The sequence below is a fragment of the Boleophthalmus pectinirostris genome, unplaced genomic scaffold (assembly GCF_026225935.1).
Source record: "Boleophthalmus pectinirostris isolate CB_2022bp ecotype Guang Dong unplaced genomic scaffold, ASM2622593v1 HiC_scaffold_17, whole genome shotgun sequence".
In the NCBI taxonomy this organism is placed as follows: domain Eukaryota; kingdom Metazoa; phylum Chordata; class Actinopteri; order Gobiiformes; family Gobiidae; genus Boleophthalmus; species Boleophthalmus pectinirostris.
This window is the reverse complement of record NW_026571115.1, coordinates 16,824,325-16,965,586: the sequence shown is the minus strand read 5'-3', so window position 1 is coordinate 16,965,586 and position 141,262 is coordinate 16,824,325. Positions and strand designations below refer to the sequence as shown.

The 141,262-nt window shown below is 39.8% G+C and overlaps 8 protein-coding genes and 2 pseudogenes across 12 annotated transcripts; 2 read left to right on the top strand and 8 right to left on the bottom strand.

Annotated features, from left to right (window-relative positions):
* Positions 1-50: 50 nt before the first annotated feature.
* LOC110169799 (myosin heavy chain, fast skeletal muscle-like) lies at positions 51-11,486 on the bottom strand (annotated as a pseudogene).
* A 3,796-nt stretch (positions 11,487-15,282) lies between these two features.
* On the bottom strand, positions 15,283-25,103 carry LOC110168677 (myosin heavy chain, fast skeletal muscle-like). 3 transcript variants are annotated; one of them, XM_055152402.1, is made up of 40 exons: positions 24,944-24,985; positions 24,643-24,865; positions 24,229-24,372; positions 23,995-24,151; positions 23,873-23,900; positions 23,677-23,794; positions 23,509-23,601; positions 23,371-23,434; positions 22,976-23,074; positions 22,789-22,892; positions 22,507-22,645; positions 22,321-22,439; positions 22,068-22,217; positions 21,816-21,986; positions 21,430-21,736; positions 21,287-21,363; positions 21,133-21,220; positions 20,939-21,056; positions 20,706-20,829; positions 20,475-20,611; positions 20,128-20,383; positions 19,791-20,033; positions 19,536-19,712; positions 19,300-19,445; positions 19,132-19,222; positions 18,662-19,051; positions 18,452-18,578; positions 18,249-18,367; positions 17,974-18,170; positions 17,711-17,894; positions 17,477-17,642; positions 17,272-17,396; positions 16,893-17,201; positions 16,610-16,813; positions 16,410-16,535; positions 16,158-16,328; positions 15,974-16,078; positions 15,734-15,829; positions 15,504-15,635; positions 15,283-15,383 (listed from the first exon to the last, which is right to left on the bottom strand). In XM_055152402.1, the coding sequence occupies exons 2-40, from the start codon at positions 24,844-24,846 to the stop codon at positions 15,366-15,368; spliced, it is 5,823 nt and encodes a 1,940-aa protein (XP_055008377.1). In that variant the 5' UTR covers positions 24,847-24,865; positions 24,944-24,985; the 3' UTR covers positions 15,283-15,365. The 3 variants fall into 3 exon arrangements, with proteins under 3 accessions (XP_055008377.1, XP_055008376.1, XP_055008378.1); XM_055152401.1 differs by having other exon boundaries at positions 23,509-23,794; positions 24,944-24,986; XM_055152403.1 differs by lacking the exons at positions 15,283-15,383; positions 15,504-15,635; positions 15,734-15,829; positions 15,974-16,078; positions 16,158-16,328 and adding an exon at positions 25,092-25,103 and having other exon boundaries at positions 16,392-16,535; positions 23,509-23,794; positions 24,944-24,988.
* Positions 25,104-26,676: 1,573 nt separating this feature from the next.
* Positions 26,677-28,247, bottom strand: LOC129408642 (myosin heavy chain, fast skeletal muscle-like; annotated as a pseudogene).
* Positions 28,248-43,661: 15,414 nt separating this feature from the next.
* Positions 43,662-50,390, top strand: xab2 (XPA binding protein 2). 2 transcript variants are annotated; one of them, XM_020935394.2, is made up of 19 exons: positions 43,662-43,855; positions 44,221-44,369; positions 44,445-44,568; positions 44,676-44,873; positions 44,972-45,106; positions 45,185-45,349; positions 45,423-45,567; positions 47,042-47,193; positions 47,265-47,384; positions 47,462-47,593; positions 47,695-47,826; positions 47,914-48,027; positions 48,109-48,271; positions 48,351-48,541; positions 48,629-48,751; positions 48,827-48,998; positions 49,088-49,214; positions 49,724-49,830; positions 49,936-50,390. In XM_020935394.2, exons 1-19 carry the CDS (start codon positions 43,820-43,822, stop codon positions 49,995-49,997), a joined length of 2,547 nt encoding a protein of 848 aa, XP_020791053.2. In that variant the 5' UTR covers positions 43,662-43,819; the 3' UTR covers positions 49,998-50,390. The 2 variants fall into 2 exon arrangements, with proteins under 2 accessions (XP_020791053.2, XP_020791044.2); XM_020935385.2 differs by having other exon boundaries at positions 49,076-49,214.
* Positions 50,391-51,053: 663 nt separating this feature from the next.
* LOC110168688 (myosin heavy chain, fast skeletal muscle) lies at positions 51,054-61,743 on the bottom strand. Its single transcript, XM_055152404.1, has 40 exons — positions 61,694-61,743; positions 61,386-61,597; positions 61,141-61,284; positions 60,908-61,064; positions 60,803-60,830; positions 60,398-60,512; positions 60,237-60,329; positions 60,098-60,161; positions 59,889-59,987; positions 59,676-59,779; positions 59,466-59,604; positions 59,221-59,339; positions 58,985-59,134; positions 58,738-58,908; positions 58,355-58,661; positions 58,212-58,288; positions 58,027-58,114; positions 57,830-57,947; positions 57,590-57,713; positions 57,372-57,508; positions 57,025-57,280; positions 56,691-56,933; positions 56,436-56,612; positions 56,200-56,345; positions 56,039-56,129; positions 55,572-55,961; positions 55,362-55,488; positions 55,170-55,288; positions 54,896-55,092; positions 54,626-54,809; positions 54,392-54,557; positions 53,910-54,034; positions 53,539-53,847; positions 53,262-53,465; positions 53,063-53,188; positions 52,826-52,996; positions 52,651-52,755; positions 51,921-52,016; positions 51,713-51,844; positions 51,054-51,145 (listed from the first exon to the last, which is right to left on the bottom strand). Exons 2-40 carry the CDS (start codon positions 61,587-61,589, stop codon positions 51,131-51,133), a joined length of 5,817 nt encoding a protein of 1,938 aa, XP_055008379.1. The 5' UTR covers positions 61,590-61,597; positions 61,694-61,743; the 3' UTR covers positions 51,054-51,130.
* A 3,853-nt stretch (positions 61,744-65,596) lies between these two features.
* On the top strand, positions 65,597-83,490 carry camsap3 (calmodulin regulated spectrin-associated protein family, member 3). Of its 2 annotated transcripts, none has more exons than XM_055152408.1 (17): positions 65,597-65,698; positions 70,204-70,466; positions 75,010-75,141; positions 75,213-75,299; positions 76,693-76,831; positions 76,906-77,045; positions 77,125-77,209; positions 77,280-77,313; positions 77,394-77,449; positions 77,646-77,718; positions 77,804-79,877; positions 79,978-80,102; positions 80,544-80,836; positions 80,918-81,011; positions 81,154-81,263; positions 81,466-81,584; positions 81,691-83,490. In XM_055152408.1, exons 1-17 carry the CDS (start codon positions 65,599-65,601, stop codon positions 81,988-81,990), a joined length of 4,224 nt encoding a protein of 1,407 aa, XP_055008383.1. In that variant the 5' UTR covers positions 65,597-65,598; the 3' UTR covers positions 81,991-83,490. The 2 variants fall into 2 exon arrangements, with proteins under 2 accessions (XP_055008383.1, XP_020787464.2); XM_020931805.2 differs by having other exon boundaries at positions 65,644-66,112.
* A 340-nt stretch (positions 83,491-83,830) lies between these two features.
* nr5a5 (nuclear receptor subfamily 5, group A, member 5) lies at positions 83,831-86,453 on the bottom strand. Its single transcript, XM_020934178.1, has 7 exons — positions 86,354-86,453; positions 85,956-86,071; positions 85,719-85,860; positions 84,863-85,611; positions 84,629-84,748; positions 84,402-84,549; positions 83,831-84,078 (listed from the first exon to the last, which is right to left on the bottom strand). Exons 1-7 carry the CDS (start codon positions 86,451-86,453, stop codon positions 83,831-83,833), a joined length of 1,623 nt encoding a protein of 540 aa, XP_020789837.1.
* A 7,379-nt stretch (positions 86,454-93,832) lies between these two features.
* On the bottom strand, positions 93,833-96,209 carry soul5 (heme-binding protein soul5). The gene is made up of 6 exons (XM_055152415.1): positions 96,075-96,209; positions 95,886-95,964; positions 95,152-95,257; positions 94,840-95,042; positions 94,204-94,352; positions 93,833-94,113 (listed from the first exon to the last, which is right to left on the bottom strand). Exons 3-6 carry the CDS (start codon positions 95,198-95,200, stop codon positions 94,050-94,052), a joined length of 465 nt encoding a protein of 154 aa, XP_055008390.1. The 5' UTR covers positions 95,201-95,257; positions 95,886-95,964; positions 96,075-96,209; the 3' UTR covers positions 93,833-94,049.
* A 1,519-nt stretch (positions 96,210-97,728) lies between these two features.
* LOC110167045 (microfibril-associated glycoprotein 4-like) lies at positions 97,729-99,955 on the bottom strand. Its single transcript, XM_020932346.2, has 5 exons — positions 99,902-99,955; positions 99,634-99,825; positions 99,060-99,156; positions 98,654-98,821; positions 97,729-98,586 (listed from the first exon to the last, which is right to left on the bottom strand). Exons 1-5 carry the CDS (start codon positions 99,902-99,904, stop codon positions 98,342-98,344), a joined length of 705 nt encoding a protein of 234 aa, XP_020788005.1. The 5' UTR covers positions 99,905-99,955; the 3' UTR covers positions 97,729-98,341.
* A 645-nt stretch (positions 99,956-100,600) lies between these two features.
* On the bottom strand, positions 100,601-124,870 carry notch3 (notch receptor 3). Its single transcript, XM_020932335.2, has 33 exons — positions 124,615-124,870; positions 123,808-123,880; positions 115,162-115,304; positions 114,748-115,083; positions 114,051-114,173; positions 113,733-113,966; positions 113,479-113,634; positions 113,211-113,396; positions 112,407-112,520; positions 111,543-111,656; positions 110,501-110,734; positions 110,308-110,418; positions 110,025-110,217; positions 109,564-109,709; positions 109,236-109,469; positions 108,999-109,151; positions 108,686-108,914; positions 108,394-108,595; positions 108,112-108,268; positions 107,845-108,029; positions 107,625-107,757; positions 107,266-107,523; positions 107,060-107,172; positions 106,442-106,968; positions 106,025-106,351; positions 105,786-105,934; positions 105,487-105,709; positions 105,297-105,387; positions 105,055-105,223; positions 104,657-104,961; positions 104,412-104,559; positions 104,232-104,329; positions 100,601-104,154 (listed from the first exon to the last, which is right to left on the bottom strand). The coding sequence occupies exons 1-33, from the start codon at positions 124,673-124,675 to the stop codon at positions 102,709-102,711; spliced, it is 7,371 nt and encodes a 2,456-aa protein (XP_020787994.1). The 5' UTR covers positions 124,676-124,870; the 3' UTR covers positions 100,601-102,708.
* Positions 124,871-141,262: the final 16,392 nt, after the last annotated feature.

The window sequence follows — 141,262 nt, the reverse complement described above, 5'->3', positions numbered from 1 at the left end:
ATTCATATTTTATGAATGCTTGAAAAAAAACTTCAAATAGGAGTAGATTGTTACTCAGCAGATTCACCCTAAAATAAAAATATGTGTTAAATTTGCCATTGTTTTTAGTATGTTATTTTAAATTATTAGAAATTATTACCTTTCCAGCATCACGGCTCTTAGCTCTGAGCTTGTTGACCTGGGACTCAGCGATATCAGCACGCTCCTGAGCTTCTTCAAGTTCATGCTGAACCTTCCTGAGTCTGGACATATGAGTGTTTGCTTGCTCCTCCTATGAATTTTTAAAATAATTTGTCAACTTGCTTATGATAATAAAATTTTAAATATATTATAATTATTTAAACTCACAGCCTCCTCAGCCTGTCTCTTGTAAGCTTTGACTTTGAGTTGAAGCTTGTCCACCAGATCCTGGAGTCTGTTCACATTCTTCTTGTCCTCTTCAGTCTACAAATATAGGTTAGGTTAGATTTTTTTATTCGTATCCATAGGTAAATTTGTTTTGCAGATTTGAGGGGCTGGTCCCACATTTTATATCTCATTCATCCACACTATACACAATAGAATATATAAAAAAACACAAAGTGTTACAGTGCTCCAGAGCATAATGGTTTTGATTCACAAATAATTAATTCATCACCATAAAAATTAAAAATTACAATAAATGTTACATATATATATATATATATATATATATATATATATATATATATATATATATATATATATATATATATATATATATATATATATATGTATGTGTATATATATATATATATATATATATATATATATATATATATATATATATATATATATATATATATATATATATATATATATATATATGTATGTATATGTATATAAACACAACTTTCCAAGACAGGGTAATAAAATTGATTAATGGCAGGTCCGACTTGTTTTTGGAAACATCTTTTAGAACACTCTGGGACATCTACTGTAACTGTCTTGAGTACAGGGAGTCCAAGTTGTTCTGAGAATGACCAGTTGCCTTACTTGCCCTTTTAACCAACTGATTAAAGAAGTTCTTGAGTTCATAAGACCAGTGAAAAAGTCTATAAAACTGATTTCATAAATGTTTTATAGAACAGCATCATCATGGTTCTACACGGAAGAAAGACAATTTTCTCAGACAATGAAGACTGGTGACCTTTTTTACACACATCAATACAGCTGTCATCAAAGCTCAATTTAGAATCAATGGGTTTTCCAAGATAATCAAATTCTCAATAATTGGTCCATGTTGGTAAGTAAAGTTATGAGAATAAATTACATGAATTCTGGAATACTGAAAATTGCATAAGAAAAGTGAATATTATAGGACACTGTGATGACTAAATAGCTGTTGTGAACGAAGGGGCTTGTATTTACACTAACCTGGTAGGTCAGCTCCTTGACTCTACGCTCATATTTGCGGACTCCCTTCACAGCATCAGCTCCACGTCTCTGCTCGGCTTCAACTTCTGCCTCAAGCTCACGCACCTTTAAAATTAATAATGTATGTTTGACTTGTCATCTTTGTTACTGTGAATTTCAATAAAATTTCAGCTGACACACACCCTGGACCTGTCATCTTTGTTATTTAAAAAAAAAATAAAAAAATTAAAGAACAGTTGACACAAACCCTGGACTCCAGTTTCTGGAGCTGCTTCTTGCCGCCCTTCATGGCCAGGTTCTCAGCCTCATCCAGACGGTGCTGCAGGTCCTTGACAGTGACCTCCAGGTTCTTCTTCATCCTCTCCAGATGAGCACTGGTATCCTGCTCCTTCTTCAGCTCCTCAGCCATCATGGCAGCCTGAAATGTTGGTCATTGTAAATTTGTTCAGCTATAAACTGATTTTGGCACAACACACTGTGTTTAAATCAGTGAGCTCACATCAGTGATGGCCTTTTTGGCTTTCTCTTCAGCATTTCTTGCTTCTTGAACACTGTCATCCACTTCACTCTGAACCTGGACCAGATCAGACTCCAGCTTCTTCTTGGTGTTTATAAGACTGGTGTTCTGTTAGACAAGGACATATTTATTTGATATTTTCAGCTTTGCATTATCTACATGACTGATTTCAAGACCCAAACCTGAGAATGAAGCAGTCCAACACGCTCACTAGCATCCACCAACTCCTGCTCAGCCACTTTACGTGCTCTTTCTGTCTGCTCCAGAGCAGCTCTCAGCTCCTCAATCTCAGCCAGCATCAGGCCATTTCTGCGCTCCACCATGGCCACCTGCTCCTTCATATCTTCCTGTCCTCTGATGGCATCATCAAGGTGCAATTGGGCATCCTGGTAACAGAAATAAGGACATTGTATGGATGTAATTTTGAATACAAGCTTCAGTTTACTGTATGCCTCTTTTCTTACCTTAAGCTGGCCCTGGACATTCCTGAGCTGTTTCTGGGCCTCAGCTGCCTGTCTGTTGGCATGGCTCAGCTGAATCTCCATCTCATTCAGATCTCCCTCCATCTTCTTCTTGACTCTAAGGGCATCATTCCTGCTCCTGACCTCAGCATCCAGAGTGCTCTGCATGGAGTCAATGATTCTCTGGCTGTTCCTCTTTATCTGCTCCATCTCCTCGTCTTTCTCTGCAAGCTTCCTGTCAACTTCACCTTTGACCTGGTTGAGCTCCAGCTGGACTCGGAGAATCTTGGCCTCTTCATGCTCTAGAGTGCCCTTGTGAAAGAGAATTACCAATTATTATAGTAATAAGGACATTTATTTATTTCAAAATGTATTTTATTAATACCTCTGCTTCTTCCAGGGCTGTTTGTATCTCAGACTTTTCAGTCTCAACAGTCTTCTTGGCCTTCTCCAACTCGTGGATGCTCTTTCCAGACTCTCCAATTTGTTCAGTCAAATCAGAAATCTCCTCTGAGAAATAAAGAGAAGTTGGTTCATACATGTTATTTTGCACAGAATAAAGGCCTACTTTGACTTTTCCCTTCATTTTATGTTCAGAACATACGCTGCAGGTTCTTGTTCTCTCTCTTCAGGGTTTCCAGATGATCCAGGGCCTCCTCATAAGAGTTCTTCATCTTAAAGAGTTCAGTGCTCAGAGAACGAGCCTCCTTCTGGGCTCCCTCCAGTTCAGCTTGGCCCTCCTCATACTTCTGCTTCCACTCTGCCAGAACCTGAAGAATTTTATTTTTAGATTAAATGTATATTCACCATTAACATGTTTTAATATCTTTTTTTTACCTTGTCGAAGTTCCTCTGCTTCTTGTCCAGATTGGCAGCCAAAGCATTAGCTCTTTCCACATCAATCATGAGGTCCTCCACCTCACCCTGCAGCCTCTGCTTAGTCTTCTCCAAAGAGGCACACTTGGAGTTCACAGCCTCGATGGATTCCTCAGCCTCCTGCAGACGCTGGGCCAGCTTTTTCCTGTGATAAAGGAATTGAAGAACAAAGTCAGATACAAAATTTGCTGGACTTCAGTATTCAGAAGAATTGTCCTACTTACTTGGCCTCCTCCAGCTCCTCAGTGCGCTGAATAGCATCAGTCTCATACTTGGATCTCCACTGAGCCACTTCACTGTTGGCCTTGGACATTCCTCTGCAGCTCGGCCTTTGCTTCCTGCTCCTCCTCATACTGCTCTCTGAGCAGATCACAGTCATGACGGGCAGACTGTACAGCATGAGCCAGGGCGTTCTTGGCCTGTGGAAATGTATTGTCAATGTAGTGGTCATTCATTTCTATACACCAACTTTTTTTAAATTTTATTTTACATACCTTGACTTCTTCCTCAACATGTCTCTTCAGCTCTTCAATCTGCTGAGTGAAAGCCTGCTTGCCTCTGGTCAGCTGAGAAACAAGAGCTTCCTTCTCTTCAAGTTGACGAGCAAACTCACCTGTATTACACAGCATAATTTAGTATTCACACACAACCCAGAGACGCATAAAATTGAACAAGTTTTCAGCTTTGAGACTGTTACCATTCTCTGTCTGGAGTCTTGCTTTCTGAGCATTAATGTCATTCAGCTGACGGACATTCTCATCATTTTTGGCCTTGAGCTCACTCAGCTGGTCCTCAAGTGTCCTGCACATTTTCTCCAGGTTGCCCTAACCAGAAAGATTTCAAGATATTTTGCATGGTTGTCAACTGATGCCAACAAGGATGATGCATTTGTTGGTGTCTTAATTACCTTTGATTTAGCCACAGCCTCCATGTTGCTGGAAAGGTCATCAATCTCCATTTTGTACTCGCTCTTCTCTTTCTCCAGCTTCTGCTTGACACGCTGAAGGTTATCGATCTGCTCTCCCAGCTCAGCCACACTGTCAGCCTGCTTCTTGCGAAGGGCTGCGGCTGTCGCCTCATGCTGCAGAGTGGACTCCTCAAGATCACGACGCAGTTTCTGGAACTCAGCCTCACGTTTCTTGTTCAACTCAATCTGAGCAGCAGTGGCTCCACCGGCTTCCTCCAGTCTCTCACTGATCTCCTCAAGCTCCCTGGAGAGGTCGGCTCTCTGCTTCTCCACCTTTGCACGAGCTGCTCTCTCAGCTTCAATCTCCTCCTCCAGCTCCTCAATGCGAGCCTACATTTGATCATAGGAACAGAAAGTCTTTTTTTTTTACCTGAGCTGAAACACTTGTCAGAAACAGTCCCGGTAATTACCTGAAGCTCCTTGATTTTCTTCTGAAGCTGAGCACCAAGAGACTGCTCATCCTCGATCTTGCTGAGGAGCTGGCTGGTCTCAAAGTCCTTCCTAAAATCACATTTTCATTAGTATGTGTATTGTTATTATTAATTTTCTTCTTATTTAATTAATTAACACAATTTACTTTTTGATCTTCTCTTCAGATTGCTGCTTGTCATTCTCGAGGTCCATGATGGATTCCTGGGCCAGTTTCAGGTCTCCCTCCAGCTTCCTCTTGGCTCTCTCAAGGTCCATGCGGAGCTTCTTTTCTTGTTCCAGAGACCCTTCAAGCTATCAATTGTAATAAGAGTTTAATGTTATTTTGCTGAGATTCTGAAAAAGCATTGAGATTAATGATGGAATAAAACTATATGGCCATACATCATCAACTTGCTGTTCCAGCTTGGTCTTGGCCTTGGTCAGAGTGTTGACTTTGTCTTCCTCTGCCTGGAGGTCATCCAGAGTTTGCTGGTGGGACTCTTGGAGGGCTTTCTTTTCTTTGGTCAGCTTGGCAATAGCTTCATCTTGAGATGCCATCTCCTCTGTCAAGTTCTTCACCTGTATGTGAATTAAGTATGGAATATTATTAGCTTAGTTCTCTGTCAGTAGTAAAATTTCATCTTCAGTTATTTTCACCTTGTTCTCAGTGGCATGTTTCTCTTTCTCCACTTTAGCCAAGGTGAGCTCCAAGTCATCAATGTCTTTCTTCAGCTCAGAGCATTCATCCTCCAACTTCCTCTTCTTTGCTGTCAGCTCAGCATTGATTTCCTCCTCATCCTCCAGTCTCTCAGTTGTCTCTTTGAGTTTGGCCTCAAGTTGGATTTTGCTTTTGATGAGTCCCTCACACCTCTCCTCTGCATCAGAGAGGTTTTCAGTTTCCTAATGAAAGTATATGTGGAAAAAATAAGTTAATTGAAATAATTAATAAAATTTAATTAAATTTAAAAAATATATTTATTTCTTTATTCTTTTACTGACCGCTGCCACTTGCAGCTGCAGATCATTCTTCTCCTGTAACAGGGAAACCATTTTCTCCTCCAGCTCTTTCTTCTTGGCTAGAGCAGCTGCCAGATCAGACTGCATCTTCTCATAGTTTTCTTTCATTTGCTGGAGCTCCTTCTCAGTCTCAGCACTCTTCAGAAGGGGTTTGATCTTAAAGTACAGTTTCAGCCATGGCCAGTTTTTCACATTCATGAAGGAACGGATGTTGTACTGGATGGAGTAGATAGCTTCTCTGGATGACAAAAAAGTTTAAGTACGGCATTTAAATTATGGCTCACTTTATACATGGATAAATGATTGGATATATAGATAATAAAGTATACCTTCTCGCCATCATCTTGACAAACTCCTTCCTCATAACATATCCTCTGCAGAGAGCCTGAGTCATGGTCACCAGTTCAGCCAGTTTCTCGTCTCTCATCTCCTCAAGAGTACCCAGCAGACCAGCTTTGAAGAACACCTATTTTTCAACATAATAAAGTTAAATCATCTGGAAACAAGCTTTCCATATCTGTTATTGATGAATTTAACTTAATATTACCTTGGTGTGTCCAAACTTATACTGAGTGTGATCCACATCAATGGAGCCAAGCAGCTTCTCTGAAGCTTTCTTGTTGTCAATGAACTGTCCGTCAGGGATGACACTTGCATTCAATACTTTATATCTAATGTACACATGAGAAAATTTATCTTGAGCATTACTGCATATTTCCCACTTTTCTGTATAAGTATTATCAAAACCCTTGATGTGTTAAATTTGTTAAACTCCATATTTACAAACCTCTGCTTGAAGTCACCATAGAGGATTCTGCTGGGGAATCCCTTTCTGCAGATTCTGATGCCCTCCAGCACACCATTACACCTCAGCTGGTGGATGACCAGGAAGTTCTCCATAAGACCTGTAGTTTAATGTCATGTTGATTATTAAAATGCTCAATCACAGTGATAGACTTTTTTTTTTTCTAAAAAGGAGATGCTTACCTGGAGTCTTTGTTTCATTGGGAATCAAACAACGCACAAAGTGAGGGTGAGTGCTCCTCAAGTTGGTCATCAGCTTGGCCAAGTTTTCCTGAGGAGGTAATGACACATGACACATTTTATAACATGGATTAAGTGATGTACATAATATGAAAAAAAACAAACAAAAAAACAAAACAAAACCATACTCTGAAAAGAGCAGACACCGTCTGGAAGGAACCACCCTTCTTCTTGCCACCCTTCTTGCCACCACCAGAGGCCTCAGCTTTAAACAAAATATACATACATTTTTGGCAATCATTATTATTTATTATTCTCATAGATTCTCTTACCCTCAGCCCCGCCATGGGCAGCATACAGGAAGCACAGCAGTTTGTTTGCAGACTTCTGGTAGAGCTGAACAACTGAGTCGTTCAGAGGGTCCTTGTTCTTGTCCAGCCAGCCACTGATATTGTAGTCTACTGTACCAGCATAGTGGACCAGAGAGAAGTGAGCCTCTGCCTTGCCCTTGCCTGGCTTTGGTTTCTCAAAGGCTTTGGTCTTGCCCAGATGTTGGTCATGCAGCTTGTTCTTGAAGGTTGTGTCAGAGGCCTTGGGGAACATGCACTCCTCTTCAAGGATGGCAAAGATGCCCATTGGCTATGAAGAATTTGTCGTTGTTAGGAATTTAACAAAATGTATGACATGTATGAAAATGTACAGATTACCTTTTCAATCAGCTCAATGCAGGCAGCCAAGTCCATACCAAAATCGATGAACTCCCATTCAATGCCCTCTTTCTTGTACTCTTCTTGCTCCAGGACAAACATGTGGTGGTTGAAAAACTGTTGCAGTTTCTCGTTGGTGAAGTTGATGCAGAGCTGCTCCAAACTGTTGAACTACAAATCAAAAGTAATTCACTATTTAACTCCATACTCTTCGTGAGCATGCTCTTTAAAATAGTGTTAAACTTACATCAAAGATCTCAAATCCAGCAATATCCAACACTCCAATGAAGAAGGATCTTGACTGCTTAGTGTCCAACATCTCATTGATACGGATGACCATCCACAAGAACATTTTCTCATAGACAGACTTGCACAGAGCACTAACAGCATTGTTGACCTTTACATAAGAGCAACCACAATAAATCAGAGAAATAGAAGAGTTCATGTAATGCCAATGACATTTTACAGGGCATATATAATTTTTTATTTTCTGCTGTTAAATTTTCCAAATATCATTTGGAATTCCTCTACTTATCATTGGCTTGTTTTATATTTAATATGTGTATTTATTTTGCATATGAAACACTGGCACAGAGTTCCCTTCAGAACAAATGAGATTTTTCTCATCTATGACTAACATTTTGAGGGGAAAATCTACAGGGTCTATCTCTTGTTACATCTGTAATCAATCTTTGTGAACATCAGTAAACACAAGCACTCCTAAGAGTAATATTAGGAGAGCTCTATTTTGAAGGAACCCTCTCTCCCTGTTTCAAGTTTTCCAAAGACGAAACCACTGCTAGCATGTTGCTAGCTGCTACAATTACAAAGAATTTACAACACAGAGCCTAGCCTGATGTTTTCTCTGACAAACTTTGGTTGTAGCCACGACTGTAAGTGAGAACTATTGCACAGTATGCACATGTGCTGTCCTATGATTTAAATTACACATATGTAGTGTGACAAACACCCCCCCCCAAAAAAAGGACATCAATATTAAGAAAATATTATTTTCAGTATACTGTCACAGTGACATTATTCATTAATACTGTTTTCTTTAGACAAGACATTATGCCGCATGAGTAAGATTGTGGAGCTAGTGACGATAGATAGATAAATAGATAGATAGAAAGATTTACCACATTACCTGTGGGACGGTTTGGCCTTTGGTCACCATCTCGTTTCCGACTTTGACTCTTGGGTAACAAAGAGCTTTTAGCATGTCAGCTGAGTTCAGACCCATGAGGTAGGAGATCTTATCAGCCACTAAAGGAAAAAAACAAAACAAACATATAGTACTTTACCATCCATCCATCGATTTTCTTCCTCTTATCCGAGGGCAGCAGTCTAAGCAGGGACTCCTAGATTTCCTTCACCCTGGGCACTTCCACCAGCTCCTCCGGGGAGACCCCAAGGAGTTCCCAGGCTGGCTGAGAGACATTGTCCCTTGAGCTTGTCCTGGGTCTTCCCTGGGGCCTCCTTCCAGTGGGACATGCCCGGAACGCCTCTCGAGGGAGGCACCCAGGAGGCATCCGGAACAGATGCCGGAGCCACCTTAGCGGCTCCACTTCGAGCTCCTCCTGTGTGACTGAGCTTCTCATCCTATCTCTAAGGGAGCACCTAGCCACCCTGCGGAGGAGTCATTTCAGTCATTACACAAAGCTTATGACCATAGGTGAATGTAGGAATGTAGACTGATAAATCGAGAGCTCTGCCTTTGGACTCAGCTCCCTCTTCACCACAATGATCCAATACAGCAACTGCATCAGTGTAGACGCTGCACCGATCTGCCTGTCAATATCACTCTTCATGTTCCCCTCACTTGTGTACAAGACCCAGAAATAATTAAACTCCTCCACTTGAGGCAGGGACTCCCCACCCAGAGAGGGCAAGCCACATTTTTCTGGTTGAGAACCATGTCTTTACATTGACTATATTTACTTCAAGTAAGATAATGTACAAGTTAGATCTGGTAAATTCTTGTAATTACCCTCAGTGCCATCAGGCTCTGCTTGCTCCTCACGCTGCTTCTGCTTGAATTTCATGTTGCCGTGATGCATCACAGCTCCAGTCAGCTTGTAGATGTTAATCTTCTCATCAGCAGTGAAGCCCAAGATGTCAATAGCAGTCTGTGAAATAATGCAACATGATTAACCTCAAATAATACTGTCATAAAAAACAACAAAACAACAACATATATGTGTGTGTGTGCGTGCGCCCTGGTGTATGAGTGTGTGTTTACTTACATCAGTTGCAATGAACTCCTCCACATCATTGATGCTCTTGACTGTGATTTCACCCTGGCTGATCATTGGGTAGTCATAGGGATTAGTGGTGATCAGAAGAGCCTCTGTATACAAAAAAAATGTACATATATATATATGTGTATATATATATGTATATATGAGAGGGAGAGAGAGAGAGATACCAGGAAAAACAACTGACATCTCATCCAGAAAAGTGCAGTACTGGGAACAGCAAAGATACTGCGCATCACCAATTTGTTACATTTTTACATATGTGCTGTTAACATACCCAACAGTTCAGGCTTGTGGCCAGTCATGAGCTGGTAGAAGATGTGGTAGCTCCTCTCAGCGGACAGCTGGAAGGTCACACGGGATTTCTCCAGCAGATCTGATTTAAAACAAAAATACATTTTAGGATTATATACATCCTTCTGCTTAATATTAAAATGTTGATATTGTTACTTATTATTTCCAGTGAATGACCTCTAAGACATGCATTCTTCAAATCAGTTTTCCCAAGAATTCTCTTAAGGGATGTTTTCCTTTCTACATCAGGTATTCATTTGACATTTCCTTCAAACTTACATGTTTCAATGTCAGCTGAAGCGAGCTTGCCACTAGTCCCAAAATGAATCCTGATAAATTTGCCCTAAATTTGATGGGAAATATGATTAAAACATCTGTATAATTTATGTCATTTTCATATTTAACCATATTTACTCACAAACGAGAGGAGTTGTCATTTCTCACAGTCTTGGCATTGCCATATGCCTCTAGCAGAGGATTAGCAGCAACGATTTGATCCTCAAGAGAGCCCTGAAAAAGATTTTAAAGAGTGCATTGTTATTCTGCAAACAGATTTTGTGTCAGTTTTATATATGAGAGTTTTTACCTGCATTTTGCCAGCTGCTGCCTGAGTGTCCTTCTTTGCTCCAAGAGCTGCAATTGTTGCAAAGTATTGGATGACACGCTTGGTGTTCACAGTCTTGCCAGCACCAGATTCTCCGCTGGTTTAGGAAAGATATAATCCTGAGCAATGGAATGTCATTTTATATGCTTTTATATGTTTCTTTTATACTTACGTAATCAGAACAGACTGGTTCTCACGATCTGAAATAGACAATTTATGGTAATGCTGAAATACTTATGGTATTGTTTGTTTGTTTTTCGTCTCTTATTGATGTTTTCTATAGCACATTTTATCTCACCTGTGAGCATGAACTGATAGGCGTTATCAGAGATAGAGAAGATGTGAGGTGGGGCCTCAATCCTCTTCTTGCCTCTGTAGGCTGCAACACAGACAGCATCGTATACAGGGAGCCACTTGTAGGGGTTCACCACGACGCAGAACAACCCAGAGTAGGTCTGGAATTTAAAAAAAAGTGTTTTGTACTAATTATGTAATATGTTTTTGAGTTTGCTTGGTGTATGTACTCACATAGATCATCCATGATGCATAACGCTCTTTGAGGTTATACAACACAGAAGGCTCGTTGAGGTGGGTCATCATGGCCATGTCCTCCATCTTGTCAAACTTTGGAGGGTTTCTAGGGTGGATGTCATCCTCTTTGACTGTTACAGTCTGAAGACAAATTGTAAACAGTATACATAATTATATAAAAATGTGACCATAATTAAACAAGTGCCTCAATAAAAGCTGTTTAAATAAGTAACAAATTTAAATGATAAAATAAAACTTGCCTTTCCATCATCCATCTCACATGTGGCTTTACCACCCTCTCTGCTGACGACTTTACATTTGACATACATCTCATCAGGATGCACCACAAAGTAAGCTGTTTTGGCATCAAATGGGGTAGTCTGGGCCGCAATCCTCTCCCTCTCTGGCTTCCGGAGGTAAATGGCCGCCGGGCCATAGGCCTCCATCTCCGCGTCCGTGCTCATGATGGCACTTTAGTGTAGTCTATAAAAAATTATTATGTAAGTCCGTCTTCCTTTGTTCACAAAATACTAATTCTAAAAGTTATTATACCTTGACTGCCACAGAAATGTAGACCCCTGGATGCCGTCTATGTCAAGTGGATGTGCAAAGTAAAAAATATAATAATAAAATAAAAATCTTAGTAATTCTTGGATTTATATAGGACTTTTAAAGCTTTACATGTCTTTCAAAGCTGTACATTAGGTTATTATTCATACAGTGGCCGTAAGCTACTACTGTAGCCTCAGCTGCCCTAACTGATGGAAACATTACAGAAACACGCCACTTTGTGCCAATGGCTTCTCCAACCACCAATGACTCACACACACCACTCTACCACCTGAGCCACTGTCACCCATTATTAAAGCTAAACAGAAAAATAAAAAAAATATATGAATAATTTAGAATACTTTAGTATATGTATAATAATAAATAATAATTAAAAAAGCAGAACAAATGCACAATTTCTTAGCTCCTTGAGCTTGACAGTCACATTCACTCACCTGCGTCTGATGCCTGTCAGTTAAGAGCTGAAGTCTAGCGCTGTGGTTTTATATACTCCTTATCTGCCTCCCTCAGCATATGTGATCCTCTTAATTTGGTCAGGAATACCTGATACCTGATAGTGATACATTATATGCATCAAAATCAACAATCATGTTCCCCAAATCAGTCTATGTATACTATCTTAACTGTGTGAATTGTTTATTATTGTATTATATTTTAATGATGTTTTTGGTTGTAATGTTTTCACAAGTCACGTAGTATGTCCAGTATGTTAAGTTGTAAAATGTAAAAGTGAACACCATTGCCAAGTATTTCAGAGGAGGTTAAATGATTTATCATCATTAAGAATAAATTTGGCTTGTGGTCATTCTGATATTACTGCCAGCAATGTTTAAATGTAGATGCAAATTAAAATGTCTTGGTGTAAAGTTGCATGACATGCAAATCTCAGATATCTGAAATCAAATTCAGTCTGATGTACTTTCCATCATGAGCAGTAACAGGTGTTAGATTTCTCCTGGGAAATCACTTCCCAAATCAGGTATTGCTTGCAAGCATAATGTAAGACAGGTTTTCACATGTAAGTTTATCAAATTTTTTTGTCACCAGTACATGGCAGATGTGAAACCTGCCCCCATCCCTTCTCCGCCTCCCCTTACCTGGCCTTTGTTTAGGCTCACCTGTGCTCTCTGACCTTCTTCTGTTATCTTAAAGCTGACACAGTGATCAGTGGTGATATGTGAGAATACACATATATGAGCTGGCTTGTCTAATAGTGGATGGTGTTTTAAAATAAATTCACTTTTAATTTATTTGTATTTTAACAAAAAACATTAAAATGTTTGGCAGTGTGACTGTATCACTTTTCTACAAAAAATTATAGAATGAGTTACTTGACAGAGACAGTTAATAAAGGTGTTGGCTTAAAGCGAAACATGTACACATTATTTTATAAAAATACGTCTTTATCTCTACTTAAAATATCTAAAAAGATAGAAGCAGTTTAATGCTGTAATTCAAAGGGGGTCCGGTGTGACATGAAAAATCACATATTTAAAAAAACAAAGAAACAAAAAACTAGATAGTGCTCAAGTGCTCATTTATGCACCAGGAATAGCTCTTTGGTTAAGAGTTTAAGCTATGGGTCAAAATGAGTAATTATATATTTTTTTCATTTTTCTAAAATACAATTTATCTGAAAGATTTTGAACAGCTAATTATTAAACTAGCATTCTAGACATTTTAAGTCTTATTTATTTATTAGAAATGTTTTAACATGGCCAATTTGTTACACAAATTGTGATATAATGTTTGGGAAAAGGTTTCCTTACAGAGTTCATTTGTTTTTAACAATTATTAACAATCCTAAACCCTTACCTAATTCACCCATATCTTAACCCTAAACTACACTATGTTGTTGAACTAATGAATGATTTATGTAATTGGGACCTGACTTTTGTCCCCATATAAGAGAGGTAAGTCCCCCATGATCTGTATACACATGAAGTGTGTACAGATTTGATTTTATAAAATGCCAATTGCAGCTTCAGTTAATAAGTTAATAATGTTGAGTGAAATTAATTATATGTTGCATTTAACAGGAACGTAGCCAGCTGAAGATTCAGATATCAAGACCTCGCACTTGACTTAAATCCAACTCCACCCCTTGAAATAAATATAGTTCTAAATACGGGGCGACAGTGGCTCAATGGGTAGAGCAGTGGTCCCCCAACCCCAAAGTTCAGAGGATGAATTCCGGCTCAGGCCAAGTTCTGTTGTTGTGTCCTTAGGCAAGAAACTTCACCCAGCTTGCCTAGTATGAACACGTTGTATGTGTGTGTTGATGGTTGGAGGGGTTGATGGTGCAGTCTGAGAGCATCACTTCTGTCAGTCTGCCCCAGGGCAGCTGTGGCTACAGTAGTAGCTTACAACCACCCAGTATGGAGTGGATGAATATTGACTACAGTGAATCTCTGTAGAAGTGTAAGACAATTTCATAGTTACTAAACTCAAATGGGGTCATGAGAGAGCAGAAGTATTCATTTCTGTTAAAATAGTAATGTACTGTGTGCTCTGCATGAATCAAAATATTACTTTCAACAAGTTAATGATGAGGGAACACTGCTATAACATGGCTGAAAGCTATTAAATGTTTATTGTAATGGCAACTAACAGCAGCTGTGTGTCACAAAACTGTAAATTGTTGTCCCTGTATTTTTATGTACTTATGTGTGATGTTCTTATGTGAATGTTTTTAAGCTGGTGGCTGCACCAGAATTGCCCCTGTGGGATGAAATAACAAAATATAATCATCTAAATCTAAATATTTATTTAACATAATACGTCCCCTTTAAATTGATTGTTGCCAAACTATGTCAAGTAACTAAGTAATCCCCATTTATATAGCACTTTTCACAGACATTTTTGTCACAAAGACGCTTTACAGAGCATTACATTCCAAGTACCATGTCAATGCTACTTGCAATAAAATACATGGATAAATTAATATCTGGAGGTCCAACTAAGATAGGTGAGGCATCTTGCCTGGATACTACATCATCTCCTCCTCTTTTAGATATTTAAAAATACATCTCTTTCTAAATATATGATTTCACCTTAATATGGTATGGTATGCACTGCATAAGAGATATCAAATGATTAACTCCTTAAAGTCTATTTGATTACTGTTCACATTTTAGTTTAATGTTTATGTTTGAGTGTGATAGCTTATGTATAAATAGAAAGGCATTTGATGGTCTAGTCTCATGTATCAGTAGCTTGATGGTGGTAGATTATTTAAGGAGCACTTCTGTCTCTTACTTGATATAATTTTTGACTGCAGATCTGAATAAAACACCTTTGAATGTGCTCATTTTAATGTAATGTAAAGTAAAGTAAAGTTAAGGTAACTTTCGCTAAGTTTTTGTTAAGTGTTTGACAAGTAAAAACATTAGGCACATTTGCTTGTAAAATGAATGCTTGAATACTAATAGCTGAATGAATGTACTAAATAAATCAGTAAATTCAAGCATACTGCACATTGGCCAAAAATATATGGTAATGAAATAATCTTTAAAACAATATAAATCATTTCAATGAATAAGCTTGTTTGATTTTTATTTCTTGAGATATTGGAAAAACAACGCTGTTATGTTAATCAATAACTAGTAATGCCTATTCTATAATATATAGATTGTGATAGATGGGAAGCCATTGTATGGGTTTAAATGATGTACAAGTGACAAAAACAAGTAGATCTTTAATGAGATTTATTGGAATATAGAGAACAAATTCATATTTTATGAACTGACTCCAAAGTGTCCAACTGTTGCCATTTACTCTGCAATGTCAGACTGAAAAAGAAAAAGGTACTTTAAGTAAAACTCAACAACACATAATCTGGTTACATTTTACATTGCTGTGATCATTAAAAAAAATTAAAATTAAAATATCAAGGTCTTCTATATTGTTACCTTTCCGGCTTCACGGCTCTTGACTCTGAGCTTGTTGACCTGAGATTCAGCAATATCAGCACGCTCCTGAGCCTCCTCAAGTTCATGCTGAACCTTCCTGAGCCTGGACATGTGACTGTTGGCCTGCTCCTCCTATAAAATACAATAAATAATAATCAGTTTATTTCATGAATATAATAAAAAAACATTGAATATAATTGTATTTAAGTTGATTTTTGAAATTGACATACAGCCTCTTCAGCCTGTCTTTTGTATGATTTCACTTTAAGCTGCAGCTTATCCACCAGATCCTGGAGTCTGCTGACATTCTTCTTGTCCTCCTCAGTCTAAAGACAAAGCAGTAGGTTGGTATGATGGTACTAGCTGACAACTATAATACATTCAACATAACAGAACGATTAGCTAGTTGCCATATCTATTATTTATGGCTGATATCGATTGTGATTTTTGTGTGTGTAATTGATAAATACCTGGTAGGTCAGCTCTTTGACTCTACGCTCATATTTGCGGACTCCCTTCACAGCATCAGCTCCGCGCCTCTGCTCAGCTTCTACTTCTGCCTCAAGTTCACGCACCTTTTAAAAGAAAAAAAATTATGCATGACTTGTCATCTTTGTTACAGTGAATTTCAATAAAAAATCAGTTGACACAAACCCTGGACTCCAGTTTCTGGAGCTGCTTCTTGCCGCCCTTCATGGCCAGGTTCTCAGCCTCATCCAGACGGTGCTGCAGGTCCTTGACAGTGACCTCCAGGTTCTTCTTCATCCTCTCCAGATGAGCACTGGTATCCTGCTCCTTCTTCAGCTCCTCAGCCATCATGGCAGCCTGAAATGTTGGTCATTGTAAATTTGTTCAGCTATAAACTGATTTTGGCACAACACACTGTGTTTAAATCAGTGAGCTCACATCAGTGATGGCCTTTTTGGCTTTCTCTTCAGCATTTCTTGCTTCTTGAACACTGTCATCCACTTCACTCTGAACCTGGACCAGATCAGACTCCAGCTTCTTCTTGGTGTTTATAAGACTGGTGTTCTGTTAGACAAGGACATATTTATTTGATATTTTCAGCTTTGCATTATCTACATGACTGATTTCAAGACCCAAACCTGAGAATGAAGCAGTCCAACACGCTCACTAGCATCCACCAACTCCTGCTCAGCCACTTTACGTGCTCTTTCTGTCTGCTCCAGAGCAGCTCTCAGCTCCTCAATCTCAGCCAGCATCAGGCCATTTCTGCGCTCCACCATGGCCACCTGCTCCTTCATATCTTCCTGTCCTCTGATGGCATCATCAAGGTGCAATTGGGCATCCTGGTAACAGAAATAAAGGACATTGTATGGATGTAATTTTGAATACAAGCTTCAGTTTACTGTATGCCTCTTTTCTTACCTTAAGCTGGCCCTGGACATTCCTGAGCTGTTTCTGGGCCTCAGCTGCCTGTCTGTTGGCATGGCTCAGCTGAATCTCCATCTCATTCAGATCTCCCTCCATCTTCTTCTTGACTCTCAGGGCATCATTCCTGCTCCTGACCTCAGCATCCAGAGTGGTCTGCATGGAGTCAATGATTCTCTGGCTGTTCCTCTTTATCTGCTCCATCTCCTCGTCTTTCTCTGCAAGCTTCCTGTCAACTTCACTTTTGACCTGGTTGAGCTCCAGTTGAACACGAAGAATCTTGGCCTCTTCATGCTCTAGAGTGCCCTTGTGAATGAGAATTACCAATTATTAAAGTAATAAGGATATTTTATTTCAAAATGTATTTTATTAATACCTCTGCTTCTTCCAGGGCTGTTTGTATCTCAGACTTTTCAGTCTCAACAGTCTTCTTGGCCTTCTCCAACTCGTGGATGCTCTTTCCAGACTCTCCAATTTGTTCAGTCAAATCAGAAATCTCCTCTGAAGGAAAAAACAACATTTAGATTACTATAGTAAGTTTTGTTCATTATTCTATGTCAAGTGAGTATAGATATATATACGCTGCAGGTTCTTGTTCTCTCTCTTCAGGGTTTCCAGATGATCCAGGGCCTCCTCATAGGAGTTCTTCATCTTAAAGAGTTCAGTGCTCAGAGAACGAGCCTCCTTCTGGGCTCCCTCCAGTTCAGCTTGGCCTTCCTCATACTTCTGCTTCCACTCTGCCAGAACCTGAAGAATTTTATGTTTAGATAAAATATATATTCCCCATTAACATGTTTTAAGATATATTTTTTTACCTTGTCGAAGTTCCTCTGCTTCTTGTCCAGATTGGCAGCCAAAGCATTAGCTCTTTCCACATCAATCATGAGGTCCTCCACCTCACCCTGCAGCCTCTGCTTAGTCTTCTCCAAAGAGGCACACTTGGAGTTCACAGCCTCAATGGATTCCTCAGCCTCCTGCAGACGCTGGGCCAGCTTTTTCCTGTGATAAAGGAATTGAAGAACAAAGTCAGATACAAAATTTGCTGGACTTCAGTATTCAGAAGAATTGTCCTACTTACTTGGAATCCTCCAGCTCCTCAGTGCGCTGAATAGCATCAGTCTCATACTTGGATCTCCACTGAGCCACTTCACTATTGGCCTTGGACATTCCTCTCTGCAGCTCGGCCTTTGCTTCCTGCTCCTCCTCATACTGCTCTCTGAGCAGATCACAGTCATGACGGGCAGACTGTACAGCATGAGCCAGGGCGTTCTTGGCCTGTGGAAATGTATTGTCAATGTAGTGGTCATTCATTTCTATACACCAACATTTTTATTTTTTTTTTATTTTACATACCTTGAGTTCTTCCTCAACATGTCTCTTCAGCTCTTCAATCTGCTGAGTGAAAGCCTGCTTGCCTCTGGTCAGCTGAGAAACAAGAGCTTCCTTCTCTTCAAGTTGACGAGCAAACTCACCTGTATTACACAGCATAATTTAGTATTCACACACAACCCAGAGACGCATAAAATTGAACAAGTTTTCAGCTTTGAGACTGTTACCATTCTCTGTCTGGAGTCTTGCTTTCTGAGCACTAATGTCATTCAGCTGACGGACATTCTCATCATTTTTGGCCTTGAGCTCACTCAGCTGGTCCTCAAGTGTCCTGCACATTTTCTCCAGGTTGCCCTAACCAGAAAGATTTCAAGATATTTTGCATGGTTGTCAACTGATGTCAACAAGGATGATGCATTTGTTAGTGTCATAATTACCTTTGATTTAGCCACAGCCTCCATGTTGCTGGAAAGGTCATCAATCTCCATTTTGTACTCGCTCTTCTCTTTCTCCAGCTTCTGCTTGACACGCTGAAGGTTATCGATCTGCTCTCCCAGCTCAGCCACACTGTCAGCCTGCTTCTTGCGAAGGGCTGCGGCTGTCGACTCATGCTGCAGAGTGGACTCCTCAAGATCACGACGCAGTTTCTGGAACTCAGCCTCACGTTTCTTGTTCAACTCAATCTGAGCAGAAGTGGCTCCACCGGCTTCCTCCAGTCTCTCACTGATCTCCTCAAGCTCCCTGGAGAGGTCGGCTCTCTGCTTCTCCACCTTTGCACGAGCTGCTCTCTCAGCTTCAATCTCCTCCTCCAGCTCCTCAATGCGAGCCTACATTTGATCATAGGAACAGAAAGTCTTTTTTTTTTACCTGAGCTGAAACACTTGTCAGAAACAGTCCCGGTAATTACCTGAAGCTCCTTGATTTTCTTCTGAAGCTGAACACCAAGAGACTGCTCATCCTCGATCTTGCTGAGGAGCTGGCTGGTCTCAAAGTCCTTCCTAAAATCACATTTTCATTAGTTTGTGTATTGTTATTATTAATTTTCTTCTTATTTAATTAACTGAACAAAATTTACTTTTTGATCTTCTCTTCAGATTGCTGCTTGTCATTCTCGAGGTCCATGATGGATTCCTGGGCCAGTTTCAGGTCTCCCTCCAGCTTCCTCTTGGATCTCTCAAGGTCCATGCGGAGCTTCTTTTCTTGTTCCAAAGACCCTTCAAGCTATCAATTGTAATAAGAGTTTAATGTCATTTTGCTGAGATTCTGAAAAAGCATTGAGATTAATGATGGAATAAAACTATATGGTCATACATCATCAACTTGCTGTTCCAGCTTGGTCTTGGCCTTGGTCAGAGTGTTGACTTTGTCTTCCTCTGCCTGGAGGTCATCCAGAGTTTGCTGGTGGGACTCTTGGAGGGCTTTCTTTTCTTTGGACAGCTTGGCAATAGCTTCATCTTGAGATGCCATCTCCTCTGTCAAGTTCTTCACCTGTATGTGAATTAAGTATGGAATATTATTAGCTTAGTTCTCTGTCAGTAGTAAAATTTCATCTTCAGTTATTTTCACCTTGTTCTCAGTGGCATGTTTCTCTTTCTCCACTTTAGCCAAGGTGAGCTCCAAGTCATCAATGTCTTTCTTCAGCTCAGAGCATTCATCCTCCAACTTCCTCTTCTTTGCTGTCAGCTCAGCATTGATTTCCTCCTCATCCTCCAGTCTTTCACTTGTCTCTTTGAGTTTGGCCTCAAGTTGGATTTTGCTTTTGATGAGTCCCTCACACCTCTCCTCTGCATCACCAAGGTTTTCCACTTCCTGTTTTCATACACAAAAGTGCATTGCATCAATTTTATGATGTACTTATTTCTTTAATATGTACAAAGCATAAGCATAACCTATTGTTACTTACAGCTGCTACTTGCAGCTGCAGATCATTCTTCTCCTGCAAGAGGGAAACCATTTTTTCCTCCAGCTCTTTTTTCTTGGCCAGTGCAACTGCCAGATCAGTCTTCATCTTGTCATAGTTCTCTTTCATTTGCTGGAGCTCCTTCTCAGTCTCAGCACTCTTCAGAAGGGGTTTGATCTTAAAGTACAGTTTCAGCCATGGCCAGTTTTTCACATTCATGAAGGAGCGGATGTTGTACTGGATGGAGTAGATAGCTTCTCTGGATGACAAAAAAGTATAAGTACGGCATTTAAATTATGGCTCACTTTGTACATGGATAAATGATTGGATATATAGATAATAAAGTATACCTTCTCGCCATCATCTTGACAAACTCCTTCCTCATAACATATCCTCTGCAGAGAGCCTGAGTCATGGTCACCAGTTCAGCCAGTTTCTCGTCTCTCATCTCCTCAAGAGTACCCAGCAGACCAGCTTTGAAGAACACCTATTTTATAGTAATATAAACAACAGTTTATGGTAATGTATTATACATCGAACCCAATCATCATTAAACTTGTTATATAGAGTAGACCCAGCACCTTGCTGTGTCCAAACTTGTACTGAGTGTGATCTACATCAATGGAGCCAAGCAGCTTCTCTGAAGCTTTCTTGTTGTCAATGAACTGTCCCTCAGGGATGACACTTGCATTCAATACTTTATATCTAGACATCAGAAAATGTATCTTGAGCTTTATCGTATGTGACCACTTTTCTGTATTTTCTGTATTCTGTATTATCAAATCATAAATGTGTTCAGATACATTTTACAAACCTCTGCTTGAAGTCACCATAGAGGATTCTGCTGGGGAATCCCTTTCTGCAGATTCTGATGCCCTCCAGCACACCATTACACCTCAGTTGGTGGATGACCAGGAAGTTCTCCATAAGACCTGTAGATTATTATAGTTATGGTTTTAATTATTACTCACACCATGACTAATTACAATACACCTCCAATATCCTCACCTGGGGTCTTAGTTTCATTGGGAATCAAGCAACGCACAAAGTGAGGGTGAGTGCTCCTCAAGTTGGTCATCAGCTTGCCCAAGTTTTCCTGTAGATAATTAGATGGTTAATAATATGTAGTTCCACATTAGGTGTTATTAACTGCAAAACATACTCTGAAAAGAGCAGACACTGTCTGGAAGGAACCACCCTTCTTCTTGCCACCCTTTTTGCCGCCACCACCACCCTCAGCTTTTAACAAAATATACATTATTTTTAGTAGTCATTATTATTAATTACCTTTATAGATTTGCTTACCATCAGCCCCAGCATGGGCAGGATACAGGACGCACAGCAGTTTGTTTGCAGACTTCTGGTAGAGCTGAACAACTGAGTCGTTCAGAGGGTCCTTGTTCTTGTCCAGCCAGCCACCGACATTGTAGTCTACTGTACCAGCATAGTGGACCAGAGAGAAGTGAGCCTCTGCCTTGCCCTTGCCTGGCTTTGGTTTCTCAAAGGCTTTGGTCTTGCCCAGATGTTGGTCATACAACTTGTTCTTGAAGGTTACGTCAGAGGCCTTGGGGAACATGCACTCCTCTTCAAGGATGGAGAAGATGCCCATTGGCTATTAAATATTCATATATGTTAGCTTAACATTACCTAAAATATTTACATAGTTCTTACTTATTTATTTATAAAAATACCTTCTCAATAAGCTCAATGCAGGCAGCCAAGTCCATACCAAAATCGATGAACTCCCATTCAATGCCCTCTTTCTTGTACTCTTCTTGCTCCAGGACAAACATGTGGTGGTTGAAAAACTGTTGCAGTTTCTCGTTGGTGAAGTTGATGCAGAGCTGCTCCAAACTGTTGAACTACAAATCAAAAGAAAAAAAAATCACTATTTAACCCCATACTCTTCGTGAGCATGCTCTTTAAAATAGTGTTAAACTTACATCAAAGATCTCAAATCCAGCAATATCCAACACTCCAATGAAATAGGATCTTGACTGCTTAGTGTCCAACATCTCATTGATACGAACAACCATCCACAAGAACATTTTCTCATAGACAGACTTGCACAGAGCACTAACAGAATTGTTGACCTTTACATAAGAGAAAACAGATAAATCAGATAAATTGTTTGTAATCATGTGATTTTGTAAGATAGAACTTTTTACTTTATTCATCAGTAGTAAAGAAGTTTACCTGTGGGACGGTTTGGCCTTTGGTCACCATCTCGTTTCCGACTTTGACCCTTGGGTAGCAAAGAGCTTTCAGCATGTCAGCTGAGTTCAGACCCAAGAGGTAGGCGATCTTGTCAGCAACTAAAGGAATAAAAATAAATATTATATTTCCCTTAAACAGTAATCAATACAATGTCAGTCTTAGTACCCTCAGTGCCGTCAGGCTCTGCCTGCTCCTCGCGTTGCTTCTGCTTGAATTTCATGTTGCCGTGATGCATCACAGCTCCAGTCAGCTTGTAGATGTTAATCTTCTCATCAGCAGTGAAGCCCAAGATGTCAATAGCAGTCTGTTAGATGATACACCAACATTACGGTTAATTGCATTGCATTAGCATTTAACACTGCTGTGTTTATTATTTTTAAAATATTGAATATATATTAATATATATATTCAATATTTTAAAAATAATAAATATATATAAATATATACATCGGTTGCAATAAACTCCTCCACATCATTGATGCTCTTGACAGTGATTTCACCCTGGCTGATCATTGGGTAGTCATAGGGGTTAGTGGTGATCAGAAGGGCCTCTGTAATTTAGAAAAATAGAAATACATGTTTAAGTACATTCATTTAGGCATCACAGATGTTAACATGATGTGACATAACATACCAAGCAGTTCAGGCTTGTGGCCAGTCATGAGCTGGTAGAAGATGTGGTAGCTCCTCTCAGCGGACAGCTGGAAAGTCACACGGGATTTCTCCAGTAGATCTATTTAAATATACTTCACATTAGCCTTCTCCCACTTTATCAATTTCAAACAGCATTTAATGTTGGACAATGTTTGCCCGGCACACTTCAGTTTTATTGCAACATTGGTGTGAAAATAATGTATACTTGATGCCAGAAAGTTACTTTATTTGATTAATTATTCAAATTTTAAATATTTTTGCTAATTAAGTTTAGAAAATGTCATTTCAGTAAAACTTTCATAGGTTGTTGACAATGAATGCCATATTGCACAGATTTTTAAGATTTAGTTAAATTAAGGTTAAACTTAAACTTACATGTTTCAATATCAGCTGAAGCAAGTTTTCCACTGGTACCAAAATGGATTCTGATGAATTTACCCTGAGATGAAAGATTAGCTTAAAACAGACACACATTTTCTATAGTATTTATATATCATATATATGCATACTCACAAAACGAGAGGAGTTGTCATTTCTCACAGTCTTGGCATTACCATAAGCCTCCAGCAGAGGGTTGGCAGCAACAATTTGGTCTTCAAGGGACCCCTGTATTACCATATTTATAACATTTAACACTTCTTTTGTAAATAATAATATTTTTAAATAGTAATTGTTACTTACCTGCATTTTGCTTGTTGATGTAGGTGCTTGATCCTTTTTAGCTCCAAGAGCTGCAATTGTTGCGAAGTATTGGATGACACGTTTGGTGTTGACAGTCTTTCCAGCACCAGATTCTCCGCTGGTTTAAAGGAGGAAATTTAAGGAGATTTTAAATATTCAGGCCCACTGTTACAATAATTATATACTGTATACTTACGTAATCAGAACAGACTGGTTCTCCCGATCTAAATGAATGCAAGTATTATCAGAAATTCATTAGCATTTTAAAAATGGTATTAATTCACTATTATAAAAAAGATTTAACACATTAAATCTCACCTGTGTGCATGAACTGATAGGCGTTATCAGAGATAGAGAAGATGTGAGGTGGGGCCTCAATCCTCTTCTTGCCTCTGTAGGCTGCAACACAGACAGCATCGTATACAGGGAGCCACTTGTAGGGGTTCACCACGACGCAGAACAACCCAGAGTAGGTCTGGAACATATACACATTTATAATAAATATATGGTGTTGATATTTCAAAGTAGGCAGTGTAGTGAGTGAAAACTCACATAGATCATCCATGATGCATAACGGTCTTTGAGGTTATACAAAACGCAAGGCTCGTTGAGGTGGGTCATCATGGCCATGTCCTCAATTTTATCAAACTTGGGAGGATTCCTTGGGTGGATGTCATCCTCTTTGACTGTTACAGTCTAAATAAAAAAGTGTACACTGTAATACATTATATTACATTAAATTGACTGCACTTTACTACACTACTACTACTACTACTACTATTATTATTATTATTATTATTATTATTATTATTAATAATAATAATACAAATAAATACAATGATTATGTATTAGTCTTATAAAGTACCTTTCCAGATGCTCAAAGTTTATTTACAGTTTTGGTGAATAGATAGATATATATATAGATAATAAACATTCAATGCTTGTAATTACCATTTACATGCTTACCTTTCCCCCTTCGATCTCACATGTGGCTTTGCCACCCTCTCTCTTCACAACCTTGCATCTGAGATACATCTCATCAGCATCCACCACAAAGTAAGCAGTTTTTGCATCAAATGGAGTAGTTTGGGCCTCAATCCTCTCCCTCTCTGGCTTGCGGAGGTAAATGGCCGCCACGCCAAACTGCTCCATCTCCGCGTCCGTACTCATGATGGCACTTGTGTGGTGACTAAGCAAAAATATAAATGTAATTTTACAATTTGAACAATATTTAAAAATGTGGTCATGCTGTACTTTCTCTTTTTACCTTTCCTCCTAGTAAGTTGTGTTCCTTTGAAGAGGATGGAAGATGCTAAAACATATTGAATTGATTACTGCCTAGACTAACCATTTTCTTTTGGGATTTTGCTTGTACTGACTTGATTATTGAAAGTGCCAAACAGAAGTGTACTCACCTGTACCAGGAGCCTACCAGTTAATGTACAAGTCCAGAGCTGCCACTTTTATAGAGGGTGGGAGTGCCTGGTCAGCACTACTCTCTTTCTCTCTTTGGGCATGTATTCTTGCTATCCTGTTGCTTATTTGTGGATGTGATCAAATTCATACCAAACTACTTATTTACTATGTATCTGCCATCACACACTGTGGGAAAAGAAGATTGAATGTATTTATTATAGTTTGTCCTCAGGTTTTAAATTGTTTAACTTTTTCAGTTATTGTCACTTTTATATAAAATTTACCCACAAAAAACATACTGTAAACTGATTATGGACATGGGTTACTTTTTGTAGTTGTTGTAACTTTTATATAAAATTTACCCACAAAAAACATACTATAAACTGATTATTGATATGGGTTACATTTTGTAGTTGTTGTAACTTTTATATAAAATTTACCTACAAAATGTATTTACTTACAAAATGCACTATTGTAAGACATGATTGGCTTTGGGACATTCAATGAAATTACCACCAAAATTCATTAGCAAGTAAATAAGCAATCAAAATATTATAATTTATAACAGAAAAAGGTGTTCTTTTTATGTTATTGTCATTCAAAAAAGAATATTAGTGCACAACATAGCAGTTTGAAACTGTTTTAATTTGCCTCGTCAGATGCTTCCAAATGATTGGTTTTCTGTTACAGGGCAAGACTCATCTCATATTCCTGTAATAAAATTACAGATGAAGTACTATCCATATAAATGAAATCTCTATCTCCTTAGATGGGCATGATAAGTGATGGAAACTCACATGAGATCAAGCCCAAAATAAACGTATCACACTGCATAAAATTATCTTCATCCAAGAGGTACATTTGATATAAAAACAGTAATATTTGATTATTGTTACAGAAATTTTAACTTAATGTTTAATTGTTTTTAACATTTGTATGAACTTGCATGTATTTTTAGGAAAACATCTACTGTTTTTGAAATGGTGACATTTTATTGTGTATTTTACGTAACTACTGTTAATAAGTTAGTGGTGGTTATAACTGTAATGTAATGTGTAATTTTTATTGTGTGGGCACCTGCCTAGGAGCTGCAGATGAAAAGCAGCAGTAGCTGAAGCTGACAGGGGTTTTCTTTTGTGAGGTTAATGAATTTGTAGGATCCTTGATAAATATAAAATAATACATTGAACTGTTAACATAATGTATCAAGTTTTATGGTATATTATCACTTGACTGCATTTTGTACTTTTGATATTTTGATATGGACATTTTTGTGACAGAAATACTTTAACTTAAATGGTATGCTTGTTAACTACTTATGGCCCATGCATTCCCTTGAGCAGCATACCAAGTGGGCACAAATGTGATCTGAGAGCCAAGTATTCACAACAAAGCCCATTGGGGTTGCAATTGAAGAGTCATCAAAAGCTTAAGGAGAGATTTAAGTCTGCTCCAACATTCCAAATCAAGTTTTAATTTCTTTTTGGAGACTTAAAGCAATGGGTTGCATAGCTTGGCAACCTCGATATATTTGTAGCTTGGGACATCTCAAATAGGACATTGCCAGGATGCAGGGCAAGTCCTCTAAGGATCTGGAGAATGAGTGATGGGTCCAAGAAAGCATTGAGTTAGCATTTATGGGAGCAATTATTGTGCTACTATATATAGAAAATTCTTCTCTTCTTTACTTCAGGAGCGACATGGACTCAGTAGTTAGAGCATTAACTAAACCCAAAGGTTGGTGTGGTTGTGTTCTTTATTAAGACACTTCATCTGTCTTGCCTATGAATGAATGTGGAGTGTGAGTGACTGGGGCAGTAGGTGCATGTTGGCAGCCATTCTGGCAGCAGCGGGGATTGGAAGACATTGAGGGTAAGGAGTTCTGCCTTTAGAAATCCTGGTGAAAAGGCTCTGCGTCATTCAGATGGTTATGGTCTGAAGATTCTGCACTCTTCTCCCTAATAAACATGTCCTCACAGTGATGCACCAGGTTGGAATTCTCTACGTGGTCCTCTTCAAGCTGTGCATTGTGAGGGCCATGGTTTTGGTTCTTTTCAATTTGCAGAGGAAGTAGAACTGCTACTATTCTTTCTTGACCAGTGTTTTACTGTGAATACGATACCTCAAGGTAATACATTCAAAACTATCTTGCAAATTTTTTTTCACTGTGAAAAGTTTAATAGCAGTGATTTTCTACTGTATGTAACCTCACGTAGGCTACGGATCTCCACTAATGTATATTTAAAATATACAAAACAAAGGAAATAGGCAGTATATAGTGGAATTGTACACATTTTAATTTAATTGATGCTCTCTCTAGTTTCTCCAATTTGCTCAGTCAAATTGGAAATCTCCTCTGAGGGAAAAATAGCAGTTGGTTCATAGCATTATATGTGCCACATACATAAAATATGCATAATGCAAAAGTCTGAAAAAATGCCACACACTGCAAAAGCCATATAAGTGAGTGGGAAAAAACATGCCCTGCAGGTTCTTGTTCTCTCTCTTCAAGGTTTCCAGCTGATCTAAGGCCTCCTCATAAGAGTTCTTCATCTTAAAGAGTTCAGTGCTCAGAGAACGAGCCTCCTTCTGGTCTCCCTCCAGTTCAGATTGGCTCTCCTCATACTTCTGCTTCCACTCTCCCAGAACCTGAGGAATATTTTATTTATATAAAATGCATACACTCCATGAATATATTTTCTTGACCTTTTTTCTTTACGTTATCAAAGTTCCTCTTGTCCTTCTTGTCCAGATTGGCAGCCAAAGGATTAGCTCTTTCCACATCAATCATGAGGTCCTCCACCTCACCCTGCAGCCTCTGCTTAGTCTTCTCCAAAAAGGCACACTTGGAGTTTACAGCCTCAATGGATTCCTCAGCTTCCTGCAGATGCTGGGGCCAGCTTTTTCCTGTGATAAAGGAATTGAAGAACAACGTCAGATACAAAATCCCTAATGTCTGGAATTCAATATCTGGAAGAATTGTCCTACTTGGCCTCCTCCAGCTCCTCAGTGCACTGAATAGCATCAGTCTCATACTTGGATCTCCACTGAGCCACTTCACTGTTGGCCTTGGACATTCCTCTCTGCAGCTCGGCCTTTGCTTCCTGCCCCTCCTCAAACTGCTCTCTGACTAAACTGTGAACCAGGCCATTCATTGTGGAAATTTATGGTTAGTGCAGTGTTAACTTATTCAAGAGTATCATTGAATTTACATTACACCTTGACTCTTCCTCAATGTGTCTCTTCAGCTCTTCAGTCTGCTGAATGAAAGCCTGCTTGCCTCTGGTCAGCTGAGAAACAGGAACTCAGCTACCATTCTCTGTCTGCAGTGTTCATTAATGTCATTCAGCTGGCGAACATCCTCATAATTTTTGGCCTTGAGCTCACTCAGCTGGTCCTCAAGTGTCCTGCACATTTTCTCCAGGTTGCCCTAACCAGAAAAAACTCAAAGAATCAACATTTTGCATGTTTGGCAACTGATGCCAACAAGGATGAAGCATTTGTTAGTGTCATATTTACCTTTGCTTTAGCCACAGCCTCCATGTTGCTGGAGAGATCATCAATCTCCATTTTGTACTCGCTCTTCTCTTTCTCCAGCTTCTGCTTGACACGCTGAAGGTTATCGATCTGCTCTCCCAGCTCAGCCACACTGTCAGCCTGCTTCTTGCGAAGGGCTGCGGCTGTCGCCTCATGCTGCAGAGTGGACTCCTCAAGATCACGATGCAGTTTCTGGAACTCAGCCTCACGTTTCTTGTTCAACTCAATCTGAGCAGCAGTGGCTCCACCAGCTTCCTCCAGTCTCTCACTGATCTCCTCAAGCTCCCTGGAGAGATCGGCTCTCTGCTTCTCCACCTTTGCACGAGCTCCTCAATGCGAGCCAACATTTGATCATAGGAACAGAAATTATTTTTTTTATCTGAGCAAAAACACTTGTCAGAAACTGTCCTGGTAATTACCTGAAGGTTAAGGTTAGTGTTAGTGTGTGTGTTAATGTGTGCGTGAGTTTGTGTGTGTTAGTGTGTGTGTGAGTGTGTGTGTTTATGTGTTAGTGTGTGGGGGTGTTAGTGTGTGTGTGTTAGTGTGTGTGTGAGTGTGTGTGTCTGTAAGTGTGTGTGTTAATGTGTGTGTGGGTGTTAGTGTGCGTGTGTGTGTTAGTGTGTTGGGGGGTGTGTGTGTGTGTTAGTGTGTTGGGGTGTGTGTGTGTGTGTTAGTTAAAAGTAATTCACATCTCACTGATTCAGATGACCATCCACAAGAACATTTTCTCATAGACAGACTTCCACAGAGCACTGACAGCATTGTTAACCTTTACATAAGAACAAACACAATAAATCAGAAAAGTAGGCTGTCATATTATGACATTATATGCCTCTGATTTAAAATCGAAGTGGGGGACATGCAAGCATTTTATTATAAGGTCTGCATGTATTAAAATGTGTGCATGTGCAAAACTGTACAATCTTTCCTTTCTAAGCACAAATAACTGGATTTTACTTTTTGCTATGCCACAATTAAGTGGGGGCTTTAATCAACAATGCAGATGTGTTTTTAAAGAGTTGACAGATCATGTGGCTTACAAACACACAATGGTCAGCTTCAGCTTTTTCCCCTCAAGGAATTCTTTTATGTTAAGTTCTAGCTCCCTTTCACTCTATCTGAGATTTTAACATCACCTTATTGTATCATATATTAATGCACTACCTGTAGGATGGGTTTACCTTTGGTCACCATCTAATTTCTGACCTTGACACAGCACAGATTTTTCAGCATGTCAGCTGAGTTTAGACCCAAGAGGTAGGTGATCTTGTCAGCAACTAAAGGAATAAAAATAAATATTATGTTTCCCTTAAACAATCATCACTACAATGTCTTAGTACTCACGCTGCTTCTGCTTGAATTTTATGTTGCCACATCACAGCTCCAGTCAGCTTGTATAGATATTAATCTTCTCATCAGCACTGAAGCCCAAGATGTCAGTAGCAGTCTGCAAAATGATAATGAAGTGACATGTAATGTTTAAGTGTTGTTTTTTTTTTACTGTTTATTTAACTTACACCAGTTGTAATGAACTCCTCCACATCACTGATGCTCTTGACTGTGATTTCACCCTGGCTGATCATTGGGTAGTCATTGGGGTTAGTGGTAATCAGAAAAGCCTCTGGAATATAGAAAAAAAACAAACATATAGTTTAAGTAAATTATTTTAGACATTCTGTATTATACTAGAATATTATAGTAATATTGATTATATAAAAGTAAGGCATTTAAAGCTACCGTCTGCAATTTTAAATTTTTTTTTTTTCACCAGTAGAAACCTGTTCCTCCCTCCCCTCACCCTTCCTTTGTTCAGGCTCACCTGTGGTCTCCGGTCTTCTGTGAGGCCAAAGCTAACACACTATCAAACTACAGTAAAGTAAATAGCATTTGGTAGTGATATATAAAAATACGCAGGGCCGGGTCACCAAATCTAATTACAAATGATTGCTTTAAATGCCTGAAATTACATGTATTTCCTGGGCATAAATATATATTGAAAAGTATTCAAAAGTAAATTACTTTTTTTGTTTTTGTTTGTTTGCCTGTATTGTCTTGCCATAACACTGAAATAATGTGAAATAACACAGCTGGAAGGTCACACGAGACTTTAAATTTAAATTAAATTTTAATTTAAGTTACAATAATGAAAAAGTTACATTTGTCAAAATACCTTTTCTTGCTTAAAAACAACAAATGTATTTGTCCTCCAGTACTTCTTTCAGGCTTATTTAAAATTTAGATTTTACTGGTTGTTTGAGGACAGATTTTATACTCACACGTTTCAGTATTAGCTGAAGCAGGTTTACCAGCGGTGCCAAAATGGATCCTGATCAATTTACCCTGAAATGAATTTAAAATTATTGTCTCAAATTTTCATCTCTTTTCAATGTTTATGTGTGTATTTATGTGTGTATGTGCGTGTATATATATATATATATATATATATATATATATATATATATATATATAAATAATAGTGTTTTCTCACCTTCCACGGTGACCCTCATTCAGCTCGGGTCCTCTACCAGAGGCCTGGGAGCTTGAGAGTTCTGCGCAGTATCTTTGCTGTTCCCAGTACTGCACTTTTCTGGACTGAGATGTCCATTTTTTTCCCGGTATCTGTTGAAGCCACTCTTCCAGTTTGGGGGTTACAGCCCCGAGTGCTCCGATCACCACAGGCACCACTGATGTCTTTACTTTCCAGGCTCTCTCCAGCTCTTCCTTGAGCCCCTGGTATTTCTCTAGCTTCTCGTGTTCCTTCTTCCTGATATTACCATCGCTTGGTATTGCGATGTCAACCACCACAGCTCTGCTCTGTTTCTTATCCACCACCACTATGTCTGGTTGGTTCGCCATCACCATTCTGTCAGTCTGTATCTGGAAGTCCCACAGGATCTTGGCTCGGTCATTCTCCACAACCTTTGGAGGTGTTTCCCACCTTGATCCTGGGGTTTCCAGCCCGTACTCTGCACAGATGTTTCTGTACACTATGCCCGCCACTTGGTTATGTCGCTCCATGTATGCTTTCCCTGCCAGCATCTTACACCCCGCAGTTATGTGCTGGACTGTCTCAGGAGCCTCTTTGCACAGTCTACACCGTGGGTCTTGTCTGGTGTGGTAGATCTGGGCCTCTATTGCTCGAGTGCCCAGGGCCTGCTCCTGAGCAGCCAGGATCAGTGCCTCTGTGCTGTCCTTCAGACCAGCCCTCTCAAGCCATTGGTAGGATTTCTTGATCAGCCACTTCAGTTATGTTCCGGTGGTACGCCCCATGTAGGGGTTTGTCCTGCCATGATGGTCCCTCCAGCACCTCTTCCTCTGGACCCACTGTCTGAGACATTCTCTGAGCACCTCATCTGCCGGGGCCTTGTCCTTGATGTACTCAAGGAGCTTGGATGTTTCATCCTGGACAGTGGTTCCCACACTCACTAGTCCTCAGCCAACTTCCTTCCAGCTTGCATACAGTCTCAGGGTGCTGGATTTGGGATGGAACCCTCCATGCATGGTCAGGAGCTTTCGTGTCTTAACATCTGTGGTCTGTATCTCCTCCTTTGGCCAGCTTACAATCTCAATATATATATATATATATATGTATATATATATATATTAGTGCTGTCATGCGATTAAAAAAATTGAGAGATTGATTAATTATGATCTGTAATTAATTAATCTAATTAATCTCATTTTAATCTCACCTAAAAATTGCTGAGAAAAGGCTTCAATTTGAGGTATTTTCATTTAAATTCATTATGACATTATTGTGGCAGATCAAAATACTGATATAGATTTAAAAAAGTGACTTTATAAAGTCATTTATTGTTTAACAAATCTCTCCAAATTGGCTGTTGAGCCTAAATCTCCATGAATAAGAAACTGTTTGCTGTAAAGTAGCAAAGACGAGGAAATCTGAACATAATAACTTTTGTCTACTTAAAGACAATAAAAAGTCCAGTCTTTCCTTAACCATATTAAAAATATTATTGATAGAGAAATGCTTTATATATGAGATCACTGGTTTTAGTCCTGGTTTAGACCTGGTTTAGACCTACTTTAGTCCTAGTTTAGTCCTGGAATGTATTAATCCTGGTTTTAGTCCTTGTTTTAGTCCTGGTTTAGTCCTGGAATGGATTAATCCTGGTTTTAGTCCTGGTGTTAGTTCTGGTTTAGTCCTGGTTTAGTCCTGGTTTAGACCTGGTTTAGACCTGGTTTAGTCCTGGTTTAGTTCTGGACTGGATTAGTCCTGGTTTTAGTCTTGGTGTTAGTTCTGGTTTAGAGGCGCACAGGAGGAAGGGCGGTTTACGCAGCGTACGCGAGAAAACACGATCCACACGCGGCTCACGGGAGGACAGCGATGTCCGCGCAGTGTCTACGGAAGGAAACGTGGTCCGCGCGTTCTCAGGTTAATGACGATGATGAAGGTGTGTGTTTGTGTGTGTTTGTGTGCGTGTCCCCTCATGTGGCAGGTCACTATAGGACAGTAGTGCAGACATCATGAGCCTATGCAGGTTGTTTGCAGTGACATTTAAGTTGTAGGCGATATTATATTTGTTATTTTCTTTTATATTTCACGTTGGGAGAATAATTTCCAACACACGAATGCGTTTTTACCTGTGCGATGCTGCTTCTGTTCTACTGGCTCTTCGACCTCGTCCATTGTGCGACTGACCCCGCCAACTTTAACATGACGTTTACTTACGCTGTTACTGCGCGCGTTTTGTGTGGGTTTCCGGCAATGAGTGGAATTACCGAAATAAAAAAAATGTATAAATGTGTTTTTTGTGTGTGTGTTGTTGTCCCAACAACACATAAAAACAGGTTTTATAATAAAGCAACTCGCATACAGAAACAGTAAAGTTAGAGATTAAAAATGAGATTAACGCGATTAAAAAACATAACGCTAAATATGACTGTAATTAATTAATCGCAATTAACGCGATAATTTGACACCCCTAATATATATATATATATATATATATATATATATATATATATACACATATACACACACACACACAGAGTCAAGCCCAAAATTATTCATACCCCTGACAAATTTTGACTTAAAGTTACTTTTATTCAACCAGCAAGTTTTTTCTTGATTGGAAATGACACAGGCATCTCCCAGAACATAATAAGACAATGTACAAGAGGCATCATAGTGGAAAAAAATATTTCTCAGCTTATATTTAAATGAAAAGTGGCATGTCCAGAATTATTCATACCCTTCTCAATAATCAATAGAAAAGCCTTTATTGGCTATTACAGTAATTCAAAGCTTCCTATAATTGCTGACCAGTTTTTTGCATGCCTCCACTGATATTTTTGCCCAGTCATCTTTAGCAGTGAGCTCCAATGCTTTCAGATTGGAGGGTCTCCTTGCCATCACCCAGATATTTAGCTCCCTCCACAGATTCTCAGTTAGATTCAAGTCAGGACTCTGGCTGGGCCACTGCAAAACGGTAATGTTGTTGTCTAATAACCATTTCTTCACCACTTTTGCAGTGTGCTTTGGGTCATTGTCGTGCTGAAATGTTCACTGATACCCAAATCCAAGTTCCTCTGCAGGCTGCTTGATGTTGTTGTTGAGAATCTTGATCTATTGCACTTTGTTCATGGTTCCGTTTACTGTGATTAGACTCCCTGGTCCATTGGCTGAAAAAACATCTCCAAAGCATTAGGCTCCCACCACCATGTTTGACAGTGGGGATGGTGTTCTTAGGGTTGAAGGCTTCTCCTTTTTTATACCAAATCATTAATACATCATTGTGGCCAAACAATTCAATTTTTGTTTCGTCTGACCATAAAACAAAAAAAACAAAAGTCTTCTTCTTTGTCCAGATGAGCATTTGCAAAGGCTAAACGGGCTTTTGTGTGCTTTATCTGGAGAAGCGGCATCCTCCCTGGTCTACATCCTTGGAACCCAGCAGTATGTACTGTCTGTTGAATTGTCTGGCTTGAGATGTTGCCACCAGCAGAGCCCAGATTCACCTGAATGGCCTTGGTGGTGGTCTCACTTACTATCCTCCTGGCCAGCACAGGTGTCACTTTTGGCTTCCGACTACAACTTGTGAGATTTTCCACAGTGTGGAACGTCTTGTATTTTTTAATAATACTTTGCACTGTAGCCACTAGAACTTGAAAACATTTAGATAGGGCCTTATATCCCATTCTTGACTTGTGAGCAGCCACAATACGCAGACGCAGATCCTCAGAAAGCTCCTTTGTCTTAGCTATGACTGTTCACACACCAACTGCAAAGACCTACTGTTTTTCACCGGTTCAGTTGCTTAAAACAGCTCTTCCCAATGAATCAGGGTAATTAGGAAGTTTTAGAACAGTTTGGGCCATTTGGAATGGTATAGAACTATGGATTTTTCCATAGACTCCGACAGTTTACAAAGGGTATGAATAATTTTGGACATGCCACTTTTTGTTCAAATGTAAATAAAAGCTGAGAAATATTTTTTTCCACAATGATGCCTCTTGTACATTGTCTTATTATCTTCTGAGAGATGCCTGTATCATTTCCAGTGGTACCATCCATATAAATTATTGTTCCATATGGCCGTGATAAGTGATGGAAACTCAAGTGAGATCTAAATCGAAATACCACAAAGCATAAAATGAACTTCATCCAGATGGTAAAATGGATAAAAAGAAGCTGACATTAGATTAAGTATAATAAGTGTTTTTACTAATGTAAATTATAAGTCTTAAGGAGGTGCATACCAGGAAGGACCAGAGTTATATACAGTCTATGAGAAAAAACTCATAAGATAATGTTGGTGGTGATGATAATTGGAAATATCATTACTAGTTGTGGCATGGGTATTATTGTTGCTATTATTCATTTAATATTTTATACCAGGTTTTATGATGCGCTATCTATAGACTGCATCTGGTTCTTTTACATATTAATGACATTCCTATAGTACTATAAAACCAATTATTCACTACAAAGCCCATTGCAACAGCAACTGAAGTGTCACCATTAGCATTAGGAGACACTTTAGTCTGCTCCAACATTCCATGTTAAGTTTTAATTTCTTTTTGGAGACAGTGCAAAGTTTTTCATAGCCTCAGTCTATTTATTGCCTTGCCTTGGACATTTCAAATTGGCTAGTATGCGGCGTTACTGATAATCTGAGAATGAGTTATGGGTCAGCCCTTGTGAGAGCCATTATAATGTATGTTTATATAGAAAAAAAAAAAATCCTTTATTTATTTCTTTATTAGGCAACTACCAGCTGGTTGGTGGTTGGCTCAAAACAGGCAGTGCGCTGTTGTGGTGACAGTGCTTACTGTTTTGTGTTGTTTTGTCTACTTTTTATTTTTGTTTCATTCATGAAAGATTAATATAAAACAATTATGTTTCATGAATGAAAAGGAGCAGAAAAAAGTATAGACTTGGAATATTTGCCCCCTTTTCAGACAAAATAAAACATTTCCAGCACTTCAACAGTTCCAACTTAATAATCTGTATCAGCAAAATTTATAAGCAATTTATTTATTTGACATACACAATATTAAATTCTTACTTAACTCAAAAGGACAGTTACTCAGCCATCTCATACTTTTTAGCATATCATACTTGACATTTCTTTTAAACACTTTAATAGATTTTGAAGCTTAGATTTTTTCATTGAGACTGTTCCATAGGCTGAAACCTTTGATTGAAACACATTTTTCTTAACATGTTTTTTTTTTTTTTTTTTAAGATTTAAATTTTTTTCAAATTATAATGACTTTCTTTCTTTGTACATTTTCTTTGGAGATTGGTGGGCAAGATCTGCTGATTTGCTTTGTATATATATATATTCTTTAAAATATGGAGTTTTACCAATTACTTGAATTTCAGTATCTTTAATTGTATAAATATTGGGTTTGTTGAATCTCTGTATCCACTTCCACCAATGATTCTTACAGCTCTTTTCTGTTAAAGGAAAATTGGATTAACATAAATTTTATAAGCACTTTGACCCATATAGGTAAAATATGGAACAATCAATGAATTATAAAAGAAATACAATGCACTCCTATTAAATTACTATTTTACCTTATATAACACAGCTTTTACTTGATAACTGAATTATGAAATAATCTATGGGATTCCAGTGTCAGACGGAAATTGTGATACCCAAAAACCTGAACTCATGTGCCCTCTCTGTTTCATCTCCAATAAATAATGTGGCACTGACATTTATTTTCCTACTACTAAATACCATGAATATAGTTATATAAGGACATTTTATTACAATAAAACCATTGTTTATTTCTTTTTTCTTCTCTACAACCTCTAGAACATCCTTAATGTTTTGTCCTGAGTAAAACTGAGTAGTGTCATCTACAAATAAAATACACTTTAAAAATGAAGACACCGATGTAATAGTATTAACATAAATTACATAAAAACATAAAAGGCCCAAGGACCAAACCTTGAGGCAATCCACAACCAATTTTATGAACATCTGACTTAATATTGTCTATTTCTACAAACTTTTACTTTTACAAACTATTAACACATGTGTGCACTACACCTTTAATGCCACACGTATAATAATAATAATAATAAATATAGCTGCAAGCGGCAATGATCAGCCCTCGCGCGTGCTTACGCTGCGCCCCGCAAACGCCGCGCCCCGCAAACGCCGCGCCCCGCAAACGCCGCACCTCACACTGGCCCTAATAAGCCTAAGCTTAAACCTTACCCTAATCATAATCCTAACCATAGCTCCAACCCTAGCCTTATAAATCTTAATTTAACCTTGTAATTTTCAAAATTTGGCAAAAAAAAAATATATCCAAGATGGCGGACTTCTGGTTTGTAAAGGGGCGTGGTCACAATATACATTTTTGTTCTTATTGCCATGATGCATCTGGCTACCAAATTTGGTTTCGCTACGCCAACGCTTGTGTAAGGACATTTCATTGGCAAGGATACAATTTTGGCTTGTTGCCATGGCAATACAATGTAAACGGGATGTGAGCATCATTGAGTTTTTTAATCGAGACCATGTCACAAATGTGGGTACCAAATTTTGTATATCTGTGACAAATAAAACCTTATTTTTACATACAAATTTTCTAGGGGGCGCTATTGCTGCCATTTTTATATTTTCTTACATCAATCTGTTCAGGGTTGAGGTGTGAACTCAGGATTAAAATTTGAGTGAAATCAGCCAAAGTTTGTGCAAATTATCAGGCGTTGAAGTTTGATGGTGAGCTTTTAACAACTTTTAATGTCCCACTTGTCTAGATGATACAGAATGATTCTGTCTGGGTCAAACGCCCTAGGACGAGTTCGTTCAAGTACGAGGACAGGTCGCACCATCAATCCAATATGGCCGACTTCCTGTTGGTTGCTGAGCAACCGAGTAATATACTTTTTTGTTCCTATTCCCATGATACATCTGTGTGCCAAATTTGGTTTGGCTACGCCAAAGTTTTTGTTGGGCGTCCCATTGGCCAGGGCAGATGTTTGGCCTGTCACCATGGCAACACGATGGGAAATGGCATGGGGTTGTCATTGACTTTTTTGATCGAGACCATGTCATGAATCTGTGTACCAAGTTTTATATGTCTACGACAAAGTAATTTTTGCAGCACCATGCAATTTCCCTAGGGGGCGCTATTGCGCCCATCTGAGATTTTCTTATATAAATCTGTTCAGGGTCGGGGTGTCAATCAACGATTAAAATTTGAGTGAAATCGGCCAAAGTTTTGTGCCAGAATTTGTAGATTTTACCAATGGAGAGTTTATGTCATCGCTATGGCAACGCCATAAAAAATATGACATGGGTGTCACTGATTTTTGGATCAGGATGCCAACATTGAATTTTGTGCAAAATTTCAGATATTTTTGAGCAAGTATTTGGGAACAAATGATTTTCTTCACCTCCTTGAACCATCACCTTATCGTGGTGGAGGGGTTTGAGTGCCCAAATGATCCCGGGAGCTATGTTGTCGGGGGCTTCATGCCCCTGGTAGGGTCACCCAAGGCAAACAGGTCCGGGGGGATGGGTCAGACGAAGAACGGTTCAGAAGCCCCACATAATGAGTTACACACAGAGGCCAGTTACGTCGCCCGGATTGGCGTCACCGGGGCCTCACCCTGGAGCCAGGCCTGGGGTGGGTGCTCGTCAGCGAGCGCCTGGTGGCCGGGCCTTTGTCCACGGGGCCCGGCCGGGCTCAGCCCGAAGGAGTGTCGTGGGGCCATCCTCCTGTGGGCCACCACCCACAGGAGGAGCCATATGGGGCCGGTGCAGAGAGATCTGGGCGGCAGTTGACGCTGGGGGCCTCGACAACCGGATCTCCGGACATGGAGACTAGCTCTGGGGACATAGAATGTCACCTCGCTGGGGGGGAAGGAGCCTGAGCTTGTGCAGGAGGTTGAGCATTACCGACTAGATATAGTCGGCCTCACCTCCACGCACAGTTTGGGCTCTGGAACCCAACTCCTTGAGAGGGGCTGGACTCTCCATTTCTCTGGCGTTGGCCGCGGGGAGCGGCGGCGGGCTGGTGTGGGCCTGCTCATTGCCCCACAGCTCAGCCACTGTGTGTTGGTTGTTCACCCCGGTGAACGAGAGGGTCGCGTCCCTGCGCCTTCGGGTCGGGGACAGGTCTCACTGTTGTGTCGGCCTACGGGCCGAACAGCAGTGCTGAGTACCCGGCCTTCTTGGAGTCCTTGGGAGGGGTACTAGACAGTGCATCGACCGGGGACTCCGTTGTTCTCCTGGGGGACTTCAACGCCCACGTGGGCAACGACAGTGACACTTGGAGAGGGGTGATTGGGAGGAACGGCCTCCCTGATCTGAACCCGAGTGGTGTTTTGTTATTGGACTTCTGTGCTAGTCACGGTTTGTCCGTAACGAACACCATATTCGAGCAAAAGGGTGTTCATAAGTGCACGTGACACCAGGACACCCTAGGCCGGAGGTCGATGATCGACTTTGTAGTCGTGTCATCTGACCTCCGGCCGCGTGTCTTGGACACTCAGGTGAAGAGAGGGGCTGAGCTGTCAACTGATCACCACCTGGTTGTGAGTTGGGTTCGCTGGCGGAGGAGGAAGCCGGAAAGACCTGGCAGGCCCAAGCGTGTAGTGAGGGTCTGTTGGGAACGTCTGGCAGAGCCCTCTGTGTCAGAGGGACCTTCAACTCGCACCTCCGGGAGGACTTCTCCCGGATTCCGGGGGAGGCTGGAGATATGGAGTCCGAGTGGGCTTCATTCTCGGCCTCTATTGTCGATGCGGCTGCTCGGAGCTGTGGGCGTAAGGGCTGTGGTGCCTGTCGCGGCGGAAATCCCCGAACCAGGTGGTGGACACCGGAAGTAAGGGATGCCGTCAAGCTGAAGAAGGAGTCCTATCGGGCCTTGCTGGCTCGGGGGACTTCTGAAGCAGCTGACGGGTACCGGCGGGCCAAGCGTCCTGCAGCCCGTGTGGTTGTGGAGGCAAAAACTCGGAGCTGGGAGGAGTTCGGGGAGGCCATGGAGAAGGACTATCGGACGGCCTCAAAGAGATTCTGGCAAACCGTCCGGCGCCTCAGGAGGGGGAAGCAGTTCTTCGCCAACACTGTTTACAGTGCGGGGGGAGAGCTGCTGACCTCGACTGGGGACGTTGTCCGGCGGTGGAAGGAATATTTTGAGGATCTCCTCAATCCCACCGTCACGTCTTCCGAAGAGGAGGCTGAGGTTGGAGACTCGGAGGCGGACTCATCCATCACCCTGGCGGAAGTCACTGAGGTGGTTGGAAAGCTCCTTGGTGGCAAGGCTCCGGGGTTGGATAAGATCCGTCCTGAGTACCTTAAGCCTCTGGATGTTGTGGGGCTGGCTTGGCTGACACGCCTCTTCAACATCGCGTGGCAGTCGGGGACAGTACCTCTGGACTGGCAAACCGGGGTGGTGGTCCCTCTGTATAAGAAGGGGGACCGGAGGATGTGTTCCAACTATAGGGGGATCACACTCCTCAGCCCCGCAAAAGCTGCACCCCTCAGCATGACGCACCCCTCAGAACGCTGCGCCCTGCACTAACGCTAATAACCCTCATCTTAAATCTAACCCTAGTCGTAATCCTCACCATTGACCCAGCCCTAACCCTAAGACTTAACCTAACCCATTAATTTTTCAAAATTTTTGCATGTGTTTATTGAAAGTTTTTAAAAATCAAAGATGGCGGACTTCCAGTTTGTAAAGGGGTGTGGTCACAATATACATTTTTGGTCTTGTTGCCATGATGCATCTGCCTACAAAATTTGGTTTGGCTCCTCCAGGGGTGGGCAAACTATGGCCCGTATTTAATCCGGCCCGCTGAACTTGAATAAATTATAATTAACGACTTTTAATGTCTGGGTCAAACGCACTAGGATGAGTTCGTTCAAATACGAGGACAGGAAATTGTGCCTTTGGCGCCAGGTTGCACAATCAATCCAATATGGCTGACTTCCTGTTGGCTGCCTAGCAACTACGTAATATACTTTTTTGTTCCTATTCCCATGATGCATCTGTGTACCAAATTTGGTTTGGCTACGCCAAAGTTTTTGTTGGCGAGGGCAGATGTTTGGCCTGTTGCCATGGCAACACAATGGGAAATGGCATGGGGTCGTCGTTGACTTTTTTGATCGAGACCATGTCATGAATCTGTGTACCAAATTTTATATGTCTATGACAAAGTACATTTTTGTACTACCATTCAATTTCCCTAGGGGGCGCTATTGCACCCATTTGAGATTTTCTTATATAAATCTGTTAAGGGTCGGGGTGTCAATCAACGATTAAAATTTGAGTGAAATCAGCCAAAGTTTATGTCAGAATTTGTAGATTTTACCAATGGAGAGTTTATGTCATCGCTATGGCAACGTCATATGACATGGGTGTCACTGATTTTGGCATCCTGATCCAAAATGGAATTTTGTGCAAAATTTCAGACATTTTTGAACAACTATTTGGGAGGAAATGATTTTCTCCCATATTAAATTTTGTTTCAATCTATAGGGGGCGCTAGTGAACAAAATTAATAATTTTCACATTAAGTAGCTTCAAGGCAGAGAGTTTATCAACTGTTTCAAATTTCATTGAAATCGGAGTTCGTTTGAGCAAATGGGAGCAATTTGTAAATCTCCTAAATTGTGTGCATTTTTTGTTGCTTCGCTGTTCAGAGACCATAAGACGTGTGTGAAAAATGTGGATAACTTTTGATGTTCCACGTGTTGAGATAATGTGGAACAAATTTGAGCTCGTTCGGGTGAACGCCCTCGGAAGAGTTCGTAAAAGCTTAACAAACTTTAAGCCAATATTACTGCCCCCTAGTGGAGCGCACGGTGTTGGCGTAATAATATTTTTTCCTTGTCTTGACATAATCGACTTCTGTGTCAAATTTCATGATTGTGCATGCAAATTTTTTTTGGTGTCATTCGTATTCCTTAATGCATTTTTGAGTCGTTTGGGGGCGCTGACGAGCCATTTTATTTCTGTTTAGAAAATGGAAATAGCCAAAACGTAGGGAAGCGCGAGTTTTACCAGATGGCAAAATTTCCAGGACTTTTTATTATTGTTTAGTGGGTGAAAAATGGATGAGTTGGTTAGGAGAATAATAATAAGAAGAAGAAGAAAGAAGAAAGAAAGAATAATATTCTGATGCGATGTTCCGCTTTTTTTTGACCGACAAACTATACATTTTCGGAAACCTCAGGCGCATTGCTATGTGATGGCGAGGGTCCCTGGTCACTACGGGCGAGTCACGTCGCGCCATTCCATTTTTCTGCCACTTGGAGCATCGCTTTGCGATACTAATAGGCCCTTCGCCAGCCTCTGGCGCTTGGGCCTAATAATAATAATAATAATAATAATAATACAATTTATCAAGCAATATTGCATGGTCCAGCATACCAAATGCTTTCTGAAGATCCACGAAGATGTTTTAGTTATATCCATTATTGTAAAATAATTAGAACGAAATCTATACTGGTTATTTGACAGAATGTTATATTTGTTGATGAATTTATTGAGTCTGGGAGCAAAAAGTTTTTCCAAGACTTTAGAGACTTGTGGAAGTAGAAATATGAGTGAATAATTGGTGATTTTTATTGCCTTTATTGAAATACTCCTCTTGTCAGTGACAAATTACAGATATAAAAAAATGGCTTAACAACAACATTAATAATTTTCTTAGTAAGTAACATGTTTATATCTGTGAATTCAATAGATTTTTAAATTTCACATTGTTGTACAATAGTTAATATCTCATTCCTATGAACTCATTCAAGAAAAACACTATTAGGTAGGTAGGTAGGTAGGTACAGCAATGACACCCCATGTATCTTTTGTGCGAATAAATTACTGAAATTGTTTTTTTGTTTTTTTTTTATGTTTTTGTTTTCTTATAATGCCTACCAGTTTATTTTTGTAAAACCACTCGGTCACCAACCCAAAGGTCTGGGGTTCACACCCTGCCTCACTATACTATTATTGTTGTGTCCTCGGGAAAGGCACTTCACACAACTTATGTATGAATTTTATGTGTGCGTGTAGGTGATGGTCGGAAGGGCTGAAGGACATATAAGCAGTGTTGCTTCATTAGGACTGTAGGCTATATATAAACATACAATCTGTGGTCTAACCCAGAGAACCTGTGGGTACAGGAGTATCTTACTACAATCGAGTGTGGAGTGAATGGATAATGATAGTATTTTCAGAGGTTTTGTCAAGTCTGTAAAGCACTATACAAGTGTAAGGCATTATCATTGTGTCCTTGGGAAAAACAGAACTCACCCACTAGGCTGAGTGCAAGCATGGCTTTTTAGCAGCCATTGTTCTAAATTCAGCAAAATCAAGATATTGAATACATTAAAATAGTGTTCATGAATCCATGGATTTATACCATGTACTGTTATTGTTAAGGAGGAACAAAAAAAAAAAGAAAGAGATGATACGAACAGGCAGAATGGGATAAAGTCCGTCATCATGTTTATAATTATATCCGCACAAACATCCAGAAGATGGCGGTAATGCACCTAAAGCAACGACAGCCGTCTTCAAACTCTATAGAAGAAGGAGGTGTTTCCGCCCACGTCTGTGTGGCGCAAACACGACTTTAGCCAACAACAAATTAATCGAATTTCAGAGCTAAAGAGATCGTGTCTGCCTTCTTTTGATATATATATATATATATATATTCTGGGGAAAATCATTTGTAACGTTTCAAAGCATGCCTTCGTTCAACGGAAAAGCTGACGTGACGTTTGTAAGTTTAATTTTCCAATATATTATGCTTTAGCAAGCAGCGCTAGCTTAACGTTGTGAGCATAGAGTGTATACATGATTGTAAGAACATTTAAAGCTAGTTTTATTTTTTTTTTTAAAAATCAAAATTATATAAATAAAAACAGTATTGTTAATGTTATCTGATTGTGTTTCGCTTGATGTTTAACAGATTTCCTTAACAGACTCTTTTGGTCAATATGTATTGTAATTTGATGGAACTATCTTTTAAAATCGACTACAAGCAATACAGTCAGTTTTAAGAGGTTACGGTTATTGCGCGTATGCAGCCACTGTTGACCTTCATGATCACGTCATTATGTTGATTCGTTTTGCATCCCGTTATAGGAAGATGACGATCTACCATACGAAGAGGAAATAATCAGGAACCCCTACTCTGTAAAGTGCTGGATGCGTTACATCGAGTTCAAACAAAATGGACCCAAAACAACTCTGAACATGATTTATGAACGTGCTTTGAAAGAGCTCCCGGGCAGGTAAGCATAATTTCGGTGCCACCTTATTTGATTTAATGTTGGCTTTGTTTGAGTCTTAATCCATGTGTTATATAGTTACAAGCTGTGGTACAATTATCTAAAGGAGAGACGTAAACAGGTCAAGGGAAAATGTGTAACAGAGCCAATTTATGAAGAAGTCAACAACTGCCACGAAAGAGCACTTGTTTTCATGCACAAGGTAATTTTATATATTTTTCTCTATCTCTCTATCTATCTATATTTAGAGAGAGATTGAGAGAGATTTAGCCTGCTCAATTTGTACTGTTAATTTTTTTTCCCACATAGATGCCTAGAATTTGGCTTGACTACTGCCAGTTCCTTGTTTCCCAATGTAAAATCACAAGAAGTCGGAGGACATTTGATCGTGCCCTAAGAGCTCTGCCAGTTACTCAACACCCACGAATCTGGCCTTTGTATCTGCGATTTGTTCGTAATCTACCCCTCCCAGAAACAGCTATTCGAGTGTACCGGAGATACCTAAAGGTAAATCGCTGCTGTTAACAATTATCTTGCAACATTTACTCTCATGTAAATTTGTTGAAATAGCAGAATTTCTTCAAACTGTTCATGTTGTCCATCAGCTATCTCCAGAGAACGCAGAGGAATACATAGATTATTTGCGCTCTGTTGGGCGCTTGGATGAAGCTGCTTTGCGACTTGCTGACATTGTTAATGATGAAAGCTTTGTATCCAAGGAGGGCAAGTCAAACTATCAAGTATGCTGAACTCTTTATGCAAGGGGTTTCTTTACAGCGCTTTTGTTCATTTTGCGCAAATGTTTTTATTTTTTTCAGCTGTGGCATGAACTGTGTGACCTTATCTCCCAGAATCCTGATAAAGTTACATCTCTGAATGTTGGAGCAATTATCCGAGGGGGACTTACCCGATTCACTGACCAACTAGGAAAACTTTGGTGCTCCTTGGCAGATTATTATATAAGGAGTGGGCACTTTGAAAAGGTTTGTTTATATCTAAATACATTGGTTTTCAGAAAACATGCATCAGGTTTGATACTTGATTTACTTTTTACAGGCTCGTGATGTGTATGAGGAGGCCATTCTTACTGTGGTAACAGTTAGAGATTTCACACAAGTATTTGATAGTTATGCACAGTTTGAAGAGAGCATGATTGCAGCCAAGATGGAAACCACTGTTGAAATGGGCCAAGATGAAGAGGGTGAGATTAACACACATTTATTAGTAATTTGTAGTAAAAGGCATAGATAAGATCATTTGATTGTTAGTAATGTTTTTTTCTGCTTGGACATATTCTCTGTAAGTATTAAGTCATTAGCATTTTTAATAATAATAATCAAAAGAAAAATATATAAATATTAGGGTTGGGCAAAAATAAAAAAATGTAATCGCGATTAATCGCATGAGTTCGAGTGATTAATCGTGATTAATTGCATGTTATACGCAAAACCAATTAATGAATTAAAAAGTAGAGTATAGCGCTCTTTTATTGGAAATGTAAATGAAAGAGCCATACATTTGTTGTGCAAACAGCATTTCTTTCACAGGGGAATCCTCAGAGCCTTCAAGGTGTTCTGAAGGCTCAAGAAAAAATATTGAATGGACGATTGTACTACTAATATATTTATTGAATATTTTTTATGCTGTGAGTAATGAACACTACACTAGTAATAATTTCTAGATCACTGTTATAAACTTGGACTGATATTTCTTAGGAAACAAAGGGTTAATATAATGGAATGGAAATGGACCAATCACATTTTTTCTTCCAATGGTATCTGGGTAAATCAGTTACTCCAATACTGAACTAAAGAAATAAGATCAGCTTAGAGCCGGTGCCCGCGGCTGAACCGGCGGCCGGAGCCGCGACGGGAGTCGGAGCCTGCGGCCGAACCTGTGCCCGCGGCTCGCGGAGGTTCGGGCACGTTGCATCTCACGTGGCCAGAAAAAATGGAAAAAAGTGTCAAGAAAAGACGTCAAACTTAAAGAAACGCTCGCGGTGGACTTTTTCAAAATAAAAGCCAGTGAGAAACAGACGTTTACAATAAAATAAATAAATAAATAATAAAAACTGCGCTAATGCCGTTAAAATAATTGTCGGCTTTAATGACTTAATTAGTTAACGCAAAGTTAACGCGTTAACGTGCCCGGCCCTAATAAATATAAATCATTATTATGCCCCACACTAACCATAATAACCAACCAACCATGACTCTAGTTCTGAGCCTAACATTACTAACCCTAAACATAGCTTAAACCTAACCCTAGTTGTAACCCTAACCATAGCCCCAGCCCCAACCCTTACCCTAACTCCTAACCTAACCCTGCCATTTTTCTAAAATTTGGCACATGTTAATAAAAAAATTTTTTTTGTGTGAAATCGGCCAAAGTTTGTGCCCTTCGCCAGCTTCTGGCACTTGGGCCTAATAATAATATTATTATTATCATTATTATTATTATTCATTAGTATGATTATTCATTATTACTATTAGTGGTACACGACTATTATTGTAATAAGCACTAGGTGGTGAATATCCACTAGCATACCAAATTACCACTTAATTAGCAATTAATATGTGGTTCCTCAAGTAAAATGATATCATAGACTAAATAATTCTGGTTTGTGCACATGGCATTACATACTTTCTGTTTTTTTTTTTTTTTTTTCCCCCCAGATGATATTGATTTAGAGCTTAGATTAGCTCGTTTTGAACAACTTATTGCTCGTCGTCCTCTTCTTCTGAACAGTGTTCTACTTCGTCAAAATCCACACAATGTTCATGAGTGGCACAAACGAGTGAAGCTTTGTGAGGGCAATCCACGGCAGGTAACACTGGGACAAAATCTGAATTAGTTTTTGTGTTTTTGTTATTTTAAATATAATATAAAAACTTGCAGATTATTAACACCTACACTGAGGCTGTACAGACAGTTGACCCAATAAAAGCCACTGGAAAGCCTCATTCACTTTGGGTTTCCTTTGCAAAGTTCTATGAAGAAAACGAGCAGTTGGATGATGTAAGAGATTTTCTTTTTTTTTTGCAAGGACATGGACATTAATTACACTCGCAATTATGACTGCACATTTTACTTAGGCCAGAACGATCTTTGAAAAAGCTACTAAAGTGAACTACAAACAAGTGGATGACCTGGCAGCAGTCTGGTGTGAATATGGAGAAATGGAACTGCGTCATGAAAACTATGAGCAGGCCCTGCGCATACTGAGGGTTAAATTTTACACTATACTCGATCAGTGATTTTATTCTGATGATAGGAAGTCTATAATAAAAAAATGTGTGTAACATATTTGTACATTTTTGACATGTAGAAAGCAACAGCAATTCCATCCAAGAAAGCAGAATACTTTGATGCCTCTGAGCCTGTCCAGAACAGAGTCTATAAGTCCTTGAAAGTGTGGTCTATGCTGGCTGATCTTGAAGAGAGTCTGGGAACATTTCAGGTTTGATTAATTTAAACATTAATTTAAAGTGTTTGTTTTAATTGATTGTTCTTTGATCTTATTTCCCTTTCTTCCCTTTTTCTTTAGTCCACAAAAGCTGTATATGACCGCATTATTGACCTTCGCATTGCAACACCACAGATCATAATCAATTATGCCATGTTTCTTGAAGAGCACAACTACTTTGAAGAAAGCTTTAAAGTAAAGCTTATTATGTTGAGATATTTTACAACTGTTGTGCTTTTATCTCAAAATTCTTTTTTATTTTGTTTTGTTTTTTAGGCATACGAGCGTGGTATTGCCTTGTTTAAGTGGCCAAATGTTTATGACATTTGGAACACCTACCTTACCAAGTTTATTGACCGATATGGTGGGAAGAAACTGGAGAGGGCAAGAGATTTATTTGAACAGGCCCTTGATGGCTGCCCAGCAAAGTTTGCAAAAAGTGTGCTTTGTTTAGTTTTTAAAAAATATTTTTCTTCTTCCATCATCTACTTTTATTTATTTATTTTTTAAACTTACAGCCATTTACCTACTTTACGCCAAATTGGAGGAGGAGTACGGATTAGCTCGCCATGCCATGGCTGTTTATGAAAGAGCTACAGAGGCAGTAGAAATTGAGGAGAGGCACCACATGTTCAATATTTACATTAAGAGAGCAGCTGAAATTTATGGAGTCACCTATACAAGAGCAATCTATCAGAAAGCTATTGAGGTACTGGTATTTTTGTCTGTGTTCAGAATTTCCAAAAAATCTGTGAATGCTGTAAAATTTGTGTAATAATTCTGAAAAATATTTAAGGTCTTACCTGATGAACATGCAAGAGACATGTGTCTTCGTTTTGCTGATATGGAGAGTAAACTGGGTGAAATTGATCGAGCCAGGGCAATCTTTTCCTATTGCTCACAGATTTGTGATCCCAGGGTATGTTAAGACACTTTTTAATGTTTTTAGAAAGGGAATTTGAAACTCTCTTTGAATCTCTTATTGTCCTTTCAGGTGACAGCTAATTTCTGGCAAATGTGGAAGGAGTTTGAAATTCGTCATGGAAATGAGGATACAATTAGAGAAATGTTAAGAATCAAACGCAGTGTCCAGGCCACCTACAATACTCAGGTCAATTTCATGTCCTCTCAAATGCTGAAAGCCACTACAAGCTCTACAGGCACAGGTATTGTATAGATTATAACAGTATAATAATTATTTACATAATTTACAATAGAATTAAAAATACATATTTAAATAAAGCTTTGTCTGTAGTGTCTGATCTTGCTCCTGGCCAAATGGGTATTGACGACATGAAAATGCTGGAACAAAAGGCACAACAGCTAGCAGCAGAGGCTGAGCGGGATAAACCTAAACCTAAAGAAAAGATCCTCTTTGTCAGGTTTGTTTGTCTGCCACAAATGATGGGTTGCTATTTTTTTAAGATGGAAATTGAAAGAAAATAATCTGCATAGCACTTGAGCTCACATTTCTTATAAGATGTTACTACGTTTTCACATGTTGCCAACTTAATTAATCCACACAGTGCAGTAGTGTGAAAGTCGCCATGGAAAAAGTATTGGACATGTGGAGAAAGGGTGATGCAAAATGGCACAAAAAGCCACAGAAAGTCTGAAAAGTATATGCATAGATTACAGAAGGCTTTCTAAACTTGCAGACTTAATTTTATAGTGAAAATGATGCACCCAAGATTTCTGACTGAGAGAAAACACCTGTAATACATACAACACTTTTGCAATTGTATTTTAGCAAAGCTTGGACCCAATTGAAACTACATACACTTATGTTTTAAGTTTTTGAGGATAATGTTTGATCCATGACTATAAGGTTGCTAGAATTTAGAAGTTATAGATAAAAAAAACCTAATACATATACACTTTTTGTGTGTAGGAGTGATACTTCACGTAGCGAGCTAGCAGAACTTTCCAAACAAGTCAATCCAGATGAAATTGACATAGATGATGAAGACGATGATGACGATAATCAAGGTCCAGATGGTAAGAAATGCATGCACATTGTTCAGTGGCACTACCTGCTTTGTGTTGATTAAATGCCACTTATGGTATTGTATTATCTTCACTGTGCCTATTTTACCACTACAGAAGTGCAACTTGAACAGAAGAGTGTCCCAACAGCTGTCTTTGGTGGGCTTAAAGATGATTAAGATGAACAATTGATGCAGTACTATCTGTAACCTACCTGTAATCTGTAATAGCTTTTTTCACAATTAATATTGCACTTCAAGTCTAAGTTACAGATAATAAATTCTGCATAGATGGTATGTTGACGCAGTGAGAAGACCTTTTTGGTGCCTTTTCTCAGGAGTTTATGGAATGTAAAAATATACACCGAAAGTGGGATCTTCCACAAAAATAGATGAGGTGGTCATAGTTTTACGTAAATGTGTCTAGGAGATAAGATTGTCTAAAATTGGACCTTTGGGAAGTTTTGTGTTTCCTCCCATTAAATAAAACAACCCAGCAATTTTGTAACTTAACCTGGTTAAGTTATACAAACCTGTGTTTCTCATTCTTAATAAACTAACGTGTACAATGTTCTTGTATAAATCAACTTTTCATTATCAGCATGCATTTGATTTGATTTGGACAAATGTTAAAGAAATTATATTTTTTTATACCACAATATATATTTTTTATTTGTGTGCATTCCATAACATTAGATTTAGATGATACCATGTAACCAGTAGGGCTGGGTGATAATGGCCATAAAATTAAATAATTTTTTTTTGTACACACTGGATGATTACATTTTGAATCAATTCGAATCAAAGTCAGAGCAGTGACTGCTAGTGTTTCAAACGGGAAGCACTGTAGCACCTGTTTCATAATTTCCTTTCTTATATGGTATCATTTAAGGAATCATAAACTGCCTTCAATTAGGTTTGCATAAATAAGTAGTCTAATCATTTCAGTTAGAATGAGATTTCTTTGCACCATAATCCTGCTTTCAAGAGTAAACCTGTTTCATAATAATCAGTCAAAATAGATTAATATGCCAGTCTCTGTAACCAGTCTGACCTTTACCCTACCCCCTTATTTTGTAATTTGCATTCAGGGCTGTAGAGAGCTAATTGTTAGGAGGTTCTGGTGTGAATGTATGATGCATGTGGAAAAAATAATGCCAATATATGAAATGTCATACCAAATATGCAAACATTTATACTGCTGGCATCTCTTTAAATAAAAGCAAAAACGTAAGAGAATATTTTTTATTTTTTTATTTTCAGTGGCACCTCAAATGCTTCATATTTTATGAACATTGAGGGGAGAATCACTCTTACTCCGACTCCGCCTGTAGAATACAAAATGTTTGTTTACAGATGTAGAGTGGTATTAATCTAGTATTTAGTAGTTTACAATAGCTGTTTCTCAAATGCAAGGGGTTGGCCTGATGTGGGTTTGGTAAGATGTCCAGGTCATGTTCCAAATGTTCATGTCCTTCTCAGGCATGTGTCCTCCATTTGGTTAGCATGCAGCTGCTTTACCAAGAATATAGTGCATCCTTTGCTTTCTTTGCACTGGTAAATTACCCACAATGCACCAAGATAATTAAGGAGATGGATCTTAATTGCTTTAAATTTATTATAAATAAATAACTAAAATAAAAAATCTATCTCACTTATTCCCCCAAAAGGGTAGGGACCCTTTTATATTTCGTAGAATGCTCCCATTGACCATCTTGCGAAGTCCTACTGTTAACATGTTATTTTGTGTGAATCTGGGGCTGCTGCTCATTCTCTCTGAAGCATGTTCTATTAGCTGTCTGTTTGGAAGGAACTGACTACAGAGGCGATGTAAGGTACCTTGCATTTGAAAAGAAGCCTGTATCATTTAACTTGTTTCAAACAAGTCCTACTACCTTTCCAGCATCGCGGCTCTTTGCTCTGAGCTTGTTGACCTGAGTCTCCGCAATATCAGCACGCTCCTGAGCCTCTTCAAGTTCATGTTGAACCTTCCTGAGTCTGGACATGTGGCCATTGGCCTGCTCCTCCTGTTAATGCAAGTTGCATTGATTATGAGGTCCTTAGAAAGTTTACACATGCCTAATGTGTGTGTGTTTTACTTACAGCCTCCTCAGCCTGTCTCTTGTAGGCTTTAACTTTGAGCTGAAGTTTATCCACCAGATCCTGAAGTCTGTTCACGTTTTTCTTGTCCTCTTCAGTCTTTAAGCAAATGTGTGAAAAAGTCAATGCATGCTTCTATCATTTCAGCTTTATAATAAGTCTTTATTTATATAGTGCTTTTCACAAACATTTTTGTCACAAAGACGCTTTACAGAGCATTACATTCAGCATTATTCATTCACTCTATACCTGGTGATGGTAAGCTACTGTTGTAGCCATAGCTGCCCTGGGGCAGACTGATAGAAGTGCAGCTGCCATGAGAATCGGCGCCAACAGTCCCGCCGACCACCACCATCACTCACGCACACACAGGCAATGTGGGTGAAGTGTCTAGCCACTAGCACCAGTGCTAATTTCCACCTGTAGTCCCTGGACAGTTTCACTGATTGTATTTAACTGACCTTGACTATCAACTGTTCTTGGAGACCTATGCAGCATGTTTTGGGTTGATGGGGGAAACCAGAGCACCCAGAGGAAACCCATCCAGACACAGGGAGAAACATGCAAACTCCACACAGAAAGGCCCGGGGATCAAACCCGGAACCTTCTTGCTGTAAGGCTAGCCACTCAGCCATCGTGCCGCCATAATAAGTGGTACTTCACTAGCCATTCACAGCACATTTCCAGGTGCACATTGACAAAGTAAATTTACCTGGAGAACTACAGTAATTACCTGGTAAGTTAGCTCTTTTACTTTCCTCTCATATTTGCGGACTCCCTTAACGGCATCAGCTCCGCGCCTCTGCTCAGCTTCTACTTCTGCCTCAAGCTCACGCACCTTTTAAAAGAAAAAAATTATGTATGACTTGTTACAGTGAATTTCAAATAAAAAAATGATTCACACACACCCTAGACTCCAGCTTCTGGAGCTGCTTCTTGCCGCCCTTCATGGCCAGGTTTTCAGCCTCATCCAGACGGTGCTGCAGGTCCTTGACAGTGACCTCCAGGTTCTTCTTCATCCTCTCCAGATGAGCACTGGTATCCTGCTCCTTCTTCAGCTCCTCAGCCATCATGGCAGCCTGAAATGTTGGTCATTGTAAATTTGTTCTGCTATAAACACACTGTGTTTAAATCAGTGAGCTCACATCAGTGATGGCCTTTTTGGCTTTCTCTTCAGCATTTCTTGCTTCTTGAACGGTGTCATCCACTTCACTCTGAACCTGGACCAGATCAGACTCCAGCTTCTTCTTGGTGTTCAGAAGACTGGTGTTCTGTTTGATAAAGATATATTTGGTTTATATTTTCTGTTGTGCATTATCTACATTGCTGATTCCAAAACCCAACCTGAGAATGAAGCAGTCCAACACGCTCACTAGCATCCACCAACTCCTGCTCAGCCACTTTACGTCCTCTTTCTGTCTGCTCCAGAGCAGCTCTCAGCTCCTCAATCTCAGCCAGCATCAGGCCATTTCTGCGCTCCACCATGGCCACCTGCTCCTTCATATCTTCCTGTCCCCTGACGGCATCATCAAGGTGCAATTGGGCATCCTGGTAACAGAAAAAACATTGTTTCATATACCTTTAAAAAACAAAATATGAAAGATTTAAAAATATTTTTTACCTTGAGCTGGCCCTGGACATTCCTGAGCTGTTTTTGGGCCTCAGCTGCCTGTCTGTTGGCATGGCTCAGCTGAATCTCCATTTCGTTCAGATCTCCCTCCATCTTCTTCTTTACTCTAAGGGCATCATTCCTGCTCCTGACCTCAGCATCCAGAGTGCTCTGCATGGAGTCAATGACTCTCTGGCTGTTCCTCTTTATCTGCTCCATCTCCTCGTCTTTCTCTGCAAGCTTCCTGTCAACTTCACCTTTGACCTGGTTGAGCTCCAGCTGGACACGGAGAATCTTGGCCTCCTCATGCTCCAGTGTTCCCTAGATATAGTATGTTGATACTGTAATAAATTTACTTTCCACGCAAAAATGTATATTTTTACCTCAGCTTCTTCAAGAGCAGTCTGGATTTCTGCCTTTTCAGTCTCAACTGTCTTTTTGGCCTTCTCCAGCTCATGAATGCTTTTTCCAGTTTCACCAATCTGTTCAGTCAGGTCAGAAATCTCCTCTAGAAGGTAACAAAATAGCATAGCAATAGTGTTATTGTGTTGTTTTATCCTAAATTGACAGAGTAAAAGTAATGGTGTAAGAATAAGCCATTACATTTTTTTGTTTCAATCAAAATATTAACTTTTCACTTTACAGGACCCCTGCATAACGGCCATAAATCTTTGTTTTGTCATGTAATGCCAATTTCGCTAGAGTATGTTATAGATTACAAAAACATAAACTTTGGGTGGTTTCCAAACCCAAGTGCCATCAGAATGTAGCTGTGAAAGTTTGAAAGTTTTTATTTGTTTTATTGCACATAAATGTATTTAATATAAGTAAAAAAAGGTTTGTTGGATAATGGTTAAGTACGTACGCTGCAGGTTCTTGTTCTCTCTCTTCAGGGTTTCCAGATGATCCAGGGCCTCCTCATAAGAGTTCTTCATCTTAAAGAGTTCAGTGCTCAGAGAACGAGCCTCCTTCTGGGCTCCCTCCAGTTCAGCTTGGCCCTCCTCATACTTCTGCTTCCACTCTGCCAGAACCTGAAGAATTTTATGTTTAGATAAAATATATATTCCCCATTAACATGTTTTAAGATATATTTTTTTACCTTGTCGAAGTTCCTCTGCTTCTTGTCCAGATTGGCAGCCAAAGCATTAGCTCTTTCCACATCAATCATGAGGTCCTCCACCTCACCCTGCAGCCTCTGCTTAGTCTTCTCCAAAGAGGCACACTTGGAGTTCACAGCCTCGATGGATTCCTCAGCCTCCTGCAGACGCTGGGCCAGCTTTTTCCTGTGATAAAGGAATTGAAGAACAAATCAGATTAAAAAAATAAAAAATCTCTGGAAGTCAATATTCAGAAGAATTGTCCTACTTACTTGGCCTCCTCCAGCTCCTCAGTGCGCTGAATAGCATCAGTCTCATACTTGGATCTCCACTGAGCCACTTCACTGTTGGCCTTGGACATTCCTCTCTGCAGCTCGGCCTTTGCTTCCTGCTCCTCTTCAAACTGCTCTCTGAGCAGATCACAGTCATGACGGGCAGACTGTACAGCATGAGCCAGGGCGTTCTTGGCCTGTGGAAATGTATTGTCAATGTAGTGGTCATTCATTTCTATACACCAACTTTTTTTTAAAATTTTATTTTACATACCTTGACTTCTTCCTCAACATGTCTCTTCAGCTCTTCAATCTGCTGAGTGAAAGCCTGCTTGCCTCTGGTCAGCTGAGAAACAAGAGCTTCCTTCTCTTCAAGTTGACGAGCAAACTCACCTGTATTACACAGCATAATTTAGTATTCACACACAACCCAGTTTGAACAAGTTTTCAGGTTTGAGACTGTTACCATTCTCTGTCTGGAGTCTTGCTTTCTGAGCATTAATGTCATTCAGCTGGCGGACATTCTCATCATTTTTGGCCTTGAGCTCACTCAGCTGGTCCTCAAGTGTCCTGCACATTTTCTCCAGGTTGCCCTAACAGGAAAGATTTCACGGTATTTTGCATGGTTGTCAACTGATGTCAACAAGGATGATGCATTTGTTGGTGTCTTAATTACCTTTGCTTTAGCCACGGCCTCCATGTTGCTGGACAGATCGTCAATCTCCATTTTGTACTCGCTCTTCTCTTTCTCCAGCTTCTGCTTGACACGCTGAAGGTTATCGATCTGCTCTCCCAGCTCAGCCACACTGTCAGCCTGCTTCTTGCGAAGGGCTGCGGCTGTCGCCTCATGCTGCAGAGTGGACTCCTCAAGATCACGACGCAGCTTTTGGAACTCAGCCTCACGTTTCTTGTTCAACTCAATCTGAGCAGCAGTGGCTCCACCAGCTTCCTCCAGTCTCTCACTGATCTCCTCAAGCTCCCTGGAGAGGTCGGCTCTCTGCTTCTCCACCTTTGCACGAGCTGCTCTCTCAGCTTCAATCTCCTCCTCCAGTTCCTCAATGCGAGCCTACATGTGATCATAGGAACAGAAAGTCTTTTTTTATCTGAGCCAAAACACTTGTCAGAAACAGTCCCGGTAATTACCTGAAGCTCCTTGATTTTCTTCTGAAGCTGAGCACCAAGAGACTGCTCATCCTCGATCTTGCTGAGGAGTTGACTGATCTCAAAGTCCTTCCTAAAATCACATTCCAGGGTTATTTTTATTGTAAAATTTTGTATTATATTAAATGTTTGAAAATGTATACTTTTTGATCTTCTCTTCAGATTGCTGCTTGTCATTCTCGAGGTCCATGATGGATTCCTGGGCCAGTTTCAGGTCTCCCTCCAGCTTCCTCTTGGCTCTCTCAAGGTCCATGCGGAGCTTCTTTTCTTGTTCCAGAGACCCTTCAAGCTATCAATTGTAATAAGAGTTTAATGTCGTTTTGCTGAGATTCTGAAAAAGCATTGAGATTAATGATGGAATAAAACTATATGGCCATACATCATCAACTTGCTGTTCCAGCTTGGTCTTGGCCTTGGTCAGAGTGTTGACTTTGTCTTCCTCTGCCTGGAGGTCATCCAGAGTTTGCTGGTGGGACTCTTGGAGGGCTTTCTTTTCTTTGGTCAGCTTGGCAATAGCTTCATCTTGAGATGCCATCTCCTCTGTCAAGTTCTTCACCTGTATGTGAATTAAGTATGGAATATTATTAGCTTAGTTCTCTGTGAGTAGTAAAATTTCATCTTCAGTTATTTTCACCTTGTTCTCAGTGGCATGTTTCTCTTTCTCCACTTTAGCCAAGGTGAGCTCCAAGTCATCAATGTCTTTCTTCAGCTCAGAGCATTCATCCTCCAACTTCCTCTTCTTTGCTGTCAGCTCAGCATTGATTTCCTCCTCATCCTCCAGTCTCTCAGTTGTCTCTTTGAGTTTGGCCTCAAGTTGGATTTTGCTTTTGATGAGTCCCTCACACCTCTCCTCTGCATCAGAGAGGTTTTCACTTTCCTAATAAATGTATTTGTAAAATTAACAGGGGTATATCAGAGATTGTAAATATTTAATAATATAAATAAAAGTATATTTTTTTTTAACTTACAGATGCCACTTGAAGCTGTAGGTCATTTTTCTCCTGTAACAGGGAAACCATTTTCTCCTCCAGCTCTTTCTTCTTGGCTAGAGCAGCTGCCAGATCAGACTGCATCTTCTCATAGTTCTCTTTCATTTGAGCCAATTCTTTCTCAGTCTCAGCACTCTTCAAAAGGGGTTTGATTTTGAAGTACAGATTCATCCATGGCCAGTTTTTCACATTCATGAAGGAGCGGATGTTGTACTGGATGGAGTAGATAGCTTCTCTGGATGACAAAAAAGTTTAAGTACGGCATTTAAATTATGACTCACTTTATACATGGATAAATGATTGGATATATAGATAATAAAGTATACCTTCTCGCCATCATCTTGACAAACTCCTTCCTCATAACATATCCTCTGCAGAGAGCCTGAGTCATGGTCACCAGTTCAGCCAGTTTCTCGTCTCTCATCTCCTCAAGAGTACCCAGCAGACCAGCTTTGAAGAACACCTATTTTTCAACATAATAAAGTTAAATCATCTGGAAACAAGCTTTCCATATCTGTTATTGATGAATTTAACTTAATATTACCTTGGTGTGTCCAAACTTATACTGAGTGTGATCCACATCAATGGAGCCAAGCAGCTTCTCTGAAGCTTTCTTGTTGTCAATGAACTGTCCCTCAGGGATGACACTTGCATTCAGTACTTTATATCTAATGTACACATGAGAAAATTTATCTTGAGCATTACTGCATATTTCCCACTTTTCTGCATAAGTATTATCAAAACCCTTGATGTGTTAAATTTGTTAAAATCCATATTTACAAACCTCTGCTTGAAGTCACCATAGAGGATTCTGCTGGGGAATCCCTTTCTGCAGATTCTGATGCCCTCCAGCACACCATTACACCTCAGCTGGTGGATGACCAGGAAGTTCTCCATAAGACCTGTAGTTTAATGTCATGTTGATTATTAAAATGCTCAATCACAGTGAAAGACTTTTTTTCTAAAAAAGGAGATGCTTACCCGGGGTCTTAGATTCATTGGGAATCAAACAACGCACAAAGTGAGGGTGAGTGCTCCTCAAGTTGGTCATCAGCTTGCCCAAATTTTCCTGAGGATCAGTAGATAATGATTGACATATTTTATAATGTGAATCAATGGATATACATAATACAAAAAAAAAAAAAAAAAAAAAAAAAAAAACATACTCTGAAAAGAGCAGACACCGTCTGGAAGGAACCACCCTTCTTCTTGCCACCCTTCTTGCCACCACCAGAGGCCTCAGCTTTAAACAAAATATACTTTATTTTTTGTAATCATTATTATTTATTATTTTTATAAATTCTCTTACCCTCAGCCCCGCCATGGGCAGCATACAGGAAGCACAGCAGTTTGTTTGCAGACTTCTGGTAGAGCTGAACAACTGAGTCGTTCAGAGGGTCCTTGTTCTTGTCCAGCCAGCCACTGATATTGTAGTCTACTGTACCAGCATAGTGGACCAGAGAGAAGTGAGCCTCTGCCTTGCCCTTGCCTGGCTTTGGTTTCTCAAAGGCTTTGGTCTTGCCCAGATGTTGGTCATGCAGCTTGTTCTTGAAGGTTGTGTCAGAGGCCTTCGGGAACATGCACTCCTCTTCAAGGATGGCAAAGATGCCCATTGGCTATGAAGAATTTGTCATTTTTAGAATTTGAACATCAAAATGTATAACTGTTCAAAAAAAAAAAAAGACATATTACCTTCTCAATCAGCTCAATGCAGGCAGCCAAGTCCATACCAAAATCAATGAACTCCCATTCAATGCCCTCTTTCTTGTACTCTTCTTGCTCCAGGACAAACATGTGGTGGTTGAAAAACTGTTGCAGTTTCTCGTTGGTGAAGTTGATGCAGAGCTGCTCCAAACTGTTGAACTACAAATCAAAAGTAATTCACTATTTACCTCATAGTCATAATGAGCATGCTTTTTCAAGATAGTGTTAAACTTACATCAAAGATCTCAAATCCAGCAATATCCAACACTCCAATGAAGAAGGATCTTGGCTGCTTAGTGTCCAACATCTCATTGATACGAACAACCATCCACAAGAACATTTTCTCATAGACAGACTTGCACAAAGCACTAACAGCATTGTTGACCTACAGGACATTAAAAAAATCAGAATGATGAACTTGGAAGAATAATACATTCAAGTTAATTAGTTTATTCAGAACCACACACTTACCTGTGGGACGGTTTGACCTTTGGTGACCATCTCATTTCCGACTTTGACCCTTGGGTAGCAAAGAGCTTTCAGCATGTCAGCTGAGTTCAGGCCCATAAGGTAAGCAATTTTGTCAGCCTCTGGCAAAAAGATAAGAAAAATAAATAATTTGCTATGTGAGTGTTCAGTAGTTATACACATACTATACACATGCAATGTTCATGGATTATTTTTCATGAAATTTAAAAACATAAATAATATGACACCTTCAGTGCCGTCAGGCTCTGCCTGTTCCTCGCGCTGCTTCTGCTTGAACTTCATGTTACCATGGTGCATCACAGCTCCAGTCAGCTTGTAGATACCCAGTTTCTCCTCAGCAGTGAAGCCCAAGATGTCAATGGCTGTCTGCATGAAAATTTTAAATAATTTGTAGTTTTTGTTTTATCACCACACTAGCTATTGTTGTTTTAACTTACATCAGTAGCAATGAATTCCTCCACATCATTGATGCTCTTGACTGTGATTTCACCCTGGCTGATCATTGGGTAATCATAAGGGTTAGTAGTGATCAGAAGGGCCTCTGGAGTTAAAAAAAAAAAAAAAAAAAAAAGGAAAAAAAAGTATAGTATAAAAAAATATAAAATATATTTTAGGCATCACAAATGTTGACATTAGGTGACATAACATACCCAGCAGCTCAGGCTTGTGGCCAGTCATGAGCTGGTAGAAGATGTGGTAGCTCCTCTCAGCGGACAATTGAAAGGTCACACGGGATTTCTCCAGCAGATCTGACAATAATTTTATTTATAAATTTTTTTTTTAAGTGACAGTACATAAAATATATTCCCAATCTAAGCAATTCACATAAAGTAGACAACATTTAACCATACAGCCTTACATGTTTCAATGTCAGCTGAAGCCAGTTTTCCAGAAGTTCCAAAATGGATCCTAATGAATTTTCCCTAAAAATTAATCAAAGTTAGTATTGTGTAAATTATATTTTTTGTTATCATTTTCCTTTACTAAGTACTACTCACAAAACGAGAGGAATTGTCATTTCTCACAGTCTTGGCATTACCATAAGCCTCCAGCAGAGGGTTGGCTGCAATAATTTGATCTTCCAGTGAACCCTAAAATAATATATATTGATGAATATTAAGTAAGTCCTGGAGTGATGTATGTAATCTTGACACCATACCTGCATTTTGCCAGGGGTTGGTTCTGCCTTCTTACCACCAAATGCTGCAGCAATTGTTGCAAAGTACTGAATGACACGTTTGGTGTTGACAGTCTTTCCAGCACCGGATTCTCCACTGTTGTTGGAATTGTATTATCAATTCAGTAAAATTGTAATCATATTTACAGTGCATGTGAATGAAATGCACATAAATTCACAGTCTTGGCATTACCATATACTAGTAGACTTAGAAAACAACATTTTAATGTCCATTTGTTTTTGTTTTTTTTGTTTTGTTTTTTTTTCACAATGTGCATCTATCTTTTGTCCCAATGGTAGAATGGTGAGACCTGAATTGGATGTGGTGTGAAAGGTACAGGGTGGTATTGCTGAAATGAAAAAATGTGGCATCATTACTGTACTTACGTAATCAGGACAGACTGGTTCTCACGATCTGAAATGGCAAAGAATGCTCAAAATAATACTACAGAAAAACAAAGGTAAAAAACAAAACAAAAGCCAGTGTCTCACCTGTGAGCATGAACTGATAGGCATTGTCAGAGATAGAGAAGATGTGAGGTGGGGCTTCAATCCTCTTCTTGCCTCTGTAGGCCCCAACAACTTGAGCATCGTATACAGGAAGCCATTTGTAAGGGTTCACCACGACGCAGAACAACCCAGAGTAAGTCTGTTAAATGAGATTTAGATTTCATTATATGTTGTATATGGTTTGTAAATCTATTTCTGTTTCCACATTTGCTTACGTAGATCATCCATGATGCAAAACGCTCTTTGAGGTTATACAAAACGCAAGGCTCGTTGAGGTGGGTCATCATGGCCATGTCCTCAATTTTATCAAACTTGGGAGGATTCCTTGGGTGGATGTCATCCTCTTTGACTGTTACAGTCTAAAAATAAGTATCTAGTCAACATCATGATGCAATAAAATAAAACCATGAAAATAAATTTTCACTTAACTTTTGATCAATGAAAAAAACAAACCACTTGCCTTTCCAGTATCGGTTTCCACTGTGGCTTTACCCCCTTCTTTCTTGATGAGTTTGCCTTTGAGGTACATCTCATCTGGGTCAGTCACAAAAACAGCTGTTTTGGCATCAAATGGGGTATTTTGAGCTTCAATCCTCTCCTTTTCTGGTTTCCGGAGGTAAATGGCCGCCGGACCATACTGCTCCATCTCCGCGTCCGTGCTCATGATGGCACCTTTGATGTGAAAGGAAAGATATGTTAATTTTGTTAGATTAATAAAATAAACAAGTATTATTGTCCTTAATAGTAAGTAAGTAGTTAATGTCTTACTTTAGCTCAATTCAGCTGTTAGGCAGAATCTATTTTCCACAGAGGGAGCTTGAAAGAAAAGAGAAGAATTAAATAGATTAACCTTAAAGACATGCTGTAAATCAATCAATATTTTTAAAACTCAAAAGGGCCTAATTTTAGTTAAAATTTTAGATGAATCAACATTTGCAAGAGGTAGACCTTAGACCAGATACACTAACCTGTATGGGCTGCCTGTCAGTTCTCACACATGTGGCACGCTGCTTCTTTTAAAGGCGCTGGGAGTGTCTTGTCAGCGGCAGTTAACTACTCGATTTGGTCAAGCATCTTGGACATCCCTGTCATCTTGAAACCCAGCTTAAGCAGTTCCTTTTAGTAGTAATTTTTGTTTCAAATGTCAGTGGTATTAGATGTCCATGTGACCACATCCCCATAAAGCAGTCCAATCTCAAAATGTATATTTTATATGTAATAAATTAAAATGTTCACATTTAAATTTCACAATTTCAACTTGGTATCATTTGAACACAACTGAACATATTTTAATCAGTTAGACTGCAATGTAATATTAATGGCATTGCAATATCTTTCACAGAAGATATATTTATTGTACTCAATTAACATGGATGATTATGGGATATGACCATTGAAGGAGAAAGAACAGCAAAAACAAAAACATGACAAAAAAACAAAACAAACAACTGCTGTACTTTAGACCAGTGTGTCTGTTTTAGCCAGTAGCATGAAGGGTGTTGGAGAAGCAGCTATGTTGCACTGGTATATATGGTTATGGTTATAAATAGTGTGCTGTGTCATCTCGTATTCCACTAATAAAAATGAATGTAAACCCTTTCCATAAAGTTCAAGTGGTATTACATGTTCCCTAGAAGGGCTTCCTGAAGGAGATTATCTATATTAAGTGCTACTCAAATATCAAAGATATTTGCCCTTATGTTTTGCACATGCTTAGCTGTATTAATTGCATGCTCTCTTCCATCGTACTTTGTTGACTTGCATGTGAACCTTATGTTTGTTTTAAACAAAGAGACTGCATCATATTTGGGTCAGAAGAGGTCCAAATACAAGACTCCTTAGCTGTATACACCTGCTGTTTACTACTTCCAGTGCATCGATGTAGTATGGGTGGAGTAACCCATATGATTTCTGAAACTAGCTACTTCAGTTGTTTTCCAACTTCCATCATTGCTGCAAGTATTAACATACTATACGTGCTGCAAAAACTTCTACTAGTCATACATCTGCTATGGCTAATCTTACCACTACAATTTAAACTTATGAAGGGTGATAGGGTGTAGTAAAGGGTGTAGTAGAAACAGCAGCGGTAGTAGCAGGAGTAGGCCTATTGCTACTTACTTACTTTCGAGCATCAATAACAGCAAAAGGTGCAGTAGATATGCTTCTAAAAGTAGGGTTCAGAATAGGAGAACAGAATTTTTCCCATCATTCATTTTAACAAAATTGCATTTGCATATATTATTTCTGTTCATATGAAATATTTTGGTAACTTTAACAACTGACTCATTGTTATGGCAGAAATTATTATAATTCTACTACATGTAACAGGCAGCAGCTAGAAGCTCGAATAGAAGTAACTTTTGCATTCATTCTGACATGAGAGTCTAAGAGAGTGGCTCCTGCTACAAATACCTGGGCATCCACATTAACAACAGCCTGAATAGACTTTGCGCTGTTTCTTCTTACCCACCTCTTGTATATAGTTGAAATATATTTTGTATTACACTATTTCTATATTTAATTTGTACTTACTTACACATATACATTTGTATAATTATATATTTGACCCAGTCTTGCTATTTTTATTACTTATTTTAAATGTATTATTGACATTTACATTATTGCACTTTATTAATTATACCATATTGTGATGTGTAAGCTACTATGTCCAAATAATTTTTCTTGTGGATCAATAACATCTGTCTACTGGTAGTTGTAGCCAGATTATTAGCGGAAGTATAACTAATAAGAAGGCTTAATTTGTTGCAATAGTAGTAGAAGTCGCAATATAGCCTCAGAATGTGTTTGTTTTACTTTGCATACTTTTATTGTAACCATTAAATAATATAAAATGTATAACAATGATATTATTCCTTTGGACTTCACTTGGACAAGAAATTCTAATTGCTTGTCCTTGTCCATGAAGCGCTATTGCCCCCAAGTGGACAAATTGGATTCAAGCTTGCAAGTCTGCCAAACCATGATATGCTGTTAGCAACATAATAAAAAAAAAAAAAACAAACAAAACAAAAAAAACAAAAAAACATAGTCTAGCCTAATACACAATGTTGAGTCAGAGTGCTACTTGTGCTTCCACCTCCAACTATTTACAACCACCTATTTCTTACCACTCAAAACGTGTAGTAACCACAACTGTCACTTTTTTTTTCTTACTATTTCATTTTTACCATATCAGAGAGTTAAAACTAAATTAAGAGGAAACCCACAGTGCTGTTAAAATGTACGTTCACAATTCAATTAAAATAGCAGAATGGTAATCCTCCTAGTTAGAGCAAAGGGGTGAAAAGGGTGCCTGAGTAACTCTGAGAAACATCATGTGACTTATGGCATTTTGCAGTGTTTTATTGTCCATCAGGGAAATAATGCAAAAAGATACAACAGCTTGCTTTTCATTACTTTCATATTAGCTTGAATTAGCCATGTTTTTTACTTAGCTTTGATAATTGTTTAACTTGTATGTAGTCAGTACATCTTGCTTGCGATCCTTATGTGTTTAATTATCTACTCAAGACAGTGTGTCCCAAATGAACTACAACTACACTGTAACCGACAATAGCTGGGAGCCTATTTTATATTAAGCTATAACCATCAAATGACTATGCAACAGGGGTCAAAGAAAATATTGATGTTGGGTTGTCTGTCTGATCTATGAGAATTATTCAAATTCTGGGAAGTTTAAATGCCACTTTTGGAGTCTAAAAAGGTCTGCAACTATGGCTCAGGTACTATAGCAGTCTGGCAGTTTGACCTCATATCTAACCAGGACATACCGTTGTTATGTCCTTGGGCGACACACTTCACCCATCCTGACTGATTGGTGGTCAGAGAGGCCAGTGGCATATTGGCAGCAACAGTGCCTACAGAAGAAACACAAACAATAGTGTTGAGGCTAGACATAGACCTACATAATTTTCCACTAAAGCTTGTATATAATTTAAAGCCAAGCCAAGCCGTTATATCTGAAAATCATTGCGCAAATGGTTGTGTCTAGACAAAAAGGGAGTAAAATGAAAGAAATAACATATACATTCTAATAACACTATACAGAATATGATGTTGGAAAATCAGGAAATACACAAAAACACTACTCCAACAAGACTAGCCAAGACAAAGAAAACACACATAGATAATTGATTAATTTGTGAAGAAGCACTGACTGTCCTGACTGTAGGATATCCAAGTAAAAAAGCCCTTCTAACTGCGGCAAAATGTAAAAAAAAAAAAAAGTAAAATCAAATGAAAATAACTAATTGATCTTAATTAAGTACCTATATGAAAATGTGGTACCATACATGTGATGCATACACGGTACACTGAAGACTACTGTAAAACAGACGCCAATTACTTTACTTTCGTTATCCATACTAGACTGATAGTTAAGTCGAAGTGCTGCCTTGGTGTTTCTGGTGGTGTCCATTGTTTGACCTGGTTTGATCCAGCCTAATCAGAAGTCTAAACATGTTCCCTTTGATCCACTGCCATTCTAATGAGATAACGAGATTCTTGGGTCGTGTCTACATTCAGGTATCGAAGCTGTATTTCTGCAGATGCACCTGTAAGTTATCGCCTCAACCTGCTCCTCTGTGCATTCACATAGGAAAGGCCCGCCCCCGTGGTCCAGGCGCAAATGTGATTGGCCAACGGGAATAATGAGTGATGCCAGTATGGAGCACCTGGGAGTCAGTCATCTGCAGGGCTGCGCAGCGCACTGCGAGCCGATAGCAATGCGGACGAAGAAAGGCAAAAACGGTTGGGATTCGTTTTGTTTTTTGTGTTTTGTGAGTTAATTGCGCGTTTTGACACTACAAGACGAAACTTCTGAAATAATCCGCGGTCTGAATCTCCAGACAGGGGGCTTAAAACGGTTTGAATGCTGCTCCGGGGCGGAAATTTTCCTCATAAACCCATACCAACCCACATCCGTATTTTCTCGGCGTTGGACTATTCTACTCCAAGGATGATTGCTTGATATTTGTGTACTAAAGCGTCCAGAGGTATTTTGCCACGGATCTAGCCGTTTTATACTCACTATGGGGGACTCGCCTACCATGAGGAAGACGTTTGTGGTCCCAGACATAAAGCCATTGGATTTGTATGACTGTTCTAAAGCTAAAATATGCGCAAGTGTCGGATGGCTTCTGGCGAAGTCGTACGGCAGTGCAGGTAGGTTTTACTTTTAATACTAACCGATTATTGCCAAGTTTAAGGATGTCCTGTCATTGTCTAATTTTGGCAAGAGAGCGATCTAACAAAAACTAACTTACATGTAGCCTCTGTCGGGCAACCTCAGAGTGTAGCTCAGCGGTTTTATGCACAAAGAGCAGCACCCGAAAGGGGCACCAAGCATTTTACTGACACATGTCATTTGTTCAATGACTGATCACGTTACGGGGTTTGTGACTGAAACAGGGCTTCAAACAAGGCCTTATCATGCTAACCCATTTTGCGTTTTCTGGCCGCTGGGTTTAACCTGAAATCGCTTGCTACTGGCTATGCGTTAATCCGGGCTCCACCACCAGACGTGCTGCATGGGATGGCTAAAGTGGACAGTCATTTTTCCCCAGCCAGAGTTGACAGTATAGGCCTAGTTAATCCATAGCCATTCTCTGCTACATTCTATCTTATTTTTTAATGTATTAATTATATTAATGAAATGCTTTGGTCCATTAGGTTTAGGCACCGGGCCATATTAACACCTATACCTGATAAACATTGGTCTCTACGTTCTGTTTCTAGTTGACTGCTTAACTTAATAAAAGACAGAATATTCTTAAAATGCCTTTGTTTACAAAATACACAATGCGCTTGTTATATTCCCTGCCCTCCTCGCTTTTCTGCAATAGCTCTCTCTCAGTGCATTATTTCACAACCCCAAGCAGACCTTGGGCCAATGACACTATGCTCTGTTTAGCACCTGGACCACGCCCTCGGGCCAAAGTCACTCCACGCAGTAGTGTATCAGGCAATGCAACCATTCATCTGATTAAAGTGCTTTTGGTTGTCAAAGTATCTTTCTGAACTGTCTGTAAAGTTAAGACTACATCATATTCAACTGACGTCATTTATTTTATAGTCCAGTAGATAATGTTATAATAAATGCTAGTATTTGGCCATTGACAAGCTAAAAGTTTATGTTAAAATTAGTATGGCCAGACTTATTTTGAAGAGAGCATTAACTGATTCATCCATTCTGTGAGGATAACGACACAGTTACCCTTTTGGCTTTCTTTTGTTTGCCATGGGACCTGAAAGTCTGGATTCACCAGTTTTAAAGGCTACGTTTCATCTTAGGCCACTTGGCTTTTGACAGTTCTTCTTGAGTTAATGCCATGTATGTGTCATTGCCATCTATTTCTCAATAAAGGGTCCATATTATGCAGTTTTCTGATCTGTTATAATGTTGTTTCCTCATCAAAAACTTAGCTGGAGTTGTGTTTTGTTTCATTCATATGTTTAACACACAAATCCTGCATATTTAGGATGAGTTCCTCTCTCAGACAGAAAATACTCTGGTCCGCCTTGTGATGCCATCTGGCAATACTGGAAGATTTTTAAATTCCATACAACCTTTCTAGTAGGACCATATTGATAATTTCATCCCTGGAATTGCTTATCCAGTCTTTACTGAATAAAAGGTCAAAGGTAGCTAGCTGTTAACTTAAACTTTTGCCTCTTGACATCACAAGGTGGAACAGAGCTTTGGAGATGTAGACCAACTAAAAATAATGGGCTGCTCAAACATATGTGAATGACACAAAATACAATACCAGGTGTCTTTTTGATGAGGTAACAACATTCAGTTTGGAGTCAGTTTTGAGTAATCTAGGACCTTTGAGTCTAACAGTTGTAATATGGCTCAGTGGCTGTGTAAGCAGAGGTATTAAGATGTAAAACAAAACAAACTTGTACAGGTGCAACACTATGTTAGCTCCACCTAGTACCAAAGCTTTTTGACTCATACATGCAGTAGCTGCTCTCCTCCCAGCCTTTGTAACTATGGTGAGTCAACAGGGGACGAGGTCACGGACAAGGATATGACATGCCATTTGTGTTTACAGAAATGTTCATCTCCCTTAAGCATTGATGGCTAATACACATGGTACATACAATGTAATATATTTTTATAATAGCAGAGGGAAATGCTCTTCTATATATGAACTTCAAGGTTAGTTTTGGATTTTAGTTTTTAATGTTTGCTTTTTATACAGACCTGGCCATCATATGTTAGGTGAAGTGCTACCTTTAAGGAGAAAAACACTACCTCCTTTGTGATAGAAATAACAGTGATCTACTCTGTTAGATTCATTATTCCACATGACAAGTCTGATTACAGTTTTCCAACCTCTAAGACCAAGAAAATAAATGTTTCAAACCCTTATATGTGCCAATCTCAATGTAAGGCCTGTACTCTAATAGCATGATGATTAGGCCTACACATTTTTATGTGTTATTGTTGCTTTCGTAGTAAGGAAATACTTTATAAATGTCTTTTCCTGCTTGCTTATTTTAGAGAGTGTCAAGTAACCTTTGTTTAATTTGTTTCCTCTTATCTTTATAGTAGCCAGGCTCAGGCATATCTTAAATGTATTCGCTTATCCAGGATAAGCTACGTGTTAAGAGTCACTCAATAACTTACTACATCTTTAAATAAAGCTTGACAATACCTTCAGTATCCCTCACTGCTCAACGGGCTACTAAAACTATCACACATACTGGGCTGTGATCCTTGTAACTCGTTAATGTGTTTGGAGTTTTAGCAAAGTGAAACTTGATGAGTGAAAGTTATCCTCTTACCTTGTGTGGTCACAGGTAGAATGACATCAGGGGAGTTGTACATTTTGGATAATGTGTGTTGTCATTGCATTATTGTTTTATACATTTTATAAATACAAGTACAATATACAAATATACAAATGCAATAATAAAGTATAAACTTCTTGCCTACTTTAGTAATGATCTCACTGTGTTGTAGCATTTGCATCCTACTTTGCCTCCTGTGTCAACTCTCACAGACTCTTGTACTTGACAGCACAATGTAACTTACTGCAGTGGAATTTATTTAAAATTTAAAATATTTGGAGTGTTTTATCATACCATATTTTTGAAGTAAAATTACTTGGATACAACACAATACAATATTTGTTTAGACTTACTTTCACATAAACAGTGATTTATTCCTGTCCATTTAAAACTGTCCCAACAGCATGTTTACACACTATTTTCTGCTAGTTGGGTTTGGATGTGGAAGAACCAGTTCTACAAAAGGAGTGATTTCAGAAAATGGCTGTTGTAATCCTATTGACACACAACGTCATGTTTGCTGTACTACACCCTTTTAACTTGTATAGGCATAGGTACAAAGGTTTTGGGGTTTCACATCTCTCTTGTATCTTTTTAAGTGTTGAGGCTTTATATTTGCTGTTGTAACATGGGTCATCGTCTTGTAATCTTATGATGTCATCCTTCCTTAATCTCACACTGACCCTGATGTATTACCAAATTGATTCAAGTTTATAGTGCGTAGATCATGTATAATGAATTCCAGTTGGTTGCCTTAAGTACATCTTAGGGCCATATAACAGGCAAACTAATATAAATAGCAAATATGACTTAGTAGTGAGTACAGAGCAAAAAATAAATAAATAAAATAAAAAAAATATCACATATCTACTTAAGTAAAAGCTTTGAAGTACCTGTTAAAAATGTACTTCAGGAGTAAAAAGTAAAAGTATTGTGCCTAATTTTGTCAACAGAAACTTTTTTCCTAACCGTTTTTATTCATATATTTTTGTTTTGCTCAGATGAAGAATGTGTTAAAACTAAAGCCTCAGCCTTTTCTGCAGATCTCGCAATAATAAAAAATACTTACTTACTTACTTTTCAATCCAGTAAAAAACAGTGTAGTGGAGTAGAAAGAGCAGATACTCCGCTACAAAAGTAGTGAAGTCAAAGTAAAAAGTATACATTTTAAAATCAACGTAAGTAAAGTACAGATACTTTAAATGCATACTACAATACTTTGCTGCTTTTACTTTACTTCATTATTTTCCACCATTGGTTCTGATCTACAATGAAAAACAAATCTTGCTATGTAACAAACAATACGTATATCCATTGTCAATTTACAGGATATTCAGTACATGTACACAAAACTTTACTCCACTGTCTGTGTGAAAGTGTGTACTTTTATCAGTAGCAGTGTTCCTGGGATGGGGGAGGACTTATCTAACTTTGAATGTTTTGACTGTTGGCAGAGAATGTCCCGGTGGAGCTTCGTGACCCCTTCTACTGTGACCAGTATGAACAGGAGCACCTTAAACCACCAGTCACACGCCTCCTCCAGTCCTCTGAGCTCTACTGTCGCACCTATGGCCTGATCATGGGGGCGAACCAGGCCGACTCACAGCCAAAAGACAATGTGGCCCTGTTTCAGCTTTGTGCTCAGAAAGGAATCACCTGCAAAGACAAAGATGTTCCAGTAACTGACATGGACCTGCGGCAAAAACCTATCAAAATGGTAAAGTGTTGCTGTGTTTCAGATGACATCACAATATTTTGTGAAATAATATTATTACTGACGAGGGGCAGGTAAAATTAATATAGTTAAAATGCATATTGTTGTTCACATATAGCAAGTTCTTGGGTCTAGTCACTAAAACAAATGATCAGGTTTAGCATTTAGCAGCATCCATAACTGGATTAAATTTGAATTTGTTTTTACTAGTGAAAGACCACATTAAGACCTCTGTTATTTTGTGTTGAAAAATACAATATTGCATTAAGAAGAGCTTTTAATGTTATCATTTGGTTATCAAAAATCAGTATTGAGTCTATTCTTTAGTGTTTTTCATGTATGGCCTTAATTAAATTTCTGCCCCGGTACTTTTCCATTCTGACCCTTTTACAGTTCTAATTATATAGCAATTCCCCCCTCAAAATATGGCCATTGATCAATATGTTCAGAGTTTAATTTTAATTTATGATAGCTAACCATAATTGCTGCCTCACATCATGTAATTTTTAAGTCAGTCTTGTCAAGCATCATTAAAAGGAAATTCAAGCATCTCAACTACGGACTTGTACAAGATGATATCACTTAAAAGTAGCCTTTATGACATCTTTCATATTTTTCCGTAGTGTCCATTTTACATAAATATTTGTGTATTTTCCCCAGAACATTCAAGATGGAGTTGTGGTGCACATGATTAAATGTTCTCTTTCAACAGGACAATAATATGAGGGAGATTTAGTGGTTATATAACTTTGTTTATGTGTTGATTTAAAGGATTAAATGACATAAAAAAAATTATTTAAAAAAAACTACTAAATTTAGTAAAATTAAAGTAACCCCTACTACACTGATCCTAAGAGCTGAGTGGATCCAGCTGCTAAGGCTGAGAGCCACTGCACAAGGAACGCCTTCTTTAATTTCAGGGCGTGAGGGGAACTCTGAGCTGGGGCACAATAGATGCTCCAGATCAATGGCAGAACAATGGCGGGACAGTCCTAGTGAAACTTTAGATGCACTGAGAGAGGAGAGGAACAGGTTTGTCCTCTTTGGAAAGCAACATCATGCTCTCACTTTCTGTGGCGTTTTTATTTACACCTCGTGATATTTAGACTTACTACAGACAATCGTGTTGTTTTGAATATATGCAAAATGTAAATATTGACTATATGGTTTATAATAAAAAGTAAAAATATACATAGTAATTTTTGCAAATATTGCCCACCCTAGTGTGAATGCTACTATCCAAGTTAATTTTAAATGTTGGAGATGTTTGTCACATTCTCTGTATTCTTTGGTGAGCTGTGACCGTAGTGTTATGTAGAGATGCACCGATACCGATACTGGTATCGGGTATTGGCCCGATACTTCCTTAATATACTCATACTCCATCCATCTGTTTTCTTCCTCTTATCTGGGGCTGGGTAAGAGGAAGAGCAAGCTGTGTTTTTTTTCCCAAAGCTTATAGTTTATGCAAATTAGCCATGTGGTTTTAAGTTTTGTTTCTGTAAAACATAAACAAATGTGTGCATGACTGTGTTTTTCTCCTGGTTTATTAAATATATAATTTTGGCACTTGTGCATTTGTAAGATTATGTCAAGAAACCAGGATACTACATTTGATCATATACACAGGGATATCAGTATCCCAGTTTCTCAGCACGCATGTAAACGGCATATCCCAAATACTGCCATAACCGGAATATGGCTAATGACCGCGTTACTGATGTGCAGGTAAATGCACTTAGTGCGTGTTCATGTGGGTGGGGGGTTAAAGTATCAGTATCGGTACTCAGTACTTGTATCGGTTTTCAAAAAAGTGGTATCGGTGCATCCCTAATGTTATGCTGTTGTCAGGTGAGGTGGTTTGCTCCACTGTGTTGTCTCTGTTCACTGCAGCACAACTGCAGCTGTAGCTGGTCCTGCTATGTGCTCTGTACGGCTTTACTTTTGGTTTCTCATGGAAAACTTAAAATACATTAATTTTAATTTTTACTGCTGGAGTTTTATCTTACATGCTTTGATTTTTAGGTCGCAGCTTTAGTAGGGTCTGATCTCTGGTTTTGGCTGACACACTTATTGCTGTATTTGCTGTGTGCTAGTTATTCCGTAGTATGTGAGCCTCCAGTCGCCTTTGGCCCTGGTGGCTTTCGGAGATTGTCAGCAATGAAAATGGGTCATTCTGCTGCAGCATTGGGATGGAGCATCAGTGGGTCTTGGCTCACCAAAGCTTTTCAGTCAGTGCAAAACCTGATGCCTCTTAGTTTAAGATAACATTTCAATTGCAACTTCCCTTTAACCCCTGAAAGCTGAGCCTCTCCTTTGTGACCTGGGGGAGCCCAGCCCCAGTTCCTCCTCAGATTGGGGATAAAGATCTGTAAAGATTAGAGATAATCTGTGATGCAGACTATACGTCATCATTTAGCACTGGATGTTATTACTTTTCCTGTACTAGATTCATTGGTAGATCGTAACAGTTGTATTGTTAGTCTGTATGAATTATTTTTATTTATTTTGCTGTTTGTTTTAGGGGTCATGATGCTGTTTGCAGATTTTATGCATTATTGGGTTCAGTGAGCAATCGTTTGGATTCAAATGAAAGCAATGTTTATCTGTAATTTCTGCATTATAAAGTAAATAGTTACACTCATCAATGTTTAATTATAGTTGTTTGCACTGCATTATTAGTTCAGGACCTCTGCTCTTTCTGCACATTCATAAACATGTGTTATAGTAGGATTTTCTCTGAGATCCCCTGCAAGGGCCCCAGACCTGCCTGATCCTAGTGTTTGCCCCCCTCTTTATGCACAAGTCAGCGTGGGGGAGGGGGTTAAGTAATATTTCAGACATAATCAGATTTTGTTTTCATCATAATACTGTCCTCTAATGATTGACTATAAGCTGTAACAGTGTTGTGTAGGTGAAAGGATATTGTGTATCTGTTAGTTACTCTTAAGAATGTATGGATTCATTTTGTATTCATATAAAAGTTTTGCTGTGTATTCTGTGAATGTTTGGCAGAGCTGTGCTAGTGCTAAACCAGGAGCATGCAGTAGTGCTGCAGTCAGTGGTGTGTGCAGATGCATTATGGGTCAGCTGGTTGGTTGTTATGGTGACCTGGCAGGCTGAGTGGCCTGTGCTCGAACTGCTCCTCGTTCTCCTCTCATTAGGTAGACTTGTGATTTAGCTTAAGGAGCTCTCCTGGGCCAGCTATGAAAATGCCCCTCTATCCTTGTGATCTCAACTATTGCGCATTAGGAATAGAGTCATTTTCACCAGTGCTTTTGTTCTTCTTTGTTTGTCTTAGTGTGAATATGTCCACAAAAATCTTTTATGTATTTTTCCCACTTATTTTTCTGAAATTATTTTTTATGTAAATTTAATTTAGTTAGTTCAATTATTAAAACATTTTCTCATTATTCTCATTTTCAAAAAACCTTCATACTTGACACACAGTGAAGGTTGTGTCATGTCTCATAGCCAGCTTCTTTAATCTCTACAGTTCTGGTGCACAGAGGTCACAGAGCGCTTTGGTTCTGATGGCAGCATATCCAGAGCACTGGCCCAATACTATCTGACAGCAGCGCCCACTGGCCTGTCCCAGCAGCGTGTCTGCTCGGGTCAGCACTTCACTTCAGGGTCGAATAGGCAAACACATAGACACGCAGAAGGGTCTAATACACACAGCTGGATCATTACAGTCCCCAACTGAGACAACATCAGAGGTTAGAGTAAGAATGTTTGGCCTCTAAAGTAGGTAGCAAAGGGAACAGGCACTGATTTGTACAGATTAGCTTAATGCTTTGGACATGAATTTGCTCAAAGAAGGGGATTAGTATGTACGTGTCTTGTTTATTCCCTTTTCTTGCCAACAAGTATTATTAAAAACATGCATACAAAACCTCAGTACCATTAGTGATAAAAGGTTGGATAGAAGAAAACAGTGAGCACTGAAGGACAACAGGAGCTACTTGACTGGACAGAACCAGCAACAGCCATCCCAAGTTCTAATGAGCTAACTGGTTAATAGTGTTAAGGTGCTTGTGTAGACTGACTTCATGAAGTTGTTGGTGCATTTTAATGTTCTTAGGCCTGTTAAAATCATGAACTCTCAAACTCTTCTACAATTTCACTTTACTTTTCCTAAATCAATCCACTACGATGGTAGTAAAACTACAATAGTCGTATGACAATCAGTTTTCATAAAGCCCCTGAATGGCAATATTGTTACTGCTGAGAAAATCATAGTGACAGGCCACCAGGCCACACATTACCATCTCAAGTCTACTGTCCCTTGACTTCTTAATGGTTGCATAAACAAGGGTCCAAAGTTCAAGCACATGTACTGATAGCATGTTTGCTATGTGGGAAATATTGCAAATGGTTAATGTCATAAATGGGTTTTGCTGCCACCCGGAGGACATTTTTAGTAATGCTCCCTTCTTCAGAATACATAGGAACAGCTTATTATGTTAACTGTAACAGATACTGTCTATGGTCTTAGAATAGCCCTCTTATGAATATGCTGTCTGTCCCATATTATTGGTTCCAGAGTGCGCACCTTGCATTGATAGATGCCCTGATGGCCATGGCAGCCATGGAGACACTAGCAGCAGTGAAGCGGTGTGATACTGTGGAGTTGCAAAGCAGTTGGGAGGACACTGTACTTCAGTGGGTGAACAAGGTAAGGAGTGAAGCATACAGATTTGGAAGCCATTAAAGGATATTTTATTCACATTTTTGTTGTAATCTTAGTTAAATCAGAAACTCAGAGAACGCACAGACGATGACGAAAGTGACACATCTCAATCCTTCACAGAACCTCAACCTGTCCAGCCTTCTGTAAGTATATTATATAGTACAGCTCTCTCAACTCCAATTCTGATTCTTTTCTATCTGAGAAGAACAACCTAATGAGGACATATTGTCCTTTTGTATGGTATATAGTTTTTACAATTATAGAATTCTATATTATTATTGTATCTTATTTCAAGACAGTTATCCTGTAAGAAAGCACAGTGAGCCTCACATGAGTCTCTCATTTGGTTTGCCAGTTCTAATACTCAGTCTGTGCCCCCACAGGCCTGCAGCTGAGGCATGGCCTGTCCTTATATTGATATTGAGAAAAACTTGTTTTCAACCTGCAGATTCTCTAGCCAACCCAGGTTCTGCTGTGATGGTTCCTTTTCTATACAAGTAATAACCTTCTTTTATTACAGAAGGAGATGCAGATTTTTTTTTTTATATAGCAAATTCTAGAATCTAGTCACAATTTTAAAGGATCATGTTCAACAATTGTGAACTGATTCTTATTATATTAAGGCTGCGCTATCTGCTTTGTATATCCTTCTTTTGTCAACTCTTATCTCCTCTGGGCTCAGTTCCTATTCTGTTTGTCTGTGTGTTGTGTTCTGCTGTCCCTTCTGACTTCTCTCTCACAGTGTCCCACACGCTGGTACTGGAAACTTGTTCCTGTAAGTTCTCCTCTCCTTTTCCCTCTGCTCCTTGCCTTTACCCCTCCATTCCTCCAGTGCTACATCAAATATATCAACTATACCTGCTGGTCAGGTGTGTTCCCCATGCATTTGCTGGTGTGAGAACACAAGTGCATCTTATTATAGACTGTGTGTTAACCTGCACCCTTTAAGTAAACGTCCAGACTGGGACAAAACAAACTTGTGGCTCATGATGCATGAATACTGACAACATAAAACTGGTTTCTCAGTTTCTTGGTAAGATGTTGAATGCACTTAAAACAGCTGACAGCGTGGTTGTTTAAAACAGCATATATCACAAATGGTGATATCACTGTTTCTGCTTTTTTTCCCCCTTTTTTTTTTTTAATAAACCAAACACTTTGCCGTTTTTAGGCCTGTCATGATGATGAGTGATATACTGCTTCAAAATATTTTGTAATAAATCATAATATACACTTATAATCTTATAATATACTAGTTTTCTACAATTGCAAAGAAAAGTTATGCAATAAAAATTTAGCTCATAAAATATTGTTCAATCTATCACTTATTGAACAATATGATGTAATATGTTGCAATTATTGTGACAGGCCTTGTATTATTGTCCATTACACACTGCATGGATTTGATATGTCTTCTACAATGTCAAGATATAAAGGCATTTGATCAGTTTTAACTTTGACTCTGGTTTTAAGATAAATTAATTCAGTTTTCATATACTTATACTTATTTTGATATTTTGATGTATTTCTCTCAAGCTTCGCTACAGGAAAGATAAAGTCCAGTCCAGACAGAAGCCTGTGTTCCCAGTGGTTAATGACGTCAGAGACTTGTCCAGTGGCTGTGCCATTGTTGCTGTTATTCATTACTATTGTCCCGACCTGTTAAGACTTGAAGGTACAGACAGATTTTTACTTAAAAACATATTTCTGGGCACTTTAAACTAATTATTGTCTATGTGTCTCTATTAGATGTATGTATGAAAGAGTCTATGTCTGTAGCAGACAGTGTATACAACCTGCAGTTCATCCTAGAGTTTTGTGACAGTTGTCTGAAGAGCTGCTGCCACTTGACACTGGAGGACATGTTGTACATGCCCCAAGAACTACAGGTATTTTTGGTTATTGTTTTCTTTTTAACCTTGGTTTGAAATCGTTAATTGGAATAAAATGTATCTTTATTTTATTAAGGTAAATGTGCTAAGTTTCTTAGTAGAGCTGCTAAACTGGTTTGAAGTACAGAGACCTGACTTTGTTCAGCCAGTTGACACATCAGGTAAGAAAAACTGTGTGAGTCAAAGTTCAAACGATTCCAGTTTACTGAATGTCTTTGTGTGTGTTTTTAGATGGCACCCCAGTAAAGTCAAATAGCACTATCAGGTAAAAGGGTTTGTTTGTATTAAAAATACACGTTGCTCATTATAAATGTGATGAATGTTGACTAGCATTTTTATTTGCAGTACTTCCCCTTCTATTTTTAAGAAGCCCTTCCTTCCTATATCCACATCTGCGACAGGTAAGATTAACAATTTGATTTGTTTGGTTTGGTCTGGTTTGTGAACAGCTCATTCCTGGTTTTCCCTTTTGTTAGTGCTCTGCCTTCTTCTTAAATCATTCATTGTATTATATTCATTGTCTTTCACTGTATTCATTTAAATCCTGGTGTTGTCTGCATGCTTTTTCATTTTGCGTGTGTGTTCCCATGCACTCAGGATCTTTGTCTCAGTCTACCTCAATGTCTCATATAGAAGGAGTGGGAAAAACGTGGAGCAAGAAATCTCTCAGGTAAATTCCACATTTGTAAAATGACTATAGACTACCATTCAGTTTGTGTGTGAAGTGCTGACAATGATTCTGTGTTTTCACTCAGCCAACCACTGTCAGCAGTGTCCTTTAGCATTCCCTTTGGCCTGGACAGTGATGTAGACATTGTGATGGGAAATCCAGTAATAACACGCTCTGTGAGTTCAGACCAGCTAAATCCAGGAGTCCAGGCAAGAGTACCCTACACTCCTCCCGAAGACGTCAGCCATGTGGTCAACAAACCTGGGGGGCATAATGGACCTCAGAGGGCATCATGGGGCACCCAGTCTATACATATTCCTAAAGTGGCAGAGGAGAATGGCCTTGATGTCAGTGAAGCAGGTGAGCTGCCCACAATCGAGGAGGCTCTTCAAATCATCCACAACGAGAGCAAAATGGAGCAGCGACTCCACCCTGATGGTGCCCCGGATGGCTTCTACCTCCACTCCCCTGATGATCCTGCCAGCTCTCGATACACCAACAGCTTGTCCTCTGTCAGCTCTTCTGCTCCTTCACGCTCAGGAATGATGTTCAGGCCCACTGGGCCCAAAGATCCCAAACGCACGAGAAACGCCTCTGAATGTTCACGAGATGATGACTCTGTTTTAAGAGATGGTAGTGTTGACTCTGATGCCTCAGAGGACCTGCCTAAGACCCAGTCCACTCCAGCCACACCAGCCAACTCTGTTAGAAGCAAAGAAGCACCCGACAGTGGTGTTAAAATGACCAGCTTTGCAGAACGCAAGAAAAAACAGTTATTAGATTCTCCCAAGTCTAGTGAACCATCATCTCCTCAGATGACTTCATGGACACAAAAATCTGAAGAAAGTCCAAGCAAAAGCCCACAGCTAAATAATGAGATGTCGGAGCTCGGTGTTCGACTTGAGGAAAAACGCAAAGCCATTGAAGCTCAAAAGAAACGTATAGAGGCCATTTTTGCAAAGCACCGGCAAAGATTAGGTAAAAGTGCCTTTTTACAACTGAAGAAGGAGCAGGAAGATGATGGTACAGGTGAAGAAGAAAGTGGTCAAGTAACCGCTTCATCTACAGAGGATGATCTTTCACATATGGAGGACGGACTGAATAACATGGATGTTGATGATCCAGGTGTGCAGCTCCCATCAGCATCAGGACAAGTTAATGCACAAGGAGGACAAGCACTTAACAGACAAGTCCTTCTGTCCAAAGAAAAGCCAAGCACCCCTGAGAATTCTTTCGGACAATCTAATGAAAAAATGGCAGCTCCTCTTGGAGACTATAACAATGCTGTTTCCAAGCTGACGGCAGCACTAAGCTCTTTACAAAGTGATATGCAGCGACTGACTGAACAACAAAACCAATTTATGAAACCTGCCTCACCGAGTAACAAGTCATGGACAATACCTGCTAGCCCTAAAACCTCTACCCCAGCACCTCCCTCCTCTCGTCTCTCCAGAGAGTCTACTCGAGAGTTCAGTTCATCTCCCAGCGCTCCATCTCCATCACGTAGAATCATAAATCACAACACCCCCCCAAAATCTCCTAAAATGGTACAACGGAGAGCTCAGTCCGTGCCCCCCAAGAGTCCCAAACACAACCAATATAATCGCCAGCCGGATATAAAGGTCCCAACAATGTCACGAGTTCTTAATCCACCCCAGAATGTAGACCGCATCCCTCATCTTCGTCGGGTCAACCCTTCACAAACTCAGGTCCAGACTTCTTCCTCATTTTCCATTGGTGACGCAGAAAATCTTGATGATTTGCGCTCATTTGGTCCAACCCCTGTGGCCACACCAGCTCTGTCCCCATCATCCAGCCCAGCTCCACAACTCACGACAGAAGACGTCCTGTCCGAAGTGGGGTCCGCAGACGATCAGAGTATTTTTAGTATGGACTTTGAGGCAAGACCCTCCTCTTTGCCTAAAAAGGACAGGTTAACTGGTGGTGGCTGCAGCTCAGGAGCTCCTTCAGAGTGCTCCTTTGAGAGTGATGCACCTGCAACAGGACTGAATGGAAAACGTGGTAGCCTGATTGAGATCTCCCTTTCGGCTTTGAGAGGAGATGGAGAGGAGGAGGAAACAGGAGCTGATGGTTTATCTGATTCAGTAAGTGAGCGGGCCGAGTCTGAGCTCAGAGGAGGCGTGGGATTCTTTTTCAAGGTAAAAAAAAAAAAGAAAAAACATACCACAGAATATTGAAATGCCTGTTTTTAAAGTGGACCATTAATAAATAAACCATTGATTTTTTTTTTTTTGTTAGGATGATAAAGAGCGAACAGAAGATGAAATGGCTCAACGTAAAGCTGCACTTCTTGAAAAACAACAGAAAAGAGCTGAAGAGATGAAACGGCGCAAACTGGAGCAGGAAAAGGAAAAAGAGTCCAAGTAAGTTTGACTTGAATTTATATGTATTTCAGAATTGCTTAAACCTTTTAAATTACTCTCAAACATTTCAATATGTAGCTTCTCTGGTGGAAGGTCCGCTACCGGCTTGTCTCCATGGAGCTATTGCTTTACCTGGAATGTTTCACAGTATGATATTACACCCACCCATCTCCATAGAGACAAGCAGGTGAAGCTACCAGCTCAAGTTACTGGTTATATTTGTAGATCGACCCCTGCTCACAACAAAAATGCATGTTTTTAAAATGCATACTAACAGCAACACACATTTATTTTGAATACATGCAAGATAAAAATATATTTAATACCATACTGTAGAAAGCAATAATATCTCCATGGAGACAAACAGGTGACAGACTCTCCACTAGAAACATTACAAAGTACACCTTTTAAATTAATATTTTATTATTATCTTATTATTAGCAAGCCACAGTGGATGATCATTGAGGGTTGGGGAAACAAACCTGATGAGCAGCCCCAGACTCCTGGCACACCCACCACTCCACGCACCCCGCCGGCAGAGGGCACTCCACAGCGCAGAGGGGACTTCACCAGGCAGGAGTATGAGAGGCGACACCAGCTGAAGATCATGGAAGACCTGGGCAAAGTGCTCAAGCAGAAACCCACCACTGTCCGCGGAGTCAAGAAACAGAGACCCAAAACTGTCTTCAGGGATGACTCTGTGCTGTCAAACAGCCCTGCTAAAGGCTTGATGGGTAATTTTTTTGTTGCATTTTTTCTCACTACACCTCTTCATTACTATTACTTTATATGTCAGTGTTTCTTTCCTTTCATAGGCAACAAACTGAGCAAAGTATACTCTCACTCCAGCATGAACTTGTCTTCAATGGCGAATGACACAGGAGGGCTTTCTGTCAGAAAGTCTCCCAGGTAACTTAAGGATCTATAGACATTCCCCCTTTATTCAGCTGTATATAGTCTTTTTACGGAGCTGCAATGAATAGACATACACAGCATAACATGAAGGGTTGAAACATGAGCATGAACTTGACTTCCTGTCTGCTTCTTTCAGCCGCTCTCACTCTCCTGCACGTCACCGGTCACCGGGACGACGAGGGTCCCAGAATGACTGGGAAAATGGCTCCACTATTTCATCACCTGCTTCAATACCAGAATATACAGGTCAGTAATTTTCCATGCTTAGTAGCACCACTATCTGCAGATGTTCCCTTCAGCGGTCACCATAGCAACATCTTCAGCATCCTGATCTCACACAACATAAAATTTCATTGTTCTATATAGAATACTATATTCAGAATATTCATGTTTTTTTTATTTAAATTTGGGGAAATAATAATTAACTGTGTATTTTTATTTTTTACAGGACCAAAGCTGTACAAAGAACCAAGCTTTAAGTCCAACAAGTTTATAATCCATAATGCAATCACTCGCTGTTGCCTGGCTGGGAAGGTCAATGAACCACAGAAAAACAAGATTGTGGAGGTAATCTATGTCACTGTGCCAGAGTCCACCTAAGAGAGGCCTCTCTGAACTTTGAAATAATCAGTTTTGTCAAGTGCATTGACCTGTCTGTTGAATTTGTCTGTAGGAAATGGAAAAGAGCACAGCCAACCACTTCCTCATACTATTCAGAGACTCCAGCTGCCAGTTCAGAGCCATTTACACCATGAACCCAGAGACTGAGGAGATGGAGCGACTCACTGGCATAGGACCTCGAATCATTACTCCTGAAATGGTTGAGTCTATTTACAAATACAGCTCTGATCGCAAACAATTCACTGTCATACCGTCCAAAACTATGTCTATGAGTGTGGATGCCATCACCATACCCGGCCACTTTTGGCAAAAACGACCAGGGACTCCGAAGAAGCTTGGGACCCCAAAATGAAGCCTACTTAAGATAATCTGTCCTTATTCAGGACCATTCATCAAGTGTATGGCCAGTGTGGCACTTGTGGTACCTCCTTAAAGAAGCTGCTGACTGTGTAATTTTAAACGGCTTTCAGTGTGAGACTTATTTGGTAAGATGCAAAGAGACAAGGCCAAACACTATAGTTATAATAGTTGGACTTTTAAAAGCTTATGATTGGAGCCTCTGAAGGTCATTATTGATTGTAAAATGTAAAAAAAAAAAGAAAAGAAAAAAAAAAGATTTGCCTGAAAGAAGTTTTCCATTGTAATCATTACTCTGACTCATAGATGATACTAGAAGAGGTACCTGACTGCCTTTGCCCACAAATTTTGGGAATAGAAAGGTGATCTCTTGAGTTTTGCTGGCTCTCTTCTTGCTGCCTTTACCTCTTCCAGGGCTCATAGCTAATGTGTCTCAGCTGAAAAGACAGTGCTGTTTGTATGTGGGTTTGTGAATGTAAGGTCCACAGTGACCGCTCTGTTTGGTGAAGGGCCAGGAGCTGTATTAGGGCTGCACTATGCTGCTGCTCTCGTCAGTAGACATAACTGCCCATGCTTCAGCTTCAGCAAATTTTGCTTGACAATTCATAGTATGTTTGAAACTGAGTGAAGAATGGCATAAATGAATGAATGAATTCATCCTACATTGTGATTACAATGCTAAAATGTAATCCTAATCTTATTTTAAAACAAAACTAAAAGATGAAGGAATTGAATGCATTTTTCCTCACATTAATTTGTATGACCTTATAAGTTGATTTTTGTAAGCTACCAGTAAGCTATAGCTGCTTGAAGCATTGCAAGGTGTATGATTTAAGAATGAATGAGTAAGACTGGTTGTTAAATCTTTGAAAGCTTTTGTTTAGGGATCAATAAATCCTTGAGGTCACTTGTCTGGTCCCTATTTCTATTTTGTTGAAGCAAGCTCGAAGGATCCTTGTAAGCAGCCCCTCTTGTTTTCCAGACCCACTTAATGTAATTAATTCCTTCTCATTGGGCCAGTATGTCCACACAGTAATGAGCTCAACAGGATTCTGCAGAGGCTGGTGGTTAGTGCCATATCACTACATATTACCAGAAGGACACTGGGCCACTCCTTTCTTCAGTCTTAAGCACTACAGTAGCAGCTTTGGTGGCACTGCCTTTTCCTCAAATAGTGTAGATAATAATTACAAAGTAGCATTTATGAATGATGGTGAAATAATCTAAAAGAGTGAGTGGATAATTATTGTATGATTTTTTATTTTATTATTTATATATTTGTTCCCACACAGGTATTTATATTTATTTAGTCTTAGCCTTAGAAAGTGAATTTAATGTTAAGTTCTGATTCATTTCTGCTTTGGTTAAGGTTTTGTTATGTCATTCATTTCATGTCAGCCATTCATGTCATTGTTCCTTAGTTTTTGTTCTAAGATTGAGCTTTGCAATCATGTGTATTCATTTCATAAAGTGTCATTGATAACTGGAACAGAAAAATAAAATACTTTTTAATCATTTTGTTTCTTATCATGTCTTTATTTCTTATTTTTCCATCTCTTGTTTTATTTTTGTTACAGTGTGAAACAGGCACCTTTTAAAAATAATTCCATCTTGATGAAAACCTCATAAATGTGGGACCGCCTATATCATAGGCCGTGTATATGTTCTTTTATACAGTCTATGGTCTATATATTTCTTGTTTGGTTTTTACACTACTAGACCAGGCCTAATGCAATATTTAGCTCAACAAGTCTAACATTACATTTCCATATTTCCGACAGCAAAACAGTCTGGAATAATCAATAATTATCATCAATAATTATATGGGGATACTTTCAGCTGTGTTTAGTGTGCAGCATTTCCGTGAGCAGTGAGTTACAGGGCAGGTCTCCCAGCAGGTGGCGCTGGTACAAATACTCCTCCACTTGTAAACTGATGCTGCGCACTTCGGGTAGTCGGAGCAGCAGCTGCCCAAACTTATCGGAGTGTCCCGGATGTGACTGTTGGGTGTGCTCCATCAGCGCCCTGTTGATGCGCTCCTGCGTCTGCTCCACCTGTCTGCGGTTCACCACCGACTTCACATCTGGACACGGGGAAGGAAACACTAATGGACGGATTTTTGCAGAATGAAGGCTTTTAAGCCTTGGCTAATATCTTAATTTGTAGCCTAGCCTGTCCATGAGTTTTAACTTATAACAAGAGAATAAGTAAGATATTTTTAAATTGTAAAAATATGAGTGAAAAGTCCTCAAAATAGCGTTCATTACTAGAAATGTCATGTAACTGAATACGGTGCGTTTCACTTTTGAAATCGAATTAAAATGTACAATTTATAAAACCCTTATTTTCTAACATCTATGTCTTATTGTTATTATTTTTATTTTTACATGAACCTGCAGAACTTACCGGGGTTAAATAATACTAGGTACTTGAGGCAGACAAACTCTTTTCTGTCAAACTTGAGCTCTTTTAACTTGGTCACCAGGTCCTGCGCTCTGGACACGAGGCTGCTCAGTGTCACTCCAGCCTGTGAGATGATGGTAGAGACCTCAATCTGCGCTTCAATGACAGAAGATGATGGATGAGGAGAAGATTATTATTATTATTAAGTTCTTAAAGAAATGATTTACTACCTGCTGTCTTGTGACCAGATATATGCATCCCTCTTTCCCATAGGTCACCTGCCTGCAGAGATGGTCCAACACCAGGAGTTCACTCCAGCAGTTCTGCAGAAGCTGCATTTGGTCTTCTACCTAGGACAGGTACATCTGTTTTTTACCCACGTCTAACACATCGTTCAGGTTTATTCAGGCACAAATATTAATGTGCATAAATATTCACTGTAGCATTATTGTTTTCCTTTTTACCTTGAGTTCCTTGAAAAGTGCACTGTTTCTGGCCCACTCAACAAGCCCAAAAAGTGTCTGGTCAGCCATTTTGCACATGATGCTGAAAGTGTTGAGGCAGTCATGTTTGCCTCGGTTAGCTTGTTCTCGCTGCAGACTGGAAAGGACTTTTGCACATAACTGGTCTTCGTCTTGTTCTGACTCAAGAAGTGAATCTAAAAAGTTGGATGGAAGTGAGCTGGAGGAAGGGCCTTGGCTTGGGGGTGACGTGTGGTCCAAAATGGGGTCTGTGTTTACATTTGAAGAAGCCATTTGTGCATTTCTTGAGGTGTAAGATTGACTAGTCATTTTGTCCAGTGTGTGGCTGGTAGAAGCTGTATGGTAATCAAAAGACATATGAGATTTTTCCAGGGGGTATCCCGCTAAGGTTTGAGGAAGACGCTCTGTGTAGGGCAGTGATGGAGAAGTGATCCCTCTATCAGGATTCACACTACAATCCCAATGAGTAGATAATTCTGGATGAGAAATATCTGTGTGGTACATGTGACTATGTTGAAAAGTAGCAGAAGACAATGCAGTATTTAAGCTCCAATCAGCAGGATAAAGGTCATTTGGAGTCACAGATTGGTGTGGTATTGTACTTTCCACTTTAATCCGGTAGGGGGCAGCATTTGTCTGTTGATAAGACCTTTGCTGTTTTATCTGCCTGTCGCGACGATATAAAGGACCAAATCTGTTTCTTCCACCTCTCATACGGTCGGCTCGTACAGCTGTCAACACAGAGGAAGACTACTTATATGATAGGCCACAACACAATGGTTTTACATGTCAGTGAAGTAAGACAGATTGCTTGAGATTGTGTAGTGGAGAGTGGTACCTTCTTTCTTCATGCCCACAGCTAAACATTTCTGGAAGCGACAGTAAGGACAGCGCTTTCTTTGAGTGAGGTTCATGGGGCAGTTCTGTTGTTCTGTACAGGTGTAATGTTTGTTGTTTTGCACTGACCGCTTAAAAAAGCCCTGCAGAGAAAGAAAGGGTGAGAAAAATCAAAAATTGCAACTACTTTGTCCGTGCCAGAAGAGGATGTATTGTACTTTGGTATACTTGAGGTTACCTTGCAGCTCTCACAGGTGAGCAGGCCATAGTGGTATCCAGACACTTTGTCTCCACAAACTGGACAGCTCTCCTGTGATTCAGGTCTGGTGTCATTCTCTGTGTTTAACTCTGGGGCTGTACACGGAAACATTTTTTTTTTTAAATAAGCATGTTTTAAATGCATAGGTACAATTTAGTTTGTATTACTGATCAATTCCCTGGAGTCTCTGTCTCATTCTCTTATCACAATGTGATGTAAGGGTAGATATGATTCTTACATAATTTTTGCAATGATAGCTCTGATCTTTAAGTAAGTAAATATGAAAACAGAAAATTCACCAAAAGTTTACAGTGACTGACTCCTAAGATCACATTCACTTGTTAAATGTCACACCATGTCTTTTGTCCTGTACTCACATGTGGGTGCTGCCTCTGCCTGTACGCCCTCCTTCATGTGGGCCACAGACGGTCCTGCCCAGGGGGCACTGTGCAGTGAGGGGAAACACGGTGGGTCCATTCTGGCTGGAGCTCCACAGTCACTCAGGCCTGGTCCTCATTGTGGAGACTGGAGACCAGACACTGTGCCGAGGCCAGCCGGAAGGCCAAAGGACCCAGCTGAGCCCATGCTTATTGTGTGAGACACAAGAGTGGACTTCGCTCCATTCTGGGGCTCATAAACCTCTCCTGACTGGCACTCCTCTGTCCTCCAGTGGGACAGCCTATTGCCCAGTGTCTAGAGGCAGAACGAAAACTATCATGGAAGCATCTTGGTGCACAGCTGATAAGATAAGAGTCTACAGAAAGAAAAGAAACTTCTCCATTGTAATAAATAAATATGTGTTTAATGCTTAACTGTTTATCAAACATAATAATATCAAACATAGTTATTGTTATGTAAATGTAAAATACAGGGTTATAAAACAAGTTGTATGTGTTATGATTATTTGGAGGATTGGCGTTGAATAGAGTATAGACCAGAGAAAGCCTTGGCTAGGGCAGGTCCACTCTTCAAGGTCATATGACACAGATGAAACAAAGAAACATTATTAACAATTCCATTTTAATGATCACTGGAAAAGCACTGTGGCTAAACTGCATTCCTGAACTTTGTATGATTTTCACAGGTAGACAGTTATAATGTACTGTAGATACTGTTGATATTTTTTCTATTTTAAATTTGAATGTGTGGTTTCCAGTGTTGGGAGTAACGCGTTATAAAAGTAACGAATTACAGTAATGCATTACTTTTTGCTGTAACGCAGTAATGTAAGGCATTACAGGGGGAAAAATAGTAATATTTTACTCGGTACAAATGTGAGTAACGCGCGTTACAGTGTTTTTTTTTTAACCTGGATTGAAGTGGTGGGTTTTTCTTCATACAAATTCGCTAAAATCACCTCGATATCAGCAGCGGTGAAACGCCGGAGATGCGCCCTCATAGACCTTCAGGTAACCGCGGGCGAAAGGACTGACAAAGAACTCCACGCTGTTTAGACCTGGTTTAGACCTGGGTCAGTTCTGGTTTAGACCTGGTTTACACTCGTCCCTCCCTCTATCGCAGTTCACTTTTCGCTGTCTCGCAGATTTTTATTTTTTTTATTTTTATTTTTGTGCAATTTTGCATGCCCTGTTTTTTTTTTACATTGTATGAATGCGTATTGCGTTTCTCCCGCTGCGTCCTGACTGGCCAAGGGACTCCTGTCTCCTGTACAGAACAGTACAGAATGTGTTCAGCTGCCAAATTTAAATACATGTTCAGTCTGTAGCAGTGTGATTCTGAAGTGCTGTACGGTTGCAAGTTTTCTCCCCGACGAAACCCACAACGTCGACGAAACGTTCTGCACTGACAAAGGCTCCTGCACTCGCACCCAAAAGACAGAGGAAGATGCAAACCATCACACAAAAAGTTGGACTTCTGGACACGCTGAAGGAAGGTAGAAGTTACGCGCTGTAACAGACTCTTGCACCGCCCTGCAAATAGTTGCTGAAATCAGGGCCACGAGCCCGAGCAGCAGGGGGACAGCCGCTCTTACCTCCATGAGGTGTGGAGCAGAGCCGCTCCTTTCTCCTGCGGTCACCTTCGAGCCCTTCCCTACAGTGAGTCCTGTTTTAGTCCTAGTTCACTTCTGGTTTAGTCCTGGTTCAGCTCTGGTTTAGTCCTGGTTTAGACCTGGTTTAGTCCTGGTTCAGTCCATATACAGCGCAGAAGTTATTTTGGTGAGAGTAACTTGAAGTAATGCAATAGTAGTGTAATGCCTTACATTTTAAATGCAGTAATATTGTAATGTAACGAATTACTTTGAAATGACAGTAATAGGTAATAAATAACGCATTACAGTTTCAAAGTAACTTGCCCAACAGTGGTGGTTTCAACACATCTTGAAGGTGCGACAGTAGCTCAGTTGGTAAGAGTTGATGTATGAATGTGTGTGTGAATGGGTGAGTGGTTCCTTTATGTAAAGTATAAAAAAAGTGACCACTTTTGTTTGGGGTCCATCACATGCTTTTTTCTGTGGATATGTCATTGCTCTGCCTGGAATGTTCCATAATATGACATTAAACAATGCTACCTTACATTAATTCAATTACAGGTGGGTTTATAGCACAAAAATATCCTGACTGTGAGCAGGGATGTGTTGCTACAGATCTGACCTGAAATTTGGTCTGGTTTGGTCTCCATGAAGATGCCACATACTGTGGAATAGTACAGACAAAACAATGACATCTCCATGGAGAAAAAGCATTTGACAGACCCTCCACCAGAAAAGTTACACCTTTTACACATCTTGTCATGGCTGCTGCCCTCCTCCCTCCTTTACCATCTAGTTGCTTATATGAACTTTCAGGTCCTGAGAGGGAGACTATGGAGGTTTACATCAAGGATTCTTTAGCTGCTGGCCTAATTCGTCCCTCTTCATCACCTGTTGGCGCAGGATTTTTCTTCGTGGGGAAGAAGGACAAGACGTTAAGGCCTTGTATTGACTATAGAGGGTTAAATGACATAACTGTTAAAAATAAGTACCCCCTACCACTCATTGACTCAGCCTTTGAACCCCTTCATCAAGCCAACATTGAACCCCTTCATCAAGCCAACATTTTTACTAAGCTGAATTTAAGAAATGCTTATCATTAGACAAGGTGAAGAGTGGAAGACCGCATTTAACACCCCACTCGGACATTTTGAGTACTTGGTGATGCCATTTGGTCTTACAAATGCACCAGCAGTTTTCCAAGCTCTTGTCAACGATGTTCTTCAGGATATGCTGAATAAATTTGTTTTTGTCTATTTGGATGACATTCTCATCTTTTCCAGGGATCTTAAAGAACATGTCCAGCATGTCAGACTTGTCCTGCAGCGCCTCCTAGAGAACAAGCTCTTTGTGAAAGCGGAGAAGTGTGAGTTTCATGCAACATCTGTTAACTTTCTGGGCTTTGTCATTCAACAGGGGCAGATCAAGGCAGATCCTGAAAAGGTGAAAGCCCAGACCAGAAACCAGAAGACAACTTCAGCATTTTCTAGGGTTTGCAAACTTTTATAGGAGATTTATCAAGGACTACAGCAGAAAGGCAGCCCCACTGACTCGTCTTACCTCTACCCTCACCCCCTTTAAGTGGTCCAGTGAGGCGGAAGATGCTTTTGCTACTCTTAAATCTCTGTTCACCTCTGCTCCTGTTCTAATCCCGATCCCTCCAGGCAATTTATCGTAGAGGTTGATGCGTCACACTCCGGGGTGGGAGCCATCCTTTCCCACCGTTCCACTACAGAGCAAAAGATTCATCCTTGTGCCTTCTTCTCTCACAGTCTGTCACCTGCTGAGGTTAATTATGACATTGGTAATAGAGAACTTTTGGCTGTGGTTTTGGCCTTGCAGGAGTGGAGGCACTGGCTGGAGGGTGCGGAACATCCCTTCATTGTTTGGACCGACCACAAAAACCTGTCATATCTCCGTTCTGCCAAGAGGCTCAACTCCCGACAGGCTAGATGGGCTCTGTTCCTGGGAAGGTTCAACTTTGTCCTAACCTACAGCCCTGGTTCTCAGAATATAAAGCCAGACTCCTTATCTCGTCAGTTCTCTCCTGATGTCTCTGAGTCTCTGTCTGAGCCCATCCTGCCTGCTATGTGTGTGATTGACAATCCAGATAATTCACCTGAGGTTGCTCCATCTACTTCCCTGGTTGCATCTATTCATTGGGAAATTGAAACAGTGGTCCGTGAGGCTCAACAAAACCAACCTGCCCCAGGTAACTGTCCGCCTAACTCACTTTTTGTGCCGGAATCGGTGTGAGCTCAGGTTCTCCAGTGGGGGCATAGTTCTAAACTTATGTGTCACCCTGGTTTCCACCGGACCTTAGCTTTTCTTAAACAGAAATTATGGTGGCCATCTATGAGCAAGGACACTCGATCTTTTATTGCCGCTTGTACTACCTGTGCCCGAAGCAAGTCAAATCATCAAGCTCCCTCTGGTCTCCTCAACCCCTTACCTGAACCTCTTGGCTCCTCGATTCTACGTTTTTGCTACTTGCCTTTTGCCGAAACATTTTACTTACCTGCGTTCTCTGCCCTTCAGTGATCCCTGCCGTCTCCAGCCCTGCTCCAGCCCTGCTCCAGTCCTGCTTCTGCCCTGCCTCTGCCCTGCCTCTGCCCTGCTCCAAGCCCTGCTCCTGCCCTGCTCAAAGCCCTGCTTCAGCCCTCATTCTGCTCTTTGTAAAATAAATTCTCCTTTTTTCATTTTGTGAACTGGTCTGAAGTCCATCTTTTGGGTACCTCCATTGTTGCGCCATAACACATCTTTTTGTATAAATAATAATGCATGTTAAAGACATACACCGTGTAACACAGTGTAACTGCCAGACATTGGTCACCTTCAACTTCACTTTTAATTAATCTGTAAAATCAGTAGTGCTTTTGTCAAGGATAAATAGAAGGGGCTTCTTTTCTAGAGACAAATGTTGTTTACTTGGTGGGTCAGTATTGTATTCAATTTCAGTTGTTTTGGAACGGGTCTTTTACAATGCAGTTAACTTTATTATTTCTTTCATTTAGTTTATTTCTCAAAATCAGACACCTCACAGATTGTTTAGCTGTTTAAGTCTTTATTCAAGTTATCAGTCATACATAGTGTATCATGGATCCATATAAAGAATGGGTTTTGTGTTTAAAAACAATGATTATAATAATTACAGTGTGTACTGTTATCCATTCTTTTCAAAACAAGTAACAACAATGAATTTTTTTTTTTTTTTTTTCAAATTGTACCGATACCTGAAGATTTCTTGGGGTATTTCCCTCATTATCGAAGACAGCTTGACGATCTTCTCTTGCTTTAGCACTGTGGCTCACCATCCACTACAACCCACACTTCTGAATATGGTTTGAAGTATTGGACTGCAGGAGACATTAAGTGCACACGAGTAATTAGGTTGACTCACTTGAGTGATTTAGACAATAATATTATGTAAAGTTATAGTCTCTGATGCTTACTTGGCAGTAGAAAACTCATTCGTGCTTGGTGAACATCCTAGAAAATATCTTCTCTTGTGGAAGACCTTCAGGAATTTTGACAGTGACAGGAGCTGTCTCCATCTCTATGTCATTATCTGGTTGACAAATGAATACACAGAAAAACAGCCATGCATTAAATTAGGGCTCAGTTACTAACAGTTGTATTGGCCTAATTACCATCTACCTATTTTTTCAGATCCCAAAATGCAGATAATTCTCCACTCCACCAAAAGGCTGCTGTAGAGTAGGAAATGGAGACCACATTACGAGGGTCATAGCAGTGAATCTGACAAAATTATGAAGGATTATTTTTTATTATTATTATTATTATTTATTTATTTTATTTTTTTACTATAAAGTTGCCACTATATGTTCAGGAGTTCAGGAGTAGTGTTGACATGTGACTGGACTAAAACAGGTTGATTTAGCTAGAAATAAGTTTGGCATGCTGTCTCAACCAACGAAAAGTCAACAAATGTGATAAGATAGATCCTAAAACAGAATACTTAATCAGTATTTTCAGTTTATTTTTAAATGTTCTTTAAAAATGTAAAGATGTTAAATAAATGCTCACATTACGATTGCTTGAACTCCTCTCCTTCTGATTTCATTAGTGTTTTCCAAACAAAACAATAGAGCTCAAATAAAAAAAGGAAAAGACTAAACTATATTTGTAAGGATGCAACGGGCATATAATTAGTCCCAGGTGAATTAAACTATATAACTGGATTTTTATCTTCTTTAGAAAAGCACATTCTGCTTCTTTTAAAAGTTGTTTTAAATTAAAATAAGACTCAATTACAATTCATTGTTTTAACCTGTCACATGTAGGTTTGTTTTAATATTCTATAGAATTAAACCATAAAACATATCAATCAATCAATCAAATTTATTTATAGAGCACTTTTCATACGGAAATGCGACACAAAGCACATACAGTCAGATGTGCACCCCTTCAAACTTTTTTTTTAAATTTTGCATTTGTTTTTGAGCTTAGCACGAATCACACTGGTTGTTTCCCAAATGGATAAAGAAACTAGTTCAAGTTGAATATTATACACCAGAATGTTCCAGGGACCTCATTATAAAATATGAGAGATTATAATGGTGTGTAACAGGAGTGTCCTGGCAACTGTTCCCCCAGCTTTACGTATGGCTGCTTGTTAATGGAAAAATTCACATCAAATGATGATTATTAAAGCTTATTTGCACTGTGAGAAGGTGGTGCATCCTTCAGTTTAAAATAAATGGATGAAACTGAGACCAACTCATGTTGTTAATATAATCTAATGCTTTGTACCAGAAGGCAGTTTTTGAATTCATAGGATCACACAAAACTAACCACAACTTTGGTCTTTTATACATATTTTCTACATATATATATTATACACATATGTGACAGGAGATGCTACAACATTGCTGCAACATTCCTTTCATGCATAATATTTGTGAAGTGTTTCATCAGCTTCAGCACCAAGACCTAGGGGTCAAACTAAACTGACTTGTTTGTCGCCCCCCTGTGCATACTGGACATATTTACAATAGCATAGTATTTATTTATCTGTTCTGCTGAACTAAAAAAACCTATTATTTACAGACACCAAGAGAATCTAAATATATATGAATAGCTATTTGCTGGAAATGGGTTTATAAAATATATGGAAATTATTTAAAGTTAAAGTTTAATTGTCCCAAACTCACCAGTCTAACCATCCCCAAAGTCAGTCAGAGCCCTGTGACTACTGTGTCATCTGCAAGTTTGACTCTTATGGATATGTGGTGAGCAGTGTAGTCCTGTGTATGCCAAAGGGGCTCACCCATAGGGTGGGGAGATGTTGAAGATGTTGAAGGTTTGGTACCTAGTGATCAAGAAATCTTGGACCCAGTTACAAATAGTCATTATAGTTAATAATGTAATGTGCAAAAGATGCGATTTATTTGTATTATTTGTATTCTTATTATGCGTTGAATTCACTACACTACTTTTTGTGTACTTCTTGTGCTGCTTGGTCTTGACCAGGTCATCACTGTAAATGAGAATTGGTTCTCTATCGACCTACTTTTTTTTTTTTTTTTAGTAAATATGTAAATAAAATAGGTTTAATAATCTTTTAAATCATCACTCACATCTAAAGTACAGTATAGATTCATGGTGTTTGGACAGTGTTGAGATGTATCAACCTTTATTTGTCAAAATATCGCTGTCTAGAATTGATAATGCCCACCCACTGCTCAGCTGTGAGTGGTTGGATGTTTTTGATACAATGCAGGTTATTTTTAATTAAATTTTGTTCATCAATCAATCACTCAATCAATCAGACAGTTTAGAGGTAATTCACAAACACAGCCTTTATTGCAGTTATTCTAGGTGCATAGTCATAGGCATCTCAGTGTCAGCTATACATATGATAAATTTTGTATAAAAAAGCAGCGTCATTTTAGACAAGGATCAAACAGCACCACATGTTTGTGATATTCTAATTACAGCTAATGCAATGAATTAAATGTTTCTTTACAAATATCTAGTTATATATTCATTGATCAGGTATATTAAAGTGTATTGTGAGGTATATCTTCTCTTTGCTTGAGTATATTGTATCTTCACCTTCTTCAGCATTGAGGCACACCATCAACCACAACCCACACTTCTGAATATGGATTGGGATTCATTGGACTGTAGAGAAATGATGCACACATGAGTAGGGCCATTGACACTTTACTAACTCATAGAAAATCATATTATTTAAAATGATATGTGTCTCACCTGTTGTAGCCAACGGCATAGTGGGGCTTTTCATAGCTGGTTATATTGATACTATTGAATAGGACTTGAGCTTCAGCAGCATCAGCTTTCACCCAGTCATTGTAGGGCCTGACGTACAAGTATCTCTCTCCAGTCTCCACAATCTTCACCTGCAGCATGTTTGATGAGTTTTGGATTTGCTCAATTATTATTATTATTATTATTATTATTATTATTATTATTATTATTATTGTATTGAACTTGCTACTGTGACCAAGACTAGGGATGATTTGACATAGATTTTGTTTTGTTTTGTTTTTGTTTTTGGCCATTATTTTTGTGATCCTAATATTAAGATTTTAAAGTCCATTTGCAAGGCCCACAAATTTATGTTAGGAAAAATAACAACATATATTTATCTAGGATATAAAATCATTTGTTCCATGATTGTGGATAAAAAAAACTTGGACAAACTTGGAATAACTCATGCTTTCATAGAGATTTGGCCATCTTAGAAAAAAATATCTGCTACATTTCAATTTTGGACCGGTGCAGATATTATATGGGAAAACGCTCTGAACCAATAAATCAACCATCCCTAGTAATTTCCACAAAGGAAAAAACAATAAATTAGTAAATGTATGATTCTCTTATTACCTTGGAGTTGGTGGGCTGCGGAGGGTTGCTCTGATTCTCCATTGGGAGCAGAAAGCAGATTGTGTACTCGCGTATTTTGGGAAGCAACTTTGAAAGGTTCTTGAGTTTATCTAACCAAGAAGACTGTGAGTTCTGTGTCTGTGGAGGATCGTCTGGTGGCATTTCAATAAAGGCAGGAGCTGTCTTCATGGGAATTTGATTTTCTGAGTGACAATTAAATACACAAATCAAATGTTATCTTAACTATAAGAATAGACATACTTCTAATATAAAGAATGGAAAACTCACAGTGTAATTTACTGGGGTACTTACCATCTAGGTAATTTTTCATACGCCAAAATGCAGGCCCTACTCCAAGCATCCAAGTGGGGGCACTGAATGAAGTGCACACCCATTTCACAGGACCATAGCGACGGACCTAACAGAAGGCAGTAAGGATGTCAGAAATATATTTTTCAAGATGTCACCACATGAAGATGTAACATAATTGTTATAATTTTAGAAGTAACAATATTATATTTAATATTATAAATGTAGTCTTACACACTCAAAAACATTTACTTTTAAATCTTATAGCATTAACAACATTTCTGAAATCTAAAAGTTCATAATAGATGCTAGTCTTTTCAGTAATAGAAACTAAATTGTGGATTTCACTACATCGTCAATAATTGAAAATTGTAAACAGGCAAAGTTTCTCATAAATGTGGTAATAAAAAGATTGTGTGAACATAAAGAACATTGTGTGACATCCTAGATTGCCTAATCTCAGTTATGTGATTGTTTAGAAATAGGCTTGCAAAAATGTATTCTTTATTTAGACCACAGTGCAGCCAAGAAAGAGAAAAAGAAACAAACTATCTGACAAAGGCTATTTGCCAAAGGCCGCTCTATAGTTAAAAAAAAACAAAAAAAAATTTATGGCCACCTGCCACATGACTAGTCAACTAAACAAAGTTGAAAAACACAGACTAGTTGACTTCTAAAATATTTTTTTTGCTGCAGCCCTAGTCATTAAGACATGCCAGAGGATGTGGCCGGCTCACCTCAAAGTTTTGGCTTTTACAAATACGCTCGAACAGGAGACATTGTGGTGTCTCATTACAGACGGATCCCTCTGAGCTCCTGTGGATTAAACCATGAAAAATCTGTTATTTGTTATTTATTTTTACGTTTTTACATTATAATTTGTAGATTTTGTCTGAAGGTGGAACATCAATACAGCAAGCACGTACCCCACACCAGCTTCAGCTGTCAGAACCAACAAAAAGCCAACAAGTGTGGTAAGGCAGATCCTAAAACAGAATCATTCATCATTCAATCATTCAATTATTTTGAGGCAGTTTCTATTTAGACTTAATTTAAAAAAAGCTAAAGTGTTAAATACTCACATTATGAACGTTGTTCGGACTCCTCTCTTTCTTCTGATTTGGTGTCCTAGCACCTCTTTATTTAAACCTGTCAACTGCCACACCCTGAATGTGTTACTCAACCAAAACAATAGAGCTTATCTAAGCACATGAACAAAAGAAAAGATTAGGTATCCATATTTGTAAGGACAGGATGGTTATACAGTTATTCCCAAGTGAATGGAATAATTATTTGTATACATTTTGTTAAAGATGGCATGTCATTAAATATACTAAAGTAAATTTAGAATTTTATTGTTTCTACCCAGATGCCCCTCCTGTATATATATTTTTGTTCTTATATTTTCTGTAGACTTAAACAACAAAAGCAGAAATGCTTTGTGGAGGGTCAGGTTAACACACAGTGGGCAGCAATCCTAGTTCTCATGGAACATTATACGTGCTACAAAATGTTCCAGAGGACTACACTTGTGAGCCTATACAAAACTGATAATAATATAGTTTTGTCTTTCACAGCTCTCTCTGATGGGACTGAGGATCCTGTCTACTGTTACACTGTGTTTGGTGGATAAGAATTGATTTCCTATAAGCCTCCTGTAAGTCTCACATTTAAGTTTAAGCTCTTGATCTGTTCAGTTTCACTCCCACATTCCACAAAACCCAGGCCCATCTGTGTTATAAAGTAATATGTAATATCACTAAGAATTCAAACAGGGCAAAGTATTAGGGTTTAGGTAGGATCTGGCATCAAATAAATGAAACCTCTGGGAGGATGATCTGGGGTCTTATTTCTAGTGGTGGAATGTAACAAAGTAAAAGCAGTGAAGTATTGTACTTATGTAAAATGCTTAGGTAACTGTACTTTACCGAAAGCATGAGGGGTATATTTTTAACATGTTTGTAGTTTGAGCAAACAAAAATATGCAAACATAGAAAACAAACAAAAAATGTAACTGAAAAATCAATTCAATTGAACAAAATTCAACACAAATTTGTATCAAAATCAGTGCATCAAAGCTTTATTAGATCTCAGTATCTATGTGAAATACTTTTACTTTCTACTCTTTAAGTACATTTTTAAATGGGAACTTAAATACTTTAGTAGATTTTTTCATGTGATACTTTACTTTACTGTTTTGCTTCTGTATCTGTACTTTTAGGTAAGTAGCTGGTAACTGAGTACTTCTTCCACCACTGCTCATTTCAAAGGAGTACATATGTACAAAAATGTTACATAAAAGGCTTTCTGTGTAAAGACTATAAAAAGCCAAAGGCAAACTTTGTAACTCTTCTCTTTTCAGAAATAAGGCACGTGAAGTTGATTTGTGTGTAAGAATTCCCTCCAGTCCAGTAGCTTTTTTTGTTTTTAGGTTATGGCATTACCAATTTTAACATAAACACATATAGCCTATCACCATTTATCTATTTATTAATATTTCACAGAAACACACAAGACAACAGATAACATTTCATAAAATGCATTATATAATTTCGTTACATAGTGACTTTTAAACTTATTGAGATAGAAAAGGAAAGATGGTTGTTACTGCTATTTCAGCACTGATTCAGCTTTTTATTCAACACACTCAAATCACAAATGTATCATAATTAATGGTATAACTAGCTTTATAATAGGTTAACAGAAATTAACACGCTCTTTAACTAAATTGGAATATTTGTCTCTGTCGCCCCCATGTGGAAATAGTCTGAAAAAATATAATTATTTTATATAATTATATATATATTTATTATGTGTACAATTGACCATGGTGTGCTAATGTATACTGTATTTAGTTTATAAGGACACGTGTACTTGTACAAACAAAATTATTTGCTAGTGTCAACAAATTTACAAATTATATGAAAAAAATGCATAGAAGCAATGCATCAAGTGACATCAAACCAAAATGTGATTATTTCAGTCCTGTCCTGTTTTTTTTTTTCTTATAGTTATTGTGATTTTTAGCCAAACATGATGAATTATTTAATTATTTGTGGAACAAAACCATTCTTCTATGGAGTACTGTAACACTTTATTGTAATTGTGTTTTTGTATCAATTGTGTATAATGTGGATGAATGAGATGTGAAATCTGGGTACCTATGGGTATGAATAAAGCAGCTTAACCTAACCTAACTTGGCCTAATTTTCATTGCAATGGCTTTCAGTGAATATTCATACCCTTTCCAAGAGGACCAGTTGATTCCTTGGCCATAGGCAGAGCTGCCCCAGAGGTACATTCCATTAAGATTGGAATTGTGGCACTTTCCATACCACCATCCTCCTAAGTAGGCCTGAGCACAGTTTCCATTATAAGCATCTTGATCCTTGTCAAATGTGGAAAAAGGGAAGTTGATATGACCAGTCAGAGAATCTCCTGAAAAGATAAGAGGTTATCTCAGAGATAAGCTTAACTGTTGACTGTGTTTCTGTTCCAAACTCACCAGCTCCACCGTCCACAAATCCACTCAGATTGAGCTTGTAGCCCTCCTGCTCTGAACCTATCGAGAAGGACTGGTAGTGAGCGAAGACTTTGGCTCCTGTAAAGTCCTCCATGTCCACTCTCAGTTCAAAGTTCTTCCGCGTGATGAGAGTGTGAATGGTCTCTAGACCTTCAGATGGACATTTAAAGCAAATTTCTTAGGTAAAAAGGTTCAGATACAATTGTCTACTGGAATAATTTTTCCTGTAATAATTTTTAAAATGTTTATTTTCTATAACTGTTGTTTTTCTATAGTTGTTGAATTTGAAATGGTAGAATTTTATCATTTTAATCATTTTTAATACAGAATTTATATATTCATTATTTTAGGCTTCATGTAGGCTTAGAAGTTTGCATAAAAGTTTTACCTAACCAGTATTCTCCAGATGCCTGTCCAAAACCAGTGTTATATTGGTCCCAGCCTCTGTAAAAGTTAACTGTGCCGTCTTTTCTTCTCTGAATGACCTGAAAAATATTAGAGATTTAGAGATTATAGATAAATTATAGCGCCCACACTGCTACTCCTGGTTTCATTCAGATACTAAATTCCTGATTTTGTAATTTCCTGAATTTTTAAGCTAATTCTTTAAACATATAGTTGAGAATCTTGTTTTTAAGTAACTCATCACAAAAAGTCATGTTACTGTAACTGAGTAGATTTTGGGAGCAGTTATACTTTTTAAATAGATTTGTAAAGTCTAAAATTGTCCCATTTGACAATTGTCAACATGCACAACAAACCAGTCCCATGCCATTGGTCAGAGAATATGTGGACTGTGATTTAATTTCATCTTTATATAATGAATAAGTGGCCCATATTATTACCTTTACTTGAAGAGATAATTGAAGAGGTAAGTTCTCCGCAACTGTTTTTAAATTTCAGCATGAAACTGTGAACACAACTGTTTACTGATTGACAGGATAAACATAGGAAATACTTACTGTCCATTTTTTGCCTTCATTCCCCTCATCCATGTCACAGTAGACTTGTATAGGGGATAGCGGCCCTGCTGGGTAGATGTTGTACACTCCGTTGTGTCCATAGCCTTTTTCATACACCTCACTGCAGTCAACAGGGTTAGAAGTTGGGGTGCAGGTAGCTACTGGGATCAACAGCAACAAGGCTAGAAAATGCTACCAGTTCCAAGGAAAAGAAAGAGCTGCAGTTATTTAATCTTAGAGTGAAAATTTGCTAATACTTTTATCTTACCATGTTTGTCCTCTGTGTGATTTGGTTACTAATGATACGTGGAAAATAGAGGAACTGGACCTTGTACTATTGAGCAAAATAAGCAAAAATAACCTATTAATGATTACCACCACCATGTGTGTGAATTAGATACGTAGAAATGAATTAGACAACAATATCACATTCATAAGTCAAGGGCATGTCCTGTTTACAAACTGTATTTTCTTTACTCTGCTTAACATTTTTTACTGTATGTTTTGTAATAAACTCAACTAAAATGAAACTTAAACTGTTAGGTGTGTGAAACCAACCATTTGTGACATAAAAATTTTATACAAGCCACACTTTTTATAGCCTTAGCATGGATTCACACTTAATTAACCCTAAATACTAACCCTTTAATAAAACAGTTGAGTAGCCTGAATCATTCTTGATAAACTATTTTTACATTAAGATTTTGTTTATGCTTTATTAAGGCTAATTATGGAGAAGCTATTATAAAGTGGTACTGGTATTACAGACTTACATTTGATTTAGACAAATTAAAAAAAATCCACTGGCTGCTCCATACTATGGAACTAAAATATTAAATATCGCAAGAACATAGAAATACAGGGCCCCATTAACTTTCTAATTTTTATGTACCTTACTAATACTACCTGTAGTGATTGTAATAACATGACAAATATACAAGGTTAAATAAATCATCACAGTGTCAAATAATGCTAAAAGAAGTACATTTTATTTTTGTTCTTATTAGTACATAATCATTTTAGAGGCATAAGACTTCTTAAGCAAAGAACTACCCAGAAAAATCATATTTACAACAGAAATGGGTTGTTGAAATGTACAAAAAACATAAACAAAAACAAACCACTCAGAGTGCACAGTCTGCAATGAAATGTGAACAACAACAACATACAGTGTGGTTCCCAGGTCGGACAGTCTAGTGCAGGGTGAAATAAAACTATGACACTTACAGGTTGTGATAGCAGGTTGCCACATCAGTAATGTTCTTCTATATATTTAGAAATCTATCAAGAAAAACTACTCTCAGGTTTTGGTAGTGGGGAAACAAGTGCTCTCCCAAACTTATGTTAAAGCCAAAGGATGCAGCACTACATAGCAGTGTTGTGTCCTTCACTAACTTGAAAGTTCAGGAGCAGACTTTATGGCCCTGGACTGCTGCTGTAGATGCAGAGAGCACCCCTGCATGCCATAAAAGACCTCCCTGAGGAGTGACCGGGCACAAGCAGACAGAGACCAGCAGCCATCGCCCCACTGCCATCCACCCAAGACCACCTCAGCAACAGGAACCTAGGAATGTTAGTTTTAGTCCATAGAGGGACATTACATGGGCCTAAAATGATGTCGCTGCCATTTGACAGACTCAGCCTTTAGGCAGGAAAATTATATAAAATAGCAGCTGTATAAGTTTAGCTTAGTACAGACATGTCAAACTCAGGCCTGGGGGCCAAATTTTATCCACGATATAATTATATTTGGCCCGCGAGATCATATCAGATATGTATTAGAGCTGGCCCGCCGGCTACAGATCGGCTATAGAGACATTATTTATTTAAAATTTGGTTATTATTTTATATTATGCTTGTTCTGGATTCAGTGTTTAAGCAAAACTATTATTAAACATTTATTTTTAATAAGAAAAGGTTTAACATTATATATCTCAAAGAAGAGAAAACATGCAGATATTGTTGAAATTTTTCAATAAATATTTAGTTTGGCCCACGACTTAGTCCAAGTTTTTAAATTTTGGCCCCCTGTGAATTTGAGTTTGACACACCTGGCTTAGTACATCTGAGTATGTTATAATGTATCCACAGATTTCACAAATATACAAGTATAAAAAATGAAAACAAAAACCAAAAAGGCAGTGACAAGCTGACTCTGTAAGCAGACCAATGCTGAATAACCACATGCTTAATGATGTCTGGACTGGCTGTAGACTATGTTACAAAGCCCTCAGTGAGATGCTACATTTTGTTGTTGGAAGTCTTACAAAAGTCAAAAGGAAAGTGATAGCTTTAGTGCCACCCTTTTATGATAAATATGCATTGAAGAATATTGTTGGACCCACACAGACCCCACAGGCTGGTCACTTGAAGTGCTTTAAAGACACTGATGTACATTCTTACTCATAATACTCATATGAAAAGTAAATAATTACCACAGTTCAATTAAGTCAGAAAGTATCTCTAATGCTTGGCTACTTTTATATATTTGCTAGAACCTGGTTAACATTTCGACCAAGTTTTGAAGGCCTAAATAAATAAAATCAGGTGGATATTCTCTTTCAATTAACTGGCCTAAATAAAAGTTATGGAAGTCTGTTTGTTCAGAAATGTAGTCAGTCTGTATCAAAGGAGTTTATGCACATTTGAATTGTTACCAGGACAGAAAGATAGTTTTCCACCTAAAATGTTCAAAAAGAAAATAAAAACAATAAATAAAAATAAATGAATTCCCTTCAACATTTTATTTTTTCTTTCTACTTGTAAATGTTAGTTTCAGGAAAACATTCCTAAGTCTTTGAAATTAAAGACTTAAGTTTCTTCATATATTTTTTATAATAAAAAAACAAGTCCATCTGTGACAGAATTACTTCATTAATTGCCTGTTACTTTACCAGGCAACACTTTTCCCTTTACGTTTTTCTCTGCAGTCATCATTAGCAGACGGTCCTCACAATACAGTCAATCCAAATCCAATGAAAATCTTGGAAACAGGCTGACATATATAAACACGGACGGGCCAGAAGCCAGTCATACGTTTTAGCCAGTGTCCTTTTACGCAGGAGCTGTGGGGCTTCACGCAAACACCTGCATCTTCCCATTGGCTTCTGGGAGTTGGGAAATTTGGGTTTGAGCAGCACCAGCGACCGCTGGACTGGGGGTAGAATCTGACCAATCAGAAACACACTGAGGAGAGGGGCTGGACCAGGGCTCGGGGGACTCGGGAGACGGGGTCAGGTAGGGATGCTCACTGGGCAAGCGGAGGTAATGCTTGGGTGTTGTATCCAGTGCAGAAGTGTAGCTATGTTGAGACGGTGGGGTGGGGTAGTCCTCTGTACCTGCAGTACTCGCACTGGGCTGTGGGGGCAGTGGCTGCGGGGTCTGTGTTATTGGAGTGGATGTTTGTGCTGGCTGAGTCTGTGGCTGCTGTTGGGCAGGTGTCTGGGACATCTGCTGTGCCTGCTGTTGGAAGAAGGAGGGGGCAGGCTGAGAGCTCTGGGGTGTGGGGGGTGTGGATGTAGTCAGACTGATCAGCTGCTGTTGATGCTCTGCGATGGAGGGCAGTTTGACTGGACTGATGGAGGGGGCAGCGCTGACCGGTGTGGGCTGGAGCATGGCGTTGCGGTACATCTGCTGGTGCAGCATCATGTTCTGTTGCTGCAGTGCAGGGCTCTGCGGGTGCATGCCCGCCTGACTGCTATGGACCAGATTCACAACCTGCTGACCACACTGAGAGGACGGAGGCATCCGACTGTGCCAGTCAAAGGGCACACTGACCGGACTGACCATGCCCATGTTGAGCCCCATCTGACCTGAACTCAGCACAAAGCCATGGTTAACATCAGAGGGCATGGACACTCGGCCCTGCAGAGACATGCCCCCAGTACCCAGGTCATTCAGCTGTGCCAGAGATACCGCAAAGGGACCAGCTCCATCCATTAGGCTACTGTGCACCATTGGGGTGTTTGGGACAGACATAGACGAGTGGAAGAGGCCTGGAGAAGGCATAGCCACTGGTGAAGTGGGGTTGGTGATGTAGCCAGCGTTGCTTGCTCCTCCATGTGGTGAGTCCAGAGAGTCGACAGGGGACAGAGTGACTGAGCTCTCCAGTAATGCACTCTGCATGTCTAAGGTTAACTTCTTATTGCGTGCTTTGACAGACTCCTTCAGACTGCCATGCTGGCCCCCGAGGCCTGAGCCCTTTGACCCGGGTCGGCGGTTCTTCTTTCCTTGAGGAGTGGTTTTCAGACTTGGGAGGAAGGCACTTGGAGGGCACATGAGAGGAGAGAGTGTGTGTGCCCCAGGCAGGTGATGTCCAGCCCCTCCATGGCCCTGAGGACTTCTCACTGTGTTGTACTCATCCAGAAGCTGCACTATGTCATGATGCATGCGTTCCTGTGCAATGTCCCGGGGCAGTCTGTCCATGTGATCTGTGATTTCACGATTAGCAAAGTGAGCCAGGAGCACCTTCACAGCCTCACAGCTTCCCTCACGTGCAGCTAGGAACAGAGGAGTCTCCTCCTGAAAGGTAGAAGAGATAAACAAGGTGACCAGGCTGCAAATGCACTAACACAGTTAGTCATAATTACAGGCTTTACCTTGAGATCTTGCATATCTTTGTTTGCACCATTCTTCAGCAAAGCCACAGTGGCATCTACATTGTTCACTGCTGCTGCCCAGTGAAGTGCAGATTTACCTAAAATATAGCATTTGTTTTAATGGTCCATTTTATGTGAAAGTCCATCATTTGTGTGTCAAACTAAATTAAACATACTTACCTAATTCATCGACCGCATTAACATCAGCATGGCATGTGATAAGTTCCTCTACCATGCCCTCTACTGCTAACCGGGCAGCTAGGATAAGAGCAGTGGAGCCATCGTACATGCGAGAGTCCAGATCAGTAGCCCGGTTTCGAATTAAAATCTACAAAAATACATACATTGTTAGTTATATTGTAGGACACATATGTTTAACTTACAACAGTCATGTTAGACAAATAAATATATTCTAGACAGATTACCTGGAAGACTCCCTGTGCATCTGCAGCCACTGCCGCATGGAGAGGAGTCCGCCCAGTGTTGTCCTGAGCATTGGCATCTGCTCCAGCATCCAGGAGCCTCTTAGCAGCATCAGCACGGGCGTAGCGAGCAGCCAGGTGCAGTGCTGTCTCACCTGTGCGATCAGTTTGAGCGGCAAGGGATGCGCCCTGATATATGAGGTCAGAAATGATGTTTGCCGAACACTCCTCATTTTCCTCTTCTTCTGCCACTTCAGACTCAAGGCCTCCTCCACAGAATGATGCCAACATCAGAGGGGTGAAGCCATCTAGTGACAAAGCCAAACAAGCTCAGTTTAGTCCTTGTTGAAGAAGAATAGTAGAGATATAGCCATGAACATGAGCACACATGATTTACTCACCTGGTCCTCGCACGTTAACATCCATACAGTCACTTTCAAATTCTCCTTGAGGTGGAGTTAGGGCCATAGTTGGAGGCACTCGGATGTCTGCAGCTGCAAGGTGGTGTTGGGTCCATTGTCTGCTATCTACTGCATCTTCACTGTCTGAGAGCATACTTGGCTCCTCAACCTGAACGAAACAAGTCCCATGTCAGGTTTTCTTGTTAAACAGAAGTTGTTTATGGCCTTTCCAAGTAACTGACCTTAAGTCTTTTTGCTTCTGGACAATCTGAGTCCATCCACTGCTCACTGTGATCTCCAAGGAGAGATTCTTCCACTGTTTTGGGAATGTGTCTGTTTTTTCATTTGAGAGTAAAGACACAAAAATAATATATACTTGTACAACAAATTATATGGTACATAAACCTTATGTTAACATGCAAAACAACTTACTTCAATCCTAAGGCATCCTGGCCAACAGGTTCTCTCCGATTCTTATTACTGCTTGGCTCTTTCTTAAGGAAAAATCCTTCTGGAAACCATAGAGTGCTGTGCTCTCTCTTTCTACGGGCAATCAACATGCCAATGACCAGGATCACCAAGAGGAAGAGTAATGCTAAACCAAGCAGTATCACCCAACCATCGACCCACTGTGGTATGGGGGGGGTCTTTTGTACTGCAGAAATAGGACAATTAGTTATTTTATTGTCAGACTGCAGAAAGTGATGCAAAATTCACATTTTATTACTCACCGCTGACTTCTTTGAGGGGATAAGGAAATGGGAGCATATCTGTAGCACTAAGTGCCCCTAAGTATTCTGCAGCACTGTCAGCTGATTTGATACAATCTTCATTTTCCTTTGGACACAGACGAATGTCTATTTCCAGGTACACAATTGAACTACAAGAATAGAGAAGACAGCAGATTAATTTAGATCCAGATACTAATTAACTGAATTAGCATTAACAGGTGCATTTTGACTTGACTCACCCAATAACTTCCTCCTGCGGTTGTAATTCTCGCTTGAGACGGGACTTCCACCGAGTGTAAGGACGAATCATGGCTTTACCGTTGTCGTCCACTTGGAAGCGCAAAGTGGTGTGCAGAATGGCACTCAGTTTTTGTAGGAAAGCTGTTTGTGTTCGCATAAGCTGCTCAGGAGGGAGGAGGACAATCAGGACCAATACACCATCAGCTGTTTGCACAGGCACTGTCTGTGCACAGTCCATGCCGTCCCAGCCACATTCCTCCATGTTGCAACCCTGGTCGCACTGGCCATCAGCATAGTGGGCAATACAGTAAGACTCGTACAAGGGACTGGAACAATTCAACAATGTTGTTAAGTCACTTTTCTCGAATTTCTTTGTACTATGTAGAAAAAAAGACCATTTGTAATATTAAACTTACTTGCACACTTTTTCCTTTCTGCAGTCAAAATTGTCAAAGAGGCAGTCAGCATTGTTGCAGAATTCATCACACTGACTATTGTTGAAAAGCCGCCAGCAGCGAGGATCCGGACAGCGTGCCCAGGGGTTCATTCTGAGAGAGCAGTCCCCTCCATCCCACTGGCACGCATGGGAATTACACTCTTTATCACAGATGCCATCATTGGCTTTGCTGTTACAGTCGGTCAGAGGGCACGAAGGTACTTGGGGCTCGACCACAGTGATGACCTGCTCACAGCGCTTCCCTTTAAACCCACTACGGCACTGACAGTGGAAGTAGGGGAAGCTGGTCTCCTCTGTGCATAGCCCATCGTTTTGGCAGGGTTTAGAAGAGCAGCCTTCATTGGTGCGATGCTGACACTGGGGTCCCCCGTAACCTGACAAACATGTACAACGTGCTCCTCTTGTGGTCAGGGCACAACTTCCACCATTATAGCAAGACAGCTCTCGACAAGACATGCTTCTCTCACAGTTAGGACCAGTGTAACCCTGCACAATGAATTACCACATTTAGAACACTATTATAAGTAGAATTAACAACACAAAATATAAGGAGCGTCAAATTTACTAGCTTACTCACCAGTTGACAAGTGCACGTGTATCCTAATGCAGAGCTGCCTGATACAGAACAAGCACCTCCATTTTGACAAGGGTGAGACTCACACACACTGAATCTGTTCTGACATCTCCGACCTAAAAATAATAAAATATATATTGATATAGATCTTGATGGCATATTTAGACATAAAATGAGAATAACGTCATAAAGTTTGTGGTCCCATCTACCTGTGTATCCTGGCTTGCAGACACAGAGGTAGTCATTGGGAAGTTGGATGCAGTCCAAACTGTTAGAAGGACTGCAGGGATTGGAGAGGCACTCGTTTATGTCGCCCTCACACCTCTCTCCAGTGAATCCAGGGGGGCAGTTACAGCGATAGCCCCCCACTCGGTCCACACAGGTGCCATTGTTCAAACATTTTGGAGGGGCATTGCGCAGCCTCAGGGGTGGGGCACAGTCATCTTCATTGATCTCACAGAGCACACCTAAGGAAAAGAGGCTCATTATATTATTATGGGTTTGGATTTTGATTTTATTTTATATTTGCTTTGGATAAAAAGGTTCACTTGCTTTTTGATATGCTTACCTAATGTCCCAGGAGGGCAGGAGCAAATGTAATGTCCCACCAGGTCAATGCAGGTGCCTCCATTTTGACATGGATGAGACTGGCACTCATTGATTTCAATCTCACAGTTCTGCCCAGTGTAGCCCGGCATACACTAAAATAATAACCATATAGACCAATTAATTAATGTCACAAAATCACTTAGAATACTGCTCAAGTTGTGATACTATGGCAAACTTACATCGCACTGATATCCTCCCACATATCCCCTACAGGTGGCGCCATTGTGGCAGGGTTTGTTCTCACAGTGGTCCACTTGGCTTTCACAGTAGCTGCCAGTGTAGTCAGCGGGACATTTACAGAAGTGAGCATTGGCTGTGTTGACGCAGTGGCCGCCATGGTGGCAAAGTTCATCTGTTTGAATACCTAAAACAATGATTATGCTTATTATCTTTTAGTTGTAAAGACATAAGGAAACCACAGATATTTATCAGTAAACAAAAAGTACCTCTTTGACGTGCCGCTGTCTCACAAGAGACTTTAGGGATGTCACAATAACGTCCAGACCAACCAACTGTGCAATCACAACTGAACGTAGCATCTCTTTGTCGGCAGCGGCCCCCATTTTGACAGGGATTGGATCGTCTACACCAGTCGACTGGGGTCTAAGTGGAAAGGAAGGCAAAATAATAACAGTTTTATTTGTATTTTTACAGCAAATCATTTATAAAACAAACTGCTTTTATCTTAACTTCATGTTAAAAATGTCTTTTTGTATTTGTATTTGTACCTGGCAGCGGTTGCCAGTGTAGCCCTTGGGACAAGAGCAGCGGAAGGACTCGAGTGCATCCTGGCAGATGCCTCCGTTCAGACAGGGCTGAGAGTCGCACTCATTCACCTCGTACTGACAGTGAGAGCCAGTAAACCCAGAGCGGCAAGTGCAGGCGTAACTATTGATTTTGTCTGTGCATGTCCCTCCATTAAAGCACGAGCTATAAACCAGAACAAAAAGATGAGTTGTATAATTGGCGACAGTTACATTTGAAAGGACTGAACTGTTGAAGAACAATAGTCAGTCCTACCTTTCTGTGCAATCAGGGATGTTCGTTTCACAGTGGATGCCAGTAAAACCAGGCCTGCATGTGCAAGTATAAGAGTTAACATAGTCTTTGCATGTGGCTCCATTTTTGCAAGGGGAGCTTTGACATTCATTGATCTCCAAGGCACAGTGAGGGCCTGTGAAGCCGGGCAGGCAACTGCAATGGTACGAACTGACCCCATCTGTGCAGGAACCTCCATTCAAACAGGGGTCTGATACAGCAAAAAAATATATATGTTAAAGGTTTTAGCAAATGTATCTATGTTTTCATGCATGAGATAGTTTAGGTCACTTACTCGGAGAACAGTCGTTGATGTCTGTTTCACAGTTTGGCCCTGTGAATCCACCTCTACACGAACACATGAAGCCACCAAGTGTATTTGTGCAAGTCCCACGGTTCTTACAGGGGTTGCTGACACACTCATTGATATCGTTGTTACACAGTTGGCCTATAAACAACATGGCACATTAATAAAAATACTTCCTTAACATAATGTAACATAATACATTCAATAACAAAATGATAAACTTACCTTGCCATCCTTGCTGGCATTTACACTGAAAGCCTAAATAGTCAGCAGTATGGGTGCATATGGCGTTATTGGCACAGGGGTTTGGCGAGCAAGGCGCGAGGATTTCAGCACAAGTAGGGCCACTGTATGGGAGCTCACAGATACAGGTGAAACTGGCCACACCATCCACACAAGTCCCTTTGTTCAGACATGGGCTGGATGCACACTCATTGATATTCACCTGGCAAAGATTACCTGCCAAAAGAAACAAGTATGTTAAATATCCAACCCAAAGAGGATAGAAAGCAAATACATTTTTCAGTGACACAAGCATACTGATGTAAGATACCTCTAAAGCCTTGTCGACATTTGCAGCTAAAACCATTGAGTTGATCAATGCAAGTGCCAGCGTTCTGACAAGGACTGGGGAGGCAATCATTCCGGTCTAGATCACAGTTCTTTCCCACCCAACCAGGTTCACAATCACATCGATAACTGAAAAAGACAGAACAAAAACAAATATTGTATTGTCATTATTGGCTGCTGATATACATTACATTTATTTGTGTGTGTGTGACGCTGAAGAGTCTGGGTTACACAACTTCAAGGTAATTTGTTATGAAAAGTAAAATAATATTAAACATAGACTGCGAAGTGAGATGGTATGGAAACAAGGGGCAGTGCTGAGCTTAAACCTGACAGTCAAAGGGACTAGTTGAGAATGATTGAATCTTTCTAAGACAATTAACTTTATTTGAGCATCTTATTAATCCAAGCATACAACATATGCTATTCCTAGTGTTTTCTTACCCATTGATGTCATCCCTGCAGGTACCATGGACACAAGGGCTACTTCCGCACTCATCCACTTGGGAGTAACAGTACGGGGGCTTGAACCCTTCTGGGCACTGACAGTGGAACCCATTCTCCTCATCCACACATGTGCCTCCATTTCTGCAGGGGCTAGAGGCACACTCGTCTATCTCCACATTGCATTTGGGACCTGGAAGTGGAAAAGTTTAATCGTTTTTATGCCGCTGCTGGTTCATTTTTATTTTTCAGTATTAATCAGGAGGGGGGGAGTGGTTCCTACCTGTGAAACCAGGTTTGCAAACACAGTCATAACGATTAATGCCATCTTTGCAAATCCCATAATCACATGGATTACTGGCACAGTCATCAAAGTTTATTTCACAGTTTGTGCCTAAAAATAATAACACAATATTTATATTTCTTGATGTTATATGCTTAAGGTGTTCTTAGTAGTTAATTTGAATGTGACTTACCTGAGGTCCCATGTTGACACTGGCAGATGTACTTGTTGACCAGGTCTACACACTTGCCTCCGTTTTGACATGGGTTGCTGTGGCACTCATTGAGCTGGTTCTCACAGCGGTACCCAGTATAACCTGCATCACAGTTGCAGGTGTAGCTGGCAATGCCGTCGATACATGTCCCATGATGGCAGGGGTCAGGCTGGCAGTTGTTTATGTTACTCTCACACAGTGTGCCTTCATAACCTACACGAAATTTAAAAAACAAAACAAAACAAAACAGATCATTTACATTTTATTCAACAAAATTGCCAGAATACTTTTGTAGGTTCTGCCTCCTGTGTCTGTCTCACACTTTATAAAGCGCCTACAGTTTGGACCCTAATCACACTGGTTGCCCAGACAACAGTGTCTGAGCTAGACAGTGTTGGTTTGTGTAGCGTGTGTTTAGAGCACTGCTGAGTTTGGCAAAGCACTAAAGAAGGGCCCTGCACAGGCCTCCCAGTCCTGCTTTTGTTCAGTGTGGTGGAGGGAACAATGGACTGCACCACGTCAAACAGGAGCACTGCACTCAACAGAAGGGGCCCACAAACACAGGGAATACCAAGCAGCTGGCCACTGAAACAATGATGTCCCCACTGCTCCAAACTAACAGGCTAAATATCATTGTAAATATACATTTAAGTCTCACTGTCAACCTCAAACTAAAACATTCTTAAGTTTAATTTTACAGAGACTTATAAAAATGACCAAATATGAAGGAGCGCACATGGTAGCATAATGTGACAGGTGTGAGATGAACAGATGTAGGGGTGATGACCAATGGTCTTTTCAAAACAAATGCCTATGCTCAGTGACCCCATGATCCTGACATTCAGAGAAGGAGAGGTGGGCCTCAAGTTACCAGGTTTACACACCAGACATCCAGAGAAACTGCTGATTCAACAAACACTGGCATTTTAACAAAACCTTAACATATGCCACATATGTTTATTTGTCTACAAAAGAACTAGGAAAAAAAAAAAAAAACTGAAAAGAACAGAAAAGAACATACCTTCAGCACAACGGCACTCAAAGCCATTGGGCCGGTCGTAGCACTTGGCTCCATTCTGGCATGGTGTACTCGCACACTCATCGATGTCGATCTGACACATGGTGCCAGTGAAGCCTGGGACATGCAAACACAGAGGGGAGAGGTTAGAGGGCAGGTCCAGTAAAGGTGTCCAGCCTGGGGCAGAGGGCAGTGCTCGTTAAGGCCAGAGTTCTCTGGCCTGGTGACTGATGTCTGGTCATGGCGGACTGATTAAAAATATGTTATGAATTCACTTGAAAAATACAGTTTATGACCTTGACAATATTTAACACCAACATAAGAGAATGTCATTTTTATATGGTAAAATTTGAGAAAGGGCCTTAAATGCATATTATGATCACCAATAACAGTATAATAAATAAAACAGAAATGCCCTGTTCAAAAGGATGAGTCGTGGGTTGCAGAGAGTGGGGGCAAGAGGAGACGGTGGGATTGTTTTCTCTTTGGGAACCCCCACAATCTTCCTGCATCAGCTCCACAGACTGAATAGCGGGCTGGGGGTTTAAGGGGGTACGTCTGTCCCAGATGTAAATTGCGGAGTTGGAAAAGAATCTCATTAAATGACTGCTGTTCCCTTCAGCGGCAGGCAGGACTAGGGAGACTGCTGTCCTGTCCACATTCCACAGAGGAGGGAGCGGGTCACAATGGGGTCTTTGTTCTGGCAGCAGGACAGGCAGCTTTCTCGATCTGTCTTTTAAACAAGTGGGAGCTCTGAACAGTGGCAAGCCTAGAGTTTCCTCTTAAGGGCCATTTAAACTTTGGCTTTTTATTCCATCAGGTGCTGACATAAAAACAGATTTTGGCCAGGACAGGCAGAAAACTTACCTGGCTGACAGGTGCATGTGAAGCCATTAACCATGTCTCGACAGATACCATCGTTCACACATGGGTTGCTCTCACAGTCATCTATGTCAATTTCACAGTATGTTCCCATGTATCCTGTAAGGCATGTTTGAGTTTAGTTTGTGTCTACAGACAGCAGAAAGTGTTTATATAATAGTTTCTGAGCATTCATTCTGTGTCAGATCCTCTTCTTGAACACCAAATCTTATTAAGTGATTTGTGTGAAAAGTCTAAAGCTGTACTACTCTGGTATCTGTAAAACTCAACTCTCAGCTTTGCCAGGGCTGATGATGATGAGGATGGTGAAGAGGAAGGACTTGTCTCTGGAAAGGCAGGGGGAGGGGCATGGGCTCTGGGAAAAAGCCTCTCTCCCTCTCTGTGTGTATGAGGGGTGCAAAGTTGAGCACAGAGGGCCCCTATTGTTCAGCTCGATTCCCACAATTCTACAACTCATTAGTATGCACAGCACACTCCTCCCCCTAACTGCTCTCCCTCTCGCACATCCAGTCCTATAGACCCGACTCACAACTCTTAATTTGTATAGTTCCCAAAACCCCAGGATGCATGTTGGACTGTGCATGAGAGTTTCACTATTTGTGTCCCAGACTAAAACTTTACTAAGGCCAGACTAATATCTTGTCTGCTGCACCAGAGGCCTGATAGCAGAGAGGTGCACCAAGGTGTTATGCAACAAACTGCAAGGGTCGCCACTGTATTGTCCAAAGACAAGGTCAAGTTTAAACATGCACTTGCTGAGAGAAGAAATGTATATTATACACAATGTACCTGGCATACAGATGCAGGTGAACTCTCCAATGCGATCCAGACAAGTTGCATCATTTTGGCAGGGCATAGAAAGACATTCATTAATATCTATTTCACAGCGTGGTCCTGCATATCCACGGCCACACTGACACTGGAAAGACCCTTCTGTGTTCACACATTTCCCAAAATGCTCACAGGGATTTGCTCCTGCAACCAAAAAATACATTTAAATATCTTTTTAAATAGCAAACATTATTGAAATATTTTGATTTTAAAATAGCACAAATACCGATTGAACACTCGTCCATGTCCTGGTTACAGGCTCCTCCCACAAAGCCAGCGGGACAGGTGCAAATGGCTCGACCATTCAGTGGGTTAGTGTCACACACAGCACCTTCATTACACGGATTACTGACACACGCATCGTCAAGGTGACACAGCAAACCTGTCGGACAAAGTATGCATTAAGAACTTCCCTTCTCTCTATATTTACCTATATTCTCTATACATCTCTCTATATTTGACCAAAATAAGCTCTCATACCGGTTTTTCCCACCGGGCACTCGCAGAAGAAGGAGGCCACGCGGTCATGGCAGGTGGCTCCATGGAAGCACACGGCTGTGGCACAGTCATCAATGTTTTCACTGCAGTCGTCTCCAGTCCAGCCGTTCACACACACACAGGTATGTCCTCCAATGATGTTGAAACAGGTGCCACCATTGTGACAGGCATTGGGCTGCATCAGACATTCATTTACGTCCTCTGCACAATATTGTCCTATCATAATGAAGAGACATAAAGGCATTAAAACACTTATATTTACATTTGTTTTTAAGAGAAATCTGCCAAACGACAGTATACCTGTCCATTCGGGAGGGCATTGACAGTTGTAGGTGTTGACACCATCCACGCATTTGCCCCCATTCATGCACTTATGGCCTGGGCAGTCGTCCACATTATTCTCACAGTTGTGTCCCTCAAAGCCTGAGACACAGAGAGATGATGATACACAGATACACTGGCTCTTGGAGCCTGAGGCCCCATCCAGTGCACAGACACAAACTTCCCACACTTGTGAAGGTGAATGTAGGCAGTGGAGTGTTCACAGGGTGTCTGACTGTTTACATGGTTTCATGATGGTTCCCACACAATGCCAGCAAATGTCATGACTTCTCCCTGCTCCAGAGGCCACTGCTCCCAGCAGTGTTTGCTTGTTTTATAATCTCTCACAGTTTCAATGACTTCCTTTCTGGCAGGAGCCATTTCCTGTACACTCCCCAGTGGAAACGAGAAAGCTCATAAATACATTTTTCTGTTGTGAACAGGGCAGAGAGCAAAAGGACTGCTGTTTCAACTCTCCCACCCTCCACACTCCCATCCCCAGCTATTATTAGCACACGGGAACTGGGAAGTAGTAGTACTACTCACTACGTCACGAGTCTGGAAAGTCATTACTGGGGGTGAGGTAGTTTACATATCACTGTGTAAATAATTTAACTTATTATGATCATATTAGTAATGGAAAGACTTGATGTGACAACATAACAAAACAGCTTACCTGGCAAACATGCACATTCATAGGAGTGGTCACTGGTTTGTCGACATGTGCCGCCGTTTAGGCACTGGGACGGTGAGCAAGGGATTATGGGTATTTCACATGTGCGCCCGCTGTACCCGGGTAGGCACTGACAGCGGAATGACCCATGAGTGTTCATGCAGAGGCCTCCATTGAGACAGGCACCAGGCTTCCTGCACTCATCTATATCAAGGCGACAGTTCTTTCCTTGAAAGCCAGGTGGACAGGAGCAGTTGTAGTGATTATTCCAATTGACACAGCGTGCCCCATTGGCACAGGGACTCGTGGCACAGGCATCTATTAGAGAGCAGTCTTGGCCTATGGATGAAATGAGAAGTAATGTTTGTCACATTTCATTCTTTTTTCTTAAATAAACACTCAAAGCTAAAGATGTACCTCTGAAGCCCCTCTGGCACACACAGCTGTATTGTGTGATACCATTGACAACTTGGCTCTTGCATGCTCCCCCGTTGAGACACTGAGTTCGATGACAAGGATCCACGAATTGACAAAGAGGGCCTATATATCCAGGACGGCATCTAGATAAAACATAGAGTTATGTAAGTCACTGTAATAATGGTAGTCTCGCTGCAAGAGAAATAGTTTATTAGAAATACAGGCCAAGTAACACCCATGCTAGTAAAGAATAATACACATTGATGTTGGTGCAAAGCTTTATAAAACCTATCATGTTATGTTTGAATAAGATAATACTTACTGACACTAACTGAAGACAAATATGTTTAGTTAAGACTCCCCGGTGACCATATAACTCAATTATCTCCATGTTAAGTTCAAATTTGTGTCTAAAGATGACATATAGCCCCCCTTTGGGACATTTGTCTTCTCTTTGCGGGCTAATAAAAATGCAGTAACTCTACACCCACCAAGTCTTTGCTGTGGACGCTTACCCCTTCAAACAGATTGTTTAATGCTGATGACAGGTCAGTGATCTCTGGGCCCTGCCTTCAGGCTGTACTTTGTTTTACTGAAGAGGAGCTCTAGGCAAGATCAACAGTGAGTCTTCTCTTATTCATCACCAGGTATTATGTTTTTGGTGACTTCTGGACAATTAGTCAAATAGAGACATGTTTAATATATACTCCTGTAAGTGCATTTCTACTTCCTTCCACAACATGAAAAACTCCAATAGACCTCTAAACAAGTGCAATCATTTTGGCAACTTGTTTTAAAGGTGCACTCCTACATACTATGCCACTTTTCTGGTGAAAGTTCCACCACCTTTTTTATGGAGATATTATTGCTTTGCAAAAAAAGTTCCACAATATATAGAACCAGGTGACGCCACCAGGTCTGTGGAGAGGCTCCACGGAAGCACACTTTCACATTGAGAGTGTTGGTTTTAAAGGTAACTTTGAGCAATAAAAATTATGCAATTATTAAATGCACTTTATTTAACTTCAGAAAAGTCAGTGGTGGACTCCCCACCAGAAAAGTTAGTACACCTTTAAATCCAATGTCACACACTTCTTTGAACCATCCACAACATGCCAGCCTATTTTCTACAGTTACCCACTCTAAAATCCCATGAAAAACATTTCCCCCTCCGCCTCCTCCCACATGGAGAGAGGTCAGATGTCAGAGGTGCCCGACTGATTGTGATGATAATGTCAGTGGATCCGCAGATGGGGGGAGGGGCTGCTCGGCAGGAGAGACTGTGGGATTGGTTCAAGGGGACAACCCAGAGGAGGAGGGAGTGGTCTACTCAGCAAGAATGTCATGTCATATTTCCTGTAATGCCATGTCGACTGCCCACTAAAATCCAACTCAAATCCTCTACTCTGACTCAAAGTGCCTTTATTTATATATTATGTAAAATTATGTGCAAACTAGGGCAGAATGATTTAGCAATTAGATTTAAAATTTATGTACTGGCATTTAATGTAGAATGATGTACTTTTAAACACTCCAATGCTCCATGCGTTTTAACATTTGAGAGAAGACTGAAATGCAAACAGCTTAACTAATACAAGAATCCCATGCATTTCAGAACATAGGAGACTTAACTGTAGCATTAGCAAGTTTTATTTAGTATAAGTTATATTTTATCATTTGCAGTTGCATGATTTGCTAATTGTGACACTTCAATTTTGTGATTTATTTTTTTTTTAATATATATTATTTTAATGCCCCCTTATGGACATTTGCCACCAAGGAACCCTGTCTACCGTAAACTAGCCCTTGAGTCTGCGTTTAGCTGTTGTCTACTACTACCACATCCTACATAGATAATGCTATCAAATCTTTATAGACTGCTTTTGATGACTAACAAAGCATGGTCCATATCTGATAACATATTATGATTTATAAAGGTGTGTCCAAATAGGTTGAGAGTAAATATGGAGGTGTTATGTGCATAGTTCATTGGTTGATAGTGACTGATTCTCCGAGCAAATAAAATGTTTTGGGCCTTCCAACCACAGCACTCATAGCTGAGAAAGCCCAAACACATTCTTTTGTCTAGACCTGACTCAGTGCCAGCGCTCTACTCCCATAACACACAAATCAGGCTGGACTCGTATCAATGCAGAACACTGTGAGAAATGTGCTACTTTGTCTTCATGCACCTGAGTATCCCTTATCAGGCTATTTACAACCTTGTGGATTCCTTCAGCTCTGGGAAAGGCAGACCAAGCCTTGCTAATGTTGTGTGTGCAAGGCAGGTGCAGATGCTTGTTGCGCAATGGGCCCCCGATTCATACTTTGTGACTTATGACCTTTGGAGGAAGAGGGGTAGTAGTGGATGAGGCGAAGGTCTCTTAGGACACAGGAGGCATGCCTATAGTCGGTAATCTCCTGGTGTCAACACATATTAAGCTTTTGAGCAGCTGCAACTTTTAGGAACCATGCATCTGTCCACATCTGTCAGGGCAAAGCCAAGTTGTCTTTGCTAGCCAGACGTTAAGCCATCTTATTTTGGAAGACCACAGCCAAATATTCTCACTATTAGCAAATTCACATCAATCATAAATGAGATATGCATGCAATAGCAAATTCTGTTTACACACTTCTTCACAAGAGTTAAGCAAAATCAACACTGCAACTAATGATGCAAACACATGCAGCCACTACACACCCATAACACACTGTGAAGACACTTACAGTCAGTCTTAGCACCTGCCAACTTCTATAACAGCTGAGGGAATGGCAAGATATGAAAAATAAATTCTTAAAAATTGTAATTACAATCAGTTGATTTTTTTGTGTGTGTTTTAAACCCATGAAACCTAATGCCAAATTTCCTGCTTTCTGGGTCATTGAAGCTGGGTAACCTGAGCCCATCTTCTTGTATACAACAGCAGCAACCCCGCCAGAGGTCATAGGCGAGCTCACCTGTGAACAAAGAGCCTGTAATCTGTGCCACGGTTCATATACCACGTCATGCTCTACAAAGCAACAAGTATAAAAGCCTGCGCTGGTCTCTAAGGGTATTTCCTGGATAACTGAATAATAACAGAAACAACAGAAGTGGTCCTTCTCTGGCTTAAGGCGAGATTTAAACACCAACATAACAAAGGCCTGTCATTTTATATATTTGGTTTTGGACAACTTTTCGCAGTATATCAGTAAGTCAAACCATGTATTCTTTCTTTATTTTTTTTCCTTTTAAAAATTCTCAAAGAACTAGGTCCTCTCTTTCATTAAAGTCTTTTCTGACATCATATTGGCAACAGCAGGCCCTCAGCAGCCCCCCTCTCTCGTCCTCTCTGCCTCCTCTGCTTCGGCTCAGCTCGGCCAAGGCTTTCTCAAGAGAAAAAAGCCTGGGGGGTGGGGGAGTATTTTGTGGTCCAAATAAAGGAGCTAAAGTAGTTCGAACTCTTTTGTGTGATCTTGTTGGGCAGTGGGGGTGCTGCGAAGAGAGAGAGAGAGAGAGGGAGAGGGTGCGAGAGAGAAGAGGAGAGAGAGGGGAGGGGGTGCAGTGACCCAAACAAACAGCTTGTCTTTCAGCAGGCCTGAGCTTACATGGACCAACAGGCCTGGGCTGTAGCCTGGCAACAGTAACCCATGGTGAGAGCGAGCCGGACCAAGGCAGAGGGTCCGAAGGGTTTCATAAGGACAGTTGGGGAAGAATCGCTCCAATTTAAAAACCAATGGGGTGTGCAGGAGGAACATATACAGGATTTAATCTAGAACAAAGTATATGTGGAAAAAGATTTCTCATATTTCAAATAGCAAAGAAGATGTCCATGACCACAACAGTTTTGGAGTTTTTCATCTTGACTCAAGTTTAAAAACTCCACCCTGCCGACAAAATGAAACAAGATTTTTGACCAGAAAAATTCCAAATTAGACCGATTAGTCTTAACAAAAACATACAACCAATAAATGTAGATCCAAGTAACTACTATGTCAATAAATGTCCAAATTTATCAGAAAATTTACACACATTGAATTAAATGTCAAAGTGTATTGTGCGCAGGAGACAGAAAGAATCAGAGAAGACAGGGAATGCTAATTATTTAAAATCTGGCCTCTACTCGTCAGTGTAACATAAGGAAAAGTCTAGTTTTTCCTAAACCACAAGTCCCTCTGTAAAAACAATGTAAAATTGTTAAGTGTGGTTGAAGCGTCTGTGTAATCAAAGGGCCAGTGTATTTCCTTTGATGAAAAACCAAGCTCTTTTGTCTCCGTAAGCACAGAGAATATTGGAAAACGCCGCTTGCAGACATGACTTCAATCAGAGCCGCTTTAAAGTCCTCATCTCCTGGAGACCGCGGAATGAGACTTCACAGAGGGGCTTACTTGTGGTTGAGGCAGAGAATATAACAAAATGGATGCTTCAAATGCCTACAAATTACCAAAAAATACACTGCAAATTAGTTCATGCACCTAATATTGATTTGAAATGTTCCCTTATTACAAATCAGGATTACAGTATTCACTTAAACTGGGCCAATAAGACAGGGACAAGCGTAAGTGACAGGTCAAAAGCCACCACTTCCTGTGATGGGGCCTGGGAACCACAGCTTCCAGTTCCCCCTAATGACCCAAAATAAGGGAACCAAAAACCAGCTAAGTTTTTTTCCTAGTAGTTGTCTGGACCTCACCAGAGACATTTTTCCTGATAGATGATGAGATTACAATAGCTCCATTTGCCTGTCAGAAGACTATGAAGTATAGAAACATAAAGGCTCAACGTTGGCCAAGTCAACTTAAGAGCAAGTCAAACAAGTCAATCTAAACGTCATGTGTTGAATGACAGTGGGCTAACAGTATTGTTGAGGGGCATTCCTCACAGGGCTACTGGGGTGAAGGATGGGAGCTGTGGACAATAGTCAGCGCACTGGTGGGATAGCAGGAATCTTAGTAAGCATTCCTTTCTAATCCACCATAAAGATGCCAAAGAAAACACTAGCCTCGAGGTGTAGCCTAAGCCAACATAATAATCTGCTTCACTTCACTATTGTCTGATTAATACAATTGGCAAATGTGTTTATTTTAACTCCACGGCAAATACTGAACATTACTTTAAATTTACTACAGCTACATTGGAGTGACAATATAGTTCACTCTTTCTACCTGGTCAAATTCCATATTCACTGATACAACTGCATTAGGAAAAACAAAAACAAAGAATCTCACCTCTCTAGGTTTTAGTTAATTATATGCAGCTTCATCACTCAAAGGTTATTAGTAAAATAGTTATATTACCTAATATGGTATTTTACTATTTAATATTTTGCATAGAGCTGTCTCATTACAACTACAGTGTGCTCCTTATCAAACTCAGAGATGGGCCATTTTATCAAGTCCTTGGAGGCAGGGAGGAACACACAACCCAAACATTACACTCAGTTTTCTGCTACTGAGGCCAAGGGCAGAGCATCCGTACTCCATAATAGATCTGTTTTTAGTCACATAGGCCGTGCGTTCTTACACTATTTAACATCTTTCATGGGGTTTGGTCTTTTGTGTTGAAAACCGGTGGCTGAGACGCTTTCTTCTGGTATGTGAGTGTGCAACATGTGTTAAAGGGAGAGAGCTAGAGCCTCATTCCTCCACTGGCTTGTCTCACACAGTATGGGGGCAGAAGATCTCTCAATGGAAGCACCTGGCCCTGTGCTTTCCCCCATTGTCCAGATCTGACTTCACTGGATTACCATCACAACATCCACCAGCTGTCCCATGCTACACCCCACACACTCCACTCCACCCTCCATCAGCACCTCAACCCCCCGCCTCCTCTCCTCGGCCGGTCGGATCCCTCCAGCTGGATGCGCTCTGAATGACACCCTCTCAATCTGGCTAATTATCTCTCCTGAGGCTTATAGGCCTATAGGCTGGTAGACAGCGCATTCCACTTGAGGGGTGGGTAGGTGGGTGCTGCGGGTGGGGGGTGGTTGGGGTGGGGGGCTCGCCTCACTCCACCCGGACTTCCTGGTAACTCACCTTGAAAACTTTGAGAGACACACTTTTCACTGTCAAGTATAACAACTTCAGTGAGGTAAAAACGCACGTTGGTAAATACTGGAAGTAAGCCTGGGATTTCTTTTTAAATGGAAAAATGTATGTAATATCTTTTTCCACCCACCATGGTTGTCACATAAAGTCACCAACTTGTTTGAATTTTGATTTGACATAGGTTTTTAAGCCAGATGTTCTTCCTAGTGCAACCCTAATCATTTATCAACACTTGGAAGAAGAACAAAGAGTATTTGGGTTGTGGCTTTCCAGATTGTTATCATAAATCCATGCACAGTAATTGATAAAATCATAGTGAAGTTTTGCCAAAGAAGTAGCTAAATATTACCATAGTTGTGGTTATATTTAAAAGCTATATTTGCCATGGCACTTGTTTACAACAGGCACTATCAAATGAAGAGAAGGGAATGCAGAGCTTTTCAATGATCTCATGAGTAATGTTGTACTGAGACTGAACCTGGTCTCTCAGGAAAGGATAGAGCAAGCATCGAAACTGCCACGAAGAATACAGCAGCTATATTATAATATGATAGCATTGTTAGCTAAGGCACAGGATACTAGTAACTAGGACAGCAACAATGTATGCTGTCTTACATACTGTTACCTGAGAAGATGTTAGCTTGAAGAAAAATTTACCAAGTATTAATACAAAAGTAGATTGAACATAACCGTGCTGCGTTGTATTAAGTTACAACAAACTCGTACAAATTCCACCCAAATGCCGAAACATGCATCTCAGTTAATGCTGTCCCTTTCTCTTTGTTGCGTACCGGCTTTGGCCTTTCTAGTCACCTCATTGGACCAGGCTAGGTTTCACCTAGGTATCTAATGGAAGAAAGGGCCTTTTCTGCTGCTTTGGAGGGATCTCTAATTTCGGTGGGTTCCCAGGGGAAGGGGTGGAGTGGCTGCAGAGTTTACCTTGGGCCTGGACTGGTCTAGCCAATCCTGAGCCAGCATGATGTCTTGTGTTAGAAATGTGATGTATGTATGCTCGTCACAATAATTTCAATATATCAATTTATCATTCAGTGATTGAAAGGATAATATTTTTTCAGATGCAATAATGACTGAGTGTACCTTCTTTTACATTAGTAGTGAATTTTCTTTATTTTTGTACTATTAAGCCTGTATGATAACATTTGAGTTATAGTCATGACATTGTTGACACCATGACATAAATGATACCAGAACGAACTATTTAAGTGTTTAATTGTGCTGTTTATTTACTGCTAGATACACTTTTCACAATGTGTTTAACTTAGAAAAGGGTTCACTGCTATAGGGTTATTATGTGAGTGGTATAAAGCTATTTCAATATTATCATTTATCGTGATGGCAATATATCGTATTTCATTATTTGGGTTACCCTGCCTGGCCTATGTGGAAGGATTATACATGGACAGCCCCACTAACATATGTACACTGCTATGGACATGCCTACTACACAAAAGGCTAGGGCTAAACAAAAGATTAATGAATGGCACTTACAAAACCAGACACATGCTAGTAGTGTGATTAAGGAGAACTTTTGAACTCAGTTGCGATACACATGGGAGTTTAAAACTAAGTACTAATATACTCACATTGTAGAACTCAAATACAGTTCTTGGGACTTTTAAAACTTTGTCAGTACCAACCAAATACCCCCTGGAACTGTTAAACTTTCCTTAAGGGCAAAACAACTCTAGTAGCAAGACGGTTGTGCTTAACATTTTTCTATATTCTCCCAAGGAAAGCTCACTGGCTCCTAAAAATTACAAATTAACTCATGTAATAGCAGCCAGGCATCTAGACAGACTTGGCTGGCTAATGATTTAAAAAACGCAGAGGGGATACCAAGAGCACACAAGCTATTATTTTTTTTAATATTTAGGCTGTAAGGTTGTCTATAAGATGAGCCTGTTTTTATTATTTTCTGTGTGTGTGCCAATCAAATGCACAATGGCTAGACTCCAGGCTCTGGTAAATTGCAAACCAACTAATGAGTCAGTTTGGTTTTGGAGGGAAGCAGCTGCAACCCAAGGAATTCTTCTCCCTGAAGACTGTACCTCTCCATTTTAAATACTCTGTCTCCATGGCCCTGAACAGGTTTACAAAGAAACAATCACCCCGAGCAACATGCCATTTAACTGAAAATAGGCCCCGAAACCCCCCACCTCTCAAGATTCGAAAAACAAAAGCCATATTTTCACAGAAAGAATCTCTAAATGCCAAAGAGTGGATGTAAATGTTCCAGAAAAGTGACTCTAAAATCTAAAATGCACATAATTAAGGATAGAGCTTATAAACAAAACAATAATGAAGTAATATGATGTAGGCTATGTGTGAGTAATGCAGTGCAGTGATTGACAAAGATCATGAACAGGTGTACTGAGTCAGGGAGTTCTGCTTGTTGTGACTTGATCTAAACCTATCCACTGTTGCCTAATTAATTTTATGCTCAACCTGTTTTGTGTTATTATTCAAATCCCTTTCCTTCATGCTTTGTTCAGTGTGGCATGGAAAAAGCTCCTAACTGTTTATTTGATGTCATATTCCCATCATTGGCTTTGTGTTGGAGTCTGATGTTTTGTTATGTGCACAAAGCGTTAGACTTACATGCATTTGGAAGATGATTCTATACACGTTCCTCCGTTCTCACACGGCTTGTTTTTATCCATGCAGCGGAAACCTGTGAACATGGGACACAGTGAATAGAGCAGCAGACAGACGGGGCCAATACACAGCGCTTCAGATGCCTAACAATGACCTCCTCATTATCATCCATGCATCTTCAATGGCTCCGTTAGCATGCCATTAGTTTGTGTAGAACCTGATTTAGAGGTTTTGATCAAACAAATCACAGATAGCATATAAACAAAATACAGCGCGGAAGTGTTTAGATCATTATTACAGAGTTTTCAATAAAAACATAATTAAGCATTTAAATGGCACTAAGACATTTCCACATTACGTGTTAACTTTACACTTTTTACCCTTTTATAGAATATTTACAAACTTTCACACTATTATACAGAATGTTATAAAATACATATTGGATCATTGATCTGCTAAACATTTTCACACATTAGCAGTTTGAGAAACCACTTCACTTCGGCACCTGATGCTTCGGCTGCAACACGGGCTGATCATGTTCACTATTTGTTACACATTTGTTACATTTGTTGTTATTGTTCTGTAACGATGAAGGCCTCCTATGCCAGAAACCCAGAAAAAATCCTTGGGTGAAGTTTCTAAACTTAAATTGCTTTTCTTTCTACAACTTTGTCCCTGTAACAAGTTTAAACGTGCCCACCAGCCCCAGAGACCCCTGTCTGATAAAGAAGCACTCAAGGGAAAGTTGTCCAGTCATGTCCCTTTGGTCAAACTAAACTTGGATTCTAAGTATAAATAATTCAGCTTTACCTTCACACAGATGTATAAACAACAAAAACGCCAAAATAATCCATGGGGTATTCCCTTCCATTTCGATGGAAACGTTTCCAACGCCTGAAGATGGTCTTTAACAAAAATACATCCTTTATCAAGGCGAAAAATGGGCAATGGCTCCGGAACCGAAGAAGTTTTCTGTGAATAAACGTAGCCTCAAAAATCGGTGTTACGTCCCAAAAGCGTTTGTATTATCCAGCGCAGCTCGGCCACGGCTGCTATGCTTCTTCTTTCTCCTCTTGAAACTTTAGAGAAACTTTTTTCCCCAGAGTGTCCCACCGTCTGCTCTGACTCCGCCCCCGCTCCCTCTCTCACTCCCCCTCACCCCTCCCGTGCGTACGCAACAGGAGCTGCTCCAGAACTTTTACGCACGGCCTTCTCCCACTCCCCTACCAATATTTTATTTGTTTAGGCCATTCATAAAATATTATGTATAGATGACTATTATGGACAACAGAGCTACTGTGGAACGATAACAGTATTAAAACAATACCTGAATGTGAAAAAGGCACATCATCATCGTTTTTCCTTTTCTTAACCTTAATGCATGCCTTTATTTTTATTTAATCATAGTTTATATTATTATTCTTTGTTTAATACTGCACCATAACGCTGAAGCAAAAGCAGGGTCCTAGTTTGTGAATTATGTTCACTTACAATGGCAATAAAACGTATTCTGATTCTGATTGTTGTTAGTGTATAGGCCATATTGATTGTGTTACAATGACTTTGTCTTGGTGTTATTTTAAGATGTCCTAATATCATTCTCTGGTTTATCACTCTTTTAAGTTCACTTTTTTGAACACTTTTGGCTTATGATCAATCTAAAACACACTGGATATCTAGTTACACAGTAGTGGTTAAATATAAAGCATTTTCTCAGTGTAATGTATTATGTGTCAGACTGTTTTATTGAAATGAAGCTTAAAGGTGGATTGGTTTTAACAAATATACCTCTATACAGTCTGGATTAAGTGCTGCTTTGGATGTTGGTTTGGTGTGCATTTTCTCAGCCGACAGCAGTGCACTGAGCCAGCATATAGAGCCTCAAGTTGTTCTGGTACACAGAGTGGAGCCAGTCGCTTACAGAAACAATAGGCTTTATTTGAATCATAAAAGGGGTCCGGTATTATGACACAGTTTCTCTCGGCAGGGGTGGGCAGTGCACTAATATTCAAACACAAGGCCCTTGCACCAGCCATTCGCCTCTATCCCTCCATAACCCCCCCACCCCCCACCCCCTCTCTCATCTCCCTTTCTCCTCCCTCTCCCCTCTCTCTCTCCATTGCACTCCTGGTCCATGCTGGCCTTGAATAAATTACTGCCTCGCGTTGTGTCGGAGGCTGGTTTGTAGTGCAGTTCGTTAGTGTGCGTGATGTCATCTATAGGGGTCAGTGAAAAGAGCTTGTTAGGCCCCCAACAAACACCTGCTTATTCGGCATCTATTGTGTTAATGAAACTCGTCAATGGATGTTTTTTTGCACAAAATAACACAGCCACTTTGTCCTTAATTAACATTTACTTACTACCTCATAACGATTCTGTAAAAGCATTCTATAGTTGTCAGAATTATAATGACCAATCAGTATAGACATAAGAACTATTTTGCATGCAAGAAGTCATTTTCATCTTGTCTGTTATGAGTTTGGGAAGTAGACAATTGTTGCACAATCTTGCTGGTGTTGGCAGTTTTTTGATTTCATGCCAGCTGGAGAGTGTCCCAGACTTTATTTTGTATTTACAGCATCCTTTTGTAAGCCTTGTTTTGATATTTCCATTTCGTTTCGCTTTTCCCTCCTGGTGCCTCCTTGGTGCATACAGATATTCCAACAGCAGCTCACATGTTTCTTTTTTACCCAAATAATATTTAAATTTAAATGACTAAACTTCTCCAGCATTGCAATATAAAATCCTATCACTACATTATTTCACTATAAATATAGATTCATAGAAAGATTCATGCTTGTTGTCATGGATACTAGTAAAAGGGATGATGCCCATTGTTGCAGTGCTGTTATTCAGTCCTTTTATTCTATATTATTCTCTTTTAATGTTAGTTTCATGATGGTTATTTATGTTTTGCTTTGTTTTATTGTGATTTTAATGTCTTTCTTATTCTGTAAAGCACTTTTAATTACTTACTACTGTGTACAAATTGTAATTTCCAGATACATTTGCCTTGCCTTTGTGCTCAACAGGATTTGAATGCCATCTTTAGATATTTTGACAGTCTTTTGGATTTTTATATAAGACATACTCAGTTCCATATCTGCATAAATCATGACTTGGCCAATACTTTGGAACTATATAGGAAATCTGACTTCTTGATCTTGAAAAAATAGTTACTGCACATTTTAAACTTGTTATCAAGGACAACTTAAACTATTAGAATGCTGCATTGCCATGTCTCATTATCTTGCATGCTTCTGGTCTGCAGAGCTCCGTAAACACTGTAAAGACAGATGAAAGAAGACTTGTGTTTGTTCTAGAGGGAAAGTGTGAGATGTAGAGGCACCCGTGACTAAGTTCTCGCAAAGCACTCAGCTGTAATCTGCAATCAGAACAACAACACTGCGCCAGTTTAAGATTTATACCTCTGCCAACATTATTCATGGTTTTATCTACTAACAAAAACTTTGAAGTTCTTAGAAAATTATTTTTATTTATTGGCCTTTTTATTTACTGACATGTAGAATACCTCAGAAAGAGCTGGACTTTTTAATAGGTGCAATTCTTACTGAAAAATCAGAAAGTTTATTGTCATTGCAAGTGAACAGAAACTAAAATAAAAGGCCTGCATAGATTTTAGATTTTGACTAAATATAAATAAATAAAACGTATATAGTATGGGCAGAATATATGATCAGGCTAATAAAACTTATCGATGAGGACCACCCATGTGTTAGTGTTGAATAGTTACTTTTTACTGTTCCTTGTGACCTAATATTTTTTGCACCACATCTTGAAATGATTGTCACACAAGTCAGGCCTTTTCCCAGTCTTGTTAATCGTAAAAATAGCACATTTGGTGGCTAAAGTTTAGCTTTGGTGTTGGCTAGCACACTCCTGTAACGGTAGTGCTAACAGGCAGTGTAAGTGGACACAGTGGCGATGACTTTACCACCGAGGCCAGACTGATTTATGTGGGAAAAGCGCTACGAGCACCCACCGAGAGTGTGGAAAGGATTAGAATAACCCTCTACAAAACAGAGCACGGCCAATCAGGAACCAAGACCCCCTACGGACAGAAAATGTGGCCAATTACAAAGCAGCATTTAGAACTGCTATTGTCCACTTTTCTTTTTACTCCCCATCATACTTGTATGATGTCTTTATCATAGATAGCATCACTGTATACGGTCATTCTGTGGAGAGCTTTGCTGATAAAACAGATTTAGACTTAAACAAATTTTATTAATCCACAAGGGAAATTATGTGGCCACAGTAGCTCACACATCACAATATATTATAATAACAAAGTGCAAAAATATAAATGGTATTAATAAATTGAAAACAAGTAGGGAAAAAAAGATGGTGTCAAATAAGTAATTATATAAATGTATAAGTACAAGAAAAAATTTAAAATGTAGAAATACAGTAATACTAATATATCTCTCAGCTATATACAAGCTATTGAAAGGTAGATATTCAATATTCACTTGAGCTTTATCTGTGCAGGAAATCAATGCTTACTTTTATGTGATAAAAAAAACCTCATACAATATAAGTTTTGAAGTATCTATTTCCCCATAAGTCCAAGCATGTTGTTAGTATGTCCACTGCCACCATTCAAACTGATGTATTAATTTGTCATTTCCGAGCAGTAAAGTCACACTAAAAGCAATCCTCTGACACTCATTTTTCTTTTTTCCTCGTACTAATCACCCAACACACACATTGAGAGGAGAGCTGGGCTGAGGCTTTTTCAGTCTAAAGTAAACACATGTGAATGATGGATCATTCTTTAGATTGTGGGAAAAGTGTTTGACTTTCACACAAGCTCTCTAAACGCCCATTAAATCCACTATGTGTACACACACGTCTTGTTCCTGCACAGGACTCGAACAAAAGGAACTAGAGGAAACTGTAATTTTAAGATTTTTAAACAGTTTGTCTTTTATGGTTTGATGCCTGACTTCTCAACATATTTTAAAGATGACAGGATTTATATACTTAGTGAAGAGACTAATAGTTGTGTCAATGGTATACCCACCACAGCTTTGAACCCCTTTTTTCTGTTAGAGCCGTGTGCGAAGCTATTCAAAAGACGCATTTGCATTGGACAGAGGTCAGAGAGTACATCTCTGAGCTCAGACTGGTCAGCTGGAGGAATTCAGAAAAGCATGGTGTTGTTTCTGTGTGAAATGTCTTCTTAAGAGCAGCGTGAACAGCTGCCGGACAGTGCCCCTCCTCTGCTCTATGACACCCCCACCATCCTGTTCTCCTCCTCTGCTCCTCTTCTGCTCATCCTCTTCTCCCGCGATCTCTGTTATTTCTCTGCCCCTCCTCTGCTCTTTTCTCCTCTGCTCTGTGCCCTTCCTCTGTGCTCCTCCTCTGCTCCTCTTCTGTACTCTTTCTCCGTACTCCTCCTCTGCTTCGTACTCCTCCTCTGCTCTGTGCTCTTCCTCTGTGCTCCTCTGTGCTCCTCTTCTGCTCCTCTTATGTGCCCCTCCTCTGTGCTCCTCTTCTGCGCTCCTCCTCTGTGCCCCTCCTCTGTGCTCTTCCTCTGTGCTCTTCCTCTGCTCCTCCTCTGCTCATTCTCTGTTCTGGATTCCTCCTCTTTGTTCTTGCACTGTGGTTTTCCTCTGTGCCCCTTCTCTGCTCCTCCTCTGTGCTTCTCCTGTGCCCCACCTCTGACCTGGCCTCTCCGTGGGGCTGTAAATCTGAGCAGGATGGAGGTGCAGAGACGTGCTGAAAGGGACGCAGATTTTCTTGTGGTCTCTGACGTAAAGGTCAGATGTGTGGCTCTCGTGCTCATGATCTGACCTGGTTTGAGATGGCCAGACGCACGCTTATGTCCAGGGCACAGAGCAGTGAAGAGGATCACGGATGTGCCTGACCCTGACAGCAATGACCCAGTGATTTGGAGGAGAGGGCATGAAGGCCCACTGCTACAACAGGGTGTATGTTAGCCTGTGCCACAGGGTCACTCTGACATGTGACAGAACCATGTTCAGGCCAATGTAATCTGACTATAGCGCACCCACATCTCTGATTATCTCTGTGTGAATACATGGCCCTGGTTCACTAAACCTCAAACAATTCACTAAAAGACTCACTGATAAAACATTATGAAAAAATGACTCAATTAAAACTATGAGAGATTGCATATTTTCTCCAAACCATAGCAGAAAAGCTCTGAGGGGAGAGCAGCTCTCTGTTTGTCCTCTGTCCCTCCTGAGTCAATTGTTGGGGAAGCATGGTGTCAGGCCTGCGCCATCAATCACCCCCTTTGAGAGCGGGGCAGACAAGGCGGGACCCGCCCCCCAGGACAGGGGGGTGGAAGTTCTCATGCCCTCCCCGCCTTCCGAAGCCCTGCGCCCTACAGACACAACTCCGACAGCTGGTGCAGCCATTAGGCCTCGGCCGGGACCCGAGGGCCCCTCACAGCAGCAACAGCTGCCAGCCTACTGCCCCTGCCTCCCACCAACAGCTCTATAAAATCTTTATTACAGCGCCAATTTATTGTCATTCCTCCACATGACTGAAAAGGATGGACTTCCACATCATAACCAGCCTGTAGAAGCTGGACTTTTTTTTAAATTCAGACCAAAATGTAAAATATTTGTTTGTGAAGCTTAACTCACTGATGCTGTTGCTTCATTGCTTAAACAGGGGTTTGTGAGGTTTACTCTAAGTGGGTGGCTTCATTTCAGTTATTTTCATGACATATTTTAGGAATGCTTACAGGTCTGAGGTTTGTCTGCTCTCAAACAATAATATGTCATCTTGGATGTGAAAAATTAGAACAATCTTTTGAATTTCTCACATTTGTGCACATTCAAAGTTTTGATCACTAAATGTTCTGTAAGCAGCCAATTTAAATACAGTGTGCTATTTTCAACTGATTATTTCTCCATTCATAAATAATCAAGGGAAAGTTGCGTGTCATAATTTGCTAAAGAGAAGATATGGAAGTCAAGGCTCTGCAGATTCATTCATTTGTATCAAACTCTGGAATCGGTCCAATCTGCTGTGTTTGTGACTATATTTATAACCCAAAAGACCTAAAGTGATTTTCTCGAGATCTGATTGGCTGATTGCTGTTTACAGGTGACTTGAGTTAACCGTGTTGTGTGTGTACGTGTGTGTTCCTCTGGAGCGGTAGAGATTACACCATACTTCCCTCTGGCCTCGTGTTACTCATGCACCACTGGCAGCACCCAGGTTCCCACACTTAGACCAAGGTGAGAGAACTGCACCCACAGCCCCACCTGCGCCTCTGCATGTCCCAGCACAGCCTACCTGAACAGCAGTCTTCCTTCAGAAAAGAACAGGGAAAAAAACACTAAATCTGTGTAGTGTGCAATCTAAACAACAACCAGCTACGTACACGCTGCTCGACCACTAAGGTGTAATTACGACTAAAGCAACAACAATGGAATGATGAGCCCTCACCACAACCTGCGTGTGCTGCCACCTCACTCACACTGAAACCAACATTTTTTTTATTTCTTATTTTCTGATACTGTATATTGTGTTGTTTCTACTGATTATTACAATTTTAATCACAGCTTCACAGAAAGTACTTTGGTTTAAAAGGAATGCAGTGATTTGCAAATCAGATCCCATGATTATCCGTGAGTTGAGACTGGCTGTAAACACTGATTTGTGACTCTGTGTTTTTAAAGGTTTCAGCAAATCTATTCTGCAATCTGTTTCACAGTTATCTCTGGACATGGGAAGAATAAACTTCTTTTTCCAGAGAGCTTCTCTAAATAAAATGTCATAAATGAGTCACATAACATATACAGTATGATTTAAAACACCTTCACCTTAATTTATTTCATTGTTGAACTGCTATATGTATGCAGTTTCCCACAAATTTATACTGAGACTGATGACACGATAATCCATATCTGAACCATTTTATTAACACAGTATTTTGGTAGTGGTATATAAATGTCTCTTATTTCCTCTACTGAACAAAAAGGCCCTGATTACATATTTAAAATTGTTGCTTCTATGTTTAAGACACTAGCACAAAGTATAATTTGTTTTACCTTTTTTTTTTTTTTTTTTTTTTGCTCAGATAATTTTTTAGACTATGGGGGTGGAAATTAAACTTAAGGGGGGCTGCCAGGTCTGCCAGACTTCATAAAGACTTTTTAAACTAAAATAATCAAATAGAAAACATTTTTATAAAAAAGGTCTTCCAACTACTGACAGTGGAGAGAAATGGCCTCTAGCAATAATTGCCACAGACATGTTACAACAGTTTAATTTTACAACTTCTTTCTGGTGCTGTAAGGCCACCTTGGATTGGAAAGCCCAAGTGAAATTAAGGAAACTAAACCACTTGATGTAAATTGAAAGGTAGGGGACACACAATCTTTCAGCTGGAGGCAGAGTTTGGCCCTGAGGCATGCATAGTGATAAGGAGGGTCGTAATGGAATAAGAAAAGGGTGGGGCCACAGGGAAGTGTTTGGGGTCAGTATGGCTTAAGTGCCCTCTGCCCTAAGGGATGAATGCACTTTATCTGGAGATGAAAGAATGTTGTCCCCTCAAAAGTAGTCATTTTTGTTTAATATTCTATTGTTAACCAAATGTTATTGGGTTTTGAGTGCTTTTAGTGTTGGGTTTGAGGGTGTGTTCAATTAAACTTACACTAGTTCAAGACTAAACCAGAAATAAGACAAAACACTGTGAGTGAAGTGATTAGTATGATGTGATTCATTCAGTGATTCAAATGTTTAAAGGTCCTATATTATGCAAAATTGAGTCTGGTGAGCTTTTAGCCACGTTACGATGTTGCTACCTCCGTAAAACATACCTGGAGTAGTGTTTTATTTTATTCACACATGTTAGAGTAACCCTGCTTTATTGGGCTGTCTATTATCTAGCTCATGGTGCTCTGTTCCACATTGTGACATCATGAAGGCGTAGATAACAGCTACCTTTACCTTTAGTTCTATAGAGAGAGGTAATTCCAGGTGTTAAATCATCCAAATGATTCTACTGACGGTGTGTGGAGTTTAAAAACACAGTGGAGCAAAGTGTAACAGAGTGTTTTCTGTTTGAGAGAAGAACTGTATGTTATGTTTTTCATGAAAATAGAATCATAATAGATCAAAAATAGTGTAATATAGGTCCTTTAAGTCAAATGCTAAAAAAAAAAAAAAAAAAAGGAAATAGGGCAGTGAGCATAAATGCACTTTATCTACAACAGACATTCCTGACCCCCATGCCCTGCACAGGAGCAGAGAGGAGGCCATGACAGTAATTCCTCTTTTATTAAAATATATTGAAGAACATCAACTTTCCAGGCCTAGAAGGAAGAAAACATCACCATGGCATCTGAGACATGCCTTTCTGCACAGGCTCAGTGCCTTCAATGAAGTATCCAGCCACTAGTTCTTTTAAATTCCTTCATGTAAGCATCCCACTTCCACATTATCCATCTTTTCCTGCTTGTATGCTCTTATATGTGTAGCACCACCCTTTGTAATTCCCCTCCGATGTCTTGAAACAAAAGTTTAGCTGTGAGCAAAATTTGTAAGACTCCTCCTTGCTGATTGTCTCCCCTTGTGTTTTTGTTTTCCGTGTCTTTATAGTGCTTTTATAACCTGGGTGGGTACCAAAAGGCTGCTAATCTTTCCTGAATGACCACTACACCAACTATTGAAACAAGCAGTATTGTCACGGTAACTTTATAACCCTGCCTTTAGCTGGTCTGACCTCTCTGACCTGGTCACCGTCTCCATGGTAACTAATGAAGGAAGTGTGATAATGTCTGAGGTAGACGAGACACCCCTGACCCCAAAACTATCTGACCATTCTCCCTCCCTGCTGTTACTTTTATTAATGTTACCTTATTTGTCTGCTGCGTGTACACTAGGATGGATTTACTGAGGAATGTAATGCAATGCTTCTCAAACTGAGGTGCCGGTACCTGTGGCGTTTAGCAGGTCTCTACTTGCAATTTTGTTTTTAATAATAAAAATAAAATAAAAAAGTTTGAATTATTATAATGGGTGATCTAAGTTTGACAGCTTGTGCTATGCAGGCCTGGTTCTTGGTTAGTCCCAAAGAAGTGAACTAAGGGAGTGTAACGTAACCCATAGTGTTCAGTTCCAGTCAAATGAAGCTCACACAGCTAGCAGTTATAAGAGCAAATTTGGATCCAAGTTCCATATTAGGAATAGCCAAATTAAAACCCCAGGACCATGTAGAGCAGGTTAATACAATAATTTTAAAACCAAAATGATGAGCCTGACAGGAGCTCATCACGTGATGTTTTTTCAATATAAAGAGAATTGGAGCTAGAATCGATGGAGCCAGAAACACACCTATGCTCATTTCCTGTTTGGAACACGGCTGCTAGCTTGTTAGTTATTTCCATTTATATGCAGTCTATGGTTTATGGTCTAAGGTCCTTATTTTGGGCCTAGTCCAGTCCTAGCTGTAATGCAGTAATATGTTATGGTAACAACAATGTGTCAGCACCACTTTTGTTGAATAGTTGACTTCTGCTTGATTAATGTTAGGGATTAGTTCTTTTGTACTTTGTGTATATATTTATTATAATCTCATCTCACTCAGTAATTTTACTTTATTTATCTTCTGCATGTACACATGGATTTACCAAGGAATGTTTAGGCTATAATGGAAGGAATGCATGGTGCTTGGATGCAGCGCACTGGCTTCTTCAGCACACACATCCACATACACTTAGATTTATCTTCTCTGTCTTCCCAGGATTTGGCGGAAGAGAGGGGCAGTCCAGACAATCCTCACATTCCTGTCCCGTTGAGCTCTGTCCTTCTCTCTAATTTGGGAGCAGCTGTTTGGACCCTCCAGACCGCGGCCATCAAAGATCACGAGGAGGTGTGAGTGAGGAGCACTTTCCTACAGGCTTCAGACTCCAACACCTGTGCAAGGGAAGATAAAGGTCAGATTATAGGCCAAAGAAAACACACTAAACAATGGTGTATAACAAAAGTCATTGACTAACTACAGCCTACGCACTACATTATTCCTTATAATGACTTTATACCTGCATGGAAATACAGCTGCAGCTCTATGCATACATAGCCTGCTTTTCTGGCTATATTGTTTTATTAAAAGTGACATACTGAAATTGAGTTATATTTTGACTGATGCATGAATTTTTGGGTAATCCTGTATTCTCCTACAACCAAGGAGCTTGAGTGTGTAATCATGATATTGACTGGAAATATTGCCTCACAATAGTAATTGCCTCACAATGTAAATTTTGAAAATCTTGTTCCCCTACTGCAGTTTTTTTTTTTTTTTTTTGTATTGCTTATTGAACAGCCCCATGCAAGTCTCATCTCCTGTTACTTCGATTCATTCATATGTAAGACTCCTCCAAGTCAATACGAACTATAATTTCTTGTCTCTCCAGTTTCTCGCTTTACAAAACACTAGTAACTTGAATCATTTGAGCACAAAGACACTGCATATCACACCATGCCATCTTAATGTGGTGATAATGGTAAGTGTGGCACAGCGCTGTGTTTAGTGTACAAACAGACGGAGGTTCTCACACTCTGCTGAACAAGTTGAGACCTGGAATCCCCGGAGAATCCCAGAAGTGGTCCACTCTCCACAAGGCGCAAACCTTTAATTACACTATTGGCTCAGCTATAGCATGTAATTACTGCGATTCAAGCATGGCAGATACCAATTGATTTATTTTCCTGTTACAAATGCACTCTCACATGTATACAACCATGAAACAACACACTATGCAACAAACCTGGATGTTGCTCAAAGCAGCGTATCAAGTTTAAAGTGGAAAATACTTTTTCCATTGTTCCATTGTTCCTCCCGCTACCATTATTCCTACATTCTATTGCTACTATTCCTAAATTTACTGCTACTTCGAAAACTGCTCTTATACCAATTCTTCCATTTCTTTTAGTTATATTTTACTATACATTTAAAGAAACCATATTATGTCATTTTCTGATCTATGTTATGATGTTGTTTCCTCATTAAAAACATAATCTAGTTGTATTTTGTTTATTTTGCACATTTAACACACAAATCCTGCACATTTAGGTTGAGCTGTTCTCTCAAACAGAAAACACTCTGATCCACTTTCTGATGTCATGTGGTAATAAAGGAAATGCTTGATGCAACTCGAGGCATGTTTGTGATGAGGAAACATTATAACATAGATCAGGAAAATGAGCCTTTTAAATGAGTCAAAGCAAACTGCAATAGAAGTCACAGTTACATACAGTATGTAATTTTTTCTTACTCAATATACAGTTCTGTAATTTGTTCATACAATTGAGCACTTCTGAATAATATTAGCTTCAATGCATTTTTGTAAACTGGTTTCATGCATTAACGGATATCTTGATTAAATTATCTCTAAATGAAAAAAACAAAAAAAACAAAAAAACTCTTAGACATTTCCCACATATATGAGAAAGTCTCTAGAGTGACCTGGGCTCTTAGGATGTTGTTGCGACAGCTTGTTCCAATTGGCCTCTCTCTGTAAGCTCCCATAGCACAAACATGGAGGAGGAAACAGTCAAAACCCACACTGCTACAAAGAGGGCAGCCTCAGGGGCACCAGGAGGAAGAGGGTCAATCAAATCACACTGGCCCCAGGCTGATGAGCTCGGGTCAGAATACACGCTGCCGAAAATCCCTGAGACTTCACTTGGGAACTTCTTCAAATTTAGTCTGTTGAATGCTATTTTTCGGTTGGAGATCCGTACTGAGAATTAGATGTGATTGCCAAGTTGTGGGTGGGAGTAACCGCATAATAACTGAAAAAATATCTTACTTTTACTCAAACTAGATTCGGACCAGTTGCGGCTTAAGTTGTACTAAAACACAAGTGTGGTAAGTAGTAATTGCACTGGTACTGGTGTTTATCTTTAGCAGTAGCAGTGAAACCAATAGAAACTATAACTGTGATGTTTGCATTTTTAGTAGAATTAAAAACTGAATTTGTTACCAGAATTAGCACAAAAAGATGCACTATGTAACTTCTCTGTTGTAAAGTATGCTACTTGCTCTCTCCGTGCATATGCCATTGATTTGCATTTTGCTTTTGGTTGTACTGTATTTATAGTTCAAATAAGCTTAATGCTATAATAATGAACATTCAAGGCAAAGCAATTAAAATTTCCATGGAGACAAGATAGTGGCAGACCCCCCACCAGAAAAATTACGCAGAGCACCTTTAAGGCAAGAAAAAGATTAGAAGTGATAAGCCTAGGGGAAGTACAACATCCAATCTCCTCTAGCGGTTTTGTAAATCAAGACCAAATGCGTAAACTTGTGGTGCTGTTTGGATGGAGACTGGTTGGGCAACAGGGCAAACATATCAAACAACACTAACCTCAACTTTTCCTTTGCGATCATTACATTTTCAGAAAGTCCCCTTTTTGTCACTGCTACAGCTGCCAGAATGACTCATGCCTGGATTTCCTGGACATCAGAGCTGCGCTTTTAAAATACATTTTCCATTTCACTATGTCTTGGATGGAAGAAACTTTAATTACAAGTTTTAATTTGGACATGAAAAACTGACTGTGTACAAAAACAACCGTAATTGGGACTAATTGCAGAACTCTTCCACTATTAAAAGAACACTATACTGCAGCCGCACCTACTGTTATTTAAGGAGAATTTGACATTATATTGGTAGTTCTGACTGGACAGCACAGAGTGAAGCATTGACGCAGGTGGGCTTTCAGAAGTTATTTGGTCTTTCCTCAACTCCAGAGTGGCTTACAGCTCTCTGACCTTACTTTAACAAGGCCAAAGCTGTTTCATCTGAGCTGTTTTGATGGAAGCTGTGGGCAGAAGAAATGTTTGGTTCAAAGTAGTGAAAAGACCTAAGTGTCATGAGCAGAGGGTATACAATCCTCCTGATGACTGAAACATGTGCACTGTGTGAGGGCAGCACTGGCTTTGTGGACTCAGCTGAATAACACTGCCAACTACAGAGGGATGCACATACAAACCTATCCATTGTCAGCCTTAATATGCAGGGTCTGTGTGTTAAAGTTGTGTGCATTAAACAAAACAACTTCAGGAATGTTTTTGGTGAGAAAACAACATTATAACATAGATCAGAAAATAGCCTAATATAAAGAAACCTGTCCTTATTTCAGCTTCCTGTATACATGACATTTTGACTTGAAGATTTTTAGTTTTAAGTTCTTAACTGGAACACAGTGTTGTCATATTACACAAAATTGGCTCATGTGGGCTTTAAACCATGTTAGAATGTTGTTACCTCATCAAAAATATATCTGGAGTTGTATTTTGTTTCTTTCACACATTTTTGTTTGTTAGAGTATGATGTCATGTGGTAACACAGGAAGTGCTCTACTGTGTTTTTAAACTCCATACATCTTCACTAGAATCATTTAGATGATTTCAGCCCTGGAACTGCCAATCTCAACTGAACAAAAGGTAAAACAAGCTGTTAATTTGAAAATTATCGCTTCGTGACATCACAAAATGGAACAGAGCATTTTGAGCATGCAGACAGACTAATATTCAGACATGTGTGAATGAAACAAAACACCACTCCAGGTTTGTTTTTGATGAGGTAACAGAAATCTAAAATGGTTTAAAGATCACAAGAGTACATTTTGTGAAATATAGGACCTCTAAGTAGACTACTCCAGGTGGCCGTGTGCAGCTTTACCCTGAGCGGTGGGCCTTAGCCTCGGGAAAGACTGAACTCCACGTGCACTGTGGCCTTCTTCATGTTTATGCTGTGAGACCAGGCACTGTGTGGGAAAACGCCTCTCCACGGTTGGGATCGATCTACACTAGATAAGACTGCTCTTTGGCCTTGGCTGAGGGCGCATGAAAATTCTTGTTCTTGTGTGAAAGTGCCTCTTGGTAAAAGTTATTTAAATTATCCGAAAGCTGTCTGTGTGATTTTCCGTATTGCAATGCCATGGGAACTAAAACTGCATTTTAATGTTCATTGTAGGATATGTTTTGAAAGTTTGAAACACAGACCTCGTTAGCAAAGACCATTTCTATCAGATTACTCACCACTTGTGTATGGAGCGCATAATTTATATCTTCTTTGTTGTGAAGTTGTGGGTGTTTCAGGAATTATTTGACTCAGCACCAAAATATTTTTCTTGGCAAATGATCTTTCCAGAAATACAATATTGAAAACACTTCACTTGTTAATAGACCATTTAGCAGTATGTGCACAAGATATTTATTTTGACTTGGCAATTGTCCTTCAACTGGTGTAGCCAAATAGCTTTATTCAGATGCATTGAAATAGTCCAGGTTTAACTTTGCATGGAACGAAGAATGTGGGAAAAAATCCTTCCTGTAAAGGTTTATGTTCATTTCAAGAGGAAGTACATCTTTGTCAATCAAACTCCTGTCCTGCACAGGTGTCAACTTTGAGCACCGAAACTCACTAAAATACAAGTTTAGATAAGACTCTGACCTGCCCGAGCCTGATCTGCCAATTACACTGTACTACACTGATCCAAATCTTACACTTCGTCATGCTGTCTTGCTAATTCTCTGCTGCAGGGCTGCGCTATGAGATTTACTACACAGATTTGTATCATGGTTCTTGGACTTGTGCTGAATGATACCTCTGGGAATCACAGCTCAACCTTGAACTCAGCTTCTATCTGTATCTCGCAGTAATGAAGGTCTCCTCTCTCTCTTTGCCCAATGGCAAATACACTGTATATCACCATGTACAAACACACATTCCACTGTTAGCACCATGGGAAACAAAGCAGGAGAAGGATAGAGACAGAGCAAGTCTGGGATTGGTTTGAGAGAGGACAAGTGAGACAGAAAAGCTATGATCTTTTTAAATGCAAAAGTAAAGATCTGGAGAGTTTTAACTAATTGAGATGCGTTTGAATTAGTGGGACAAGTCGTAAAGACAAACAGCCAGTGTGATTGTGTCAGCCTGTGCCATGGTTTGCTTTTGTGCAGCTTAAATCTGCCTGGTGTGTGGTCTGAGAAGTTCCCGTCTTCAGGAGAGAGCAGATCTCAGACACTTGAGTTTGTGGTGAGGCAGACACAAGCACAGCTCCAATAAACAGGGCTCGTTTGAAGCAGCCGCTGCCCTGCGCCTGCCAACAGCTCTTTGTCTCGGCGTGAACATCACAGTGGAGTACAGACCTCTGTATCTGAGTGATCACTGTACTGCACAGTGAGCATTTTATTAATGAAAACTAATCTGAAGTCTGAATTAGTCAACTAAAGTAATGCACAAAATAATATGTGTCAAGTACTCCTTCTTCTTCTTCTTCTTATGTCCACTGATTTTTACATAAAATAAAATAAATAAATAAACTTCTTGACTATTTCTTTTTCTAAATCTCTGAAAACTTAAAAAAACACTTAGGCAATCATGATAACACCATCAATTCTACCAGTGTATTATACTTATGTTATATTATATGTACTGCAAGTGCAAAAATACTTTTAGTTGCATCTTTATGGAAGATAGAGCTCATCCAAATACTGTGTAAAAGTATGTAAAACATTGATGTATTACTTACTAACCCTCCTTGAGTTCCTGTGTGTATTGAGCAACATGCAGGTGACTGTAAGCACTCACACACATGTTCTTAATCTCTCTGTGGCTCCAGTGCTGGGGATACACCACAGAAATGATTCCAGACTTTGTTGCACCATACAAGAGAGAGAAAAGAGCAGGCCAGGTTCGATAAGTCTTTCATGATACAAAACAGAAATCTGAATATGCCATTGTTCTCCAATACACCCACATAGGTTTCTTTTGTTTAAAGAATGTTTTGGCCCAGTTTTTTGGCCCATAGCCTTTGGACATTACAGTAAGCAGCATGAGATAGGAGTTTAGAGGGGAGGGAGACTTTTTTTATGTGTGTTTTGAGTGGCTCAGTGGTTGGAGCATTCGTCCATGTTGTGTTCTTGGGTAAGACACTTCACCCACCTAGCTATGGATATTTGAGATGCTACAAGGTTTTGACACCATATGTGGTAGAAAATCTGGCAGAAGACCTTCCAGAGGAAATACTCAGAGACCTTTCAGATGAAATACTTTGAGAGAATGAACCATTTCATCACCAATTGAAACAACAGAATGGAGTGAGGTCTTTCCTGTTGTGTTCACCCAGCTCCCCCTGGACACTACTGTGATGATGCAGGACACAGAGGGAGGACACTTTGGCTCTTCCTCTTCTCAAACTGCCCTGACACAGGATCTGCTGGCCCTGCCTGACTAGTCCTCCTGCTAAACTGCACTAAGACCTTTGACTGAGACACAAAGGTGACAACGAAGTGCAATGTAAATCCTTCGGGATCAATTAAATCTCATCTTGCCAGGTACGAACATAGCGCACGTATGTGGGAGTGATTGGTGGTGGTCAGCAGGGCCAGTGAGCAGTGATCATTTCTGTTAGTACCAATTTAATGAAGAGT

Bases quoted from the DNA above. Each gene is read 5' to 3' on its own strand.
- LOC110168677 (XM_055152401.1), bottom strand. From the start codon at position 24,846: ATGAGTACGGACGCGGAGATGGAGCAGTTTGGCGTGGCGGCCATTTAC. The intron at 24,152-24,228 runs GTGAGTTTTCAC...TATATGTTCCAG, and splicing joins ATGCATCATGGATGATCTAT to ACCTACTCTGGGTTGTTCTG. The intron at 23,075-23,370 runs GTAAGTTTAAGT...ATATTTAAATAG, and splicing joins TTCAGCTGATATTGAAACAT to ATCTACTGGAGAAATCCCGT.
- xab2 (XM_020935385.2), top strand. From the start codon at position 43,820: ATGCCTTCGTTCAACGGAAAAGCTGACGTGACGTTT. The intron at 47,827-47,913 runs GTTTGATTAATT...CTTTTTCTTTAG, and splicing joins AGAGTCTGGGAACATTTCAG to TCCACAAAAGCTGTATATGA. The intron at 48,542-48,628 runs GTACTGGTATTT...AAAATATTTAAG, and splicing joins TCTATCAGAAAGCTATTGAG to GTCTTACCTGATGAACATGC.
- LOC110168688 (XM_055152404.1), bottom strand. From the start codon at position 61,589: ATGAGCACGGACGCGGAGATGGAGCAGTATGGTCCGGCGGCCATTTAC. The intron at 58,115-58,211 runs GTATGTTTTTTT...ACTGATCCTCAG, and splicing joins CGGTGTCTGCTCTTTTCAGA to GAAAATTTGGGCAAGCTGAT. The intron at 52,756-52,825 runs GTGTGTGTGAAT...TTCTTTTAAAAG, and splicing joins TCCAGAAGCTGGAGTCTAGG to GTGCGTGAGCTTGAGGCAGA.
- camsap3 (XM_020931805.2), top strand. From the start codon at position 65,980: ATGGGGGACTCGCCTACCATGAGGAAGACGTTTGTGGTCCCAGACATA. The intron at 80,837-80,917 runs GTAATTTTTTTG...TTCCTTTCATAG, and splicing joins CCCTGCTAAAGGCTTGATGG to GCAACAAACTGAGCAAAGTA. The intron at 81,585-81,690 runs GTAATCTATGTC...ATTTGTCTGTAG, and splicing joins AGAAAAACAAGATTGTGGAG to GAAATGGAAAAGAGCACAGC.
- nr5a5 (XM_020934178.1), bottom strand. From the start codon at position 86,453: ATGGACCCACCGTGTTTCCCCTCACTGCACAGTGCCCCCTGGGCAGGA. The intron at 85,861-85,955 runs GTAACCTCAAGT...CTTTCTCTGCAG, and splicing joins TCACCTGTGAGAGCTGCAAG to GGCTTTTTTAAGCGGTCAGT. The intron at 85,612-85,718 runs GTACCACTCTCC...CTGTGTTGACAG, and splicing joins TGTGGGCATGAAGAAAGAAG to CTGTACGAGCCGACCGTATG.
- soul5 (XM_055152415.1), bottom strand. From the start codon at position 95,200: ATGCTTGGAGTAGGGCCTGCATTTTGGCGTATGAAAAATTACCTAGAT. The intron at 94,353-94,839 runs GTAATAAGAGAA...AACATGCTGCAG, and splicing joins CGCAGCCCACCAACTCCAAG to GTGAAGATTGTGGAGACTGG. The intron at 94,114-94,203 runs GTGAGACACATA...ATTTCTCTACAG, and splicing joins TATGCCGTTGGCTACAACAG to TCCAATGAATCCCAATCCAT.
- LOC110167045 (XM_020932346.2), bottom strand. The intron at 98,822-99,059 runs GTAAAACTTTTA...GTCCATCTGAAG, and splicing joins ATCTGGAGAATACTGGTTAG to GTCTAGAGACCATTCACACT. The intron at 98,587-98,653 runs GTGAGTTTGGAA...TTATCTTTTCAG, and splicing joins ATTTGTGGACGGTGGAGCTG to GAGATTCTCTGACTGGTCAT.
- notch3 (XM_020932335.2), bottom strand. From the start codon at position 124,675: ATGGAAGGGAATACCCCATGGATTATTTTGGCGTTTTTGTTGTTTATA. The intron at 113,397-113,478 runs GTATTTGTGCTA...TTTTGGTTGCAG, and splicing joins CATGGACGAGTGTTCAATCG to GAGCAAATCCCTGTGAGCAT. The intron at 110,735-111,542 runs GTATGTTCTTTT...AATTTCGTGTAG, and splicing joins TGAGTGCCGTTGTGCTGAAG to GTTATGAAGGCACACTGTGT.